General features: G+C 40.3%; 2 protein-coding genes across 2 annotated transcripts; both read left to right on the forward strand.

Annotated features, from left to right (window-relative positions):
- The first annotated feature begins 3612 nt into the window (after positions 1-3612).
- Positions 3613-65148, forward strand: LOC121863685 (rho GTPase-activating protein 19-like). Its single transcript, XM_042362427.1, has 10 exons — positions 3613-3741; positions 7219-7359; positions 22005-22180; positions 25011-25220; positions 36850-37073; positions 47336-47422; positions 53247-53321; positions 59758-60018; positions 63269-63376; positions 65143-65148. The coding sequence occupies exons 1-10, from the start codon at positions 3731-3733 to the stop codon at positions 65146-65148; spliced, it is 1299 nt and encodes a 432-aa protein (XP_042218361.1). The 5' UTR covers positions 3613-3730.
- A 6166-nt stretch (positions 65149-71314) lies between these two features.
- LOC121863683 lies at positions 71315-85523 on the forward strand. Its single transcript, XM_042362426.1, has 2 exons — positions 71315-71866; positions 80756-85523. Exons 1-2 carry the CDS (start codon positions 71339-71341, stop codon positions 81941-81943), a joined length of 1716 nt encoding a protein of 571 aa, XP_042218360.1. The 5' UTR covers positions 71315-71338; the 3' UTR covers positions 81944-85523.
- Positions 85524-107614: the final 22091 nt, after the last annotated feature.

Below are 107614 nucleotides of genomic sequence, written 5' to 3' on the forward strand. Positions count from 1 at the left end.
CTTAGTGAGGCTGTCTTACTGCCCCCTGTATATGACTTGGGGTCACACTGGACCCCTGATTTATATACAGTCTCTCCTCGACGGGGCTCCGGACTGACGACCAGGTCGTAAGTCGAATTGGTCGAAGTCGAAAATGCGAAAATAGTACATAGAAATTCTAAAATGAAATATGGTACAGGAAAAGTAATCAATAATGAAAAATTAATAAAGTGTTACTTTGCACTTACCTTTAATGTAGTCAGCTGAATGCACATGGGGCCTCAATAATTTTTAATTAAACATGGAGACTACATAAATTGGATGAATCAGATGAGGAGACAGGGCTGGGTGGGTCATCAATTTTGCTTTCTTCAGACAGGCTAACATACTTGCTTGTTGAAGGTATTGGATCATCTTTAGGGAGTGAAGAGGCAGCAGTGGTGGGGCATGAGGAGACAGCAGTGGGGGACTCCTTAAAATATATGTCCAATTTAGACTGCACAGTTTGCATTTTCTTTTCATTGTAAATCTCCCTGTAGCAAGCAAGTTCATCTTAGATCAGTCTGTCAACTTTTGCAAAACATTGAACATTTTGATCCATTTCTTCAAACGTTTGCATCCCCTTATTAATAGTAGCAAATGCCTCTGCCTTGTCCTTCAAAATTGTTGATATCGTCGAGTGAGAGAAGCCTAGGTCACGTGAAATTGTTGCCACCGTTTTTCCATTTTCATATTGCATTTTTATTTTCATTTTCATCTCAAAAGTATTTGACTGTCTCCTTTTCTTCTCAGCACCACGAGAACTCTCACTTTTACGCTTGCCAGCCATTTTAAAGGCAATCAGAAACGAAAATTTTGTCAGTACACAGCGCGATCACCAATAACAACGACTGCCAAACACCAACTGAGCAGGCTACGGGGTTGATGCTGTACACCACGAGGCGACCCAGCCCACATTGTCGTATGGGGCCGAAACGTTTCAGTACTAGAAAATACTTACTGTAATTTGAAAAATATTTTATACGACTACGGCGGTTGTGTGTCCGGGTTGTCATAAGTCGAGTAGGTCGTAAGTCGAGGAGTAAAACGAGAAACATGTAAACAAAATAACAGAACATATGGGATTAATTGAAATAGAGACTGGGCCAACTCCCAAACTCCACTTTTTCTGGCACAATACGTACCTTGCAGTAAAAATTACATCATAATTTTATGATGGTATTGACACACACATAATATCTAAATGCAAAACTACAAATCTAAAGGTGTTTAACACTTACGTTAGTAGAAGAGATGGGTCGGCACACATGGATGGCGGCTGGTTACGAGGCAGATGGGAGATTAGTGGCCCTCCGGTGAATCACTATCACTATTCACAGAGGTTTGCAGGGCCTCCCTGACAAACCCCTCAAAGTCCATATCCTCACTGTCACTATCACTGACTTGGGCTGGCTGTGGTTGTGGTGGGACACACGGCTCCATAATTTTCGACAGAAAGTTATTAGACAGTTCATGCCGATGCTTGACAGTGTCTTTGTCAAGGATGAGCTTGATTTTCTCCCCCAACTCGATGACTTCCTTCACATAACCATGGCTTGGTCCAGGTAGTTCAAGGTTTCTCGGGGGTGGTGAGGGTCCAGCGGAAGCCATTGTGAGGGGAAATAGCGGGCACAAGAGAGAACAGTATACGCGGAGAACTGAGAACAATGAGACTGGCCCGGCTAGGTCAGCGACTTCTTCCCTCTGGTGGCAGGGCACGTCATGTTACATGATACCAATCACAGTTAGTGGCGGAGGTAGGTAAAGATGCTGGCCCAATCACAGTCCGATACGTCATATGATGTCAGCGATAACGTAAGAGCGACCTAATGCGCACCCTCATGGCGCCGCTTCCCGCGTAAATGATGGATTGAACTGCTTAACTTAAAATTTTCATTCTGGCAAGGTGCCGCGTAAATGACCAAACGTGTAAACAAAATCCACGTAAATCCAGACTATACTGTATCTTGCTTGATCCATTTTCTTCAATGTACTGTATCTCCAGAGATAGCAGCTACCTCAGGTATCATGTGAAAACTGATGAAAAATATATACCTGTAATCAGAATATTGCTCATTGCCACCGAAAAATATATACCTGTAATCAGAATATTGCTCATTGCCACCTTGTTATCAGTTAACTGGCCTGAATCTGACTGTACAGTACAGATGTACCCTGATAACCATGCATGTAGGGACAAAAGTCACTGGTTAGTGAGTCAACATATATTGAAGCAATTAATTCCATAAAAACATAACAAATTCAGGGGGTTAGGAACCAGCCACCCTCCAAAAAGTCCCATCTACCCTTGATATAGCTTTTTCGTGCACATTGTCAAGCAAGAAAATAAAGCAGACATATAAAGCAAGCATAATAAACCTTAAATAAGAAATGTAAAGCATAAATTGAGACTTATGGACCTGTGTTGAGGATGATAGAGATGGTCTAGGATGGCAAGTTCAAGTCTCTATCACTATTTGCTAGTCCATCACCACCCTTATTATGCCTTATTACACCTTATCACATGACATCACATCAAGCTACAAGATGAACTATCACTGGGGCGTTTAGGTATGACTGAGTAACACACAAAGTCAGAGACACATAGTAGTGTAAACATGAATTCACACCACGCCACTACCCACCAAATTCAGAAGAGCTCTGCTGCTGCTCTCCTGATCGTTGGATCTCAGGGTATCAACGAAATTTGTGGGGTATTTCCCCTACATGTCATCGGTTGCGGGGCGTCGGTTTTCAGGGTATACCTGTACAGTAGTGTTGGTCCAATGTTGTTATATGTTTTATTTGGGTTTGTTGGGTTTGTCTTGGTTTTATTATAACATACAGTACTGTACTGTACTGTACTGTACTCACAATTGTATATTTTCCATCATTATTCACCACTGCATCATAATGGTCCTTTTCCATTTTAGGGTCTCCATATTATCTGTTAAGGTGTAAGAGGTACCACCACACCAACTTGTGCCACACAATACTGTACAGCACCACTACTAATATCTACCACACAGCAGGCAAGTACAGTACAGCAAAACATAACACTGCTCTACCAGCTTTTCACCACAATTTTCCCTTAAGTTTCCTTTGACTTGTTTTCTGGTTTTGTCATTTGTTACATTCTAGGCTGCCGATGCTTCACACTGTTGCAGTCTTTTATGGCTAAGTGAGGCTATGTTAATGAAGGCTTTGTCTTCACATGCGTCATCATTTTTTATTTTTTTTTGTTTTCTTCTGTAAATCTCTCTTTTTTTTTCTCTCTTTTTTCAATATAATTTTACAATACTTTTCATGATTAGAGCTTCATTCAAGAGTTCTTTGATATTGTCACCAGGTTTCTTTCTTACTCTTGGTAATTTTTTTTATTCCCTCAGATGTTTGTACTGATGTTGGTTCATTATCTCCCAGTACAGTACAGTACTCGGGGTACACCAGTCAGTGTAGAGTGAGGTCCTCCCCAGCTCCACTCATGTTCCTAATTGTACTCAACAAGACCTTAACAGTTAGGTCATTAATGCTTTTGGTGTGCTGTTCATAAATAATTTATATAATTTTATTTTTTATTTCAGGATAATTTGCTGAATAACAACAACAATCAACACAGTGACTTAGTATTGGTAAACTTGAGGTTGGCAGCACTATTGTACTGCCAGGTCTCTCACCACCGTGCTTGTCTAATATCTCACTCAGCGACTTCATGACTCAAGGGTAATGCTTAATGAAGTTACTATGGCTACTTTATGGTCACTTATAAGTTACTATTACTTTATGGTCACTTATAAGTTACTGTGGCTACTTTATGGTCACTTATAAGTTACTGTGGCTACTTTATGGTCACTTATAAGTTACTATTACTTTATGGTCACTTATAAGTTACTATGGCTACTTTATGGTCACTTATAAGTTACTATGGCTACTTTATGGTCACTTATAAGTTACTGTGGCTACTTTATGGTCACTTATAAGTTACTATTACTTTATGGTCACTTATAAGTTACTATGGCTACTTTATGGTCACTTATAAGTTACTATTGCTACTTTATGGTCACTTATAAGTTACTGTGGCTACTTTATGGTCACTTATAAGTTACTGTGGCTACTTTATGGTCACTTATAAGTTACTGTGGGTTACTTTATGGTCACTTATAAGTTACTTATACTTTATGGTCACTTATACTGTGGTTTTATGGTCACTTATAAGTTACTATTACTTTATGGTCACTTATAAGTTACTGTGGTTACTTTATGGTCACTTATGTTACTGTGGCTACTTTATGGTCACTTATAAGTTACTGTGGTTACTTTATGGTCACTTATAAGTTACTGTATTACTTTTATGGTCACTATAAGTTACTGTATATTTCTTTATGGTCACTTATAAGTTACTGTGGCTACTTTATGGTCACTTATATTAATTATGGTTATTTTATGGTCAATTTCATAAGTTACTGTGGCTACTTTATATTCAATTTATAAGTTACTGGCTACTTTTATGGTCATCTAGTGCCATTGTATACTTTTATGGTCACTTATAAGTTACTGTTTCTTTATATCACTTATAAGTTACTGTATTACTTTTATGGTCACTTATACATTGTGGCTATGGTCACTTATATAAGTTACTGTACTTTTATGGTCACTTATAAGTTACTATTGCTACTTTATGGTCACTTATAAGTTACTGTGGCTACTTTATGGTCACTTATAAGTTACTGTGGCTACTTTATGGTCACTTATAAGTTACTGTGGCTACTTTATGGTCACTTATAAGTTACTATTACTTTATGGTCACTTATAAGTTACTATGGCTACTTTATGGTCACTTATAAGTTACTGTGGCTACTTTATGGTCACTTATATACTATAATACTTATATTCATGTCACTGTATTACTTTTATGGCTCAATTTATGTCACTGTATTAATTTTATATTCACTTATAAGTCACTGTATTAATTTTTATGTCACTTTTATAAGTTACTGTGCTACTTTATGGTCACTTATAAGTTACTGTGGCTACTTTATGGTCACTTATAAGTTACTGTGGCTACTTTATGGTCACTTATAAGTTACTATTACTTTATGGTCACTTATAAGTTACTGTGGCTACTTTATGGTCACTTATAAGTTACTATGGCTACTTTATGGTCACTTATAAGTTACTATGGCTACTTTATGGTCACTTATAAGTTACTATGGCTACTTTATGGTCACTTATAAGTTACTATGGCTACTTTATGGTCACTTATAAGTTACTATTGCTACTTTATGGTCACTTATAAGTTACTATGGCTACTTTATGGTCACTTATAAGTTACTATGGCTACTTTATGGTCATTTAAAAGTATGTATTATATTTTTTCATTAATGTGCTGTACCTGTGTAAAAAAAATTCACCTCATGAAGTTGTTTACATGGACTAACTGTGTATGGGAGTGGGGACGATGTAGGCTCTGGGGGTCACATTTATCATTGTAAATATAGTGGAGGTCGCCATAGCATTGGATCTACATTCAAGAAAATAAAGCTCATATATACTGTACTGTACAGTTATTGGATGTACAGTTTTTTATGTTGAATGTAAGTACATGTATGCAACTCATTTTATGTAGAAATAATTATTTAACATTTTATTGGCATTTGTTTGCAGGAACAGTGTCTGTCTTGGGCCTAACCTAACCTAACCTAACCTAATCTAACAAACAAGCCGTACTCATAGCCAAATATTGGATGGGTACCTGTGCGAGTTTATGCGGCGCCAGCATCACAAAGGGCAAAATTTTTACTAGCTTATGTTAAGCATGATTGACCAGCACTTGTGATTCATAGACCTGTAAGTCACAAATAAAACATTTCCGCAAAACATGAGTTTCACATTTAAGGTTGGCACAAAAAATTGTATCTTAAATGCAAGTTTAAAAAATTTGGAACATAGTCAAATTTTTTAATAAGACCCCCAGTTATTTGCAGTTTTACACATCTAACTGTTACCAGTTACATACTTATACATTTACTCTTGGACAGGACGTGTGTAGTTACCACAGTGAGAAGACTGGCTCTCTATCCGGGCCCGGTCTGGGGTAAATACACACGTCCTGTGCGCGACAGACTCGGGACAAAAACTCAGTTCCTCTTTCAAACTATAAAGTTTTTCAAATTATTACATATTTTCATTAGTTGCACTGTCACAATGAATCCCAAATTCACAATTTTCAAATAAACCCTTGCGGGCTCCATAATATGGTTCTGAACTACAGCTGTACTGTACTGTATACAGGTTCTCATATCGGGTACTTACTGTATATACTTACTGTACCTGTTTGTCAGTACAGTGCAGTACATACTGTGGTGCCAAAGTGGAAATTCTGGTTTAGGTTTATCTGTCAGTGTGTTTAACGTCTTCACTACTGGATGCCACTTTCAATGTTTTATTTGGGTAATGCCACATGATTTATTCAGCACAGAGGCTTCATGTATATAGGGGGTTAACTCTTAAATGACAGGAACTGTTTAAGTAGAGTGTTTGCTTTGATGGGGATAAATGAGGGTTTTAAAAAATAGGTAAAGTGCAGTAATAACATAACAACTGATTTTCTTTAAACAGTTCAAATTAGTACAGTAGTGTTATCTCCACCCCCCCCTCCCCCCGCCCATATATTCGTGTTTTCTTGGACTTTCACGTTTTTTTGGACTGGGGTCTGTCCCAATTAGTCCGATTTATTAAGGTTCTACTAATTCCAATATTATAAGTTAAGTTTACTGCCACACCTCCCCGTCAAGAGCTGTAGTGCGGTGTCCTTCGTGACTTACATTTAAAGAAACACTGGTAAACCCAACAACCCCCGTCAACAGAAGAGGGTGGTTAAAACTGCGGGCGTAAGACCCCACCCCTCGTACTACAGTGAGCAAGTGTAAAGAAAATTACCTGTATAGTGTACAGTATTGCCTTGTTGAACACTCATTCATCTTCTTATTGGTACATATTTGTTATTTCTCTTTTAAACAATTTGTCCTGGTATTACTGTAAAAATTTAACCGCAGACATCAGAGTGGCCTTTGAAACGTTGAACATGTAGGGTTATAAGGAAATGCCTCCCTTTGTATTAAACTACTGTATTATGGATCATATTGTTGAACTTTGAAGGTGAAAAGTTTGAAGGTGTTGTAATCCATTGTTGACTTACAGGATGAATACATCACAGCAACAGAAGGTGGATGGGGACAGCATACAGAAGCAGTTGTGGCACCTACGTTATGAGGATCCCACTCAGTACCACACACTCGTCAAGATGCACCTCTCCTTTGCAACAGACCTCCCCACAGACCAGTAGGACCTTTGATAACTTTAATAATGATTTCTGGGACAGTGTTGAGACTATGTTTTAATTTAGAATACAGTGTCACATTACAGGGTAGTCATAAGACCATTTATTTATAACTGTAGTGAGGAATGAGGAACAGTGATATCCCTGTTAGCTGGAACAATTGGTGCAGAATGAGAGATTTCCGGGTAATGAGACGACTCTCTCAAAGCCGGAAAAAAATCCCTCGTCCCCAGAATTTCCGGGTGATGGAAAATGTTCTCGGAAGTTCCAGAATTTGCCCATTACATCTCTCGAACCTTGAAAAATATCTCCCTTCCCAGGAATTTCCGAAAAATGCGCCTGATTTTTACCTCTCAAACCCGGAAAAGCTCCCCCATCCCGGAATGTTCTGGGTATTGGGAAAATTTTTGTGGAATTTTTCGGAAAATGTGCCTCTCGGAAAATCATTCCCAAAGCCGGAATTTTCCGGAAGTTCCAGCTTGGGGAATGTTTTCCGAGAAAATTTCAATTCGAGGTATTGGAGAGTTCTGGTTTTGAGGGATTCCACTTAATGGAGATATTACTATTTATCTTGTAAGTTTACTTATAACTGTAGTGAAGGATGAGGTAGTACCTCATCCTTCACTACAGTTATAAGTAAACTAACAAGATAACTACTGTACCTCATCCTTCACTACAGTTATAAGTAAACTAACAAGATAACTACTGTACCTCAGCCTTCACTACAGTTATAAGTAAACCAACAAGATAACTACTGTACCTCATTGAGGTACAGTAGTTATCTTGTTAGTTTACTTATAACTGTAGTGAAGGATGAGGTACATGTTTGGGCTGGGGTTTGATATCAAACGATCTCACTTGTTAACACTTGCCTGAACAAGTGTAGAGTAGTCGCTGGTACCTTTGATGAAGCTGGGTGAGATAATAGGTAGTCTCACGGCGTGTCACCTTTGATACAGTCGTAGTTTTGAGTCGTTGAGTTGAGTCGTCCAAGCCCACCTGGGTTACACTTGTAATTATCTTAGCTTGTAAGTATACACAAGTGTATACAGGTTCTATTATCTTCATTTGTTATTCCTTGGTTTAATGTAAACACACGTGGTGATTTTCTAGTTATATTGGATGCTCTGGTAGTTACAGAATTGTTTGTTGACAGACTACTGAGCATTAGCTATTAGCTTGTAATTAGCTGATAAAATTAGAGAGAGATACAGCCTTGGGAGCTATGCTCACACACGTCTCTTTGGTACGGTGTCTGGCTGTGAACTGGTGAACTGTGTGAAACTGTGAACTAGGCGAACCTCTCTCTCTGCTTGTAAGGGGGTATGTAATCTATACGTCAACACAGAGATAAGAGGCTACACTTCACAGGCCTACTCTCACGGAGGCCTGGAGACATATATTTATGGGTTGTAACCTGAATCTGTGTGAAACTACAAATGTTTATGTGTGCTGTTCACCCTAGGAGGTGTGACAGAACAAATGCTTATGTAGCTTTATGCTCAATAGTCTGGGTGATAGAATGTATATAATGAATATATGTCCTAGCCCATATTTATATACTGATTGATAGGGGCTAGAACATCGCTCGGCTACCACCCACCGAGTTCCACGCGGTGTAAATCCACGCAGATAAGCCCTATGTGTACCTAACCTTGTTATAATGGTGTGTGTGCTTTAGCTAGGCTGAGATCTTCAACCTTATGTAAATGGTGGTTGAGATTCAAAGAACTTGCCTACGGTGCCTTTCTAAAATGTTTCTGCTCGAACAAAATATCTTGCCAGGGTCTGCTTGATTCACCAACTGAGATAAATATTTTGTCATTTGACTAGGAGACAATTTCTTACCATCCTGTGATGAGAATACATAGGGGCCTCGATTAGGGAATCTGGTGAGCCATTCCTGAAGATTCCTACGTAACTGGGCACAATATATGTGGAACCCTTGTCTCATCCATTAGCCATTTTATCCTAGTAGGTTGAACTTGAAAATCCTCCCTTGCATTTTTTCTTAGGATCTCCGCAGGAAAAAGGGTGACATCTTCCTCAGAAAATAACAAAAATGGTGGATTATTGGAAATTGAAACCAGTTCACTGATTCTCATACCTGTTGCAATTGCTAGAAGGAAGGCTGCCTTCTGGAGCAATCTGTCCTGGTTCCGATTTATATTATAATTAGGCCCCATAAGAAATTTAGTAACTTTATCTAGAGACCAAGGTGGGATTCTCTTAGGCCGAGGGGGTCTCTGAATGAAAAAGGACGATCTGAGCATTTGATAAATTCTTGGGTTCAAAGTAATATTAAAACCCCACACCAGAGGGTCAACCAATGCTGATTTATATGATGCAATTGTAGATCCTTGAAGGCCTTTAACTCTGAACAGAAAATCTAAAAATTCTAACACCACTTTTTCCGACAATGTGATTGGAGTCGCTAATCTGATAAATTATTTAAAAAGTTCCAAGCTTTCTCATATTGCATAGAAGTTTGGGGCCTATGACCTGCTATCACTTGGTTAACTATATTGGATTTACCCAACAATCTATTTAAACATCTTTTAAGAAACTCCAAGCATGAAGTGCCAAGGATATCTCAAACTGAGGGTGCAGTACCTGGTCTAGACATCCTTGTTGCAATTTAGTGGATGCGGGCACCAGTCCAACAGATCCAGGCACCATGGATGTAGGATCCAATATGGTGCAATTAAGAGGACCAAATATCCTCTGCCAACTTCCTAAATTTGAACTCTTCAAGCAACAGTGCAGAAGCAACTGGTTTTTCAAATTTATTTCAAAAGCTTATGTCAGCATATTTTGGAACTGACAAATACTGGGAAAGTTTATATAAGGAACTGTTTTTGTCATTGCATTGGAACTTCAAAAAACTAAACTTGTGAGCATTCCTATCTGAGGGAGTGAATGTTAAGTGTTTCAATATGTTAGCCCAGACTTCATCTATTTCAGAGATAATTTTTGGACAAATATCAGGCCAAGAAATTGTAGTGTCAGCTTCTAAAAACAATGAATGAAGACCCACAGTTGCCTTGCCTTCCTGTCTCTTTGTAAGTGCTGAGAGATCAGGAAGTTTAGAAACATTTTCATAAAATACCTGAATAAGGAATCCACAGACTCAGATGTGGTAGAAAACAAAGAAGACTTAGATCTTACCAATGTTACCCAAGGCCTGTTGGGATCATCCTTACACTCAATGTTCTCCATCAGCTTAGTGGGAGTCGACAGCAGCCTGTTTCCACTCATAGTAACCAACACTTTTGCCCCAGGTGGAAGAGGTTGCCAAAATGGGGACAGGATGAAGTCAGTCTCAACAGGTTCTCCCTGCTCCAGTGACTGAACACTATGATTAGAGCCAACTCCCTCATCCTGATCCTGAAATCCACTAAAATTGGGCTGACTAGGTAGTTTCTTGCAACCTTCCTACTGCCTCATTATCTTGAATATCCAATAACCTACTTTTCTTAGCAGAAGCAGGTTGGTCTAACTGGGAATTAAGTCTCTTACCTGTCACCCATAATTCTAAACTTTCTGCCAACTTGGGATCTTTCCAGTGTTTTACATTTACAAATTTACTCTTCAAGGCCTTAGTCCACCTATTTTTAATTTGGATCTTCAATAATTCCTTCTTATCTCCTGCAGCTTGATTAATTAAAAAAATTTGATCATAACAAACTGTACAATCCAATGGTGAAAACAGGTTGTCTGAGACACAGCTGCTATGAATTATGCAAGCCAAATGAGGATCTAACTTGGCAATCCAAGTGGCTCTACATCCTTGATAATTACATGTAGTATGGTCCACTTGGGTCCTGGGTGAAACTACTACTACTGAATTCACATCCTTTACTGACGGACACTTCCTTGTGTGTAGTGTATGAGCTGAGCTCTCCAGTCTTTGTAGCTCCTCACTCAACACTAGTTCCCCAGGGACAGTTCCATTGTTTCCTCCATCATCTAGCAGTCCAGACAACTGTCCTTCATCCTCCTGTTGCATATCACTCATCTAAACTAGGAGGAACACCATGAGTCACATTTTGTATCATCATAATAATACAAGGCAGATTACTTTTTCTCCCAAACATAATCAGTACGACTCATAACTGTGATATTTCAGAAAGTTATTTCATTTAATATCTCTTATTGTTATATGAGTCACCAGTGTGACAATCATAAACACTAACTCACTATATCATACACCTCTCCCTCCTCTTACCTCAAATGTCCCTTAGCTTAATGAACTTTGTTTCTTAATCGAGCTAACATCATTTTAGAGCACTTACATTTTGAGGGATCACCAAGTTCTCTATTTGTTGCCAATCAGGGTGACAGACATCACCGCTTCAATTAATCATGCTTGAGCGATGGTGCCTGAGTGAGCATCAAGTCACCCGGAAGGGTTGACAGTGCTGAGCTGCTACCATAGCGCTCCATTAGCTAACATCATTCACCATTACTCTAGCAAGATGTATTGGGCCGAGAATTCCACCCTGAATGGTTCTCATTTAACCCATACTGAGGATACAAGGTTCATCCCAACATAAGTCTAGATTGCAAGTAAGACCGGAAGGTCAGCGTCTGGAAGGATCACTAAGACTAGCAGCCTCGCTACAGTTTGGAAGGGCAAAAAACTTCATTCACTAAGTGACTTGAATGCAGAGGATATTAGTCACTGATGATTGACTGTCTTCCTAGATAGAAGACGAGCCGCAGTCGCCATGCTTGACCAGACCGTATAAAAAATTGCCCCAAACATAATATCTAAGAGACATAATCAAAATAAAAGTCACTCGATTTCCTCACCGTGCTAAGATATATAAATACCCAAAATAAAATCCTTATGGCACTTAATATTTCAGCTATTACAACACAAATTAGCAAAGCCTTCCTTGTGCGCGTTTACAGCTGATTCGCCAGGCAAGAAGATGACGGTGGCAGTACGTGTGATGGAGGGTGAGGGAGGGGGTTTTGAGAATTGCAATTAAATGCCAGGTAGTGACGTGTCCTCCTAATATTACATATTTAAGCAATTAATAGATGTTTTAATTGCCTGTATGTTGGCTTGGCGAGTTAATGCAAGGCATTTGCATACCTAGGTATAAAGCTCGACGTCGCATTCTGGATTGAACAAAAATAGCTCCTTTTGCCCTTAAACCATCCTCTTGATGATGCTGAGAGTGAACCACACTGCTCTGCCAGCCACCCAGCTGTCACAGAGTCATGTGCATGCTGTGACGTCAGACTGGGGGAGGCAGCATGACACAGAGGCAGGAATAACTATTACAGGTGTTATAAAAGAAAACAGTTATATTAAGCTAAACTTAAATTTAACTAAATTCAAATTAATAATCTGTGGTGAAGAGGATAAAGTAAATTTGCAGCAGAGGTGTGTGTGTGTGTGTGCGTGTGTGTGTGTGTGCGTGTGTGTGTGTGTGCGTGTGTGTGTGCGTGTGCGTGCGCGTGCGTGCGTGCGTGCGTGTCACTCACCAGACAAACCACCAACTGCCTCCACACATCACACATCATCCACACACTACTGGACACACCCACTCTTCATGTTTCTTTGTTGATTAATTTATATTGTATTATATTTTCTGTATGTCTCTGGCTGAGTGCAAAAAGGGCCAATGTCAAAAAATGCTAATTTAGACTTTGGCACATGTTACCCAGGTTTTAAGGGCCAAAGTCTAAATTGAAATTTATTGACGTTGGTCCTTTTTGTACTCAGCCAGAGATTTATAACGTACATTAACCCTTACGCCCCGGGCTAGGGTCAGGACGGCAATACCCTCCACTGGGGATAAAACGAGAAAAATCAACTTTTCCAAAAATAATTTTTAACCTTTATAAATGATAAAACAATAAAAAAGATGTAAGAAACACTATACAGTCGGCCCTTAACATATGCGGGGGTTAGGTAACAGAGATACCCGTGAATGTTAAACATCCGTGTACTTTTGCTGCCCCCCCCCTTAAAAAACCCTGGCCCCCCATGTCCTTATTTACCGTATATACCTGTGTGTAGTTCTAGTTTTTAAGACCAAATTATTTGGCAAAAAATTGGGGGTCGACCTCTAAACGGGTAATAGTTTCGTTAGGTTGAAAAATATTTACCAGTAACTACCAGTAAACAATGGAAACGATGCACCAACGCACCACCAGCTGTGAGTGTCGGTACAGTTGCCAGGGCAGATCTCTTGCGTCATCATAACAAGCCCAAAGTAGCCAAATCCATGGTATGGTAGCACAGGACGATGTAAAACAAAGTATTAATTTATTAAAGTTATTTATAGATACTTTACTTAAATTTTTGTTCATTACATTTGAAACATCAATCTTTGTTAATAAAATTAGAAACAAAAGAGAACTACGATACCGTATTTTCATTAAAATATTTTATCACAAGTATATTTTACCTTAACTGTGACTGAATGAATATAGTCTTAGAAATAAATATGGAATGTAATATTTTTGCTGAAATGACGTACATATTACAGTGGAAAGTGGGATAAAATCATGACGAAAATAATGACTTTCGCTTTCTTTCGTTGTTCAAAAGATTTTACTGTAATCGCTTTTCGAATGGTTTTCAGTTAAAAACTGTTGTACTGTATTACAATAATATTCTATCCTATCATTAGCCTCATAATCCCACAACTGAAAACCATTCGAAAAGCGATTACGGTAACATCTTTTGAACGAAAGAAAGCGAAAGTCATTGCTTTCGTCACAATTTTATCCCTCTTTCCACTGTAATACGTACGTCATTTCAGCAAAAATATTACATTTCCATATTCTCAGAAATATATAGTAGTTTTGTTGAAACGTAATGTACAGTATTTAATATTCAAATGCAAAAAGAGCGATAAAAACAATTAATACTGTACACCTGTATACAGTGAGCACATTGTGAGTTTCCTTTCTCCATCCCATCCTGAGTGTGAACCAATATCTCATACCCCTCCACACCTGTAATGTACTGGCTGGCATCTCCACTCGTCTCTGCTCCCGCCAGTCACCATTCCTTCCCGCTCTATCCCTCCGCCCCCTTCACATCGTCACTACTGTTGTATTACAAAAATATTCTATCCTAATTCACTTGAATAAATACTACGATACCATGTTTCTGAATATTTTCATTAAAATCCATCAAAATCATTTTCCTTGTCATCGTCTTTAGCACCAAACAGCTCCTCCCAGTCTTCTCCTTGAACAGGGCTAGAGGGTACGTGTTTTTCGAATCATTTTCAGTTAAAAAAATGTTCCATCACATGTATATTTTACCTAAACTGCACCTGAATGAATATATTCTCAGAAATAAATAGTAGTTTTGCTGAAACGTGATGTATTTCAATGTAAAATAGGATAAAATACATGACGAAAACAAAAGACTTTACCTAACCTTCCCATGTTCAAGAGATGTTACTCGTTTTTTTAATAGTTTTCGGTTAAAATACTGTTATATTACAATGATATTCTATTCATACTGTGCTTGATATACTTCTTTCATGGAAATGTAATATTTTTGCTGAAATGACGTACGTATTACAGTAGAAAGTGGGATAAAATCGTGACGAAAACAATGACTTTCGCTTTCTTTCGTTCAAAAGATGTTACCGTAATCACTTTTCGAATGGGGGGGGGGGACAGAATGTCTGGCGTTTGTTTGTTTATTTATTTGAGATAAGATTTGACAGTTTATTTATCATTACTTAAGAATGACTAAGCTCTTCTCATAATTTGCCACCCAAACGACCTGGGTGAATATAACTTACATTAGAGGGATTCTTGTAAAATAGTAATTTATTTGGATACCTGTATAAACAAGCTATATTTGCGATAGACATAACAATTTTAGTTCTGTAATCATTTAGTACATGTACAATACAGGTTTGCACTTAGGTCCAATCTTACTGTACAATATTGACTAAATTCACTCGATAACGTACGCCTAGCAGCACAATCTATAAGAATACGCGATGCATACGTGACTGTGCCCGCTCTAGGGCCATTTAGGTTCGCTAGGTCCCATTATTTGAATGTTTTTTTTTCAATTTAATTTGAATTGTTTATTCCTTGATAGAGGAAGCGGGATCCTAGTGCTGTCACTTGGTACTCCTGTACCATAACACCAGAAGCAACTGGCCGGTGTCACAAGTATATACAGTACAGTACAGTCATCCCTTGGTTATCGCGCCTAATTGGGACCCCGCCGATAACGAAAGCACAGAACCTATGGGATTTATTCTAATTGGTTCCAGGCACCCAAGACCCAACCCCAAGTTTCCCATTTTACGACCATTTAGACCCACTAAATATATATATAATGTTATGGTAAATATCATAAACACTCATAGGCATGGCTAGGTTTATTACAAAGTGATGAAAAGGGTACGCTTAATACTGTAGTCCACAAAATATGGAGCTATGCTTTTTTTATTTGATCCCCCGTCATACATGTCCGTTTTTTTCTCACATCAGGACGCCTGAGTCCTCCGTTTTCTCTCTTAATCTTAGAGTGCACCAGAAACTTTACTATTTTTAGTAATGCCACAGAATTTGAAATTGCAACCCCAATTGCTGCTGGGGTTGCAATTGTTGAGGCAACTAGATATGTCTGATTACAGCAAATGTGTTATTGTCAATTTGTAGGTGAAAGATTTTATCCTCAATAGATGTAGGTTAACATTACACTTGGAGGCAAATGCTTAAAAAGAGCCTAAGGAAGGAAGCATATTCCTTTAACACATAATATCTGACCAATATGGGGAGGATCATTGTGTCTCCGTCAGGGGTCGTGGAGTGGTGGTACAGCAGGCGTCACTTTTTGGGGGGGGGGGCGCACGGACGTATAAGCGATCGGACGTTGTTCGGTCGGACGTAAACCAGCACATGACTGTATAAACTAAGCAATTGGAGATATTCTAATCTCTCTTGGTGGTCCACCTTTATATGCTCTTTATCAATTTGGTGTATCTCTGAGACCAAAGAGAATGAAAGAACAATGGGTGCCCACTATGTCATTTTGCAATGACATTGTTGACTAATGAGGAGCACAACATAAAAATTCCCTACACTGACGGCGTTGCATCGTTTTTGACTCAATTGACCTGGTATAAACAATTTCGGAACTTAAATCTGGATCCCATTGTGTTGTTCGCGCTATGAGCAGTGGTTGAGCTTCACATTAGTATTAACTCTACAGTATCTGGATTAATCCTTGCAATCATTCACTAATGAATGATAAGTGTCTTGCAAGTGTAGGTGGTGAGGGGAAGAAAAAGTGAATGAGTATTACAGGTCATTATAAAGTGTAGAGTAGTAAGCAATGTGAACTCATCCACTCCTCAAGGTATGGTTAGAGGTCATAGGTTAAAGTTTAATATTTTTTGATTATCTGCTTTTGCACCCAAAAAATTATTTTCTGTTTGAGTCATATCTTAACCCAGCTCGTTCACGCAATAATTTTATAAGTTTCTGTGACCAAAAAAAAAAAATAATATGGGACCACCCACGTGAGGTCTGGTCATCTTTGTTTTGTGCCCAATTTATCCCACAAGAAATTGTGTTTTTTATTTGATTTATACACCACTGGCTTCATTATTGTTTTGGCGTTAACATAAGCAGAAAAAAAGACGAGACTAAGACTATATTTTTTCTCTCTGAATAAAGAAAAAATGTTTTCCCAGCAACATATTCCGGATATTTTCTCACAAACCTACCAAGGTTTTATCATTGTTAGAGAAGTGGAATTTTATGATCTTTCCAATGGTGGCTTTGGAATTTTGCTGCAACTAATTATGGGGAGGATGGGAGAGAAGACAAAGACACAAATGCTATATCACGGCCGACTGGAGAAAACTCATGGACAGCGGAACTCCACCCACGCAAGATCTCTGTGATGCACGAAAGTTTGGCGCACTTATCTTGAAAACTTGGTTTGGCAAATTGTTAAAAAGTTTAATAACGTGATTCACGTTAGTCCTCCCCAATGATTTGCATCATGATGCATGAGGGTTAATAATATTACAAATACTTTTTATATTCTATAAGTAAAAAAAAACTTAAAAATCTGGTCCCTATTCCCATCTTATTACAGTACATACTTAACTTTAACGTAACTTTAACGAGTTTCACATTAACGATTCATCACAGTCACCAAATGTGACACCTCAACACAATAACTATCAGTAGTGCAAGTTAATAGTAACTGAGCGGCCATCTTGATGACGTCAGCGAGCAGGGTGGTTTGTTTTGATCAGAGCGTGTGAACGGGAGGTGTGGTGTAACCTACTCTCTTATCTGTGACTGTGTGGTGTAACTTACTCTCTTATCTGTGACTGTGTGGTGTAACCTACTCTCTTATCTGTGGCTGTGTTGTGTAACCTACTCTCTTATCTGTGACTGTGTGGTGTAACCTACTCTCTTATCTGTGACTGTGTGGTGTAACCTACTCCCTTATCTGTGACTGTGTGGTGTAACCTACTCTCTTATCTGTGACTGTGTTGTGTAACCTACTCTCTTATCTGTGACTGTGGTGTAACCTACTCTCTTATCTGTGACTGTGTGGTGTAACCTACTCTCTTATCTGTGACTGTGTGGTGTAACCTACTCTCTTATCTGTGACTGTGGTGTAACCTACTCTCTCTTATCTGTGACTGTGTGGTGTAACCTACTCTATCTGTGACTGTTGTGTAACCTACTCTTTATCTGTGACTGTGTGGTGTAACCTTACTCTATTCAGACTGTGTGGTGTAACTCTACTCTTTATCTGTGACTGTGTGTGGTGTAACCTACCTTCATTCAGACTGTGTTGTAACCTACTCTCTTTATCTGTGACTGTGTGTGTAACCTACTTTATCTGTGACTGTGTGGTGTAACCTACTCTCTCTTTATCTGTGACTGTGTGGTGTAAATCCTTACTCTCTTATCTGTGACTGTGTGGTGTAACCTACTCCCTTATCTGTGACTGTGTGGTGTAACCTACTTTATCTGTGACTGTGTTGTGTAACCTACTCTCTTATCTGTGACTGTGTGGTGTAACCTACTCTCTTATTCAGACTGTGGTGTAACTCACTTTATCTGTGACTGTGTGGTGTAACCTACTCTTATCTGTGACTGTGTGGTGTAACCTACTTTATCTGTTACCGTGTGGTGTAACCTACTTTCTTATCTGTGACTGTGTGGTGTAACCTACTCTTATCTGTGACTGTTGTGTAAACCTACTCTCTTATCTGTGACTGTGTGTGGTGTAACCTACCTCTTATCTGTGACTGTGTGGTGTAAACCTACTCTTATCTGTGACTGTGTAACCTACTCTCTTATCTGTGACTGTGTTGTGTAACCTACTCTCTTATCTGTGACTGTGGTGTAACCTACTTTATCTGTGACTGTGTGGTGTAACCTACTCTCTTTCAGACTGTGTTGTGTAACCTACTTCTATTCACAGACTGTGTGGTAACCTACTCTCTCTTATCTGTGACTGTGTGGTGTAACCTACTCTTTATCTGTGACTGTGGTGTGTAAATCACTTCTTTATCTGTGACTGTGTGGTGTAACTCTACTCTTATCTGTGACTGTGTGTGGTAAATCCTACTTTATCTGTGACTCTGTGTGGTGTAACCTACTCTCTTATCTGTGACTGTGTTGTGTAACCTACTCTCTTATCTGTGACTGTGTGGTGTAACCTACTCCTCTTATCTGTGACTGTGTGGTGTAAATCCTTACTCTCTTATCTGTGACTGTGGTGTAATCCTACTCTTATCTGTGACTGTGTGGTGTAACTCTACTCTCTTATCTGTGACTGTGTGGTGTAACCTACTTTATCTGTGACTGTGGTTAAATCCTACTCTCTTGTCTGCACGTGGTGTAACCTACTCTTATCTGTGACTGTGTGGTGTAACCTTACTCTTATCTGTGACTGTGGTAATCCTACTCTCTTATCTGTGACTGTAACCCTACTCTTATCTGTGACTGTGTGGTGTAACCTACTCTCTTATCTGTGCACTGTGTGGTGTAATCTACTCTCTCTTATCTGTGACTGTAAGGTAACCTACTCTCTTATCTGTGACTGTGTGGTGTAACCTACTTTCTTATCTGTGACTGTGTGTGGTGTAACCTACTCTTTATCTGTGACTGTGGTGTAACCTACTCTCTTTATCTGTGACTGTGTGTGTAAACTCTACTCTTTTATCTGTGACTGTGTGTGGTAACTCTACTTCTCTTATCTGTGACTGGTGTAACCTACTCTCATATCTGTGACTGTGTGGTGTGTAACCTACTCTCTTATCTGTGACTGTGTGGTGTAACTCTACTCTCTTTATCTGTGACTGTGTAGTAACCTACTCTCTTATCTGTGACTGTGTGGTGTAACCTACTCTCTCTTATCTGTGACTGTGTGGTGTAACCTACTCTCTTTATTCAGACTGTGTGGTGTAACCTACTCTTTATCTGTGACTGTGTGGTGTAACCTACTCTCTTATCTGTGACTGTGTGGTGTAAACTCCTACTCTCTTATCTGTGACTGTGTGGTGTAACCTACTCTCTCTTATCTGTGACTGTGGTGTAACCTACTCTCTTATCTGTGACTGTGTGGTGTAACCTACTCTTATCTGTGACCGTGTGGTGTAAACCTACTCTCTTTATCTGTGACTGTGGTGTAACCTACTCTCATATCTGTGACTGTGTGGTGTAACCTACTCTCATATCTGTGACTGTGTGGTGTAACCTACTCTCTTATCTGTGAGACTGTGTGTGGCGTAACCTACTCTCTTTATCTGTGACTGTGTGGTGTAACCTACTCTCTTATCTGTGACTGTGGGGTGTAACCTACTCTTATCTGTGACTGTGTTGTGTAACCTGCTCTCTTATCTGTGACTGTGGGGTGTAACCTACTCTCTTATCTGTGACTGTGTGGTGTAACCTACTCTCTTATCTGTGGCTGTGTTGCATAACCTACTCTCTTATCTGTGACTGTGTGGTGTAACCTACTCTCTTATCTGTGACTGTGTGGTGTAACCTACTCTCTTATCTGTGACTGTGTGGTGTAACCTACTCTCTTATCTGTGACTGTGTGGTGTAACCTACTCTCTTATCTGTGGCTGTGTTGTGTAACCTACTCTCTTATCTGTGACTGTGTGGTGTAACCTACTCTCTTATCTGTGACTGTGTGGTGTAACCTACTCTTATTCAGACTGTGTGGTAACCTACTTTATCTGTGACTGTGTGGTGTAACCTACTCTCTTATCTGTGACTGTGTGGTGTAACACTACCTATCTGTGACTGTGTGGTGTAACCTACTCTATCTGTGACTGTGTGGTGTAACCTACTCTCTTATCTGTGACTGTGGTGTAACCTACTCTCTTATCTGTGACTGTGGTGTAACCTACTCTCTTATCTGTGACTGTGGTGTAACCTACTCTCTTATCTGTGACTGTGGTGTAACCTACTCTCTTATCTGTGACTGTGTGGTGTAACCTACTCTCTTATCTGTGACTGTGGTGTAACCTACTCTCTTATCTGTGACTGTGTGGTGTAACCTACTCTCTTATCTGTGACCGTGTGGTGTAACCTACTCTCTTATCTGTGACTGTGTGGTGTAACCTACTCTCTTATCTGTGACTGTGTGGTGTAACCTCTCTACCTGCGGTGTGGTGAAGTGTGTGATCTGTTAGATGATATACCACTAGACTTATTGGTTTTGAGACTGAAGGATCAGTTGGTGGTGGTGGTGGGGAAGCAGCACAGTGTGGGGGCAGGGGGTGCACTAACACCACTCCCCTGCCTCAGATGACAACAAACAGCCTCGTTAAGCAGTTCAGTGAGTGTCTAAGGGTTAGTTATTATTAGTTATTAACTCTACATGCAGTATTAATGTGTGTGAATAAGTGGCTGTAATTTTTTGTGGGTTTATAGGGGGGTGAAAGTGTCCAAGGGCTGGTACCAATTGACTCATTCAGCATGTGAACTATACTCACCACATTAACCATTTTTACTTTAACTACCATTTTCATGGTACCAATTAGTCGTTAAAGCGAAGTATGGATTGTCTCATTTGTATGTCATCGGCGCTGTAAATGCTCTTACGGTCCCTCTCCCCGGTGTTTACATGTAGTTTTATGGGGGAAAATTCCTCACCTAATGTTGTTTGCCTTTAAGTCTCACAACTTTGGTCCCTGACCCTGATGTACTAAAGCTATGGACACCATACTTTTGAAAAACCTCATGAGGGACAGACAATCTGAGTACTGTATACAGTATGTAGGATGTTCTTAAAGTCCTACTACAGTATTTTATTAACAAGATTTACCTTCTCACAATATTATGAGAACTTCAGTTTGTTGTCAGAATAAACACCTCGGTCCTTCTACCATTTAGTTTAAATTAATAAAGTGTCTTTGCCCCATTGGCACATGTGATACACCTACCTGCTAAATTGCTATGACCAACCAAGGTGTATCCACTTGTATCTTGTAACATTGACTTTCAGCATTCATTCCTTTGACCATTCCTGAAATTAATAATTACATCAGGGCAGTGCACAAAGGAATTGGAATACTGTAGTTCAAAAATCAGTTGATTGCTTAAACTGGGAGGTTATTTTAAGGTATGTACATATACAAGTTTTCTCTTACAGGTGTGATGGAAAAACAAACGAACAAAGTTCAAGTCGACGATGGCAGTTGACACCACTAATGAGAAAGCTGGGTCGTGTTGCCGGGCCAAACAAAGGAGTAATGGAGGGCGCACCACTAACACAAGAGGGTGTTTGCCAAGCCTTCCAGCTGATACACTACCTCAACGAACACTATAGTATGTATCATCAATACTTTATGATGTTTACCTACTAAACTGTGGCATACAATTGGTTCATTCATGTACAGCCTCCTCACACCATGGTATTAGTACACTGGTGTAGACTCTCCTTTCAGATGCTCTTGTCCATGTTCCCATTCCCCATCTGTAAATTATGCTCAACATTATCATCCTCCTTCTCACCATTTTAAGGCCATTACGGCCTGTACAGTACAGTACAGTACAGTACAATACAAGATTATACAGTACAGTACAAGTATTAGATGCTCACCTGGCATGCCAGAAGTCATTAACACTCTTGGGTTTAGTCAGGTGCACTCCGGCAAGACGCTCGGGGTCTGGCTGGATACTCACCTCACCTCACTTGACTGAACCACATAAGAGATAATTGTATGTTATGAGTCATAGCGAGCTTGCTATAGGTTGAGATAAAAAGATGGGGTTTGTTGCATTAACACTGTAAATAAATTATCTACAAATAGCCTTATATAAGTAATCATGATAAAATGGTTATTTTTATACATACTGTAAGTGCGAGTAGAAAAAAAAAAAAAATTTTACGCTTAATGAAAATGTTTATTAAGTACATCACTTTACTGTATACCTTTGTCATTTAATGTGATTGCAACCTGAACTTTATTCCATTATAAAGTGTACATATTTAGCAAAAAAAAAATCGCAGAAAAGTTGTGAAAAATTAATGTTTCACAAAGTAATACTGTATTGGTATAAATTGTGCGTTGTAATGAGCACGTCCAGGCCAAGTACAGATAATTAATTTTTTTCTCTTCAAGCACAAAAGATGATTGCATATATGAGTCATAGCAAGCTTACTATTGGAGATGAAAAGGTCCAGTTTGTTGCATTAGCATTGTAAATACATTATCTACTAATAGTTTAGTTTTATATAGGTAATCACAGCAAAATGATTAAATCTATATGTAAACGCAAGTATAACACTATTTGTAGTGCATGGGTGCCACTCAAGCTCCCATAGGCGAATATTCCTCGCTCAAAGTTTCTATATTTTTCACATAAATTATACACAATGTGTTTATAAATGCTTTTTATTTTCAAAATTCATATGAAATAATAATGGTAAATTATTGGCTAAATGTAATGCATGAAAATTTAAAATATATACTACTGTATATATATATTTTTATGAAAATAAATGAATTTCTGTACTTACATGTTGTTAGATGTTGGAGCACTTGGGGATGTTCCTCCCCTCTCCCCCTCTTCTGTGCCCACAGTGCCATACTTAGTCTGAATAAGGCGACTAAATCTAGTTTCAGTGGGAGTACGGGTAGTGGGTAGTGCGCACTTGTGAGGGAGATGAGTGGTCACGAGGTAAGGGTAGTGGGTAGTGCGCACTTGTGAGGGAGATGAGTGGTCACGAGGGAAGGGTAGTGGGTAGTGCGCACTTGTGAGGGAGATGAGTGGTCACGAGGTAAGGGTAGTGGGTAGTGCTCACTTGTGAGGGAGATGAGTGGTCACTAGGTAGGGTAGTGGGTAAAAGACTTGTGAGGGAGATGAGTGGTCACAGGTGGTAGTGGGTGCGACTTGTGAGGGAGATGAGTGGTCACGAGGTAAGGGTAGGGTAGTGCTCACTTGTGAGGGAGATGAGTGGTCACGAGGTAAGGGTAGTGGTAGTGACTTGTGAGGGAGATGAGGGTCACGAGGTAAGGGTAGTGGGTGACTTGTGAGGGAGATGAGTGGTCACGAGGTAAGGGTAGTGGGTAGCGACTTGTGAGGGAGATGAGTGGTCACGAGGTAAGGGTAGTGGGTAGTGCGCACTTGTGAGGGAGATGAGTGGTCACGAGGTAAGGGTAGTGGGTAGTGCGCACTTGTGAGGGAGATGAGTGGTCACGAGGTAAGGGTAGTGGGTAGTGCGCACTTGTGAGGGAGATGAGTGGTCACGAGGTAAGGGTAGTGGGTAGTTCGCACTTGTGAGGGAGATGAGTGGTCACGAGGTAAGGGTAGTGGGTAGTGCGCACTTGTGAGGGAGATGAGTGGTCACGAGGTAAGCCGTGCTGCGATGGCTGAGATGCCACACGTGTAGCATTTTTATTTTCTTTTATTTTTGTCACAACAACATGCCGGGCAGTTCCTTTCAGACTAGGACTGCTTGCTGAAGGGCCAGACAAACGATCACTTGCACTAGGAGGGCCAGGGACACTGGGAGAAGCCTCAGTAGGCACCACACTACTGTATCGTATTGTGGTCTTTTCCTTTATACGTTTTCCCACCCCTCCACCTTCACCAGCAACACGAGATATGGTTAAAAAATATCACAACACTGTTATGAATAAATTAAATCACTGTGATGTACGAGAAATAGGCACAAGTCACGAAAAAATGGTGGGAAATGTAGGTCAAGGTTACATCCTGTGTCGTTGAACCACAAAGGGCAACTGGTGTGGTCACTGTCGTAACCTTAGAGGCAGTCTACACAGGTGCCAGATCACACTGATGCTGCCAAATGTGCTTCTTGCATATCTGCCATTCATATGCAAACATAAAATTATTTTATTGTAATATTTGAGTTCATATGCAAATTTGCATATGAAAATCCCAAGAGTGTTAAAGACAGTGTTCCAGTGTATCTACATTACTGAATTTTTATCAAGTGGATCTTGACAAAGAAAGTTTTATGAAAAATGGAGTGAATTTGTTATTTTGTATGTTTTAGTTAATATTTGTCAAAAGTATTTGTCTTGTCAGGTTCTCCACTCCCACTTACCTCTTTTTAATGTTGCTTCTCCCATCTTGAGATAATGAGGGACAGCGATCTTCTCTCTATCTTTAAATATTATCTTTACAGACATCACTCAGGAGGGGTTGTTCAGAAAGAGTGGAAGTTTGAGTCGACAACAGGAATTAAAAGCTCTGCTCAACGCCGGCGGTGACCTGAACCTCGATTATGGCACGTACTCTGCCCATGACTGTGCTTCAGTCCTCAAAAGCTTTCTGGCTGACCTGCCTGAACCACTCCTAACAGAGGGACATTATTCCATCCACTGTAGAATAGCTGGTAAGAACAAGATGACAGGACAGGAGTGTGTAAGGCTCTCCTTATTATCTTTAGTCCTTCACATTTGTATACAAAAAGTTGTATCAGAGCTGACATTGGTAGTGTATCAGAGCTGACATTGGTAGTGTATCAGAGCTGACACTGGTGGTGTATCAGAGCTGACACTGGTGATGTATCAGAGCTGACACTGGTGATGTATCAGAGCTGACACTGGTGGTGTATCAGAGCTGACACTGGTGGTGTATCAGAGCTGACACTGGTGGTGTATCAGAGCTGACACTGGTGATGTATCAGAGCTGACACTGGTGGTGTATCAGCTGACACTGGTGATGTATCAGAGCTGACACTGGTGGTGTATCAGAGCTGACACTGGTGATGTATCAGAGCTGACACTGGTGGTGTATCAGAGCTGACACTGGTGGTGTATCAGAGCTGACACTGGTGGTGTATCAGAGCTGACACTGGTGGTGTATCAGAGCTGACACTGGTGGTGTATCAGAGCTGACACTGGTGGTGTATCAGAGCTGACACTGGTGGTGTATCAGAGCTGACACTGGTGGTGTATCAGAGCTGACACTGGTGGTGTATCACAGCTGACACTGGTGATATATTAGCTGACTCTGGTGATGTATCAGAGGATACTGTACCAACATCTGGAGGAAACAGGTGAGAATCGGGAGGAGAACAGTTACAATTACTTTCCACATGTTCAATTACAATTGGCAAATGAAGATAATTGAATGCAGTTATAGTACAATTACTTTGATAAATAATGAACTACAATTAGAATTATTTGTTTGTTTGTTTTGACTAAATTTAAGAACTACACACAAGTATATATTAAAGGAAAAGAAAGAAGTGTACTAAGTACAGGGGCCCCCCAAATTCGCGGGGGTTAGGTTCTCAGAATGGCTGCGAATCAGGAAATCCGCAAATAACATTTGCTGACGGGGGGGGGGGGGGGCATTTTTACTTGTGTACAAAGAGTGTATATTCCATTTATATGTTTGCCCTTAGGACAATTATTTCTTTTGCCTGTATTGTATATATGTGTGCGTGTGTAGAAACATACAAATAAATAATAATGAGAAAATACTCTCACAAATAATAAAAAACAAATTACTAAAAATGTTGAGTCTACCCTCAAGTCCGTGCTTTATTTATTAAAGCACTGACTTGAGGGTACACTCAGATTTTTTAATAAAAAAAAATTCTGATTATTTGTGAGAGTATTTTCTCATTATTATTTATTTATATGTGTTTTGTTTGTGTGTGTCTACACACGCACACATATTTACAATATACAGTAGGCTCTCACCAATAACGTTTAATAGGTGCCTGAAAAACACCGTTATTAGCGAAAACATTATTTGTGTGACATTAAAATACATGTAAAAAGGGTTTATTGGTGCCGCCGCCGCCACAAGAATTTCACCCATTTTTCCCCTTGAAGCCCCCCTAACACTTTTTGTTCGCTGAAATAAAAAGAATTGTTATTCAATCATCAAAATAAAGAGTTTGAGTAATATAACACTTAGCTTGGGGGAGTTGTTGAGGTGGATGGTGTGATGATTGTTCCGTATCTGAGGGCCGCTAAGACTTGCACTGTCTTTCATTCTACAAGTTAACCATTTCACAAGAAAATGCTCTGTTATCACTATCAACCTGTTTCTATCGCCTTTATCATTCATAGCTCGCCTCGCATTTCCATCACTACCGAAATATTTTTAGCCAGCGCAATACTCTTCTTGGTTTCCTCTAAGTTCCTCTTAATATTTTGCACTGTAGACTCAGGACAGTTCAATTTCCTCACTTTAAAAGTTCCCAGTCATTCCCAAATCACTCCCTCCACCACCTCCCCTAGCCCCCACAGGCAAAAATGCGGAAGCCATTATTGATCACCGACCCTAACAACCACTGGTTATAGAGGCGAAAATCTCACACGTGGGCGCAGCGCTGTATTCCACTGAGCGTGTGTGAGAGTGAGAGTGAGGTGGAGTGGACAACTACGTCATCAACATGACGGCAAACAAACGCTATCATTGATGCGGTCAGACGCTTTCCGCGAAATTTCCGTTATTCAAGAGAATCCAGACGTTATTATCGAAAATGGGTATCTATTGTAACCTACCGTTATTGTCGAAAACGTTATTGTGGAAGTCGTTATTGGCGAGAGCCTACTGTATTAAGGAAATTACTGTCTCTAGAACGAATGGCTCCCTGTCCCAGCCGCGAAAATGCCGGTAACTTTAAAACTACTCACAGACATTCTTGGGTACATCCAGAGTGTCATCCGAGAATAATAGAGGACCGCGAAATAAAATCCGCGAATTTGGGGGGAGGGCCCCCTGTACTTTAATTTTGTGTACAGAGTAATGTATAAATGTTTCACACAAATTAGGTTCTTGCAACGTGTTGCATATAACTTATTGACTTTAATGTTAAGGAGCCTTTCAAAGGTAGCATTGGTCATCCTGCTGTGAAGAGGGAAGGGAGAGAGAATTGAGCCAACATCTGGTAGTCCTATCTTCAGGGACCAAAGTGGTGCTACTTAAAGTCAATCAACATTAAGCAAGGAATTTTCCCCCATAAGAATACATGTAAAAACAGAGAGGGACCAGGGAGGTCAACTGACTAGGGTGGCCTGAGAGAGGTTGTGGTTTGGGATGGTGGTTTTCACCGGGGACAGACGGGCATTTAGGACAGTACCATGAGTCATTGTTGTGGCCACCATGACAATTGCAGCATTGACGTAACTGCAAGATCCACACCACCTCTGTGTCCTGATTTTCTGGGTAAAAAGGCTGTAGTAATGGTTTGGTGAGCAGAACCTGTATCTTGGTTTAATGTTTCTGCAGAAGGCAGCCTTGGTGTGTCCCCTGCATGAACAGATAACACAGAAGGCATGTCCCAGTAGGTGAAGTTCTGCTGGTAGTGGCAGAAGGATTGGATGTGCATCACAGTGGCTGGACACTTCTTCCCCTTCCATTTGACAATGATAACAGCTTGTGAAGTGTTGCTCCAACAGTTGTGGTATTCAGCTGTGTCAACTGATGGTAACTCAAGAATAACCTTCAAACACTTAACAAACGTCTAAGAGGGAGTGTTTGGAGCATTTTCAGGTGGTCCAGGGGGCTGGACATAGGGGTAAGGATCTGCTGCTGAGCCATCTGGTGTTGTTTCTGCCACTGTTGTCCATATAGCCACTACTGTCACTGTGGTCTTGGTCTTGGGAGAGCTTTGTGAACATATGAGAAGGCCATGGTGTTAAGACTGCAGGAACCCTTGCATCTCTTGCCATCTTCTGCCCCCCCATCCCTCCCATGCTGGCATCTGTGTATCAGATGAGGGGGTGCAAGATGTGGCAATGAAGGAGCTATAGTGATGTCCATCCCCTGAGATGGTTAGACCATGACTGAAAGACTTATGAGTTAGAGGAAGAAAGATTAGAAGGAAGAGGAAGTATTATAGTATAGTGTTTGGGAACACTTAACACTCTTGTGTGTGAGATAAGTTTGAAGTTTTCCAGTTCCAAGATCACACCTCTGAGGCCCCCAGGGCAGGCGAGACAGCGCACCGTGAATTTTTTTGCTTTATCAATTTCTCCCCCAAACTTGTTTTTATTGGCACAAACCAGATATCTTTGGCTTCGTATCTGATTGATCTGCAACATAAGCCTTCTAAAAAGAAAACAAGTACTGTATATACAGTAGGTACTTTTCTTCACTTCTAATAAACATAAGAAACAAAATACACACCACTATGTTCACAACCTCCCAGCTCAAAATTGTCTGAGTCAACCTTTTAAGTACTATCCACTGCTAGAAGCAGAATTGTATGATATTTCCAATGCAGTAACCAGATTTCTGATATGACCAAGAGTTTTTGAGAAAATAGCAAAAACTGATTCTCAAATGGTAAAATCTTTGTTTTTTATAATTTTCTATTATTTTTGTGCCTATGTTTTATATTGATATAAATTATATTGCATCTTGTATAACGAAGAGAACAATACTGGTAAAATTTAAGTCTAGAAAATCATCCTCTTTCAGAAACTTTTCCGAGACATTGTCACTATAACGAGGTTGTATAGCCTGATACGGTAAAGTTTTTTGAAAACTAAACACTTTCCCTGTAAATATTAACAAAATATTTCATTACACAATCATCACTTCACTTCTCTAACACTAAAAATAAATTATTTCAGGGAGTAGAGTAAGCACTGTAATCCAGGGGTTGAGGCAGCCTGCACGGATTAATGGAAATTTAAATGGACGCGGCTCACGGTCTGACTGCTGAGATAATACTGTGCATTTATCATTCCGGTCTTCCCTTCCTCTGGGCATTGAGAGTTGCCAATTAGTTTATTTGATAGAACTTACTTGCTACTATGATGCATCAAAGTTTGACACAATTCTGTTGAAAACTGAATTTTTAACCAATTTTTTAAGTTTGGTGACTCAATTTGTGTCACCGTGAAGTTGGTCTTGTCATGAATATGACGCGAGTGAATCACGTCATCAGCACGAGAGGGTTATATTTTTTGGGGTGGTGCCCTAGTGTGTCACTAAAATTTAATTGAAAAGGCATCCAGGTGAACATAAAAGAGTCTGGTATTAAGGAATAATGCCCAGTAATGGGAGACATCCTGAGTGACCGGAAAATTCTTGATACTGGAATTGTTATGCACCAATTGTTGTGTAAATTAGAGAGATTACTGTACTTGAGAAAACACAAGATCACAACACTGTACATCATGACTGAGTGAGAAACAAGAAAAGTTATAGGTGGATGTGGCACTGTTGTGGCAGTTCATTTATGGATGTGTGACTTTGGCTGATGCTAAGATGATCAGTACAGGAAGTACTGTAGTTTATGTTAAGTTTAGTTCCCAGTAATGATCAGTGTATTACTACAGGAAGTACTGTAGTTTATGTTAAGTTTAGTTACCAGTAATGATCAGTGTATTACTACAGGAAATACTGTAGTTTATGTTAAGTATAGTTACCAGTAATGATCAGTGTATTACTACAGGAAGTACTGTAGTTTATGTTAAGTTTAGTTACCAGTAATGATCAGTGTATTACTACAGGAAGTACTGTAGTTTATGTTAAGTATAGTTACCAGTAATGATCAGTGTATTACTACAGGAAGTACTGTAGTTTATGTTAAGTATAGTTACCAGTAATGATCAGTGTATTACTACAGGAAGTACTGTAGTTTATGTTAAGTATAGTTACCAGTAATGATCAGTGTATTGTATGTAAATTATGTATGCTGGATTATGTATTATGTATGTATATTATGTATGTGCTCCATTTATATTTATTCAGCCTAGCTAGCAGCGTGTGGCAATGTTATTACCATATCCCACATGCTTAATTAATGTGCCTGGCGACGTATGGAAGCTGCTAATGTATCACTTGCCATACGTCGTCTATAGCAGTTGACCAGGAGCCTAGCTGGGAGGAGCGCTACCCCCCTTTGTGTACATACTCTTATCCAGTAAACCGAACCTACAAAACTATACAGGTGTTTGTGTTCTCTCCTGTATATAGAACTTATTACCCAGAACACCTAACATGGCGCAGTGCGTAATCTTACTGGATAATTACGAGTGATTAGTGCAAAGTTTGTGAAAGCCGGCTTATGGACTCCCGCCTTGTGGCCTTGTGTCAACCCCCGCGTCATCCCTCGAAGAATTTAGCAACTTTGAGCAGTGTCAGTGACAGTGATTTTCTGTGAAGTGTTTAGTGCATTGTGTGTTTCGTGCCATTCATGTGTGACCTTGTTTTAAAGGATTCCCAAGTTATACGGCATGTTCTGGGCATTTGTGGGGTGTAGAGTTCAGCGCACCCTCCTCTGACCGTTTACAGAGTGTGACTGAGCTACTCGCTGTCTCCACCCCCCTCCCTCACAGCGCCGCCTCCACCCCCCCTCACAGCTGGGGCGAGACGCTTTGCCCGCCCGACACACACACACACATACATGCACTAACACTTGCTGACCGCGCGGCTTCATTATATATATTTTATATATATAACCTACTTATCTGTGTATTTAATTAATTTTTTGTCTGAAATCTTGTTGATACGACGGGCTGACCGGTCAACACTGATTTAAGACACAGTACACAGAGGAAGTAGTTATGTCTCGTGCCTTACGTAGCCGTGGAGCCAGCGCCTGGATGAGTCAAGCGGATGATAGTCCCACAGAGATGGATGACCAGGCCGGCCACGACGCTCCAGCCCCCACAACATCGCGCAGTCCTTCACCTCAATATTCAGCGTTGTCTCCAGAGATAATTGCTTTACTGAAGTTTATGAGAGATGAGAGACGCGAGGATGAAGCTCACAGACGTTTGGCGGATGAGCACAGAAGGCAAGCAGAGGCAGAACGAGACCACCAACGGAGAGTGGAAGACAGTGCACGGTTTGAAGCCTTGATATCTCGCCTCACTGTTAACCAAGCCCCTGGCTCTAACACTGCCTCGGTACTGACTGGTTCAGATACCTCATCCATGCTTCCTTCACGCCCCCCAGCCCCACCTAAAGCAGCAGCTCAAACACCGCCCATCTTGAAGCCTGACGTGACTTTCCAGACTTTTCGTGAATGGCGGCGACGGTGGGCTGATTATTCTACAATGGTGGATCTCCAGAGTTTGTCTCAGCCTAAACAACTCATCCAGCTGCGTATGTGCCTGTCCTTGGAAGTTCAGCGTGTCTTGGAACATACGTTGCAGGTACCCCCAACCTCTTCGTTGTCTGTAGAGGAGGTACTGGACGTTCTACAACGGCACATCAAAGGACAGCAGAATGAAGCTCTGCGCAGGAGGGAATTGTTTAGCTGCAGACAGATGGAGGGTGAGTCTTTTGACGCCTTTTATGTACGTCTTAAGAGAGCCTCGGAAGAGGTAGATATATGTCTAGGCCACCACCAGCAGTGCGAGGAGACCCAGTTGAAGCAGGTGATCTTGATGGGTGTTAAGGACGAGGAACTTGTCCAACGCCTCACCTCCCTCGACTCTTCCTCTTCTCTTCAGGATGTGTTGACGATATGTCGCTCCTATGAGGCTGCCAGGTGTGCCACCTCTGCCATCCGAGCTCCCCCTACAGCTGTACGCGCTGTTTCCCGGTACAAGAAGGACAAGAAGTCTGCTCCTACGCCTTCGCCCACCACGTCCACGCCCGGTTCATTTTGCAACAACTGTGGTAAGCAGCACGGAACACAGGTGTGTCCAGCCGCTGAGTCTACCTGCAACAGTTGTGACCGTAAGGGCCACTGGTCACTCACAGTACGGTGCCCAGCCAAACGCGTCCAGTGCAATGTGTGCGGTCGTCTGGGCCACTATGACAAGTGTTGCCCTTCCAACAAACCCAAGGGACAGCGTCGGCGGAAGCTTCAGCGCCCTTCCACCAGAGAGGGCCGCCCACAGTCTTCCAATCAGAGGCACGACGACCCTGGACAACGCTGGAGCCATATTAGGAATGTGTGCTCCCCCCCGCGTCCCAGGACCAAAGTCCCCCAGTACATCAGTGTCATTGTGACCTACCGCAGTGTGTCATCCCGTCTTCAGATGTTGCCCGACACCGGCGCTGATGCTACAGTCATCGGTCCCCAGCATTTGCAATGCTTGGGGCTCTCTCCAAGTGATCTAGGACCGCCCCCCAAGGATCTCCGCTTTATGGCAGACGGTTCACAGATGACCCCGGCCCTGGGTTCACTCCAAGCACAAGTCACCTTTGGCAACAGGTCGTGTCAGGCCTGGATTGATGTGCATAACGGTGTCCCGACTCCTTTGCTGTCCTACAGACATTGTCAAGAGTTGGCCATCATCTCCCAGGACTTCCCCAAACCTATTCTTGAGGTAAAACACGCCAACAGGGTGCAAAAAGGGAGCAGCAACGACCCTGCTGCCGCCCTACCCCTGCCTCTTGCCAGTGACACCTCTCCTTCGGATGCTCGGAAGTACTTCCTGAAGGAATTCAGCGACGTTCTGGTGACCAAGTCCGCTCTGGAATCCAAGCCTCTCAAGAAGATGGTAGGTCCCCCCATGAGGATCCACCTGAGGGACGACGCGAAGCCCTTCGCTATTTACACCCCTCGACTGGTTCCCCTGGCCTTCCGCGAGGCGGTCAAAAACGAGCTGGACTCCATGGTCGCCCAAGAAATTATTGCACCAACCGGCGATGACCCGTCTCCATGGTGTCACCCGATGGTTGTCGTCGCAAAACCTAAAGGTGGTGTTCGGATCACCACTGACCTCTCCAAGCTCAACAGCCAGGTGTCTCGTCCTGCGCACCCTTCTCCCACGCCCTTTGCAGCTATACGCAGTGTGAACCCGAAGGCGCGCTTCTTCACGACGATGGACGCCCTGTGTGGATACTGGCAGATAGAGCTTGCCGAAGAAGACCGACCACTCACAACTTTCATCACCCCGCATGGACGTTACAGTTATTGCCGTGGCCCCATGGGATTCGCCGCTACAGGAGACGCTTTCTGTCTTCGAGGTGATATGGCTCTACAAGGTCTGGCAAACTGTGTGAAAGTGGTCGACGACATACTCGTGTACGACGAGGATTATATGGATCACCTCTGCCGTATCTACGAGGTACTCAACAGGTGCCGGAAGCACTGCATTACCCTAAATGCCGACAAGTTTGTTCTGGCCAGCTCTTCAGTTGACTTTTGTGGGTACACCCTCTCAGGGAATGGTATCGCAGCTGACCCGGAAAAGGTCCGCGCCATCACGGATTTTCCCACCCCTGCTAACCTGACCGACTTGAGGTCCTTCATCGGTCTCGTCAACCAGTTAGCAGAGTTTTCGTCGGACATCTCCGCAGCTGCTCAACCACTTCGCCCCCTGATGAGCCCCAAGAGGACATTCCTGTGGACCCCCGACCACGACAAGGCCTTCCAGCAAGTGAAACAGGCCCTGTCTCGTCCACCTGTCCTCGCCACGTTTGACCCAGCCTTGCCGACAGTTCTGCAGACAGATGCCTCACGCTTGTATGGCGTGGGATACGCCCTACTGCAGGATCATGGTGGAGGGCAGTTCCGGCTCGTCCAGTGTGGCTCGCGTTTCCTCTCTGACACTGAGACGCGCTACGCCACTATTGAGTTGGAGCTGTTGGCTGTGGTTTGGGCGATGTCCAAGTGCAGGTTTTACCTCATAGGCCTGCAACACTTTCACCTAGTGACCGACCATCGCCCGCTTGTCCCGATCCTCAACCACTACACGCTAGACGCCGTTGAGAACCCTCGCCTCCAGCGTCTGAAAGAGAAGCTCTCGGCGTACATCTTCACAGCAGTGTGGCGTGCTGGTAAGGAGCTCTGCATCCCTGATGCCTTATCCCGCTCTCCTGTCAGCCGCCCTACTCCAGAAGACCATGTGCTCGACGCCGACCTCGCTCTTTCCGTTAGGACTGTGGTCACTCTCCATGCCGTCCAATCCCTTCGTTCGGACCTGTCACCAGATGACGACAAGGCAATGGAGGACCTTCGAACAGCGGCCCGAGATGACCCTTCCTACGTCCGACTTGTCGAGTGTGTGAGGAATGGATTTCCTAGCAACCGCTACGATCTTCACAACACCCTGCTCCCGTATTGGAAACTCCGCGATGAACTCTACTGCGACGGAGACCTTGTTCTGTACGGAGCACGTGTAGTTGTCCCTGCTGCATCACGTCCCCACGCCTTGGCTCGCCTTCACGACAGTCACCGTGGAGCTGAGGCCACCAAACGACGTGCACGACAGACTGTGTTCTGGCCCGGCATCAACTCCGACATCTCCAATGTTGTCCGTGCGTGTGAGCCCTGCCAAGTACTACAACCCAGCCAGCAGCAGGAACCCTTCATGAGTGACGACAACCCCACCCGCCCCTTTGAGTCTGTGTCGGCCGACTTTTTCTGTGTGTCAGGAAAGTCCTTCCTTGTTATCGTCGACCGTCTCTCTGGTTGGCCGGTTGTCATCAAGTGCGGTAATGACACGACGTCTGCCGCCACCATCAGCAAGTTCCGCCACTACTTCCGTGACGTGGGCGTTCCTGTACGCCTGCGAACCGACGGAGGGCCTCAGTTCACAAGCCGGGACTTTGCTGCGTTCCTTGACCGATGGGGAGTCCGGCATGTGTTGTCATCGCCCCATTACCCGCAGTCCAACGGCCACGCTGAGGCTGCTGTCAAATCCCTGAAGCACCTCATCCTTAAGGTGGCCCCTTCTGGGAACATTGACTGCGAGGCCTTCGACCGGGGTCTTCTTGAACTCCGCAACACACCCAACTACACCGGACGCTCCCCTGCCCAGGTTTTGTATGGACGCCCCCTTCGTTCTTGTGTCCCTGCTCACCCTCAATCCTTCTCCAAGGAGTGGCAGGCCAAGACAGAGGATTGCCGAGCCGCCGAACGTGTTCAGGACGTCGTCGCCACAACGACCACGCCCGTTCTCTCCCCAGGTTGAGTGTCGGCACCCAAGTCCGTGTTCAGGACCCGACCCTCCCTACGTTGGGACAAAGTAGGCGTAGTCATGGGTCTCGGCAGGTCACGGACTACCAGGTGCGGTTACCCAGTGGTCGTGTGTGGTGGAGGAACCGCCGTTTTCTCCGCCCCGTAACAATGCCTTCTGCTGGCCCCGCCACCAGTGTTGAGTCCCATACCCTTCCCAGTGATGAAGTCCCTCGACGCTCAGAACGGATCCAAAAGAGGTCCGCTCAAGACTTTGCTATGAGCGTATAGGGGGGAGGGAGGTGTATGTATATTATGTATGCTGGATTATGTATTATGTATGTATATTATGTATGTGCTCCATTTATATTTATTCAGCCTAGCTAGCAGCGTGTGGCAATGTTATTACCATATCCCACATGCTTAATTAATGTGCCTGGCGACGTATGGAAGCTGCTAATGTATCACTTGCCATACGTCGTCTATAGCAGTTGACCAGGAGCCTAGCTGAGGAGTGCTACCCCCCCTCTGTGTACATACTCTTATCCAGTAAACCGAACCTACAAAACTATACAGGTGTTTGTGTTCTCTCCTGTATATAGAACTTATTACCCAGAACACCTAACATGTATTACTACAGGAAGTACTGTAGTTTATGTTAAGTATAGTTACCAGTAATGATCAGTGTATTACTACAGGAAGTACTGTAGTTTATGTTAAGTATAGTTACCAGTAATGATCAGTGTATTACTACAGGAAGTACTGTAGTTTATGTTAAGTTTAGTTACCAGTAATGATCAGTGTATTACTACAGGAAGTACTGTAGTTTATGTTAAGTTTAGTTACCAGTAATGATCAGTGTATTACTACAGGAAGTACTGTAGTTTATGTTAAGTATAGTTACCAGTAATGATCAGTGTATTACTACAGGAAGTACTGTAGTTTATGTTAAGTATAGTTACCAGTAATGATCAGTGTATTACTACAGGAAGTACTGTAGTTTATGTTAAGTATAGTTCCCAGTAATGATCAGTGTATTACTACAGGAAGTACTGTAGTTTATGTTAAGTATAGTTACCAGTAATGATCAGTGTATTACTACAGGAAGTTGTCTTAATCAAGTAATAAACTGTAGATTATATATAATATAATGGATACACACTCAGATAATTAGTTTACTTCACAGAGATGCTACAGCCACACATGAGCCGTGACCAAAAGGAACTTACTCGTGCACGTCAGATCAAGGCCCTTCGTCTTCTATTTCTCCTGTTGCCACCAGAAAACTACCAGCTGTTGCATGACCTCCTTGTCCTGCTTCACCGAGTGGCCTCCCACCAAAAACAAAATCTTATGCCGGCCATCAATCTGGGTACAATGTTCGCTCCTCACATTCTCTGTCCTCGCAAGGTATGTGTACATCAGCCTGAGGAAAAATATTAAGTCTCATGCAAGTGAAGTCAAGTTTATTCCTGGTGTAATGCAGGATGGCCAACACCCCGACCCCCTGTATGCACACCTAGTCACCCATCACTTGTTGTCATCTAAAAAGATGATGTATAGAACATTACACTTATGTCTCTCAGTATTCAAGTATGACAGTTGTATCAAAACAGAAGTGTGGAGCATCTAATTCAAATTTCTGTCAAACTTCAAGGTCACAACTGGAAGTCAGAGTGTAACCCTTGTAATGGTACACAAGTTACAACAAACGTTTACAGGTAACCTTGTTCAGAGGTAAGGGTGTTGAGATTATTGATGGGGGTTTTGTGTAGAAGTTGGCTGAGATGGTTAGGGCAGGTGGAGAGAATGGGGAAGATGAATTGGGTTAAGAGGTGCATGAGTTTGAATGGAGGTGAGGAGAGGGAATGGTAGGTCGAGAGTGACATGGAGAGAGGTCGTGAGAGTTACTCAGAGATAAGAATCTGATGCGAGGCAACAAGAGACTGTAGCATGGAGAGCTGCCATTAGGTAAACATGGTTAACACACGAGTGTGGAAAATGGCCGTAAAACTGTGATGATGATGAATTTAATACAAGGAAAGGAAAGTTGACAGTGTGCTTGATGGTGACTAGAATGCTTTACAATAGTTTTATAGTACAGGTTTTTGGAGAGTGAACTCATTAAAAATTAGGGATAACTATGAAGGTACTGTATTGAAACCTGTAGTGATTAAGATGCATATGAAAGACAAACTCTTGTATAGATAATAATGAGATTTGAGAAAGAATATTTAAGCTTGAAAAGAAAGAGTGTAGGATTATATTGGCATAACTGTTAGAGTTAGTCTGACAGTATTACAGTCGGCCCTTAACATACGCGGGGGTTAGGTACCAGAGATACCCGTGAATGTTAAGAATCCGTGTACTTTTGCTGCCCCCCTCCCAAAAAACCCCTGGCCCCCATGTCCTTATTTACCGTATATACCTGTGTGTAGTTCGAGTTTTTAAGACCAAATTATTTGGCAAAAAATTGGGGGTCGACCTCTAAACGGGTAATAGTTTCGTTAGGTTGAAAAATATTTACCAGTAACTACCAGTAAACAATGGAAACGATGCACCAACGCACCACCAGCTGTGAGTGTCGGTACAGTTGCCAGGGCAGATCTCTTGCGTCATCATAGCAAGCCCAAAGTAGCCAAATGCATGGTATGGTAGCACAGGATGATGTAAAACATAAAGTATTCATTTTTTAAAGTTTATTTATAGATACATAAATTTATGTTCATTACATTTGAAACATCAATCTTTGTTAATTAAATTTGAAACAAAAGAAAACTACGATACTGTATTTCTAAATACCGGGTATTTTCATTAAAATATTACATCACAAGTATATTTTACCTTAACTGTGACTGAATGAATATATTCTCATAAATAAATATTGAAATGTAATATTTTTGCTTAAAGCTGAAATGACTTACGTATTACAGTGGAAAGTGGGATAAAATCATAACGAAAACAATGACTTGCGCCTTCTTTTGTTGTTCAAAAGATTTTACCGTAATCACTTTTCGAATGGTTTTCAGTTAAAACACTGTTGTTTTACAATAATATTCTATCCTAATTCACTTGAATAAATACTACGATACCATTTTTCTGAATATTTTCATTAAAATCCATTAAATCATTTCCTTGTCATCAGCACCAAACAGCTACTCCCAGTCCTCTCCTTGAACAGTATCGTCATATGGATCAACACCATCATCAGCCATAGGATCATCAATATCTTCATCCTCAATCACTCTCTCATTAGCCTCATAATCCCACAACAAGTCGTCTTCTGTTCCATCAAGACCATTCGAAATCCCACATTTCTTAAAAGATTTTACCACAATTTCTGGTCTGATTGCGACCAGGGCTCTGCTGTATCAGCTGGACGGTACACGTGTTTTTCGAATCGTTTTCATTTAAAAAACTGTTAACCATCAAAAGTGATTACGGTAACATCTTTTGAACGAAAGAAAGCGAAAGTCATTGCTTTCGACACTTTCCACTGTAATACGTACGTCATTTCAGCAAAAATATTACATTTCCATATTCTCAGAAATAAATAGTAGTTTTGCTGAAACGTAATGTATTTCAATGTAAATTAGGATAAACTACATGAAAACAAAAGACTTTACCTAACCTTCCGATGTTCAAGATATGTTACTCGTTTTTTTAATAGTTTTCGGTTAAAATACTGTTATATTAGTGATATTCTATTCATACTGTGCTTGATATAATACATTCACGGAAATGTAATATTTTTGCAACTACAATGCTGATGTCAACACAAGCGTGGTTACAGCGAGACTGACTGACTGAGGGAGCTCGGGAACGCGGTGTGGCGCGGGCGATGTGTGTGTGTGTGTGTGTGTGTGTGTGTGGTGTGCAATGTGTGGTGTCGCGTGCTATTTGAATAATGTGTATTCCTTTGAATGTATATTCCTCCAGCGGCAATCCCGTATTTGCAAATCCGTGTAAGTTAAACCCGCTTATGTTAAGGGCCGACTGTACTTCAATACACCGGATTAATTGAGACAGATCCCAGTCCGGAAATTGTGAAAGGTAAAGAAAAATGAATCTATGGGGGGTCCAGACATAACACTGCTTATCTGGACTGATACAAGAAAATCAGTTGTTGTTATATTGTTAATACTGTATTGAGCTGCAACAACTAAGGTATTTAAGTACATAACGAGGTCAATAAAACACTATCACTTAAAGAATAACAAATACAAGAGATAGAACTCTATGGGTTGAAAATCAGACTCAGTCTGGTTGTTGACAAGTGTTTTCACCGAGATGATTGTTACATACTATCAGAGTTGTAAAAAGCACTGGACTTTGTTACTTAAGTAAAAGTAAAGTTGTAAAAAGTATTTGACTGTTACTTAAGTAAAAGTATTATTACAGTGGCAAAATGCTACTCAAGTAGAAGTAAAAGTATCCAAAGTTCAATGTTCTCAAATAAAAGTAGAAAAGTATCTCATGAAGTACTCAAGTACTGAAAGTAAAATTGAACAACAAAATTATTGCCCCAAATATTGAGATAAATCCACAGTAAGTTTTATATACAGTGGTCCCTCGGTTAACGAACTCAATCCGTTCCAGAAGGTCGTTCGTTAACCGAAAAGTTCATTAACCGAAACCATTGTTTCAATGGGTTTTTGGGTAATTGGTTCCAGCTCACCGAAAATAGCCTAAATTCAACAAAAATGGGAGAAAAGTTCACTTACTTTGAGGTGTGTATGTAGAAGGCTCCTGGATGATGATGATGATGTGCATTTGAAGTGGGAGGTGGAGGAGAAGGGAGAAGAGAGGCATTGGGGTGGAAGAGAAGTCACCCCATGGCACCATTTTACCCATAAAATTTTAGTTCTCTTGGTGTATTTCAAGATTATTTTCTTTAAATCAACACTGCACTGCATTATATATTGTCAATATGTAAAATAAATTTCAAAATGGCCAATAATTTGCTTGGAAACACAGAAAAAAGCATTTAGTTGAAGAGTCTCAAGCAAGATGTTACCTCCAGTGAAAACAGAGAGAGACTAACGCCTGTTTGCTGTGTTAAGAGGCTGGATGCAGCATTAAACTAGTCACTTTACAGTATTACCCGCCCTACGTGGTTTTCACTTAGCGTTTTGCATATCTGGCTTTCGCCAGGCTGAACTTTCACTTAACACGTTTTCATATATTATATTGGTGATCATTTTGAATATAAACATCATATTTTGCATTAGACATACAAATTTTGAATAAAAATTTTCTCAAATTAACTATGTTATCTTTTTGTGCAAAATATATGACATTTATATTCAAAATATTCCTAGTCTTACAAGGAATCAGCAATGTCAATTATATTATCCTAACTTTAGTTTGAGGTATTATTTATTAAAATTTAGTGGTTATCCCACACATCTCCTTGGGGCCGGTTGGTGGGGTGGGGAGAGGACCGACCGACCATCTGTTACCAGTGAAGAATTATTTTTTTATTAACTGAAGATATTTGTTTAGCTCATAAAATTCATACAAATTATCCGGTTGAATATAATTTACATTGCTGGAATTCAGGTAGTTCTGCTATAACGATAATTGTGTTCTTAAAATATCGTGTTATAAAATAATAGAAATAACAGGGCTTATGGAGAAAAAAGGGTTAGGTGCAGATTACTAAAGAAATGAAAAATTTAGTAGTTAGCTAACACAAGGATAGCACAGTCTAAATAAATGTTACATTCATATCTAATAATGAAATCATACAGTAAATTTAACACTTTACCTTGAAAAATATGAATGTAACTTGATGGGGAGAAGGGTGATTTTGAGGTTGATAACATCAAGCTTTTTAAGTGTTATATCCTTTCTTTCGATAATAATCACCGGAATTCTATCATCAGAATGCTTTTGGAGATATTCTTCTTCCATATTCACAGTTAATACCACAAAATTGGAGAAATAATGCAAAAATCGCGTTATTGCAAACAAGCGATCGCGTTATACAAATATTGTTCGAATCATAAATCGCGTTAGAGCAAATTCGCGTTATCAAAACACGCGTTATAGCAGAACTCACTGTTCTTATAATTTGGTGATCATTTTGAATATAAACATCATATTTTGCATTAGACATACAAATTTTAGATAAAATTTTTCTCAAATTAACTATGTTATCTTTTTATTACAAAATATATGACATTTATATTCAAAATATTCCTGGTCTTGGAATCCAGCAATGTCAATTATATTATCCTAACTTTAATCTGAGGTATTATTTAATACTAAATGTTAAAACCTGGAAGGGAGGATTGGTGGGGGTGGGGGAGGGTTGGGACTGACTCTGCAGTTGGAAGAGGGGGAAGGTGGGGGTACTTTGATTGACAGATAGTGTTGTAGAAGATTATTTTTTATTAACTGAAGATATTTGTTTTAGCTCATAAAATTCATACAAATTACCGGTCAGAATATAATTTACATTGCTGGAATTCTTATAATTTGGTGATCATTTTGAATATAAACATCATATATTTTCATTAAACATACAAATTTTAGATAAAATTTTTCTCTAGTTAACTATGTTATCTTTTGTGCAAAATATATGACATTTATATTCAAAATATTCCTGGTCTTACAAGGGAATCAGCAATGTCAATTGTTATCCTAACTTTAGTTTGAGGTATTATTTATTAAAATTTAGTGGTTTTCCCCAAAATTTCTCTGAGAGGGAAGAGCCAGGGAGTGTAGTGTGAGAGAGGGAGGAGTTGAGTCCATTATTTGAATGGACATTAACTAGCGACTGTATTTCTCTTAAGTAATTGTGTGCATGTACCATCATAAAATTAAGATGTTATTTTTACTACAACATAGGTATGTGCCTTCAAAAGTGGAGTTTGGGGGTCAGGCGGTTTCTATTGGAATTAATCCCATATGTTCTGTTGTTCACTTACTTGGTTCCCTTAGCGGGACCCTCTGGGTTCAATTGACGCGTTAAGTGGGAATCTAACTGTCCTTCAATTATGTTCAATAATTGTTAAAATGACTAAAAATTGAATATTAAACTTTAAATTATTGAATAGTATAAACTTCTTGATATTTACTAAAATAGTAAGGAATTTAAGCCCTAGAACCGATTAATGTATTGGCGGACTGATACTAAAGCTGGTTGCCCGGCCAGTGAGCGAAAACATGTTGAGTGGGTTCGTAAGAAATTAATCAACCAATTGAAGATTCTTATGGAAGGCAGTTCGTTAACGAAATTTAGATTAACGGTAGATTAACTGAGGATATATATATATTATATATATATATATATATATATATATATATATATATATATATATATATATATATATATATATATATATATATATATATATATATATATAGACCCGACTTACATTCACGTGGACTTACGACCGTCGGGACACGACCGCCTCAGATAGATAAAAAAAAAAAAAAAAAAAAAAATTAAATGAGCATTTTTCTATACGAAACGTTTCCAGTTAATGTAGTCTCCATGTATAATTAGAAAATTATGGGGCCCCATGTGCATTCAGCTGACTACATTAAAGGTTAAGTGCTCAGTCACACTGTATCCATTCCTTATATTTATTACTTTCACTGTACTGTATCCATTCATCATTATTCATTACTTTTACTGCTGTATTTCATTGTAGATTTTTATTAAAAATTTTTTTTTTTTTTTTTTTTTTTTTTTTATCTATATCTGAGGTTAATGAAGTCGCAATTATGAAGTCACGTAATGATAAGTGAGTAGGGGTCTATTTACATATATATATATATATATATATATATATATATATATATATATATATATATATATATATATATATATATATATATATATATATATATATATATATATATATATATATATATATATGATTGTACCCATATAGCGGTCAATTGAACCCAGAGGGTCCCGCGTTAAATGAACAACAGAACATATGGGATTAATTCAATAGAAACCGGCCCGACCCCCAAACTCCACTTTTGAAGGCACATACCCATGTTGTAGTAAAAATAACATCTTAATTATGATGGTACATACACAATTCAAGAGAAATAGAAAATACAGTCGCCAGTTAATGTCCATTCAAATAATGGACTCAACTCCCTCTCAGAAGAGAAATTTTGGGGAAAACCACTAAATTTTAATAAATAATACCTCAAACTAAAGTTAGGATAATACAATTGACATTGTGGATTCCTTGTAAGACCAGGAATATTTTGAATATAAATGTCATATTTTGCACAAAAAGATAACATAGTTAATTTGAGAAAATTTTATCTAAAATTTGTATGTCTAATGCAAAAATATGATGTTTATATTCAAAATGATCACCAAATTATAAAATTCCAGCAATGTAAATTATATTCTGACGGGTAATTTGTATGAATTTATGAGCTAAAACAAATATCTTCAGTTAATAAAAAAATAATCTTCACAACACTATCTGTCAATCAAAGTACCCCACCTTGCCTCCCCTCTTCCAACCGCAGTCAGTCAACCTCCCCACCCCCACCCCCACCAATCCTCCCTTCCAGGGTTTTTAACATTTAGTATTAAATAATACCTCAGATTAAAGTTAGGATAATATAATTGACATTGCTGGATTCCTTGTAAGACCAGGAATATTTTGAATATAAATGTCATATATTTTGCACAAAAGATAACATAGTTAATTTGAAAAATTTTTATCTAAAATTTGTATGTCACAATGCAAAAAATGATGTTTATATTCAAAATGATCATCAAATATAAAGAATTCCACAAATATATGACCGGTAATTTGTAATTTTATGAGCTAAAACAAATATCTTCAGTTAATAAAAAAAAATAATTCTTCACGGGTAACAGATGGTCGGTCGGTCCCTCCCTCCCCCCCACCCCCACCAACCGTCCCAAGGAGATGTGGGATAACCACTAAATTTTAATAAATAATACCTCAAACTAAAGTTAGGATAATATAATTGACATTGCTGGATTCCTTGTAAGACCAGGAATATTTTGAATATAAATGTCATATATTTTGCACAAAAGATAACATAGTTAATTTGAAAATTTTTATCTAAAATTTGTATGTCTAATGAAAAATATGATGTTTATATTCAAAATGATCACCAAATTATAAGAATTCCAGCAATATAAATTATATTCTGGCGGGTAATTTGTATGAATTTTATGAGCTAGGCAGTCAGGCAGGGTGGGCAAATCTAAAAATAGCGTCTCGAGCTGGACACTCTGCGTATATGGAAAAAAATCGTGTTAAGTAAGTTCAGCTCTGGCGAGGCTCGCATATATGATAAAACGCGTTAAGTGAAACGCGTTAGTGAGGGTAATACTGTATATATATATATATATATATATATATATATATATATATATATATATATATATATATATATATATATATATATATATTATATATATATATATATATATATATACATATATAATATATATATATATATATATATATATATATATATATATATATATATATATATATATATATATACATATATACATATATATACATATATACATATATACATATATACATATACATATATACATATATATATATATATATATATATATATATATATATATATATATTATATATATATTAAAGCTATAAATGATAAAAAAGTGTGGGGATTTATTTTCATTGAAAGATTCAGCAAAAGTACAGTGGGCTTGGTGAATCCTCCACCTCAACTTCGAGGGAAGTTCTGTGCCATTATGGCGTCCTAGAGGACATTTGGTTACTCCATGGGACATTTGAATAATCTCAGTATGCAATTTGTTTGTGATTTTCTTAGGTGTTGTTGGAGCTTTTCAGCTGGTTTGAAAACACAATTTTGGCTGAACAGGGTTGGACTTTTAAGGAGAGTCCTGATGACCATCTACAGGTTAAAGATGTTATATTAAAAGATGAATCACAGACCATATGAGGCTGATCAAGCGAGAATATAATCATGGACTGAATCAATAAATAAACCTGGCAAATGCGGCAATGCTCGGTTCCCTTGCCATCTTCAGCCTGTTCACATATACGTACACAACCTCAGCTCTGTACTTAGTAGCTCTTGTAGGCCTTCAACAAATCTGATTACACCACTGTACAGTATTCAGTGAGCAAGTGTTGTTCTTTCATTAAATTTGTTTTTTATATATTCATTCTCTATATTATTTTTGCCTATTTTGTAAAACCCTCAAGTATCCCGTTAAAGAAAAAGATGTACAGTGGTCCTCGGTTACTTGACACAATTCGTTCCAGAAGGTCGTTAGTTGACCAAAAATTTTGTTAACTCAGCGATTGTTTCAATGGGATTTTGGTTTCAGTAATTTCACCACTAAAATTTTAAATTAGCTAGCTGTAATTAAAGATTATTTTCTTTAAATCAACACTGCACTATACTGTATAATATCAATATGTAAAATAAATTTCAGAATGACCAATAATTGTACTGTAAAAATGTAAAAATAGTTTATGTTCAAAGTCTAGATGTTATCTCTAATGACCAGAGATACAAACTGACGCCTGCTGGGTGAGTCAAGTGGCTGTTTGGTGCGCTAAAATTAGTTTCCTGTACTTCAATTATGTTAAATAAGTGTTAAAATTACTAAGAATTTTAATATAAACCTTGTAAAATTATTGAATAGTACAACCTTCTTGATAGTTACTCAGATGGGGACAAATATAAGCCCTAGAACCGATTACTGTATTAGCAGACTAATATTCCAGCTGGTGAGTAAGCGAAAACATGTTGAGAGGAATTCATAAGGAATTCATTAACCAAATTTTTTTTGTTTACCGAAATGAAGATTCTTATGGAAGGTAATTCGTTAACCGAGATTTCGTTAACTGAGGCGTTCGTTAACCTAGGGACCACTGTACTGTACTGTACTACTGTACATAAAAAGTTCACGTAAATGAGTGTAGGTAGTGATGTGTGACATACTGATACTATACATATGAAGGCAGGACTCAAACTGAAATGCACTGTCGACACCCATGCACAGACTTCCACTGCAGCGTCTGAGAACTACGTCGTCTGGACCGACCTGGATTTTCGGACTTTTACAAATATTTCTTGTGAATAGAGAGTCCGACAAAGTGTATCTGTGGACAATATTTAAGTACCCGTCTAGTGGTTCTCCTGTACAGTCATGCGTGCGCGTCCCAGATCGTTCTTGGAAACGTGACGTTAACCGAATTGGACGTTGTCTGAACATCACATTGTGAACTTTGTATTTATACTTACATGTATGTGGAATATTGCAGTGTACTTGTATTGTACAATATTGACTAAATTCACTATATAACGTGTCACAACTAATGAAACACATAGGTTAAGAACATAAACCAGTAACATAGGCATTTCTTATATCTATCAAAACATATTATGGATGTATAGTTACTGTACTGTATCATCATAAGCCTGGCAGCACAATCTATTTTGTTTAAGACACGTGATGCATGCGTGAGCGCCGTCCGCTCTAAGGCCACTTAAGTCCGCTACAGATTTTTTTTTATCCCCTTTATTTTCTTATTATTTTTATGGGCCATGGACGTATATGCGATCGGATGATGTTGTTCGGACGGACATAAAGCGGCTCATGACTGTACTTTCATATGTTTCATGAGTTTCAGATGGCTCCCAATGATCTACAGTACCTGTCAGCAACACTGAGTACAGCTGTAGCCTACATGATTGAAGAAGCCCTACAGCTCTTCCAGGTAAGCTGATACCCTTGTGTTCATGTTTGTAGGCATCACTAGAAACATTATTAATGTAGTATACAGTTCTGTATGTTCCTAGTTCAAATGGCTCATGTTTCACTTAAGGACACTTTTGTGGTTTTCTTCTATATATAATTTTTTTTTTTTACGGGGATTAGCCCACCCGAGCACAGGTCACTGACCCAAATCGGGGCCTGGGGGCAAGAATGTAATAATAATAAGAATTCACAGTAAATAAAATTTATAATAAAAAATACAAAATTGAAAATAAAATAATAAATTAGTAATAATAATCACAACACAGTAATAATATTAATAACAATAATAAAGAAAAAAATGAGAAACAATATATGTATGTTGTGTTGTCAATAGTAAGAGAAACAATTGAGACCCTGCAATTGTGTGTAAATGAGACAGAAAGTCAGATCATCAACCAGGGACTTGGTCACAATTGATGATGGGTTAATAAACACTTAACAATTTGTCTGTTTATCAGGGAGAGAGGAGGAGAATAGCTGGAGATATCAGATTTTCTTGGACACATGTGTGTCTCAAGCTATCTACTGACCATAAAAAGTGACGGATCATCAACCCACCAGTGCAAGAAGGTTATAAGAATGTCACTGGCCATATGGCGAGACATGGAAATAATTATATTGCTTAAGTGCGTCTTATAGGCTGGCAAAATACGGTAATACTGGAATCTGAGGAGCAGTTTGGCACACTACACAGTGGGTAAATATTTGAATGAAGACATAATCTCTCGATACTGTTAGTTAATATAAATACACTAAAACAGAACATAAAGTAATTTTAGACATCAGAGGTGAGGATTTACACTCATTTATATTATTGTTTATCGCACTCCAGAAACTTCTTTTTGGTTTCACTCACAGAGGGAAGGTCACTGGTGCAGAAAGCAGCCATACCTCTCTGGAGCTTCTCTAAACTATTGACCGTCGACCCACACTGCTGATTCACCAACTAACATAGGGAAGCTTCCAGATGCCTGTGTTAGCACTGACATATTCCAATAATATGAAAAAATAAAAATTCATTTGTATACAGTCAACCCTCGCTTTACGGCGGTCCCACATTCAGCGTTTCCGCGTTCTGCGGTACCCTGCGAAACAGGAATGCTGCGATTCCCTGCGATGCGTCATACCCCTTTGCGCGGAGGCTGGCGAGCCGTGCCATTTTTGGATCCAAACCTCCCGCCATCTCTCCCGCCCTCTCCCGCCATCCGCCATGTTGTGTAAGCGGCGCGAGCAGGGTGCGCACAAGGTCGCCCAGTCATCAAAACATTACCGAGTTTTTCACCCGCCACCCACCACAGCCGGCCCAAGTCAGTGATAGTGATAATGATAGTGAGGATATGGACTTATATGGACTTTGAGGGGTTTGACAAAGAGGCCCTGCAAGCCACTGTGGTGGATAGTGATACAATTGATACAAGTGATACAGGTGAGGGCCAATAATCTGCCCTCTGCCTCGAACCAACCCCCATCCCCGTGCAGTGCCCAGCCATCTTTTCTACTAATGTAAGTGTTAAAAAAACTAATATTATTGATATTTCTCTTAATTATTAATTGTGTGTGCATACCATCATAAAGTTAAGATAATATCTTTACTACAACATAGTTGTGTGTCATCAAAAAGTGGAGTTTGGGGGTCGGCCCGGTCTCTATTTCAATTAATCCCATATGTTATGTTGTTCACTTTACGCGTTTCTCACTTTCCGCGGTACCCTGTGGGTTGAATTAACTGCCAGTAGTGAGGGTTGACTGTAATAAAATCACCAACAACATCATCCCTGAGCTGGCAAAAGAATAGTACAATACAGTCGGGTCGGGATATATCCGGACCAGTGGCGAATCCTCTGAGCATGCTAGGCATGGTCACTGCTCAGAGCTTTTTGTTTGTTTATTCATCTTAAATAATAAATTTACATTTATACTCTAAAATGCAGCCGAGCGCTTAGTAACAGCGCTGTGTAAGGGAGCGAGGCCGGGGCTAGCTCCTCTCCCAAGCGCATCGGTAGTTGCTGTTTCACCTCGATGAAAGCCTGCGCGCGCAGCTCGCTGACGTCACGGTCATACCACGGTGAAATGGCAGATATGATGCACCAGGCCGTGGAGCATCAGTGTCGCTCCACCCGCTAGTCCGTGTGGGTCGTGCGTGTTGTTTACATTCTTCCTCTCGTGTGTGTTGTGGTGCTTCTGCTACCCGAGTGTTATAGACTTATAGTGTTATAAATATTCTACTTGCGATGGAAACTGTGGTAGAAGAGGACACTTCTTTAGTTAAGGAACTGCTGGAAAAGCCGTTTTCGAGAAGAAACATTTCAGAGAAAATTGAAATCGTAGGAAAACGTAGACCGTGTCCACGAATTCCAGGACTTACAAAGAAGCATACAGATAAAAACAAAGAATATGTTAGGCATTTTAATATCACGCAGTACAAAAGCGCGTATTGGTTGATTAGCTCAAATAAGTTAAACAAACTCTTCTGCTGGCCGTGTTTGCTCTTTTCAACTGATCACAGTGTATGGTCGAAAACTAGTTTTGATAATGTGGATACTTTGTCATAGGCTATTTCTAGGCATGAGAAATCTTTTTATCACATAAACTGTTTTCTGCAACTTAATAGTTTCGGAAGAACAAGAATTGATCGTCGGCTTGATGAACAACAACGCATCAGTGACCAAATGCACAATGAATAAGTTAAGAAAAATCGGGAAATCCTGAAAGGACTAATTGATGCCGTATGCTTTCTAGCAAAGCAAGAACTTCCTCTTCGAGGCCATAACGAATCAGATACGTCTATAAATAAAGGGAATTACTTAGAGCTACTTGTACTGATTAGCCATTATTATCCGATGTTAGAAATTCATTTGAAAGAATCAACTATTTTCCTAGGTACATCTTCCGCCATTCAAAATGATTTGATTGCTGCAATCGGCTACTTAATCACGAAGCAAATAAAAGAAGATATTGAGAAAACTGATTTTGTGTCACTGTGTCACTGTTTTTCGTTTTGTTGACCAAAACTGTCAAGTTCAAGAAAGATTTCTTCATTTTACAGATGTGAGCGCTGATCGTTCCTCAGCAGGCTTACTGGAGCATGTTAAACATCTGCTGAGCGACTTTAATTGTGGGGGGGGATAACTTGTTGCTCAGCCATACGATGGCACTGCTGTTATGGCTGGTCAACAAAACGGTTTTAATAAGAAGGTACGGGAACTGCACCCGTGTGCTATATTTGTGCACTGTTACAGCCATTTGCTAAATCTGACAATCAGACACTTCAGCAATCAGCATAAAACATCACGAAATGTAGAAATTTTTTCAGACACTTTCATGTTTAACAGCATTTTTCTCAAAGTCTTCAAAGAGAACATTTGCCCTTCAAGCTTTTCTTGAGAAACAACTACCCAGAGTAGCGCCTACAAGATGGAATTTTTCTTCAAGATTGGTCAACACTGTGAAAGAATATTATGACCAATTGACCTAATTTTTCCATCACATACTTGATCAACCTGCAGAGTGGGACAATGACTGTGTTTTAAAGGGCCAACGATTTTTGTCTTTCCTCCAGAAATTCCAGACTCGCTTCCCGTTGAATGTTTTTTCTTCCGTGTTTTCTTTCACGGATGTTCTTTCGACATTCTTCAAACAGAAGGAATGGACATTGCCTACTACTCCAAAAAGGTTGAAGAGCCGATTGGAAAAATTAAGAAAATTCGTGAAGACGACTTTGACAGGATTTTTCAGGAAAGTGTTCCAGGAAGAAATGATGAAAACCCAAATAAAAGACCCAGAAGAAGTGAGCAGTTGGAAGAAGCAGGCTGCAGAGCTCTGTTCAATGAAGCAGGCTGCAGAGCTCTTTTCAATGAAATCTTGGATAACATTTTAGTTCAACTAAGAGATAGGTTTCAGACAGTCACACAGCTCGAATTCTTCTCTTTGCTGAACAGCAACTTTTTTGAAAAACATTGCAAGCAGTTTCCTGACAGTGCAGTGAAAAGTTTGGAGAAGCAGTATGGATTTTTCTTTGATACTGTAAGGCTGAAGAATGAGTTAAGTGTTCTTTACGTTTCTCCAGAGTTCAAAGGGAAGCCTGTTTTTGATTTGATGAAAATCATGCATGAAACTAAACTATCTGGGAATGCCTGAAGTGTTGGGAGGCAAAAACAACACTTTCACAAAGTCAAATTGATACTCCAAATTGCTGGCAAGGTCAGGGTCATGACCAGGAGCATTATCCATGAGGAGAAGAGCCTTTTAAGGGAGTTTATTGGTGGTTAGGTAGCTCTTGACAGAAGGGCAAAACACAGCAACAGCCCATTCATTAAAGAGCTGTCTTGTCACCCATGCCTTACGGTTGGACTTCCAATAAACTCCAAGCTTTGTTCTACCACTTTCTGTAGCTTGAACACCCTGGGGTTTTCAGAGTGGTAGACAAGCATAGGCTTCAGTCAGAAATCCCCTGAAGCATTGGCACCAAGCAATAGAGTGAGACGGTCTTTCATGGGTTTATGCCCAGGTAAAGAGGCTTCATCTTTGGTGATGAATGTTCTTTTGGGCATCTTTTTCCAGAACAGCCCAGTTTCGTCCACATTGAACACTTGCTGTGGAAGATAATTTTCTTCTTCCATCAGTTTTTTAAATTCATCTAAAAACTTTGCTGCCCCTTCTTTATCAGCACTAGCAGCTTCACCATGCCTAGCAACACTTAAAATGTCACTTCTTTTCTTAAATTTTTCGAACCAGCTTTTGCTGGCCCGAAAATCTTCAAATTCTGTGCCTGAAGAACCAGGTTGATCTGCCTTTAAATGTTCGTAAATCTCCCTGGCTCTCACAAATGAATTCAGCAGAAACTGAATCACCTTTCATCTGTTTTTCCCTAATCCAGATGATAAGTAACCTCTCAGTTTCTGCTATTAGGGATCTACTTTTAAACACTCTTGTAGATTTGTCTCTCACTTTCACTTTTTTAAATTTGTCTTTCTGTGCAAGAATTGTCGACACAGTTGATGTCGACATGCCATATTCTTTGCTAAGCACATTTGTTCATGTTTTTTTATGATTTCCTGCTTGGTTTGGATTGAAATAGCTTTTCTTGATCTCTTAGGCCCCATGCTGGATTCAAACAATGTCAACACGTGTTTTTCAAAGTTAAACTTGTTGTAAATAAAGAATATTTTCTTTAAAATAACACTGCACTGCGCTATATATTGTCAATATGTAAAATAAATTTCAAAATGACCAATAATTTGCTTGGAAACACAGAAAAAAAGCATTTAGTTGAAGAGAGTCTCAAGCAAGATGTTACCTCCAGTGAAAACAGAGAGAGACTAACGCCTGTTTGCTGTGTTAAGAGGCTGGATGCCGCGCATTAAACTAATCACTTTACCTTCAATTATGTTCAATAATTGTTAGAATGACTAAAAAATTTAATATTAAACTTTTAAAATTATTGAATAGTATAAACTTCTTGATATATACTAAAATAGTAAGGAATTTAAGCCCTAGAGCCAATTTATGTATTGGCGGACTAATACTATAGCTGGTTGACCGGCCAGTGCAAGCGAAAACATGTTGAGGTCGGCTCGTAAGAAATTCGTTAACCGAATTTAAGAATGTTAAGGGAGGCAGCTCGTTAACCGAGGCGCTCGTTAACCGAGGGACCACTGTATAGTATAGTGGGAGTGTGTAGAGTACAGTATAGTGTCAGTATTACAGGTATAATCTTTGTTATTACTTACACCAGTTAGCAAACAGGGAATGTGCGATGGTAATGTTTATTTAATTTTTTACAGATTCCGCTTGAACTGGAATATGATGTCCGTCAATATTGGAGTAATAAGAAAAAGATGCGGCACCAGCTGTCACAAGTAAGTGATTGTTTAAGTTGGTGACATTGAATAATATCCTAAGTTAACACCACAACAAGTACTCTAGTTTTACATCTGGATAATTGTACATTTAAATAACTGCTGGTAAGATACAGTACTGTACAGTATAGTTACAAAAAAAATACTGTTAATAAGTATCTGGCTCCTTCTGATAAAACATTTTACTTCACATATGAGGTGCTCACTGGAAGAAGGGCACTTATGTCAGAATTCAATTTTGAGATAATCGCAGTCAAAGTTAGCGATCTTTATATTTTGTGTATCTCCATAATCCACCTCACAATTCTGATGAAACTGGCTCAAAAAATTGGAAATTTAGTGTACTTGTGGGATTTTTCCCACTAGAAATAACTGAGAGGCAGGAACTAGGTTTTCTTGTACAGGGCACTTTATTAATTTAAAACATTAAAAAATGACAAGTTAAAAATGGAAAGTACAGCACACATAAACTTGACTAAAAGTGAGAACAGCAATGTTCAATACAGTAAGTCCTCGCTTAACGTCTGGGTTACGTTCCTAAAAACATGACGTTATACGAAACAACGTTGAACCTTTGAGCTACGCTCTCTGTTTGGGTCGTCATCTAGAAGGATTTGCATTTCTTGCTGGAACATGTTGAATGATTCTGCCATCCTCTTGGAAGTCAGCGTTCGTTGAGGTTCTTCTTCGTCGTCGTCTTCAACAGGACTGTGTCCTGTTAACAGTTGCAGATCTTCGTTGGTGAGCTCTTCTGTATGGGATGCCAGGACGTCTGCAGTGGCTCTGATTCCAGCTCATCAAAGCTTGCCTCTAGCCAAGCTGAGGATATCCCTATTCACAGCTGGGACTAAGTCAGTGAATCCCGTAAAACTGGTGACGTACTCGGGCCACAATTTACCCCACACACCATCAGGCAACTTTCTGAAACCTCTTCACATGCCTTGCCAATGATGTCAATTACATGAAGAATGTTGAAGCTGCACCAATATTCTCAGATAGTGAGTTTATTTTCTCCATCTGTATTCTGTAGCCTTGAGCAACTGGGCCATGGTACGGCATAAATAATACGCCTTGAATGCAGCGATGACGCCTTGGTCCATAGGCTGCATCAGTGCTGTTGTGTTGGGAAGCAGAAATACAACTTTTACACTGTCATGCAAGTCGTCGAGATTGGTAGGATGAGCTGGAACATTATCAAGGATCAGAAGAATTTTGAAGTCAAGGTTCTCCTTGGCACAGTATTCCTCCATTGCAGGGACGGCGTACATGTTTAACCACTGGCTAAATATGGCGCTGGTTATCCTTGCCTTTTTGTTTGCCTTGTAGATCACAGGAAGGTGACCCTTAGGATAACCTTTCATGGCCCGTGGATTAGCAGCACGAGAAATCAACATCGGCTGCAGCTTGAAGTAGCCGGCAGCGTTTGCACCAAGCAGCAGCGTCAAGCGGTCTTTTGCTGCTTTAAAACCTGGTGCTCTTTTCTCCTCCTTGGAGATATAGGTCCTCTCAGGCATCCTCTTCCAAAAGAGACCAGTCTCATCCACATTGAAGACTTGCTTCAATGAATAGCCTCCTTCCTGGATAATCCGTTTGAATTCTGGCGGGAATGTCTCGGCAGCATCCGTATCTGAACTAGCAGCTTCACCAGTTATCTTAATAATGTGGAAGTTATACCTGCGCTTAAATCATTGAAACCATCCTCGGCTGGCCGTAAAGGTCTCTTCCTTCGATCCTTCACCCGCTTCTTCCTTCATGTCGTCAAACAAGGATCCGGCCTTATGCTGGATAACCATAAGGCTCACAGGCTCATTGTGTTGATTCTGGTCCTCCAGCCACATAGCTAGCATCTTTTCCACTTTTTCTATCACAGTGCTTCTAGTACGAGTTGTTTTAGTTGTACCGAGAGTAGAACCACTTCCAGCACTAACCTAAATCTTGTCAGCGTTGGTCTGGATAGTGCGCACCATTGTGGGGGTTATACCAAGCACAGCGGCTATGTCCACAACGCATTCCCCTTTTTCAAATCGGGTTAATACATCCATTTTCGTAGCAACGGTAATGGTCTTACGTTGCCTCTTTACTGCACTAGCATCAGTAGCACTTGATGGGTGCTTGGAAGCCATTTTGAATGATTATACGTAGTACAGTTTTAGAGCAAAAGCACTTAAGCACACACAAATGATGTGAATTCGTAACAGAGACTGGCTTGGTGTCGCTTGGGGACACTGTGACATTCCGCGAGTGAGGGCAGCGCGCTGATCTGAGAGAGCGTAGCACGGCCAGACAAGAGCGGGTGATGCGCCGTAGAAAGTAGTTCGTGACGACGCAACGCAATGCAGTATCGGATCCCTGGGATGTTACACAAATTTTTGGTCTCTAAAGTTCAGCAACGTAGTACTGAAACAACGTTAAGCGGGACGCTGTTAAGCGAGGACTTACTGTATATTTAACGTTGCATTTTCCTGGAACAAACTCTTCTCTCTTTGGCCAGTCCTTTGTGTTGTAGTGTTTTTCTGTTGCTCTGCTGTCCCATAGACACAGAAAACAGCATTTCCTCCCACTTGCTGTTCAGTATTGCTAACCTTGCATTTAATATTCTCTACCAACACAAGTACATATCTTATATTCCTACACTACTTATACACATATATCTTAAAAATGTAACGTGATTGACATTTTCTATTGCCATATTTGAAATCAACCCAAAATTAATAAAGTGCAGCATATTTGATCCATGCTACCGAACCCTTGTCAACTAGTGTTATCATATGGTGTATTTGCACGTCGACAGAGAGAAAGATATATATATATATTTATATATATATATATATATATATATATATATATATATATATATATATATATATATATATATATATATATACAGTATTACCCCGCTTAACGCGCTTTCACTTAACGCGTTTTCGCATATACGCGGTGCCTTGCCAAAGCTGAACTTTCACTTAACGCGGATTTTTCCACAGCAACGCGGTGAGTGTCCGGCTCGAGAGCTATTTTTAGATTCGCACCACCCCCCACCCGCCACCCTGCCTGACTGCCTGTTTTAGCTCATAAAATTCATACAAATTACCCAGCCAGAATATAGTTTACATTGCTGGAATTCTTATAATTTGGTGATCATTTTGAATATAAACAACATATTTTTTGCATTAAACATACAATTTTTAGATAAAATGTTTAATCTGAGTAAGTATGTTATCTTTTGTCCAAAATATATGACATTTATATTCAAAATATTCCTGGTCTTACAAGGAATCCAGCAATGTCAATTATATTATCCTAACTTTAGTTTGAGGTATTATTTATTAAAATTTAGTGGTTATCCCACACATCTCCTTGGGACGTTGGTGGGGGGTGGGGGGGAGGGAGGGACCGACCGACCATCTGTTACCCAGTGAAGAATTATTTTTTTTTTTTAACTGAAGATATTTGTTTTAGCTCATAAAATTCATACAAATTACCCGGTCAGAATATAATTTACATTGCTGGAATTCTTATAATTTGGTGATCATTTTGAATATAAACAACATATTTTTGCATTAAACATACAATTTTTAGATAAAATGTTTAATCTGAGTAAGTATGTTATCTTTTGTCCAAAATATATGACATTTATATTCAAAATATTCCTGGTCTTACAAGGAATCCAGCAATGTCAATTATATTATCCTAACTTTAATCTGAGGTATTATTTAATACTAAATGTTAAAAACTCTTGAATGGAGGATTGGTGGGGGGGGGGGGAGGGTTGGGACTGACCGCGCGGTTGGAAGAGGGGGGGAGGCAAGGTGGGGTACTTTGATTGACAGATAGTGTTGAAGAATATATTTTTTTTTTATTAACTGTAGATATTTGTTTTAGCTCATAAAATTCATACAAATTACCCGGCCAGAATATAATTTACATTGCTGGAATTCTTATAATTTGGTGATCATTTTGAATATAAACAACATATTTTTTGCATTAAACATACAATTTTTAGATAAAATGTTTAATCTGAGTAAGTATGTTATCTTTTGTCCAAAATATATGACATTTATATTCAAAATATTCCTGGTCTTACAAGGAATCCAGCAATGTCAATTATATTTTCCTAACTTTAGTTTGAGGTTATCCCACACATCTCCTTGGGACGGTTGGTGGGGGGTGGGGGGGGGGAGGGAGGGACCGACCGACCATCTGTTAGCTGGCTGTGTACTGTAGTGTGAGAGGGGGAGGGAGTTGAGTCCATTATTTGAATGGACATTAACTTGGCGACTGTATTTCTCTTAAGTATTAATTGTGTGCATGTACCATCATAAAATTAAGATGTTATTTTTACTACAACATAGTTATTTGTCGTCAAAAAGTGGAGTTTGGGGGTCGGGCTGGGTTCTATTGGAATTAATCCCATATGTTCTGTTATTCACTTAACGCGGTTTTCACTTAACGCGGGACCCTCTGGGTTCAATTGACCGCGTTAAGTGGGGTACACTGTATATATATATATATATATATATATATATATATATATATATATATATATATATATATATATATATATATATATATATATATATATATATATATATATATATATATATTTATTGGTCTCTTGGTTAACAAACGGTTCAATTAACGAAATTTCGGTTAACGAATTAGCTCCCATAATGATCTTCAATTCGGTTAACGAACAAAACTTTGATTAACAAAATCCTTACGACAAACACGTTTTGTTGTGAGCATCAGCTGATCGGCTAGTCCACCAATATGGTAATCAGTTCTATGTTTACATTCGTTTCCAGTTGAGTAAATATCAAGAAAGTTGTGTTCTTGAATATTTTTGCATTTTTTATATTAAAATTATTGATCATTCTAAAATTTAGCCATCCAAGCTCTTTCTACTATTATTTTTGGCTCGATATATGTAACTTTATTCATTTAATGAAACTCATTTACATGCACACACTGTCCTAAGGGCAAAGCTGAACTGTATATGTAATCAAAATAATGTACAAAATGATTACTAAAATTTTTGTCTAGTGCAAACTATAGCATGTTTACATTCAAATTAATCACTATCTTATAAGAATTCCAGCAATGTAGATTATATTTTCCCCGGTCACTTCTGTGACATTTTATAAGCAAAAAACAAAAACTCAATCTGAAGGACATAAATAAACAAATAAATACTTCACTAGACCTTCGGTGCCAACTGCCAAACATGTCACTGTCACCTCCCCTTCCTCCCCCCCCCCCTCCTCCTCCCAGCCAGGGTTTGGTGGTTATAAGTTTTTATCTAATATAATATCACAGACGTTTAGGAGAATATAATTTGCATTGCTGGAATCCCTGCAAGACAGTGAATGATTTGAATATAAACGTCATATATTTTGCACAAGAGATAAAAAGTGTAGTACATTAGTGTGCTGTAGTACATTTTATAATGTAAAGTTTTTCAACTGTATTTTTGAGTAGATTTACAAAAATTTCTTCATTTATTTTCATTCATTTACATGCACACACCATACTAAAAGAAACTTAAAAGAAATAAATGACCTTAGTGCAAAGCTGGAGTGCACATGTACTGAATGATTACGGTACTAAAATTGTTATGTTTTGTGCAAATTATAGCTTGTTTATATTCAAATTAATCACTATCTTACAAGAATCCCAGCAATGTAAATTATATTCTCCCAGGTCATTTCACTGGCATTTTATAAGAGAGAAGCTTAGTCACTTAAGGACTGATACATAAACACGCATAAGACCTTCGGCTCCAACTGTCAAACATACCACCTCACCTCCCCCTCCCTCGCTGCCTCCCTCTCCCCATCTGCCAAGCCAGGGTTTTAGGCTTACAGTTTTTATCTTATATAATATCTCAGACTAAAGTTAGGAGAATATAATTTGCATTGCTGGAATTCTTGCAAGGCAGCTACCTGTAATAATTTGAATATAAACGTCATATATTTTGCATGAGATAAAACGTAATCACCTGTATCACATTACAGTAGTGATTTAAGAGGTCCATTTAGGCGTGAATTTGTTTAAGGTGTAGAAGCTGTTGCCAACACCTCAATTACACCCTGAGTTAACAAGCTGTGTGACCCAGTGTCAAAGAATAATCGGAAAGACCGAACAACTCGCCAACTGCACTGGCTAACCATTACTCTGGAACACAATCCGCAAATCAATTAACATCCATGTCTCCAACTTACTGCTGGGTAGACAGAGGCAAATGGGATGATGAAATTTTTCCATAGTTTTACCCTGCCTGGGGATCGAACCCTGGTCCACTCACTTGTGACGCGAGTATGTTGAACATTACACATAGGTCACCATAATACACTACATTACATTACACTACCTTTATAATTGGAGGAGTGTCCAGTATAGTACAGTACTCCATATGAAAAAATCTATTTTATTGCAGAGATCGATGATGGATGCACCGGCGAAGACAATTTTTACTTTTATTGATCGTGAACTGACGGCACAAGCCAATGAAAGAGATGTGACCGAGATTGCTCTTGCTGAACTATATGCCTACGTCCAGTCCCTGCCAGATTCTGCCAAAAAGCGAAGATTGATAAAACAATTTAACCACGCCAGTGGTTCAGGAACCCCACAACTCAACCAAAGTACAGTGAAGAAACAAGAGGCACGAGGCAAGAGGTTAGGTGAATCCATTAAGGTAAGATAGTGGCGGCAACTACATGTATGGTACAGTACCACAACACCTTGGTGTATACTGTACTGTAACTAGTTTCCTCTATACAGTACAATATATATATATATTGAATGTACCTTTGAAAACACGATGATCTTTAATTGTCGTAGTACTGTATTTGTAAGTGACTAAGTTGTCAATTTGTTTTACATTTAAGAAGAAAACTAGATATTTTAAACCTTGCAGTTCTATCATTTAGCAAAACTGAATTTGTGTAAGAGAAGAAACTTCAAAGGGTTGAGGTGTTTCAAAAGCATTTAATCTCAAAACTGCAAAAATTATATACGATAAAATTATAATTGAATATGGTTTTAAGTACTGTAGTTGTTTGTAGCTGAGTCTGATATTGTTTTGATAGCTTTTGGGGGTGAATGATAAAAGACCACCTTGTGTGTGTGTGTGTGTGATCTTATAAAATTTCAATATTTTTATATCATTTAGTTTCCCTTGTAAAACTTCTGTGGATATTGGTGTAGTGTAGTGATGATACTCAGGCACTGTATTGTACTGTAGTGATGATACTCAGGCACTGTATTGTACTGTAGTGATGATACTCAGGTACTGTATTGTACTGTAGTGATGATACTCAGGCACTGTATTGTACTGTAGTGATGATACTCAGGTACTGTATTGTACTGTAGTGATGATACTCAGGCACTGTATTGTACTGTAGTGATGATACTCAGGCACTGTATTGTACTGTAGTGATGATACTCAGGCACTGTATTGTACTAGTGATGATGACTGTACTGTACTGTATACCACACTGTATTGTGTAGTGATGATACTGTAGTGTAGTGATACTCAGGTACTGTATGATGTACTGTAGTGTATTGATACTCCACTCAGGTACTGTATTGTACTGTAGTGATGATACTCAGGCACTGTATTGTACTGTAGTGATGATACTCAGGCACTGTATTGTACTGTAGTGATGATACTCAGGTACTGTATTGTACTGTAGTGATGATACTCAGGCACTGTATTGTACTGTAGTGATGATACTCAGGCACTGTATTGTACTGTAGTGATGATACTCAGGTACTGTATTGTACTGTAGTGATGATACTCAGGCACTGTATTGTACTGTAGTGATGATACTCAGGTACTGTATTGTACTGTAGTGATGATACTCAGGCACTGTATTGTACTGTAGTGATGATACTCAGGCACTGTATTGTACTGTAGTGATGATACTCAGGTACTGTATTGTACTGTAGTGATGATACTCAGGCACTGTATTGTACTGTAGTGATGATACTCAGGTACTGTATTGTACAAACTCACAGTAGAACATTTCTCACACACACTGTTGTATAGGAAGATTATTTACTGTATTTTCAGTGATACAAGTACAGGAACGGGAGACACTCAAGTAGCCTGACTCAGATGTGTAGAGTGTTTCTCTTGTCTTATTACTGTTGGTTAATACTTGTAAGTGGGATGTCAGGAAAAGGAGATATGTAGATAGATAGTTTTATAGATAGATAGATAACTATTTATTCAGTTAAATTGCCGTACAAGTTTACAATGGTTGAGCATGTGTAATGTGAATAGACCATGGAGGTATATACAGTACTGGGAGTGTAGTTAAAGAAACATTGTAAATAGACGGTAAATCATCATTTCTTACATGCATATTTGCTCTAAGTGAAAACTATGATGCTATTGCCTACTTAGAGCTATCCAGAATATTATTATTGAAGGATCTGGCACCAAGATTAGAGAGGATACTAAGTGAGCAGTTTTATTAACTTATTACCACATTTGTTTTTGTTCATATTAATTCTCACTTTGGGTTCAGCTATTGTGGTGTTTGGCTTTATAATGCTTTATGCTTTTCATTTCACTAGTGAAGCTAAAGCATGACTTAACCTTGACGTGTGCATGAGTTAGTGTATAGTGAACCCTCGAAGATCTGGACCTGGTAAATTCAGATTTTGGAAGATTCGGACAAAAAAAATTGGGGTTCTGGGTTAAGAAGCCTCCCTAAGAAGCATTCCCAAAACAGAGCATAGAACATTTTAGGCCCGTGGGTGCTGGTTGACCGGTCAGTCATGCTGGACACAGGTGCCCGAGGAGGTGGGAAACATAAACAGCTGTCAATTGTTGTTGTGGGAATATTATTTCATTCACTTTAGTAATGATACAATGTTTCTTATTATGTTATCATAGGTAGATGCTTGGTTTATATAATTTGTTTATCACTGTGCCCATCACCATTTTTAACTTAGACTACAAGCCATATATTTCTCCTATACGTTTTTCGATCGTTCGCCTGGCAAATTAAACGCTATCTTCAAGAATTCCAGCAATGTAAGTTATATTATACTAAGTCAAGTCAATGACATTTTATAAACAAAGAACTTAGGCTCCCTCTATTTGACTGGTAATTACGCACTTGATAATCTCCCCGCTTGGCTGTCAACACCTCCCCTCCCTCTCCCCCCTCTTCCCAGCCAGAAGGTGATAAGGATTTAGAGGGTGAAGGTGGTTTTTGGCTTAAAGTTTTTGCTTATAAAATGCCAGACTTGACTTCAGAGAATTTGTCTTCCATTGCTGGAATCCATGCAAGATAGAGATTAATTTGAGTATAAATATCGCATAGTTCGCACAAGAGATAAAAAAAACGTTTTTTTTTTCTAAAAACCAGTTTTTGTGATATAGCTCGAATGCGACGATCAGCAATGCTACCTAGGTATGTTAATTCCTAGCCAATTCGCCAGGCCAACATACAGGCAATTAAAACATCTAATAATTACTTAATAAGTAATATTGGAAAAAGTCTAAAAACTAACCCCAGTAGTCAGGATATTATGTGTTGTAGTTTTGGTGTTTTTTATATAATTATTTATTGTTTATATACATTTAGTACATTCACCAGAAGATTCGGACAATTGGCTTTTTCAGACAGGTGGTCCCCCCTTTTAGTCCAGATCTTAGAGGGTTCACTGTATAGTGCGGTGTTGTCCCTTGTTTTGTTGTTTAACATAATCTTGACTAACAGTGGTTGATTAATTATTTTGGGATATAAGTAATGTGGTCATAAAGAGCTGGTCAAGAGAAGGTGTAGTTCCTTCTCCTGATCACAGGTCAGGTGGACTCCAACTTAACCTAAGTACTAGGACTCAGTAAGGGACCTAAGTCTCTATGGTTATGTTTTATTAAGACTGGACCCATTTGATCAACGACCTTTCTTCATAACCTGTTTCAGAAACATCTATTCCACAAGAATGTGAAATCTGGCAAGAGTAAATGTCAGCCTTTTACCTCTAGTAGCTGCACCAAAGTAAAGCGCACCAACAGTGAGGACTTTCTTAGCGTGAGTTGTTATGTCACTAGGTTGGTTGGTTGTAGTTGTCAAAAGTTGTCATCATTTTCTATTAAAAAGCTTTGCTCCTGTTGATACTTCAGTTTTATGATTATTGGTACTTATTACTGTGTGTGTGTGTGTTTTCTGTGTGTATACATGTGTGTGTATGTGTATAGTAGTAGTCTGTGTGTGGTGTGGCAACCTGTGGTGTAATGATTAGCATGCTCGCCTTGCAAGGGAGTGGACCCAGGTTCGATCCCCAGGCAATGTGAAACTATGGGCAAGTTTCTTTACATCATTTGCCTCTGTCTACCCAGCAGTAATTAGGAACCTGGATGTTAATCGATTTGTGGATTGTGTTCCGAGGTAATGGTTAACCAGTTCAGTTGGCAAGTTGTCCAGTCTTCTCGGACTATTCCTTGACACTGGGTCATGCAGCTTGTTAACTTAGGGTGTGTTTGTTGTGTTGGTGACAGCTTCTACACCTTAAAAATAAAATCATGCTTAGGTGGCCGTAGGGCCAGCCATCCTTGTACATGAGGAACAACCATTATTATTATTATTATATGTGTGTCTGTGTATGTATGTACACTCAGTAAAAAACTACCGTTACAATTCCTACGCGAAATAAACTGACACTACAAACGAAGTGTTTCAAAAAGGCCCCTGAGGCATTCTTCACATTGGTAGCCCTGCGCGTGTAAGGGTTTGGCCACACGTGCTCGAAACAAGTGATCGGCACTCTGAAAAGAAACCCTGTATAGGGCGTCCTCTCTTAACGTCGGGGTTACGTTACTGAAAATGCGACGTTATGCGAAACAACGTTAAGCGGATCCGTTTTCTCCATAAGAAATAGATAAAATACGGAATTTACGTTCCCGAGCCTCCCTTTGCCCCATAAAATACATTATATATACAGAAAATCATTGCCATTTCTATAGAAAATAGTATAGTACAGTACTGTATTAAGTTTGTATTGGTACTCACCGATGGGCGGAGGTGGTGGAGCGAGTGTGTGGTGGGTAGTGGAGCGGAGGAGGAGGATGGTGGTGAGTCACTGAGACTGCAGCTGCCTCTTCCTCCTCCTTCTGCTCTGACTGGGGTTCCTCCGCCACTGCTTGCTCCTCCCCTGTTGATATTTGCTCCTCCTCGGCTGCTTTGTGCTCCTCCTCGGCTGCCAGCTGTTGTGAAGAAGCTGCTTCTGCCGTCCTGCGACGAACAAATTAATCCAGTCTTGACTGCTTGGTGCTACTCTTCTTCTCATTATAGATCTCAATGTAACAACCAAGACTGTCATCAATGCTGTGTTGAACCTTTGAGCTACGTTCTCTGTTTGGGTCGTCATCTACAGTAGAAGGATTTGCATTGCTTGTTGGAACATGTTGAACGCTTCTGCCAACCTCTTGGAAGTTAGCGTTCGTTGAGGTTCTTCGTCGTCGTCGTCGTCTTCAACAGGACTGTGTTCTCTTATCAGTTGCAGATCTTTGTTGGTGAGCTCTTCTGTATGGGATGCCAAGACGTCCACAATATCCTCTGATTCCAGCTCATCAAAGCCTGCCTGTCGAGCCAAGCTGAGGATATCCCTATTCACAGCTGGGACTAAGTCCGTGAATCCCGTAAAACTGTTGACGTACTCGGGCCACAATTTACCCCACACACCATCAGTCAACTTTCTGAAACCTCTTCCCATGCCTTGCCAATGTTGTCAATTGCATGAGGAATGTTGAAGCCCCGCCAATATTCTCGGATCTTTGGTTTATTTTCTCTGTCTGTAGCCTTGAGCAGCTGGGCAATGTTACGGCATAAATAATACACCTTGAATGCGGCGATGACGCCTTGGTCCATAGGCTGCATCAGTGATGTCATGTTGGGAGGCAGAAATACAACTTTTACACTGTCATGCAAGTCGTTGAAATTGGGAGGATGTGCTGGAGCACTGTCAACGATCAGAAGAATTTTGAAGTCAAGGTTCTCCTTGGCACAGTATTCCTTCATTGCAGGGACAATGTACACATTTAACCACTGGCTAAATATGGTGCCGGTTATCCATGCCTTGTTTGCCTTGTAGATCACAGGAAGGTAATCCTTAGAGTAACCTTTCAGGGTCTGTGGGTTAGCAGCGTGAGAAATCAGCATAGGCTGCGGCTTGAAGTCGCAGGCAGCGTTCGCGCCAAGCAGCAGCGTCAAGCGGCCTTTGGCCGCTTTAAAACCTGGTGCTCTTTTCTCCTCCTTGGAGATATAGGTCCTCTCAGGCATCCTCTTCCAAAAGAGACCAGTCTCATCCACATTGAAGACTTGCTTCAATGAGTAGCCTCCTTCCTGGATAATCCATTTAAATTCTGGATAACCATAAGGCTCACAGGCTCAATGTGTTGATTCTGGTCCTCCAGCCACATAGCCAGCATCTTTTCCACCTTCTCTATCACAGTGCTTCCAGTACGAGTCGTCTTAGTAGCACTCGGAGAAGAACCACTTCCAGCACTAACCTTAATCTTGTCAGCGTTGGTCCGGATAGTGCGCACCATTGTGGGGGTTAGACCAAGCACAGCGGCTATGTCCACAGCGCGTTCCCCTTTTTCAAATCGGGTTAATACAACCATTTTCGTAGCAAGGGTAATGGTCTTACGTTACCTCTTCACCATGCTACCATCAGTAGCACTTGATGGGCGCTTGGAAGCCATTATGAATGGCTATAGTACAGTTTTAGAGCAAAAGCACTTAAGCACACACGAATGATGTGAAGTCGTAACAGAGACTAGCTCTGCACCGCTTGGGGATGCTGTGACAAGAGCGGGTGATGTACCGTAGAAAGTAGTCCAGGACGACGCAAAACGATGTAGTACCAAGTCACCATATGGCAGGAAATGAGTAGGGCAGCAAAATATAACAACCTGTGCATTATGGGGGATTTCAACTTCAGAAATATTGACTGGGACAACATTGTAGGTGACTATGAATCTGAAGACTTCCTAGACACAGTACAGGACAATATTTTGAAACAACTAATTACAGAACCTACTGGAGGTGACAATATATTAGACCTAGTATTAACAAATAAAGAAAACATTATCAGAGATGTCACAGTAGGGGAAGAACTAGGGAACAGTGATCACAGAGAAATCAGGTTCACCCTAAATTGGGAAACAAAAAACAATGACAATATGGCCAAAGTCCCAAACTTTTGGTTGGCGGATTATCAGAGATTAAGAAGGTACCTAGGTGAGGTCACCTGGGAACAGTCGCGTCAGTCCCCAGTAGGAAGGGGTGAGGTCATAGATGACACAACAATTGATCATGACTATAATATATTCACTAGTATACTACATAAAGCACAAGAACAAAATATACCATACAGAAAAATTAGGTCAAATAAGAATGAGCCAAGGTGGATGACCAGAAAACTTAAACATGACATAGGAATAAAGAAAGGAATTTATAAGAAATTAAAGGGAGGGGAGGAGCAGCTCAGAAATAGGTATAATGAACTATCTAGGAATGTTAAGAAAAATGTAAGGAAAGCAAAGACAGACTATGAAGTCAAAATAGCAAGAGAATCCAAGGCGAATCCCAAGGGATTTTTCCAGGTATATAGAACAAAAGTCAAGGACAAAGTTGGGCCTTTAAAGTCAGGGAGGGGAGAAGTGATAAATGGCAGTGAAGAAATAAGCAAAGCATTGAACAACTACTTCTTATCAGTTTTCACAGAAGAAATTTGCGAGGAAATTCCAGAGATGGAACTGATATTTAGGGGAAAGGAAGAAGAGAAATTAAAGAATATCAGTATCAGAAAAGAGGATGTTCTTAAGAGGGTAAATAAACTAAAGAAGACAAAATCCCCAGGGCCGGATGAAATTTTCCCTCGAGTCTTGAAAGAGTGTAGGGAACAGATTAGCGGACCCCTTGTAAATTTATTTACAAAATTATTAGACACCGGAGTTGTGCCAGACTTGTGGAAACAGGCAAATGTAGTACCCATATTCAAAAAGGGAGACAGCATCAGCGTCAAATTACCGGCCGATCAGTTTGACGTCAGTAGTGGGGAAATTTCTTGAATCAATTATAGCAGATAGCATCCGATCGCATCTAGAGAAAAGCAAATTAATCTACGACTCGCAACATGGGTTTACAAAGGGAAAATCTTGTCTAACAAATCTGCTGACGTTTTTTAGGAAAGTCTTCGAGGTAGTAGATAATGACGAAAATTACGATGTTATTTACTTAGACTTAAGCAAAGCATTTGACAGAGTACCGCATCAGAGGCTTCTAAGAAAAATTAAGGCTCATGGTATCGAGGGGAAAGTTTTAAATTGGATAAAATCATGGCTCACCGATAGAACGCAGAGGGTCAGCGTAGATGGTGTTAAATCTGAGTGGGGCCGTGTAACCAGTGGGGTTCCCCAGGGGTCAGTACTAGGCCCACTCTTGTTCATAATCTACATAAACGATCTAGATACTGGGATCAGCAGTGACATAAGCAAGTTTGCGGATGACACCAAAATAGGGCGACAGATTAATTCAGGGCAGGATGCAAATGCATTACAGGAGGATCTAAATAAACTGCAGGGGTGGTCTGAAAAATGGCAAATGAAATTCAACACCAGCAAGTGCAGCGTACTTAATATTGGAAGAACAAATACTGACAATGTATACAGCCTTAACAACATCAACCTAGAGAAGTCAACTTGTGAAAGAGACCTAGGGGTACTTGTAAGCCCGGACCTACGGCCTAGAAAACAGTGCGTTAATGTTCGAAATAAGGCAAACAGAGTATTGGGTTTTATGTCTAGAAGTGTAAGTAATAAGAGTGCAGAGGTCTTATTGCAACTATATCTTGCGCTAGTCAGGCCGCACCTCGATTATGCGGTTCAGTTCTGGTGCCCTTATTATAGAATGGATATCAATTCACTAGAGTCGGTGCAGCGAAGAATGACGAAAATGATTCGGGACTTAGAAACCTTCCATATCAGGATAGGTTAAAGAAACTAACTTGCATTCCTAGAAAGACGAAGAGTGCGGGGAGATATGATAGAAGTATTTAAGTGGGTGAAAGGAATCAATAAAGGGGATATAGATAAAGTTCTTATAATATCCGAGCAGGATAGGACTCGTAGCAACGGATTTAAGTTGGATAAGTTTAGGTTTAGGAGGGAGATAGGAAGAAACTGGTTCACAAATAGGGTGGTGGACGAGTGGAACAAGCTTAGCAGCTTTATAGTAAGTGCTGGAACTCTGGAAAGTTTCAAAAGGAGGCTAGATAGATTCATGGATGATAGAGAGTGGTAGTAGCTCTCGACAGGAGCTGCCTTGCACAGGCCAACCGGCCTATTGCAGACTCCTTATTTTCTTATGTTTCTTATGTTCTTATGTAAATTCAGATTCGAAATTCTGTTGCAAAATAATCTTATACCTTTACTATATCCACTAATTCTGCCAAACATATAATACATTCCTGTATGGCAACTCCTCCACTTCCATGGTTACTGTAGTCTATAGTGTGTGTGGAACATTTAATATAATATACAGTTCAACTTATCTAGATATACTGACATTCTCCAGTCATATTATAACAAAGTAATTCAATACAACGGTCCCTCGATTAACACAATTGGTTCCACAGAGTCGTTCGTTAACCAAAAATTTTGTTAACCGAATCTATTATTTCAATGGGATATTGGGTAATTGGTTCCAACTCACAGAAAAAGTACATACAAAGTACTGTATACCGGTAATAGAATAAACAAAACATTAAATATAAACTAAATACAGTACTGTACTGTACAGTATAATGTACTGTATAATAATAAATAAAAACAATAGAATACTGTACTGTATTTTAACTTATTTTGAGGTGTGTATGTTGTATTCCTGCCAGCTTTGTTTACATATCAAACAGCTGATTGTAGAGGCAGTCGATGATGACATGCCATATTCTTTACAGAGTGCATTGTGTTCTAATGCCTTCTTTGTGCTTCATAATAATTTCTGCACTGTATATTATCAATATGTTAACTAAATTTCAGAATGACCAATAATTTCAATGAAAAATGCAAAATATTCAAGACACCAACAAAATAGATGTTCACTCCACTGTCAACAAAGCCCAACTGATGCCTGGTGGCTGAGTCAAGCATCTGATGGGTGCACAAAAAACTAGTTCCCTGTACTGCATATATTATCAATATGTTAAATAAATGTTAAAATGACTAATAATTTTAACATAAAAAATGCAAAAATATTAAAGAGCACAACTTCTTGATATTTACTCCACTGGAAATGAATGTAAACATAGAACAGATTACTGAATTGGCAGACTAGCCCATCATCTGATGCTCACAACAAGACGTGATGTTTGTAAGGATTTCATTAATCAAAGTTTTGTTTTTAACTGAATTGAAGATCTTTATGGGAGATAATTTGTTCACCGAAATTTCGTTAATCGAACCGTTCATTAACCGAGGGACCACTGTATTGGCGAACTAGCCGATCGGCTGATGTGCACAACAAAACGTGTTTCTCTTAAGGCTGTCATTAATCGAAGTTTTGTTCGTTAATCGAACTGAAAATCCTTATGGGAGCTAATTCGTTATTCGAACCATTTGTTAACCGAGGGACCACTGTATTGTCAATGAAATAGCTAATTTCAGCCTGCCAAATTAAGTACAAAATGTCTCGCATTCAGGCCTACTGACCCTTGCGAGACAACGGGAATATTCAGTTGGAAAATCATCGGACCCCACCTGTAAGGTATTTTTTTTACCGAGTGTACATAATAATAATAATAATTGACGGTTTATTGAAAAAGTTCTGCAGCCCGAAGGCTGAAAATATACATTGGACATAAATGACTTATTACATACATTGGTGGTTTTACAAAAGCCTTCATTAGAGAAAGGTAAAGGAACATACAGTGAACATACAGATTATTGTAGGTGTTGAACAGCAAACTCGTAGTGTAGTAACTCCCTCCCAGCTGGTGTTAGGAGGGACCTCACGTGGTGTAGTAATTCCCTCACAGATGGTGTTATGAGGGGCCTCACGTGGTGTAGTAATTCCCTCACAGATGGTGTTATGCGGGGCTTCATGTGGTGTAGTAATTCCCTCACAGATGGTGTTATGAGGGGCCTCACGTGGTGTAGTAATTCCCTCACAGATGGTGTTATGAGGGGCCTCACGTGGTGTAGTAATTCCCTCACAGATGGTGTTATGGGGCCTCACGTGGTGTAGTAGTTCCCTCACAGATGGTGTTATGAGGGGTGGTGTAGTAATTCCCTCCCACATGTCACGTGGTGTAGTAATTCCCTCACAGATGGTGTTATGCGGGGCCTCACGTGGTGTAGTAATTCCCTCACAGACAGTGTTATACAAGTGATATGAGGTCCCAGGCCTTCCTATCGTAGACGGATTAACACATCGCTGGTTGATGGGTCTCACGGGCCATTATCACTGGGTACCTGGGACCTCACTGTGTGAAGGTTAACTTGGGTGCGACTGTTACTGTTGAGTTGTTCTCACTGACTAAGCACTGTTCACCACTGTTCATCTCTGTTTAACACTGGTTCCATTCCTTTCCTAAATGAAATAGTAACTTCTGGCGTGAACTTGTTGATATTCCGGTGGGGAGGAGGGTTCAGGGGAGGGAGTTGATATGGGCCAACTTAACAGTTGACCTGGCTGCTCCGAGAGGAACGCCAGGTACGTCTTGACCCTTCGGTGGTCATGGATGTAGTGTACATGTGTGTGTGCGTGTGTATACATGTGTGTGTGTATGTATGTATGTATGTACATGTGTGTGCATTTATATTCTATAGATGTACACATGTTTAATATATGTTTAGCTTGAGCTTTATATTGTTTGCATTTGCTATTTCTCATATTTTGCATAATGCACCACCTAATCTCTACTTAAATTTTCATTATTAATTTGCTGCATGTGCATTGCAGAGTCCCTCCACCAGATCCCCTGAGCTACGTATGTTCCGTCGTAACCCTGAGCTTGGCACTCCCAGCAAGTTAAAAGCCAAATCCCTCGATGATCTGTCCTCTACTATTAGCGCCTACCTTCCTACAGCTACTTCCTTGGTCAACCACTCCATCCTCTCCTCCTTTGTTCACACAGCACTCCATCCCCTGTCCCACTTCTCTCAAGTGACAAGACAACCCCTTCCCTCACTTGATACCAAAGAACGTTGTGGTTCACCTTCCTCAGATCAAGGTTCCTATAATGAGCCAGTGTCCCCTCTACCCCTCCCTTCTTTTTCTCTGGACTCGAGTTGTGACACTCTGGAAGTTACCAGAGAGACTGAGTATGGGGAGTCCATTCTCAGCACCACGGCCGAAGGATTCCCCCAGTCTACTTTCAACTTTGCCTCTACCACACTGGAGGAAGCTAAAGAAAGTGGTCCCCCTTGGGATAAGATTGTAGTGTCCACCCCTGCTGGACCTCAGCTGGAAGTACACTCTCCCATAACCCAGGCTATGATAAGAGCCAGCATCCCTCAGGTATTAACTCCTTCACTGCCTTATCTCTAACCTGTTCTTTTATGCATGTTTTCCTGATAAAAGGCTTGGCAAGGAAACCATAAAATGAGCTTAGTTGTTATAATTTCAATAAATTTTTATTATTTTGCTTGCTTGTGATGGCTTTGCATATCTAACTCTTTTTATTATTTTATATTGAATTATTATTATTATTATTATTATTATTATTATTATTATTATTATTATTATTATTGCAGTTCAGTATTGTCTTTGTTTTAGGTTATGATAATTAAGAAAAATGTGAAGAAATAGCTTAGGATTACCAGAGCCTCAACTTGTGTACACTCTGTACACATGTTTCATATCAAGATTGTATTTTATGTACATTAAGTTGTTTAATTATATTGTTAACGGCTGAAAATATACGTTGGACATAAACGACTTATTACATACAAAGACACACGGGGTTAACAAAAGCTTTCATTAGAGAAAGGAAAAGGAACATAACAGTGAACATACAGAATAATGTTTACATTGGAGGTCACGTAGTTCACATGCTCTGAGGTGTTGAACAGCAAACACGTAGTGTAGTAACTCCCTCACCGATGGTGTTATGAGGGACCTGACATGGTGTAGTAATTCCCTCACAGATGGTGTTATGAGTGTGTGTGTTGTGCGTTATGGCAGGAGATTGCGCTCAGTTTGGTACTGAGTGAAGCAATCTCCAAGACACAGAGGCACGTCACACACAGGGCACATGTGTCCCTCTTACGGCCGTGCCTCAGGTAACACAGGTGGCACCGCAGTCGCCTCCTGTCCGGGATTCTCTCTCGGCTGTGGCCACGTGTTGCATGAAGGCGTTGGTCTGTATCCAAAACTTTACGTCACTTGGCCTGTGGACCCTGTCCATCTCCTTGCCTCGGTACTGTTGCCTGAGATGCAGCTGAAGGAGTGGCAGAGGGGCCAGGAGTCCCCAATGGAGCAGCAGTGATGGCAGGAGAAGCAGTAGAGGTGACAGGTGTTGCAATAATGATGGCAGGTGCTGCAGCGGTGGTGTCCCTTGCAGTCTCACGTCTCCGTGTCTGCCATTGGAGACGTGCTTTGCGGACATCAGGAGTGTGGTGGATAGGCATTCCTGAGTCAGGCCAGTTCTCCGGCCTGAATTTCAGGAACTTCTCGAAGATGTGCTCCAGAAAATCCAGCATCACCATCTTCTGGGTGTCAGGAGAATACATTTTGTATAATGCAAACACATTGAAAAGGGCCATCTGTTTAAGGTAGAAGGTGAACTTCCTGGTTCAGTTGAAGGCTCGCCTTTGGATGTGATAGTAATGAACCATCTGGTTGTAATGGTCCATCCCACCCATTGTAGTCTTCTACCATGACAGGCTTGTTGATGGTCTTCTCGATGTGGTGGAACTTGCGGTCCTGCCCCTTCACCTTGGTGTGCACCTGCTTTGTCATGGTGTTGGTGCTGTGGAAGGTTGATACCATACTGACAATGCAATTGTCTTTCCATAACAACACCATGACATTCCCCTTGTGTCTTGCTTGCACCTCACCGTCTGCCAGGTTCTTTTTCTCCCCCAGCTTTTGAAGGTCCCTAGGAGCGTCCGGTGTCAGTCGTAGTGTGTCGCACACAAACACTTGGTGAGAGAAGAGAGTTTGGCACAAGGACACTGAGTTATAACAATTGTCCATGAATACCTTGTACCTGAAATCCTTGAGTGGTTCGACGAGTTCCGATACGGTGGTGGAGGTTGCTTTCGTCTCACCGGTGTACACTTGGATGTTCCATATGTAGCCTGACAATGACTCTGCTAGCATGACTAAGGAGGTAGGACATCACTGTGCAAACTGTGATAAGGCGATCTGTGTTGTCTTCAGGCACGGCACAACTGTTGAAGGCATGGAAGCACTTCAGGATGGCACAGAAACAAACTCCTGTCATGGTATTCCTGAAGATGGGATAGTCATGCACTGCCTGTTCCTTTCAGCAATGCTGCATGCTTGAAAGGTCAACCACACCCATCAGGAAAAAGAGCCCCAGGAGCTCGGCCATCACCTCTTCACCACACAGGGCTTGCAGTTGTACCAATGAAGGCACCATACTGGTTCATCTCCACAGTCAGGTACCCCAGCAACTCCATTGTGAAGAATAATTGGAAGAACTGCAGGGGAGTTGTGTGAACTGTGACGAGAAGACCTGGAGTTCCAGTGAATGGGCTGTCTGTGGGAGTGTATGGCCATGCGCTCCACTGTGTATTACTTGTACCGGTGGAGGAGGGAAGGGCCTGCTGTTTTGCACCCCGGGGTAGTGTATGACCTCCACCTCTTCACCGAGCCCCTCGAGAACCTCTTGGCCTCCCCCCAGACCCCCGTCTAGCCCCTCTCCATCCACACCGTCTTTTGGGAGGTGACTGTTGTGAGGAGTCTGCTGAAGGTGGTGATAGTGGTGAAAGTTGTTGTGGTAAAGGCTGTAGTAGTTGTTGTGATGACGAAGGCTGTGGTTGTGCTGGAGTAGGGGAGATCAGGGCAGGAGGTATGAAAAGGTCAAGAGAGGGGGTGGAATGACGTAATTGTTGCCTGTGCTCAGGAGGAATGAAGGCAGAGGGCGAAGTGGGACTAGTAACAGTAAGACCAGGAGAATTAGAAATATAAGGGTCTTGAAGAGCTCTAGATGGAGTAAAGGAGGAGAGGGATTCCATTGTAGCATAGCTGATAAGTGGAGTGTGGGAGCTGGAAGGTGCTAGGCAGTGGTGGTGGCTTGGGGGGGCTGCAGCCTCCCCATCAGCTCCCCCAAAGCCACCCCTTGGCATCTTCAGAAAACTGCTATTTTTATTGATGTGTAATATATATTCCAAGTAAAAATAGTGTGCTTGCTCTGCAAACGCAGATTCGAGACAAGTCCCCTAGCCCCCTCTTCCAAACAGATTGCCATCCCTAAGCCCCTCCTATATAGAAAATTTGGAGCCGCCACTGGTGCTAGGTGACCGTGGGAGGCATGCGGTGGGGTGGTGAGGAAGGGAGGTAGCGGGTGGTATGAGGCTTACATAATGCAGGAGATGCTTGCGATGTGGAAGGTTGTGGTGGTACATTGTTGGTGGTGGTGGTGGTGGTGGTGGTGGTGGTAGTGGTAGAGGTGGTGGTAGAGGGAGCCTCTGGTGGTGAGGCGCGTGATGACTTGGATACAACCGTCACAATTTCTCCCTCAGATTCACGACTTTCTTTGTTGTTATCACGATCATTTTCACTACCAGGCTCTTTATTATCACTATCCACTGATCCTCAATGTCACTAAACAGGAGTTCTAGAAAATCTTCCTCTTTCAGAGACTTTTTCCGAGACATTGTCACTATAACGAGGTTGTATAGCCTGATACGGTAACGGCTTTTGAAAACTAAACACTTTCCCTGTAAATATTAACAAAATATTTCCTTACACAACCATCACTTCACTTCTCTAACACTAAAAATAAATTATTTCAGGGAGTAGAGTAAGCACTGTTATCCAGGGGTTGAGGCAGCCTGCACGGATTAATGGAAATTTAAATGGATGCGGCTCACGGTCTGACTGCTGAGATAATACTGTGCATTTATCATTCCGGTCTTCCCTTCCTCTGGGCATTGAGAGTTGCCAATTAGTTTATTTGATAGAACTTACTTGCTACTATGATGCATCAAAGTTTGACACAATTCTGTTGAAAACTGAATTTTTGACCAATTTTTTAAATTTGGTGACTCAATTTGCATCACCGTGAAGTTGGTCTTATCATGTATATGACGCAAGTGAATCGTGCCATCATGCGCAAGAAGGTTTACTCCCATGTACGTAAGAAGATTTTATTCTCTTTGTTTTTTATCTTGTGAGAATAATTTCTTATTTTTTTTTGGTTTTACACATTTTTTATGAACAAGTGTGTGTATTTGATAGTGTAAAAGAAAAAAAAAAATTACGTGTATCTCCCCGAAAATGTGAGTTGAGAAATGACAATAAACAGCTTGACCTACAGTAGTAGGTGGAGAGTTAGGGAAATGAAGGTGTTCTTTTTTTTCTTTTTCTTATCCCCCTCCCCCCTCCCCCCCAGGGATTAGCCCACCCGGGCACAGGTCACTGACCCGCATTCGCTCACAGGATGTTGAATGATGTGTCAACAGATTCTTCTCCGCCACGCCTGGTTGCCATACAGGGGTGTTGCCGACTTGCCACAATAGGTAAAAGTTATCAATAACTCATTAATGGTTAGTAAGAAAAAGAAACTTGTACCTGTACATCTCTTTGGATGACAAAATAAAAATCAATCGACGTATAACGTCTCACTACGGGATATTATAATACACTTTGGAAGAGTATAACATGTCACGGTTTTCTCTTCTTTTTGTAAAAACACTTATGACTTGTTTTGTGGAATTTTGTTATCCGTTACCACTTTGCTGCCACCTATGACCTGATTGCTTGGATCGTTGCTTGGTTGTTAGATGTCTCTTTTCTTTATTCTTGACACCACCATGTTGGGGCTGGCAATAGTAGCTTGGCTTTTTTAGTAGCAAAACCTAACTGTCTTCCTTTTATTTACAGTCGGCCCTTAACATACGCAGGGGTTAGGTAACAGAGATACCCGTGAATGTTAAAAATCCGTGTACTTTTGCTGCCCCCCATGCCCTTATTTACCGTATATACCTGTGTGTAGTTCGAGTTTTTAAGACCAAATTATTTGGCAAAAAATTGGGGGTCAACCTCTAAACGGGTAAAAGTTTCGTTAGGTTGAAAAATATTTACCAGTAACTACCAGTAAACAATGGAAACTACTTACCACCAGCTGTGAGTGTCGGTACACTTGCCGGGGCAGATCTCTTGCGTCATCATAGCAAGCCCAAAGTAGCCAAATGCATGGTATGGTAGCACAGGATGATGTGAAACATAAAGTATTCATTTTTTAAAGTTTATTTATAGATACATAAATTTTTTTTCATTACATTTGAAACATCAATCTTTGTTAATTAAATTTGAAACAAAAGAAAACTATGATACCGTATTTCTAAATACCGGGTATTTTCATTAAAATATTACATCACAAGTATATTTTACCTTAACTGTGACTGAATGAATATATTCTTAGAAATAAATAGTAGTTTTGCTGAAATGTGATGTATTTCAATGTAAAATAGGATAAAATACATGACGAAAACAAAAGACTTTACCTAACCTTCGGATGTTCAAGAGATGTTACTCGTTTTTTTAATAGTTTTTGGTTAAAATACAATGATATTCTATTCATACTGTGCTTGATATACTACATTCACGGAAATGTAATATTTTTGCTGAAATGACGTACGTATTACAGTGGAAAGTGGGATCAAATTGTGACGAAAACAATGACTTTCGCTTTCTTTCGTTCAAAAGATGTTACCGTAATCGCTTTTCGAATGGTTTTCAGTTAAAAACTGTTGCATCACAAGTGAATTAGGATAGAATATTATTGTAATACAACAGTTTTTTAACTGAAAACCATTCGAAAAGCGATTACGGAAACATCTTTTGAACGAAAGAAAGCGAAAGTCTTTGTTTTCGTCACTTTCCAATGTAATACATACGTCATTTCAGCAAAAATATTACATTTCCATATTCTCAGAAATAAATAGTAGTTTTGCTGAAACGTAATGTATTTCAATGTAAATTAGGATAAACTACATGAAAACAAAAGACATTACCTAACCTTACGATGTTCAAGATATGTTACTCATTTTTTTAATAGTTTTCGGTTAAAATACTGTTATATTAGTGATATTCTATTCATACTGTGCTTGTTATAATACATTCATGGAAATGTAATATTTTTGCAACTACAATGCTGATGTCAACACAAGCGTGGTTACAGCGAGACTGACTGAGTGAGGGTGTTGTGTGTGTGTGTAGGTGGCAGTGTACTTCATATGAATATTCCTCCGGCTGGGCAATCCGTGTATTTGCGAATTCGTGAATGCTAAACCCGCGTATGTGAAGGGCCGACTGTATAAGGAAAATATATTATATACAGATCCAAGTGTATATCACCATTACTTAATCACTGTAGCTATGAATGTTAAATGAGGACGGAGGCTATGTTAAATAGCTCTTCTAATTACGTCCTGTTGACGAGATAGTTTAGTGAGGTGAGTAGGGACCCATCGAGGGAGAACGGAATATCCGACGTTCTCCCTCGAGGGAAGACGGAACCATCCACGATGGCTCTCAATAACGTCTTTCTCTAGTGAGTGATAATGAACTACTGCCCGCATCAGGTGGCCAGAGAGCCGGCTACTTAATGTCTTAGCTCTGAACATGCTTCCTCATAGCTAGTGGAAATTTACAGAGGAGGGTGATAGAGTATATAAGTTTAATATAATTAACCCATTTATATAAATACTTCTACCTATAAGACAGGGGCTATTACATGATAAACATTAGGGTTTTCAAGCAACCTTCTAACACAATCAAATGCCACAAGTCCCATGGCTGACCAGACTTAATGACAGCACTCTTGACTCTGACCACTGTACTTATTCTTTATTGCTCAGTGTTGGGCCAAGATTAGTATATCGCATAAATTAAAAGTTTTTATGTGTTTTAGTTGATATTTTAGCTGACACCAGATGAGTCACTTGTACCTACATAGGCAAGAATGTTGTAAACAAGTGATAGTTATTTATATATGCTGCAAGCTAAATTGTCAGGTGTTCCTAACAACTATCATCATTGGCTCCTGTATGAGGTTAAATGCTACATGCATTCTTAACTCAGCTTTTTATGAAGGCAGTGAGAAGAGGGTGAAGAGCAAGCCTTAAGGCACTCCAGCATTAATGGAAAGGAGTGTAAGTGTGAACCATCCACAGCTACTTGGATATGGTGGGAGGAGATCCTGGAGATTGAAGAAACAGTGAGATCAAATGATGGAAGGTTAACAAGCTTAAGAAGTATATCAAGGACAAGAAGTCAAGATTTGCAGGTGTTGAGAACATACACAAAGATGTGAATTAGGAGAATGAACAAGTCTGCTGTAGAGTATAACCTACATCTGAAAGAAGAGGAGGATTATGACTTTAAGAGATTATGTAGGTGATAGTTAGGGGTTGGTAGAAGATGAATCACATATTTTTTTGGTAAATAGGCTGGACATTAGCTAATTTCCAAGATAAGGGAACTATAAGAGGTAAGTTCAGGTGCAGATCTATTGAGAATGAAAGAAAGGATACCATCAGGCCCTGGCACTCTTTTGGGTGTAGACAGATAGAGAAAAAATGGAGGTATATAAGATTTAGGTGGTTGTGCAGGATGAGAATATTGGCTTTACCTTGGACTGGGGTGGCTGTTGTAAGGTCAGAAGCAGAGGTTAAAGAAGCTAAAAGTACTGAAAATTGCCACACCTAACTTCTTTGGAGTAAGAATTGTGAAGTCTTGTAAAATGTTGTAATAACCTGCCAAAGAATGTTGTGACAGTAAGAGTTGTGAACTGTTGTAATAACCTGCCAGTGAATGTTATGAGTGACTGTACACTGTAAACACTTGTCGTCAGGTGATGAAAGCAGTGGTCCACTTACTGTAATTTAATTTTTGTGGGGCTACACCAGGCAATAACAAAAACTGAGAGTAATTAGAGGGGTGTGCTATATTGCAAGTGAAGTATCAGTTTCCTCTATAATGAGGGTTTAATGTAAGTGATATTATCCCAACATAAAGGAGAAAATAATACTGTACTGAGAAAACATTATTCCTCAGTGAGGCGCATCTCTCCTCTTCTGGTGGAGTACAGTGCTGTACAGTTCACGTATTTAAGTACAGTATTTAGTTAAAACATTGTTTTATTACCTTACATGTTTATTGTTTAAATATCATGAAATAGAGGTAGACTCAAGTCTGGGACTGGAATGCATTGCTCTTTTGTAAATTTAAGTCCTTGATTGTTTTTTCTTGTTTAGGTTTATATGATTTTTTTTTAGAACAGCTCTCACCTAATTGAGAAACAATTTATTTTTTACCTAGATATTCCCTGCTGAATTATGGGTACATCTCATATGGCAGGGAATGTGGTAAGTTGAAAGGCAGCTAAGTTGGTTGTATTGTACTGTACTGATGTTGTGTGAACAGGCATGATAACAGTTGGCTCTTGTCACAACTATGAACTAGTGAGTCCTGCACATCATAGCCGCCTGTTCAACTCTCAATCATAAAATTGAATATCAGGGTTCAATCCTACAGCTCTTAACTTATTCTATGCATATTTGTATTTGTAAAATATATATATATATATATATATATATATATATATATATATATATATATATATATATATATATATATATATATATATATATATATATATATATATATATATATATATATTTGATTATATAGCTATTCATATAATATATGTTTATATCCACGGATTTATATATATATATATATATATATATATATATATATATATATATATATATATATATATATATATATATATATATATATATATATATATATATATATATATATATATATATATATATATATATATATATATATATATATATATATATATATATATATATATATATATATATATATATATATATATATATATATATATATATATATATATATATATATATATATATATATATATATATATATATATATATATATATATATATATATATATATATATATATATATATATATATATATCATTAGCCCAATAAAGCACGCGGACTTCTACATACAATCAACACCTCAACCCGCCAGGATTCGAACCCACGGCCCACAAGCCTATATATATATATATATATAGGCCCACAAGCCTATATATATATATATATATACGAGTACATACATACAGCTGTTTTGGTCTGCTATTGCTGAATTACTCTCATATTTCAGAAGGTGATAATGACTCCACGTAGCCGTTGCCCAATCATTGTCAACTCAACTACAAGTTTATCCAGTGTCATCATTCCCGAGGAGAAGAACTCCCACTCTCCCATTTCCCTTGACCAGAAAAGGGAGCAAATAGGTACAGGTGGTGAGAACCTTCACACCTCGCCTGTGATCGTCAACTCAACAGCTCAGCTCACCTCCCCACTAAGGCCTATCCAACCGCTGGCAGATTCTACAAACCTCGGTATTGTTACTCCAGAACTTGGTAAAAGATATTCTAATAGTGAATTGGAAAGTGAAAACAATGAAAGTAAAAACCATAGAACCTCATTTGGCTGTAAGAAGACCAGCAGAGAAAATAAACTAAGTCGTTGGAGTTCATCGTCCCTTCGTCGCACTCTGAGTTCAGCAAGTTCAGGCACCTCTCTCTTTGGTGGCTTTTTTCGCCACTTGAGTACTTCTTCCTTGGCTCAGTTAGCCACGAGACTCACTTCATCTTCGTCTCTTCAAGATCCAGAGGAAGAAGAAGAGGAAAATGGAGAGAAGGAAAGCAGTGATGAGTTTTTGATAGAGGAAGATGAAGTAATGAATGAATCTTTATCAAGCGTCTTTAAAGATTATCTTCTTAGCCGTAGCATACTCACTGACAATCCAATTGATTTATCAACAAACTGTTTGGATAATGAAGACTTCGAAGTATCTGAAATGGAAAATGGGAACTCTTTGTCAGGTGTGAATCCTGAAGGACAAGAGGAAGGTGAGGAGAACCTCGGTGATTCTGCATACGGTGACTCACAACCTCCAAGTAAGTGCACCTCACGGCAGTGTTCCAAAGCTTCTTTGGGATCTCTTGATTCTGCTCTTGACTTATACCCCAATACAGATCTCTCCCAGTCTTTGTTATACTGTTTAGATGGAAATAACCCTTTATCTCCTAGTTCAGAGACAGATTGTGTCAATTGTCAGACAAGGATACATAATGATTCAGTGACACACACTCACAATTCATTCTTCCAAAAGAAAGATGAAACTGAAGCTGAACACTTGTTAGGGCTCCATTCATGTTCCCCTGACAGTCGTCGTGAATCTCTCCTCAAAACCAAACAGGGCACGCCGGTCCCACACCGAGAGAAGAAATCCCCTGACAGTGTAAGCAGTGCTAAAGGAGTGTTGTTTGAAACTTCATTTTGATATTTAATGTGGCAATAATTTTTCTTTGGTTACATGTCTTTAAACATATGTGAGTACTGTACCACAACTAGCTTAAATATATATCAGCTGCCCTTGTAAGGAAGTACAGTAGTTTTTCTTTTAATAGATGTATAAAAGTACATATAGTTATTGGACACAGAAGGCGACAAATCTTGCATGTTCCTATTTCCAGGAAAACTGAAAAGTTAAGAGTATCACTTGCTTCAGTGGTTTTCTTTGTCACAGCCATGAGCCACTCTCTTCTTGGTTATCTTCACTGAGTGTCATTCTTATTCTTAACATTCAGTACAATTAAAAATGAATTTGAGACACTTATTGCTATCATTTATTATATTTATCTTTTACTTACTGAATTCTGTTTATAAAAGGTTATTTTGAAGTGTTTAACCTTAGAATACTTTATCAGACAAATGATCTCTTACTTATTTCTCATCCCAGCTGTCATGTTTGTAATGTAACTTGACTTGTATCTCAGCATGGCATTACTGTATATCCTTAAGTATATTTATAGGATATTATGGCATAGTCAGTCCTTCTTGTGACAACTCTTGAAAGAGATTTTTTTTTAAGAGCTCAGGTAACTAGTAAACATGATCAGATTCTTCTAACCATAGTGTTAAGGGCAGTGGCGGACTGGCCCACCGGAATACCGGGAAATTTCCCGGTGGGCCCCAAAGTGATGGTTCCTTTGACTACGTTTTGGGATTAAGTGGGCCCTTTTACAAGTTTCCCGGTAGAAATTTTTGACCGCTTCCGCCACTGGTTAAGGGTGTTTAGAGATGTGTTTAACTTGAGGCAAACTCACACACACAATCTAGTTGACTGTGACTTCTAATTTGTAAATAACAGGGTTATAAAGATAGTTATGTGATGCCGTGCCAGTGACCTCACATCCCAATAACAGTTCAAGATGTCACTGACATGGTTGAACAATTATTGGAAAATAAAACCAACATTGTTATTTTCCTTTACTATTGTGTGTGTTTTAGGGTAGTGGTTACATATAATCAAAGGTAGTACTGTACAGGTATACCTCACTATATATTGACTGTGCATTCTTGAAAAGCATGACATTTAGTGAAGCAACATAGAGTAAGTGAACACGAGTTTACCATAGACCTAATGTATAAATAAGGATTGTGTTCTGGGAGACATTTTGGGCCAAAAGTTTCTCATTCAAATATGAATTAAATACCTAAATTATATTATTATAAGTTAAAATTAATATTTGATAGAAAATGCACATCTGTCAGATAACACTTAACTGAAACAGTTGAGGAGAAGTGAAAAGAGGCCAGCTAGGATAGGGAGTGGTAGTGTTATCAAGGTAAAGTGGCAAGATTGCTTGTCTCTTCATCTAAGGATGGATGTTTATGTTTAACTTATTGACCCAAAGACACCTGGAGAGCTTTCTTCTGCCTAATTTAACCTCTAGATTAATAATTTTCTTAGGTTTTTCTTACCAGAGGCAAAAATATCACATGCAGGGCATTTTGCTCTAATTTTATTGGGTTTTGATATGGTATTAACTCACTCTAAAAAACGAACTCTAGCAAATATGGCAGTGATGGATAAACTGACAGAAGGAAGAGGATGAGATGGAGAGATTCAGTGGCTGTTTAAGAGTTCTAAAACTTCCCCAAATCCACTGCCCGCCGTTGTGTTTTTGTACTGTAGTAGTTTTTATTAATAGTATTAATATTAGCATTATTCAACAACTTATAAGTGAAATAACATAGCAAGGCAATGTATAGGGAAGTATACCTGTATACATGTGTTAGAAAATTATTAATAGTGATAGCTTGAGCATGGTGCTTAGAGGGTTCAGAACATTCTCACTGACAGCTTGAGGGAGGGTGTAAAGTTAATTTGAGAGTTAGATGAATCTTTTATGAGAATATTACTGAATGCCTTCCAGACCTTAATCAGTATTTAACTTTATTAAAAGACATTCTTATGAAACATAAGTACCTTTTCACTTGAAGTATGAATAGTACTAGTTACTTACAAACGTAATATATATGTATGTGTGTTTACTAATATTTCCCCGATTAAAAAGATACAAAACCATTATTTTTGTTGCCTGATGACTGGCCATTTGTTAGAGCTTCTATATTGTTGAGTAATATTGTACTTTTTAAGTATTATGTATTTTGCCAAAGATGACATTGATCCAAGCTGTGTATTGAATTGAGAAGGATCAACTTAGTTTATATATCATTAAAAAAAAAATTGTGACATGTTGTATGTATAGGATATTTCCAGAGTTCCTCCATGTATGTGCCTGCAGTTCTTTAAAGAGGTAGACACCAAAACAACGAATTGTATGCTGCACCACATAACTTCTGCTGCACCACATAACTGTCTGCTGCTCCACATAACTGTCTACTTCACATAACTGTCTACTTCATCACATAACTGTCTACTTCATCACATAACTGTCTACTTCACCACTTAATTGTCTACTTCACCACTTAACTGTCTATTTCATCACATAACTCTCTACTTCAACACATAAATGCCTAATTCATCACATAACTGTCTACTTCAACACATAACCTGTCTACTTCATCACATAACTGTCTACTTCACCACATAACTCTACATCATCACAACTGTCTGCTTCACCACATAACTGTCTACTTCATCACATAACTGTCTACTTCACCACATAACTGTCTACTTCATCACATAACTGTCTACTTCACCACAAAACTGTCTACTTCACCACAAAACTGTCTACTTCACCACATAACTCTACTTCATCACATAACTGTCTACTTCAACACATAACTCTACTTCATCACATAACTCTACTTCAACACATAACTCTACTTCAACACATAACTCTACTTCATCACATAACTCTACTTCATCACATAACTCTACTTCAACACATAACTCTACTTCATCACATATCTGTCTACTTCATCACATAACTCTACTTCAACACATAACTCTACTTCATCACATAACTGTCTACTTCGCCACATAACTCTACTTCACATAACTGTCTACTTCATCACATAATTCTACTTCATCACATAACTGTCTACTTCACCACATACTCTACTTCACCACATAACTCTACTTCATCACATAACTGTCTACTTCACCACATAACTCTACTTCATCACATAACTCTACTTCATCACATAACTGTCTACTTCACCACATAACTCTACTTCACCACATAACTGTCTACTTCACCACATAACTCTACTTCATCACATAACTGTCTACTTCACCACATAACTCTACTTCATCACATAACTGTTTACTTCACCACATAACTCTACTTCATCACATAACTGTCTACTTCATCACATAACTCTACTTCAACACATAACTCTACTTCATCACATAACTGTCTACTTACACATAACTCTACTTCAACACATAACTCTACTTCAACACATAACTGTCTACTTCGCCACATAACTCTACTTCACATAACTGTCTACTTCATCACATAATTCTACTTCATCACATAACTGTCTACTTCACCACATACTCTACTTCACCACATAACTCTACTTCATCACATAACTGTCTACTTCACCACATAACTGGTTCACTTCACCACATAACCCCACTTCATCACATAACTCTATCATCACATAACCGTCTACTTCACCACATAACCTACTTCACCACATAACTGTCTACTTCACCACATAACCTCTACTTCATCACATAACTGTCTACTCACCACATAACTCTACCATCACATAACCGTCTACTTCACCACATAATCCCCATTTCATCACATAACTGTTCACTTCATCACATAACCTATCATCACATAACTACCACCACATAACTCTACACCATGCCAACTCTACTTCATCACATAACTGTTTACGTCACCACATAACTGTCTACTTCAACACATAACTGTTTACGTCACCACATCTGTGATGCTTAGTTAAACACTCCACCAATACTGAACAAATGTAAGTAAGTAATTTATGTTGACATTTTGTTGTTGTGCGTGTGTACCTTTAATGTAACTGTTTATTGTGTAAGACCATTAAACAGGCTATCCCATAGCTGCTGTCCATAGTGGAAGTAGAAACATTAAGGAACTTTGTAGTGTTAGAAAGAAACCTCTCATGTTATGTACAATATTATATAAACTTAAATCAAAATCCTTGACGAAAAAGAAAACGTGAACAGTTCCCGCTATTAAATGGTAATAATCAGCTAAACTAAAATATGTTAAAAAAAATATACAGCAGGACGTCTGTATACCGAATGAATTACTACTGTGCAGAACACATTCATCTACAATGAAGTACCACCCCTTCTTTCACTTACAAGTACAGTACTGTACAGCACAACCTTGATCAGGATGAGACATTTGTTGTTTCACAATATGAATATTTGGCCTCACTCCAAATTTATATATTTATCAAAAACACAGTCAAAGGTGTGGTATTAATATATTCATCAACATTATTGTTAATATATGGAGTTTACTAAGTACTGTACTGTAACTGTAAAGTTAATTACATGGATTGGGTATAAAGTCATGATGTTTACAGTAACTTTTCTAAGGGCAGTTATATGGTTACCAGCTTGGTGAGCCCCTGTACCTTGCATAGTACTGTGCATTTAGTGATAGATTGCTCTTAGTTTCCATTCATAAATATGTACATTTCTAAATCACATGAGCTGTGTGTTGTTAATCTTATGCGGTAAACTCTCAATATACGCCCAGGAAAACACCAGATTGTACAAAGTGAATGTGAGTAACCTGGGTGGAGGGGCTATGGGTGTTAGGTTCCAGGCTCATTATTTACCCATGACTGGCTATAGGTAAGGTAGATCTTGTCATCAGCTGGCCAGTACAGTATATATAAATGTCCATCACACCAGTTCTCTTTTAAAGAAAATTTTCTTTGTGTTTCATTGCATTCTACAAGAAATAACTTTTTCATTAATAATAAACTTGGTGTTAAAAAAATAAGAATAAAAAACTTGTTGACTGTAATGTTTAAGCTTTATTTAAATTTTCTTTGTTATCTTTATATGGGTCGAGGAGCCAAGGTAGAGTCAGGGAACAGGCAGTATGCACAGTCAACCAAAGATGCATCGATCCCCACCCTGGCTCTCAGACCTGCAATCTTACCTGTCATTACTTTTTTGGGTAAAGTAAGGTTGTATGTAATGGAGATGTGTGATTGGTGGATCTATTTTCAGTTTTATCACTGTCAGGATAAATATTAAACAATCCAGAGGTAACATTTTGTAATAATAAACTATTCATCGTTATACATGATCGTGAGAAATTTCCAAACGTTTGTACATTTGCTTAAATAATGAAGAAATTATATTAATTGGATTGGCAACTCAAATACAACCCGGGCTTCCACAAGATTCCTATTTTTTTTTTTTTTCATTATTTAAGCAAATATACGAGCATTTATAAATTAATCGTGATCTTAAATAACGATGAATAGTTTATTATTATAAAATATTCTTGAACTTTCAATCTAATCTCATACATCATACCAAAATATTACCAAATGAAATTGGCCGACTATGAAACCAGGGTGGTAAATCTTTGATTGATTATAAATAAACCACTAAATAAGGGGAGTGTTCATTATCTATGGACATTTCAAATCTTGGTACAGAACATCAGAGGCATGACAAGCTGGTCATGGACAAAGCAAGAATGTCAACTGTAGAAATTTGCTGATCCATGTACAGTAATAGTGAGTTTATACAGTGTATAAAAAAAGTTCACATTTGACTGACTGTATGTAAGCAAAACTGTAAAAAAAAAAATACTACAGAAATTGAGGGTTTACTGTATATGAGCTAGGGCTTTATTCATGGTGTGCTACACATACAGTATTTGGCATGCAACACACACACACACACACACACACACACACACACACACACACACACACACACAGGGTGTTCCATAAATACCTTTCATATTTCAGGGGGTGTATTCCTGAGACATAAATGAAGATAAATGACCAAATTGTCAATTCTCAATACAGTAAAACCTCGATTAACCGACTTTCGAGTTAACCGTCAATCCCGAACTCCTTTTTTTTTTTTTTTTTTTATATATATATATATATATAAGGATTAGCCCACCCGGGCACAGGTCACTGACCCACATCGGGGCCTGGGGGACGATATTGTAATAATATTAATAATGATAGTAATAATAATAATAATAATAATTATAATAATATTAATATTAATAAAGAACCATAAAGAAATGCAAAAATGAAAAAAAATCAAGAGTGAGAAACAATGTACCTGTATGTATGTTGTGTTGTCAATAGTAAGAGAAACAATTGAGACCCTGCAATTGTGTGTAAATGAGGCAGAAAGTCCGATCAGCAACCTGGGACTTGGTCACAATTTTTGTGATGACATGTTCTTTGGCTTTTCCATTTTTTATTCACGGTTTCTGTGCTGGTTCATATTTATTTACTAAAGTGGTTAATGTTTTAAAGCCAATTCTATTGAAATATGAATGGCAAATGAACAAAAATGTATAGAGGGACTTAAATGAGGTAGGTTAGGGAAAGGTACTTTGAAAATGTATGTTTTATTTCCGTAGACTTTATGTACTATTAACCGACCTTTTGGATTATCCATCAGCCCCTTCCCTCCATATGTGGTCGGTTAATCGAGGTTTTACTGTACATTCTCTTCGACTTACAACAGGGTTCCGTCCCGACTACCAGGTCGTAAGACGAATATAATACAGAAATTCTAAAATGGGTGTGTCTTATTTTTCTCAGCACCACGAGAACTCTCACTTTTACGCTTGCCAGCCATTTTAAAGGGAATTACAAACGAAAATTTTGTCAGTACACAGATCAATAACTAACGTCGGGACTCAAAAATACGTAATGTGAAAAATATTTTATATGATCCTGGCCGTCGTATGTCCGGGTTGTCGTAAATCGAATATGTCGTAAGTCGAGGAGAGACTGTAGTTTCGGAATTACAGCACATGACAGGTTTGGTAGTAATGTGATAAAGCCTACAGTATATGACTGTTACAATTCATATATGGGGTGTAAATGAAACATCCACTGCTGTTAGTATTGCTTATTAACAATAATAATGCCATATGATTTGTACTGGGATTAACATTTAGAGCAAATGTTCAAAGTTCTGCCCCTCTTGGTCAACGCAGGCTTCAGCCCGTCGCACACGTTCAAAGACCACAGAGGTGTTATGAATGTTTGTCACACTGTCCTGGTCCTGTACAGGACGCCACAATTCCTCACGGTTTGTGGACCTCTGTAACATACACCTTGCTTTTTATGTGACCCCACAGGTAGAAATCAAGGAGATTTATTTCTGGTGACCGTAGGTTTCATCACATTTCTACCAAACGTGTTATATGCTGTAATTCCGAAACTATTGAGAATTTGGTCATTTATCTTCATTTACGTCTCAGGAATACACCCCCTGAATTATGAAGGGTATTTATAGAACACCCTGTGTGTATATATATATATATATATATATATATATATATATATATATATATATATATATATATATATATATATATATATATATATATATATATATATATATATATATATATATATATATATATATATATATATATATATATATATATATATATATATATATATATTGTAGATCCACAATGAAAATGTAGATCAGATAAATCTTGATAAAATCACACAGGAAAAAGGGAAACAATGGAGCACCTTAGCTTTCGTCTTTATTCAAGACATCTTCAGAGGCAACTGAATTACAAAGACCGAGAGAGGCTTAAGTACACAGGGTGACCTTACTAAACATGAGGTCAGGTCATAAACATGACATCCACTAATCCGCACACCAACACCACCACACACGCAAAGGAGCTTAAGAGAAAGGGCGACGTGACTAGTCATGTTAAGTCAGGTAAAAAATATGGGACCAACTAATCATCTATCCTACATCTAACTTGAATGCTTTCAAAGCATTTTTAACTTTGGGCCACTGACAAATAAATTTGTGTACAGTAACATATTATCAGTTTTGTACTGACCATCACTAAGGTTTATAAAATTCAATTCCCTAATAAAACTTGCTTCAACCAGAAGTCTTTCTGTGACACATGATGATTTGTACACTTCTAAGCTGTTTGCCCAATCTATGGGATGATTATTGTTCCTAACATGAACGAACAGTGCACTGCTTTCAGATGCTGTTCTAATATTGTACTTGTGCTGTTTAATTCTGAGTTGCAATGCTTTCCCAGTCTGTCCTACATAATTTCCATTACAATTGCTACATGGAATGCAGTAAACACTTCCATTTACAAGCAAGGTTGGGCTATTTTTATTAATATATTAGTAATAATTGAGTCATACTTAAAAACAACATTAATATTTAATAATTTAAGGGACTGAACTAACGGGACAAATTCATTGCGATAGGGTAGAGTAAAAATATTCTTCAATGTAGGAATTTGCCTGGTTTGAGTAGAATGAAAGGATTTTTTAGCCCTTTTAAAACAATGAAAGGTACCAAAGTTTTTGTGCAATGGACTGAATGTGTTTCAGTTCATCATCAATAAATTCAGGGTCACAAATACGCAAACATCTTAAAAAAATAGCAGAGAAAACTGACGTTTTGGTAGATTCATGGTGACTCGATAAATAATGTATGAAACTGTCTACCTGTGTAGACAGAACAGAACAAATATAACAAGCTTTACAATACAGGTATATTATCTTATCTGTTCAACACGTATTTTGTCAACGAAATGCTGTACAGTATCATGTACTGTATTGTAAAGAAAAAAAAGGAGAAAATCTTCAATAACAACCCAGTAGAAATTACTAGGATATTTAAATATAAATCAATACTGTACTATATTTGGTAACCTGACCACTTGTGTTGCTCAGATTTGTGCATGTTTACAGCTTCACTACTGAGCTTTGTGTATGTTTGCTCTGTGGTTTCAGTACTTTTGTTTGAATATAATTACGCAAGAATCCCCAATCCAGTTTGACGATGTTCCAGACATTGAGATGTCCAGTAATATAGTATGATGTACTACTGTACAAATACTCTGTAATTCTTATTTGACAAAGAAGCATTATGTACAAATACTTCATAAAGTTACAAAGCAGTTCTATGGAATAAATTCATAAATTTTATGTGTATTATTTTTATCCTCAGAAGAATCCCATGCCTGAAATACTTAACAGTATAAATCACACTCAGCACAGCACAACAAAGTCCAGCACAGCTCAGTACAGTATAGGCAACTTTTGATTTACCAAGTACAGTACAGTATTGATTTACAAGAATTCACAGTTAGGCATTGCCAAAATTAAGGAACAAATTCCAATTTGGGAAGCAAAATACTGCTTGTAATTATGAAATTCACCCTGGCATACGTGGAAAATTTTATATTTCTCGTGTAACTAACTATATTTCACTCAACACAATAATGTTTAAAGTACAGTATAACAATAAACAAACTAAAATTAACATTGAAAGTGTTCTAGTCATCTTGGCTCAGGACTGGTGCAGGAATCAGTAACCAGACACTGGCTAACCCATGCAACATGGAAAATGATCATAAAACTGATGATGATGACCCAGGGATCTCAACGTTTAAAAAGTTGCAGAATGTGGTAAAGCAACGGGCAAGGGGGGACCTAGTTGAGGTGTTTAAGCATCTCAGGGGGCACTACTCAGTTGAGTGTCCTTACTTGGAGCTAGCGGACGCTCGCCCCACAAGGGGTCACAACTCAAGATTGAAGAAGCCGCAAGTCCAGAAAACTGTGAGGGCAAACTTTTTCGGAGTGATGGTTGTGAACTTGGAACAATCTACCAGAGAGTGTTGTGACGGCACCGAGTGTGAGCTCTTTCAAGACAAGACTTGACCAACACTGGAGCGGGTTCAGGTACATTCAGGAGCCGGTGCATGCCCAGTATTTGCCAACAGTTCGTGACAGAGACGTGACCGATCGCCCGGGCGGCTAGCGAGCCGACCTTTTGGTGAAGAGGATAAAAGTAAGAAGGTTGTTGCTTGTACTGCCCTAACTGCTAAACCAAAGTAAACGAGGCTTTTGCAGACCATAAGAGAATGAGAAACTTAGAGATGAATACAGGTAGTCCCCGACATACGACTGACTCAACTTACGTCCATCCACACTTACGACCTGCTCTGACCTTACGACCGCCGCAGTCGTGACCAAAAAATTTTTCAAATGACGCGCGCATTTTCTATACCGAAACGTTTCAGTCCGGGTGAGAGCGTGGCTTGTTGGGTCACAGCGTGGGTACAGCTCTCACTCAGTGGAGCGCTTAGTTGGTGTTTGGCAATCATATCCTACACTGATCACGCTGTGAACTTACGTCATTATCGTATTTTATTGACTTTATAATGACTGGAAAGTGTAAAAGTGAGGGTGCTGGTGGTGCTCCAAAGAAAAGGAGACAGGCAATTACTTTTGAGATAAAAATGAAGATAATAATGCAGAATGAGAATGGTAAAACAGTAGCAACAATCTCAATAAACCTAGGTTTCTCGCACTCGACCATATCCACTATTCTGAAGGACAAGGAACGTATTCGTGATGTAGTGAAAGGAACAACACCTATAAAGGGAAATATAATTTCGAAGAAAAGACAAGGTCCTATTCACGATATGGAAAAATTATTGGTGATATGGATAGAAGACCAGATACAGAAGCGTGTACCCTTAAGCCTTCTAACCTTACAAGCTAAAGCAAGAAACCTGTTCCAAAGCCTGAAGGAGCAGGCTGGAGATGAATGTGAGCAAACCTTTACAGCAAGTTATGGGTGGTTTAATAGATTTAAAAAACGCTACAGCTAGAGCTGATATTGGTGCTGCCGAAGCTTTTAAGGAGGAGTTAGATGAAGTGATTGTGGAAGGGAATTATTTGCCTGAGCAAATATTCAATGTGGATGAGACTGGATTATTGTGGAAGCGCATGCCTGAGTGGACATACATCCACAAAGAGGCGAAAACAATGCCAAGATTCAAGGCATTCAAGGACAGAATTACATTCTGTTGGGGGGGAATGTTGCTGGTTTCAAGCTAAAGCCCTTCATGATCTATCATTCAGAGAACCCAAGGGCTTTTAAACATGTCGGCAAGCACACACTGCTAGTGTTTTATCGCAGTAATAAGAAAGCCTGGATGACCTTAGCACTGTTTGAGGATTGGTTCATGACTTGTTTCATTCCACAAGCCAAGGAGTATTGTCTGCAACAACGGATTCTATTCAAGATTTTGCTGATTTTGGATAATGCTCCTGGACACCCACCACACCTGGATGACATGCACCCTGATGTTAAGGTAATGTACATTCCACCTAACACTACTTCTGTCATCAAACCTATGGATCAAGGTGCTATTGCTGCCTTTAAAGCGTATTATTTACACATGACCTTCGCTCAGGCTGTTGCTGCTACTGAAGGTGAGAAAACGCTCAGAGAGTTTTGGAAGGACTACAACATTTTGTCATGTATAAAGAACATTAGTGCAGCATGGGATCAGGTTACAAAACATTGCATGAATGGAATATGGAAGAAAGTCCTGAAAAGATATGTGCACAGTTTTAGAAGATTTAATGAAAATGAAGTTATTTCGGATATTAGTAACAAGATAGTGGAGTTAGGTAAACAGCTTCAGTTAGAAATTGATAATGAAGATGTTGAACAGTTGGTTGAAAGTGTAGCAGAAGAGCTCAGTAACGAGGATCTTATTGAACTAGATGCACAGAAAATTGCAGAGGAAGAAGAGAGACAAAATGTAGAAGAGCCTGCACCCCCCAAAAAGTTTTCAGTGAAACAAATGGCAGAGGCATTTGCTACAATTAATAAAGGAATGCAAATGTTTGATGGCATGGATCACAATTATGAGCATTATGCCAAAGTTGACAGAATGATCCAAGATGCACTTGCTTGCTACAGAGAAATTTATAATGAAAAGAAAAGGCAAACTGTGCAGTCTAAATTGGACATCTATTTCAAGAAGTCCCCCAGTGCTGTCTCATCACACCCCAGCAGTGCTGCCTCTTCACTCCCTCAAGATGAACCAATACCTTCAACCAGCAAGTTTCCACAGTACATAAACCTGTCTGAAGAAAGCGACATTGATGACCCACCCAACCCAGTCTCCTCCTCTGCTTCATCCAATTAATGCAGTCTCCATGTATACCTGTAAATAGAAAATTATGGGGGCCCCGTGTGCATTCAGCTGACTACATTAAAGGTAAGTGCTCAGTCACACTGTATCCATTCCTCATTATTTATTACTGTTACTGTACTGTATTTCATTGTAGATTTTTTTTTTTTTTTTTTATATATGTCGGACTTACAACCATTCCGACTTACGACCTGGATTTGGGTCCCTAACCCCGTTGTAAGTTGGGGAGCACCTGTATATAGTAGATGAAGCTGGATCCTTGTTGGTTGCCAAACTAGAGCAAGTTGAGGAAGAGATCCTCTAAGACTGAGGAAGTAGCTGATAGAATAGAGTGACTAGTAAAGAAGAGTTATGCTCAGGGCTTAGCAGGGCCACAGAAGGTGTAGAGCACAGATGGGCAAAGTACGGCCCGTGGGCCACATTTGGCCCGCCAAATTATTTCTGTGGCCCGCCACTGCATTTGGCAACCAGAAAAGAAAATTCTTATTGATTACAGAAAGGGCAATTTTGGAAGTTTGGTGGACATAGCAGCAATACTGGCTCGTCGCTATTAACCTGTGGCCCGCGAAGTGTGCCACCATTCATGAAGTGGCCCTCCATCAAAAATAATTGCCCACCCCTGGTGTAGAGAGTAATGCAGGGTCTGAACAGGTCCTTCAGCAGCTAAGAACTGAAGAAGTGTGTCAAAGAGATGACAACTAATAAGCCTACTGATAGGGGAGAGGAGGAACAACGGGAACGTTTCGAGTGCAGGAACAAAGTAATAGTGTTTGGAGTCCCTGAGAGCTAGTCAGAGGAAGCTGAGAGTTTTTTTTTTTATGGGAATTAGCCCACCCGGGCACAGGTCAAACGACCCACAACGGGGCCTGGGGGGGGGGGGAACCCAGAGAGAAATTGAAAATAGAGAAGAAAAAGGTTATACTGTATTAATCTACACCATGAAGATGCCGGAAAACCAGCTTTTTAAAGTGAGACAGATTGTATAAGTATGGAAACACAGTTTGGCTGTGTGAGGAAAGAAGGAGGTACTATAATGGGTTATTCTCGTGTGACCGACATCCACAGAGAAACGGTGGGCACCGCGGGCAAGACGTGTGTTACGAGCCCACGGCCTTGCTGGCGGTACACAGGATGCCAAATCCACCGAACATTGCCCATTAAAGTACCTGTAAAAGAGAGAGAGTGAAGCAACATTGCGGCGAAGAGAAAGGGAAGAGATATTGTCGACTAAAGGAGGAGAGTTAATTAGACGAAATACCTTTGATTCCACCCTATCTAACAGTTGGACAGAAGAAGAGCCACCCCAGATATGAGAGCAGTACTCCAAGTTAGGACGAATGAATCCCTTGTATACTTGGAGCAACTGCTCAGGAGTGAAGTAGCTATGGCATCTGTACAGCATTCCCAACTTTCGGGAGGCAGCTTTAGCTATATTAAGGATGTGTGATTTCCAGGGCATATTGGAGGAAATGGTGAGGCCTAACATATTTATTTCAGAATTTGGCAGAATGATAGCGTCCTGAAATGTAATTGGTGGGAGATCGTTTAATTTACAAAGTGTAATTGGTAAATATTGAGTTTTATTACTATTGAACTTAACCAAGTTTCTACCTCCCCAATCGGAGATGCTGCACAGATCCGCATTGATAGAAGTAATGATATCAGCTCTAGAAACAGATCTAGTTTGAGAGTTAGGAGGAAGGGGAAAATGTGAAGAAGAGTGAAGAGTAGAATCATCAGCGTAAGAATGGATAGAATTAGTTGTAGTGTGAAGTAAATCATTGATAAAAAGAAGGAAGAGAGTTGGTGAAAGAACAGAACCCTGTGGGACACCACTATTGGGAGAGAAAGAGCGAGAGATTGATCCCTCGACAACAACTGCCATGGATCGGTTCTCAAGGAAGTTAGAGATGAGAAAACAAAGTGGGGGAGAGAAACCAAAAGAGGGAAGTTTAGATAGCAAAGACTTGTGCCATACCCTGTCAAATGCTCTGGAGATGTTGAGGGTCATGACGAAAGTTTCCCCATAATCCCTAAGAGAGGATGACCAACGATGGGTGCAATAAGAGAGCAGATCACCAGTAGATCTCTCCTGGCGAAAGCCATACTGATGATCCGATAAAAGAGAAAGGCGTTCAAGGTGACAGAGAAAATGGGAGTAGGAAAGCACAGGATAGGATGAAGTTTGAGAATATTTGTACAGAGGTTCTGAAAATGTCAGCCCCCCCTCAGGATGTGAGGAGGCTGGGACAAAAGCAGAACAACAAGCTTCACCTCAGATAAGAAATGGGAAGTTATTCGGCAAGCAACAAACCTAGCAAGGAACGAAGCATTTCGGGATATATTCATACACCCAGATGGCACGGTAATACTGAAGGAAGAGCACAAAAAACTCCTATTGTGCTTGAAGCAGAAGACGGAGGAGTACCAGCATAGAACCAGGGGATGGTGGGACACCCCCACCCACTCTACCTGCCACCTAGGAGGAGGTGAGTGCCATGTTAACAATGACATCTTTGATCACACCCCACAAAATACAATGTATTTAGCAAACGCTGCAGCTGCTGAGAATGGAGGGAGGTCGGAGTCACTACCAAGATCAGAAATGTTACCGAGAACAAATTACAGCGTGAAAGTCATGTACAGTACACTAATACTGACACATTCCTTTATAAGATAGAGGAGTGTGAAACACTATTGAAGGTACATCAACCCAATATATTAGGTGTTGTAGAGCTATTGTACAAGAACAGGAGAATCGAGCCGGAGGAATGCGAGTTCAATATAGATGGATTTGACTCATTTACAAACCTTTCTCAATCAACTTGCAAGAGGGGTGTGGTTAGTTATGATTAGGCAAGACCTTAGAGCCAGCCAGGTGAAGGTGCAGGGAGAGGATGTTTTTGAAGAATCAAAGTGGTGTAAAATTAAATTAAAGAGAGGAGACTTACTTATTGTCGGGCATATCTACAGATCCCCAAACTGTAGCTTTTTAAACCAAAGGAACTTAAGAGCCTTAATTGATAATGCAAAGGCGCTTAACCCGAGCCACCAGTGTGTGGTGATTAATGGCACGAAATCGTCATCCGTACCTATCACTGTAAGAGCGGGGGCTGCTACTACTTACTGCTGAGCCACCGAGGCCACCATTTGTAAGAGCGTGCAACACAAGCTGCCACCCTGTAAGGGCTTGGCACTCTTTCAACAACTTACGTAAATACTCTGACCTGGTAGCGTGACGTGAGAGGAAGGCCCATGGGTACATGTAAATATAGTATCGAGTATTAGGGAAAGAACAACGGTGAATACTGTAGGTGAATCATAGACCCACATACAAATACACTGTTTATTGAAACACAAAAATGGTTACAGAAAGGACGTTGTATGCACCCAAAGTAGGAACTCCTGGTACCATGCCCTCAGGCTCAATTTACTTGCACCACTACCGGGTGTACACACACCAAAACAGACATAAACTCTTACAGCACCTTAGTACCATTAAAACCAGTGGCACCTGCCAGTACAACACTCAATACCCCAGGGGCAACACTCCAGCGGCTGCCAAGGGAGTCTCATCACCAAGTGACACCTTCCAACAAACTCCGATAATTCCGGTGGACTAACACCACCACACCAACAGCCCCACCGAGTTATGTACTGTACTCATCCACCAATGATGGGACTGGACTGGTAGTAGTTTGGGGGCTTGACGATCCGGGTTCACCACAGGGGCAGGGCGTGAGGGGAATACTACCCTCTATGGGGCCCATGGGTGGTAGTGAAGCGTCTGATGGTCGGGGTTCAAGGGGACAACCGACTCCACTGGACCTCAGACGTCTCTCAAGACTAGTGGATACATCATCCACGCTACAGACATGGCCTAGGCTGCATTAGGGACCTGTGGAAGGGAAGCGTGGCGGCTCACTGACGGTTGAGCTGCCCGCTGCCTTCCACCCACGCTAAAGTCACGGATTCCACCTACTCAACCATTTCACTGAATTACGTTACTGTAACACTCTGACGTTTGAAACTGAGACTACGAACTCAGTTTCATTCCCTACTATTACCTTCACAAACAATGCTCTGACTGAGCTATCAAAAGCAAGAATTAAATTGATTACAAAAGGTTGGATGGCAACGGGTCCCAACATGCAACACCTTGTTACAAACACGAGGAGCAGATTCGAAAGGTTCCCTTCAGAATATTAACTAATTTCTCAGTTAACCTCCCTACCACAATTTCACTGTGATTATCAGTCTCTGATATTCATAGGTGAAAAAAAAGGTTTGCAAGGTCTCAGTAGCCGAAAGAGTTTACAACTTCCGTCAACAAACACACGAAAACTTGATGACGTCATCAAAGAAACAGGGAGAACGGAGGACATTTCCACTGGGAGACTCAGAAGGTTTTGTGGACGTGTAAGCGTAATATGGATCATTAGTTTAACAGGGTAGCCGTCATTCCGATCATGACATCACAAGTGGGGTACCACAGGGCAGGGTATTGGGCCCGCTGTTGTTTGTTTGTTTCATAAATGACATGCCTGACGTTGTACACTCCTCCATACAAATGTTTGCTGATGACGCCAAGTTATTTCGGGAAATTAAGAACCAAGCGAACTGTGAAGAGCAGAAGTTCTCGGGCCATTGCGAGAAGAAGGTAAACCAGGCAAATAAATTATTGGGTCTTATAAGAAGGTCATTCAGATATCTAGACGATCCGTCCCTCGTAACGATCTTCAAGAGTGAAGTGCTTCCCCATCTGGAGTACTGTCACCCTGTCTGGTCCCGGAGATATGCTAGGGACTGCCAGTTGGTTGAAAATGTTCAAAGGAGGGCCACCAGACTGGTGCCTGCACTTCAGCACCTCAGCTACCCTGAAAGATTGGAGCGCCTGAACTTGCCTAGCTTATACTACAGACGGGCAAGGGGTGACCTAATTGAGGTGTATAAGCATCTCAAGGGGCACTACTCAGTCGAGTGTCCTTACTTGGAGCTGGTGGACGCTCGCCCCACAAGGGGTCACAGCTCAAGATTGAAGAAACCACAAGTCCAGAAAACTGTGAGGGCAAACTTTTTTGGAGTGAGGGTTGTAAATTCTTGGAACAATCGACCAGAGAGTGTTGTGACGGCACCGAGTGTGAGCTCTTTCAAGACAAGACTTGACCAACACTGGAGCGGGTTCAGGTACATTCAGGAGCCGGTGCATGCCCAGTATTTGCCAACAGTGCGTGACAGAGACGTGACCGATCACCCGGGCAGCTATCGAGCCGATCTTTTGGTGAAGAAGATAAATGAAAAGGAAAAGTAATCAGAGACGTGACAGATCGCCCAAGCGGCTAACGAGCCGATCAGTGGCGAAGAGGATAAAAGTAAAAGTGTAGTGGATTCCTCCCCTACAAACGCTTGTCGCTGAGTAGCCGACCCCGCGAATTCCCCAGTGTATGCCTCGTGGTCTAGGTCAACCAGCGCCGCCTTACATGACGGAGATCAACTATTAAGCCACGCCTTCCTCCGCTATATAAGACCTGACCTCGTGGTGACCTACCTCTCTCTTTCTACCTACACCAACCAGCAAGCAACACATCCTTTTCCTCCTCCTGCCTGGCGGCCCTCGCTCCCGCCGGCGAGCATGGCGATCCACAAGCTGGTCCTCCTCTGAGCACCCTCACCAACCAGCTCTCTCTACTCAACGCTTGTAACCACGCTGCCACTTCCCAGCACCAAGCTGCATTGTACATCCAATACAATATGTATACAGAGAGCACATTGTGAGTTTCCTTTCTCCATCCCATCCTGAGTGTGAACCAAACATATCGTACCCCACAAAAGTATGGGGGACTTTAGCTATGGTGACATCGACTGGAGAAATCAACCCTCACCAAATGACCTAAATAACCCCACTACTCTTTTTGTAGAAACTGAGAGACAATTTTCTGTTCCATCATGTTAAAGACTTGACACATTACACTGGGAAGCAAACACCAAAACCGTTGAACCTCTTCATAACTAATGAGGAGGGTATGGTGGCAAATCCGGAACACCTAGCCCCCGTTGGCACCAGTCACCACGTAACGTTGACTTCAGATTTAACTGTTACTTGGTTCATGACAAAACCAGGCCAAGGTTCAAATGTTGCAAGGGTAATAACGACGGGATGAGGGAGGAGATGAGGATTATCCACTGGCCTGACTCACTAAGATACATGAATGCAGATACAACACTGAATATCATAGCCAGTAAAGTGAACCATTTGATTAATAAATATATACCCATGAACCATGTGGCAGTCGACAGAGTTAAGAAGAAAACTCAGAAATTTAAGGCGTGGGTTAGGATGAATTTTGAGCAAGACAGGAGGATGTATGAAAGAGCCAGGAACCAAGCAAAGGCAGAGTGTAGAAGGACTGAAAGGGAGTTCCAGAGGCGGATTGCAAACGAGGTCAAGTCAAACCCAAAGGTGTTTTACCACGATGCAAAATCAAAATTAAAAATGCAAGTAGGCTTATTGAACCTGAGGCTTGAAGATGGTAGTTACGTGAATTCTGACCAGGACAAGGCTGAGGCAGTGAACAGTTTCGTTTCCTTGATGTTCACAAGAGAGGATGTGAATAATCTTTTTGCGTTTGAGGACAGACGGTTTGACACAGTGCTGACCCACATTGTGTTCTCAGAAGAGGTTATAAGAAATAAATTGACAAAGCTAAAGGTTCATAACAGTCTCAGCCCTGACATGGTGCATCCCAGAGTGCTAAGAGAGTTTTGCAATGAACTTGCTGAACCCCTGAATATTATGTTATGTAGATGTCTGGATGAGCAAAAGGTCCCCAGTGATTGGAGAATGGCTTATGTGAGTCATATTCTCAAGAAGGGCGATCGTCACTCCACAAATAATTATAGACCAGTGAACCTGACTAGCATAGTATATAAAGTACTTGAGAGCATTATAAGAGATGCCATGATGGAACATCTATACAATGAAGCAACCTTGTAAAGGATTGCCAACGCGGTTTTATGCCGCGACACTCATGCTTAACACAATTACTCAAGGTGCTAGATGTTTGGACTCAAATTCTGGAACAAGGTGGCAATATCGACAATTATATTTCTAGATTTTGCCAAGGCTTTTGACAGCATACCCCATGAAAGGCTGAAAATTAAACTGGAAGGGTATGGGATTCGGGGGAAGTGTCTTAGCTTGGGTCGGAGACTCGGCATGATCACAAGTAGTGTGTGGTAATTAATGGTACGAAATCGTCATCCGTACCTGTCATAAGCGGGGTACCACAGGGCAGTCAGTGTATTGGGCCTGTAGTGGACGTCTCCCCTACAACTGCGTAGCCGCATTCCAATGCCACAGTATCCTAGCAACCAGCCACCTACTACGTCTTCCCTAGCAACCAAACGAGCGGCCCAGGGGGGGGGGCGTCACCAGATGCCACAGTATCCTAGCAACGGAGTCGAGAAACCGGCGACTTCCCACGGATTTACTTCCGGCTGCTGTGTATATAAGTTCTGTCTCTCCATTGAGATTCATTCTGGCCTCGGTTCCTGAACACGCAACACCTCCTCCTCCGCCGCTTCCTGGCGGCCCTCGCTTCTCCTCCGCCTGCCTGGCGGTCCTCGCTCCCGCCGGCGAGCATGGCGACCCACCAGCTGTCCTTCTCTGAGCATCCTCACCAACCAGCTCTCTGATTCTACTCTACGTTCCTGATCACGCAACACCTCCTCCAAGCAAGCTCCTCGCTGTCCAGCTTTCATTCAACCAGGAGGCCAGCAACAGGCAACATCTTCTCTAACGAAGCTCCTGCACATCTACCTCCTTCAACACGCTACTCACCGAACGTGTCTACTGAGCAGCTCCTCACCACATGGCATCTCCAGCACCAGACTGTCTACCATATAACTTATATTATATAAGAAAACCACCACCTTAGAGTTTCCATCCATCCTGAGTGCTAGACAACATAATATCACGAAACCCTACAGGCCCATTGTTGTTTGTTTCATAAATGACATGCCAGAAGCTATACACTCCTCCATACAAATGTTTGCAGATGATGCCAAGTTATTTAGGGAAATTAAGAACCAAACAGACTGTGAAGAGCTGCAGAAAGATCTCTATGAACTCAAGAATGGCCAAGGAAATGGCTGCTAACATTCAATGTCACAAAGTGTAAGAGGCTGCACCTGGGTTGGACCAACAGAATGGAGGCGTATCATATGCCTTAACGGAACGAAGAAACTGCATTAATTGAGACTGAATATGATAAGAACCTAGGTGTGTATGTTGACAATGAACTTAATAGAAGAAAGTGAATGAAGCAACTAAATTATTAGGTCTTATAAGAAAGTCATTCAGATATCTAGATGGTCAATCCCTCGTAACAATCTTCAAGAGTGGGGTGCTTCCAAGCCTGGAGTACTGTTACCCCGTCTGGTCCCCAAGATATGCTAGGGACTGTCAGTTGATTGAAAATATCCAAAGGAGATCCACCAGACTGGTGCCTGCACTTTAGCTATCCAGAGAGATTTTAACGCCTGCAACTGCCTTGCTTATACTACAGATGGGCTGGAGAACGCCCTTTCCACAAGGAATCACAGCTCAAGGTTGAAGAAGCCGTCAGTCCAGAAAATTGTGAGGGCAAACTTTCTCGGAGTGAGAGTTGTGAACTCCTGGAACAAATTGCTAAAAAGTGTTGTGACGGCACTAAATGTGAACTCTTTCAAGACCAGACTTGACCAATATGCCTCCTCACGCAACATGTCATTTCGCCCGGCATCAAGACTGACTTTTAGACATGGGCTGTCCAGTGTTTGGCCTACCGGTCTTCTAAGATACACCGACACACACGGGCTTCCTTAGAAACCTTACCCCTGCCTAAAGGACACTTCCAGGAAGTGCATGTAGACATCATGGGACCTCTTCCTTCATCCTGTGGGAACACCTACATTTTCACCTGCATTGATTGTTTCACCAGGTGGATGGAAGCCATCCCCATGCCTGATGCGACAGTAGAGTCAGCTATCTGCTCTTTCCTGTCTGGTAGGGTCTCCCGTTTCGGTCCTTCCACGACTGTCATCACTGACTGAGAAACCCAGTTTGAGTCACAACTCTGGCATAGTCTCCTGCAGTTCTTCGGCACTTCCAGGCAACGCACTACTGCTTACCACCCTCAGTCCAACGACATGGTAGAGCGGTTTCATCGGCAGCTGAAGAACGCCATCAAGGCACAGCACGACCCCTACAGCTGGAAGGATGCTCCTTGGCATCCACGCATCACACAAAGAGGACATGGACTGCAGCCCAGCAGATCTCACTATTGGTGAATCCCTTCACCTACCCGGGGACTTCTCACTTATTCCTGACCTTGACCACTTCACTCCTGCTGCATGTCACGACCTACTGCAAACACTACAACAGGCAGTTTCTGCATTCAAAGCTACTGCCCCACAACAGCCTTCCTATCGCCCTGAACACATCCATCCTGCACCTCCTTCAGCAGTCTGCCCACTGTTGCCACTTGCAGCACCACCTTGTCCACAACATTTCTGGGTGCCCTCTTTTCATCCTCAGGTGCCTACTGCTCCTGGTCCTGCACCTGGTCCTGTAGATCCAACCATCCCACCGAGTGTTTCCGAGGACTTTGAACCTGCCGCCAGAGAAGCACCACATTCCCGCCAGCAAACCACGCCTGTGTCCCCTTCACCAGTCTGCCCACCATTGCCGCCTGCAGCAACACCTCGTCCACAACATTCCCGGGCACACTCTTTTCTTCCTCAGTTATATACTGCTCCTGACCCTGCTCCTGATGAGGATTCCGCTTCCGGCCCTGTGGACCCAGACATACCACCCAGCACCCCCGAGGACTTTGCACCTTTCGCGAGAGAAGCACCACCTCCCGCCGCTCAACCTTCTCATATCTACAACCCTTCTTCTCCCGATGTGTCTCCCACAGATGATGTGCCATTCAAAGTATTTGTCACTCATAGCAGGCGAGTGGTACACGCCCCTGCTATCCTTGCCTGCCGCACCCGGAGGGGAGGGGAAGTATTTTTTTTTCTTTTATCCTCTTCACCACTGATCGGCTCGTGAGCCGCTTGGGCGATCGGTCACGTCTCTATTATACACTGTTGGCAAGTACTGGGCAAGCACCAGCTCCTGAATGTACCTAAACCTGCTCCAGTGTTGGTCAAGTCTTGTCTTGAAAGAGCTCACACTAGGTGCCGTCACAACACTTTCTGGTAGATTGTTCCAAGAGTTTACAACCCTCACTCCAGAAAAGTTTGTCCTCACAGTTTTCTGGACTTGCGGCTTCTTCAATCTTGAGCTGTAACCCCTTGTGGGGCAAGCGTCCGCCAGCTCTAAGTAAGGACACTCGACTGAGTAGTGCCCCTTGAGATGCTTATACACCATTGCCCATCTGAAGTATAAGCTAGGCAAGTTCAGGAGCTCCAATTTCCCAGGGTAGTTGAGGTGCCGAAGTGTAGGCACCAGTCTGGTAGCCCTCCTTTGAACATTTTCAACCAACTTATAAGGGCCTGCGCCTCTTAAAACAACTTTTACTTTAATACTTCAACCTTTGGTAGCGTGACGAGAGGGAGGCCCATGGGTACATGTAATTATAGTATCAAGCAGTAGGAAAGAAACAACGGTGGATCCTGTAGGTGAATAATAGACCCAACATACAAATACATTATTTATTCAGACACTAAAATGGATGCAGGAAAAAGTTATATGTACCAAAAGACGAACTCCTGGTACAATGCCCTCAGGCTCAATTTACTCACACCACGACTGGGTGAACATACACAATAACACACATAAACTCTTACAGCATCTTAGCACCATGAAAACCAGGGGCAACTGCCAATACAACACTCAACCGCCAGGAGTGATACTATAAGCGACCGCCATGGGGGTCTCATCACCTCGTGGCACCTTCCAACGAACTCTGAAGATTCTGGTGGAATAACACAACCACACAAATAGCCCTACTGAGCTAGGCACTCATCCACCAATGATGGGGGCTGGTAGTAGAAGGAGTTTACAAACTCGGTCAAGACAATGACGACATCTCGATGACGTCATCAAAGAAACAGAAAAAAACGGAGGACATTTCCACTGGGGGACTCAGAAGGTTTTGAGGACGTTTAGCGTAATATGAATCCTAAGGGTTTTCAGGCTAGCCATCATTACGATCATGACAAACTGACAGTCCCTAGCATTTCTCGGGGACCAGATGAGGTGACAGTACTCCAGATGGGGAAGCACTTCACTCTTGGAGATCGTTACAAGGGACAGACCGTCTAGATATCTGAACGACCTTCTTATAAGACCCAATAATTTATTTGCCTGATTTACCTTCTTCTCACAATGGCCCGAAAACTTCAGCTCATTGTCAACATACACACCTAGGTCCTTCTCACATTGTCTCAAATAGTGCAGTTTCTTCACCCCATTGATACGCCTCCTTATCGTTGGTACGCCCCAGGTGCATCCTCTTGTATATTATGGACACAAAGTAGTACCTTAAGCTGTGTATTCTTATATTATTCTATTAATTATGTATAGTAAAGTATTACAGAACATGTATTAATCCTATGTAATATTTCCATTTATTATGCACCATGTTATGTATGTGAATTATCATTTTTACATATTATGTATTCAGCTTGTGAATGCTGGCATCTGTACATGCCAGCGCGGAGTGATACAGAGAGTTGAGATCGCTAGTCCTTAAGGTGAGGAAGCCGTCTGTCTATTGTTCCTCTGTATACCTCCCGTACGAGAATAAGAACCTATTTTCAAGATAACAAATGTTTGTGTATACCCTCCGTAGTGTAGAACATTTTGGGGGTATCAAAGACAAACATAGATGGCGCAGTGAGATTTCTCAGTGAGATTCAGAGTGAATTCAGCCTTCCCGCCGGACTGTGTTAGTGGCGTCTCGTCTTCAGCTTCGCCAAGGATTTACAGCCAGACTACAAGCCTCAGGACTTACAGTGTTGTGAAGTGCTATGCTGTGTACAGTGCTGTGCTGTGAAGTGAAGTGTTCTGTGAAGTGCTGTGTTGTGTATTTTAATCAGAATTGTCTGTGCAAACTGCAGTCAGATGACTGAGGGAGCGGCCCAGCAGTACGTCCCCTCCCGCCTACGGTCATTGGGTGACTGAGCAGCGAGCAAACTTCGGTTTAGTTGCACTTGCGCCGAGCTGCCTCTACGTCTGGCAGCATGCCAAACCTCCCGGCAACGAGCCATACACACACACGCGCTCACAGGCCCACTTTATATTAAATTCTTGCATATTACTTTAGACTTCTGTAATTCTGTGCATAGATTACGAGGGGTTGACCCGGTCTCTTGCACAGATAGAGTAGAGAAGCTGTCGGCATGTCTCACAGGGATCAAAATGATACCCTGGACGATGGGGTTATGAGTTTAAGCTTGGGAGACCTCTCCCCACCCACACTCAGGCCCCACGCTCCCCACAGTGACAACGCCCAATCACCCACAGAATCTCCTCGTTCGTCGCGAGCAAGCTCTCCTGCGGTGCCTGCATCCACAGATCTCCTTCGACTGATTAAGTGGATGGAAACTTCTCGACGCCAGGACTATGTTGCAAGGAGAGAAGAGGAAGAAATCCGGTACAGAGAGTCTGAAAGACGACACCACGAAGATGAACAAAGACGCAGAGAACTAGAAGAAATACGTAGAAGTGAGGATGACCTGAGAAGAAGAGAGGATCAAGCCAGATTTGAAGTCTTGATTTCTCTGTTAGCCTCCCCACAACGATCTACTCTACAAGATTCTTCTGCCACTACTAATGCTGATACGACTAGAGGTACTGGTACCTCATTTCCCAGAATCGGCTCAACAATTCCTCAAAAGGCTGCAGCACAAACGCCTCCCTCTCTGAAGTCTGACGCTTCTTATCAGATATTTCGGGAATGGCGTCGACGTTGGCAAGACTATGCAACAATGGTTGACCTGTCAAGTTTACCACAGCCTAAACAGATGATACAACTTTGTATGTGCTTGTCCTTAGAGACACAGCGTACTCTCGAGCACACACTTCAAATGCCTCCTACGGCAACTCTGACTGTAGAGGCCGTGCTTGACAAGTTACAGGAACATGTTAAGGGACAGCACAACGAAGCACTTAGAAGAAGAGAACTCCTCCAATGTAAGCAGCTTGATGGAGAATCTTTTGATGTATTTTTTGTAAGACTGAAAAGATGTTCAGAGGAAGTTGATGTTTGTCCTGGAAATTCTCAAGTTTGTGAAGAGACACAACTCAAGACAATTATTTTAACGGGTATTCGAGATGAAGAGCTAGTTCAGCGTCTCATTTCACTTGACCCCACTTCCTCCCTTCAAGATGTTGTTACAAAATGTCGAGCATACGAGGCCGCCAGGTGTGCAACTTCAGCTTTACGTTCTCAGAC

This window comes from Homarus americanus, unplaced genomic scaffold, assembly GCF_018991925.1.
Source record: "Homarus americanus isolate GMGI-L3 unplaced genomic scaffold, GMGI_Hamer_2.0 scaffold11028, whole genome shotgun sequence".
Classification (NCBI taxonomy): domain Eukaryota; kingdom Metazoa; phylum Arthropoda; class Malacostraca; order Decapoda; family Nephropidae; genus Homarus; species Homarus americanus.

What these genes read in the sequence shown, in the direction of transcription:
- LOC121863685 (XM_042362427.1), top strand. An exon ending in CATCCACTGTAGAATAGCTG is followed by an intron (nt 25,221 to 36,849) that starts GTAAGAACAAGA and finishes TTTACTTCACAG; the next exon opens with AGATGCTACAGCCACACATG. An exon ending in TGCGGCACCAGCTGTCACAA is followed by an intron (nt 53,322 to 59,757) that starts GTAAGTGATTGT and finishes ATTTTATTGCAG; the next exon opens with AGATCGATGATGGATGCACC.
- LOC121863683 (XM_042362426.1), top strand. Translation starts at nt 71,339, where the DNA reads ATGTTCCGTCGTAACCCTGAGCTTGGCACTCCCAGCAAGTTAAAAGCC. An exon ending in TAAGAGCCAGCATCCCTCAG is followed by an intron (nt 71,867 to 80,755) that starts GTATTAACTCCT and finishes CTCATATTTCAG; the next exon opens with AAGGTGATAATGACTCCACG.